The 124,299-nt window shown below is 33.3% G+C and overlaps 1 protein-coding gene across 1 annotated transcript; it reads right to left on the bottom strand.

Moving 5' to 3' along the window:
• Nucleotides 1-16,352: 16,352 nt before the first annotated feature.
• LOC129216850 (sarcolemmal membrane-associated protein-like) lies at nucleotides 16,353-121,449 on the bottom strand (the record flags this gene model as incomplete). Its single annotated transcript, XM_054851062.1, is given in 23 exon segments — nucleotides 16,353-16,646; nucleotides 27,461-27,595; nucleotides 42,297-42,459; nucleotides 47,324-47,417; nucleotides 49,776-49,838; nucleotides 57,232-57,324; nucleotides 59,927-60,052; nucleotides 64,573-64,635; nucleotides 68,463-68,624; nucleotides 68,746-68,799; nucleotides 73,635-73,709; nucleotides 75,706-75,763; nucleotides 78,084-78,194; nucleotides 80,078-80,215; nucleotides 80,295-80,357; nucleotides 83,182-83,259; nucleotides 86,665-86,736; nucleotides 94,759-94,854; nucleotides 96,669-96,750; nucleotides 101,021-101,087; nucleotides 103,758-103,905; nucleotides 113,450-113,587; nucleotides 121,249-121,449. Coding segments are annotated over 23 exon segments (2,349 nt in total). The 3' UTR covers nucleotides 16,353-16,541.
• Between the last annotated feature and the right edge of the window lie 2,850 nt (nucleotides 121,450-124,299).

Here is a 124,299-nt window from a genome sequence, read left to right on the forward strand (position 1 = left end):
TTTTTCTAGCCCGCCGGCAGTGGAAAAAAAAAATCTGCCAACTGAGCACAAAAATAAGGTTTCTGATTGGTGGTTGGACTGGCGTCTCTTAAAACAACCCTGTTCATGTTTCGGAAAAGTAATTTTGGTGCAACATGCATTATTGTTATTTTGCTTTTAAAGGGTTATGGGTTCTAAAGAGTTGTGTCGATATGTTGACACAAAAAAAAATGAAACCTCTGCATTTAAAGCACGCCTTGCCATTGCTTGAAAAATATAAGTTTTCCCTACAGCTGACATGTTTTTTTAAACACCATCATCATTAACACACTCCATATGATTTTTTTCAAGACCTTCACAAGGAACAAACAAACGCACATCTTTTCACACGGAAACTGAAGTTTTTAATCTGTGGGAAAGCATCTTTTCAATATTACCGAAACATACATAACGCTGTTTATTATGTATAAATAAATGCAAATTTACTGCAAAAAGAAAGAAAGACGTATCTTATTAAATGAATGTCAAAATACTTGCTTAAAAAATGTAAAACCTTTTTTTCCCGTTAAAAAAACAAAAAAAAAAACGACATTTATCGCATAAATACTTGCGTTTCTTGAAATTCGCTGCTCTAGAGCTGGAATTTGCCACAAACATTTCAATTTTGCGCTGAAACTTTGCACGGTGCACGGGCTGTGTGGTCGCCATCAGTTTGGCGAAATCTGAATTATGGTCAACATTCAAATGTTTTAGAAAAAGGGAAAATCTCAAGCTTCAAGTCCCCCCCCCCCTTGAATTATCACCATAGATGATTTAGCATAGCAAATATATGGCGACCGCGCCAAAATTTTAACAGTAGCGATTTTCTAAAACTATTAGATGACTTTTTGGGTAGATTTCAAGGGATGGGGGGGGGGGGATATTTCGATAATTGAGAATCTGGCGCGGTTGTCTTATTTTTGGCATAAATAATTTTATTTTAGTAACCCTGCTGATTTATAGTAACCCTATGTGAATAGATGTTTCCGTTCTCTTTGTTTAGATTTGCAATGAAAAATACCTCTCGCTCAGGTGCTGGAGCCAAAAATGGGGATATTTTGATAATTGGGAATCTGGCGCGGTCGTCTCATTTTTGGCGTAAATAATTTTATTTTAGTAACCCTGCTGATTTATAGCAACCCTATGTGAATAGATGTTTCCGGTCTCTTTGTTTTTCTTTGAAAAGAAAAATACCTCTCGCACTGGCGCTGGAGCCAAATATTGACGCCAATGAAGAAAGATCGCCATATTCCCAATTATCGAAATATTCCCCCAAAATTTGACGCCAATGAAGAAAGATCGCCAGATTCCCGATTATCGAAATCGTCCCGGGTTGGGTTTTACAAATTGCCCTAAACCTGTGAATGTCAAAATGATTATTTCGGCATTTTGCAGATATTTCGCAAGAATAAAATGTTTGTTGTGCTAAAACTATGGTTTGCTTTTTCTTTTTTCAGATATACCACGGAATACGGGAACGTTGTAGGCGAGGTTTTGGCGACAACAATAGAGTTGGAGGATTTTTTTTAAATTTTTGGCATTTTTGGGACAAAAGAATAAATTTTTAAAGTCTTTTTGCGGCATGATTCATTTTTTTTTTATTGTCAGGATTTCTAGTTTAATGGAGCTTTGGAATGGCTGTGGAAACAAGATTTTCACTCTTGCTACGACCACATTACCGCAACTCTGCCAAATATAACCATGTTAAATGCAATGATTTTTTTTTTTTTGTTATTTTTTTAATTTATTTGCAGAGAGTAGTCGGTATATAGCAATCGGGAAATACAAAAAATGTCATGCCCAAAGAGTTCCCTGCGATATTTTAGTAAATTTTAGTTTTATATTGAGCAGGGCTGCCGAGAGCCAAGGTGGCCCCCCTCCCCCATTAAAGCATACATATACTACTTGGGCTCAAAGCCCAAGTGCAGGGCCCCTAATTTCCAACTAGGCTGAATGGCCTCTCGACGGCCCCATATTCAATAAAAACATCAATACACTTTCATACACTAATACTTACCCGTAATTCTTACTGGTGTAAGGTTCTTGAATCATAAACTCAAAAAACAATCAAACGAAAGTCAAGTTTACATGCGGTGGAAGAGGAAGTAGCGTTGTGGCACACAAATAGCAAAATGTGTAACTAGTATGTGCTTTAAGATCATAAAAGAAACTCCCTTTCACAGTGAAAATCTACTGATAAAAGGGTTTCTTCTAACCCCGAAACATGTTCATACGATAACGTATTTTTCATTTTGTACATCATCAGCTTCTGGATGGGATCGGTTACCAATGGAAAAGAGATTCCGCCAAAGCCTAAAATACTTCTCATATTTTAGGTTTTCAGTGCATAATATGCACTTTACAATTTCTGCGTTATTATATTTTTTCTTTCATTTGTATGCATACGTTCGTTCATTTATTGCCATTCCGTTTTACACAAAAACTTCTTGGAAACGAAAGAACATGGAGGCACAACGCTGTAGAACCACCGTGGGTATTTTGGTAATATAAAAGTAATATATTCTCTAAAAATCTTGAAAAGTTTTACCCTGAAATAAAAAAAATGCAACACTTAATGGGTTTTAAGAAAAGACTGCAGACAAGCGTTCGCTGTGGATGTAGAAATTTTGCTCTCACAAGTTGAGTGACGTCACAACGGGTGTTTACAGTTGATGTCGGGCTCATTATCGGAAGCCCGAGCCCGAAATTTAAAAACCGAGCCCGAGTCAAAAACTCAAACCCGAACCCACTAGAGTCCGACATGTTCTGCTGTAGTTTCATTTGAAGTCAACCAAAAACGGGATCTTATATTTCAACAGCGATTTTGGTTCAAAACATTTTTTATAAATCTGTCTATTAATAAAGATCATTTTATTAAAACTTTTCTCAAAATGCTCTATAAATAACTGCTAACTATTTTTTTTTGTCTTATTTTATTTTTTTTTTCATGTGAGGCAAATATTAATTCAAATATCCTTTAAAAAAAAAAAAAAAAAAAATTTTACGTTTATTGCCCAGAAAAGAAATTTTTAAAATTAAAATTGAATATTTTATCCTATGGTTTAAGTTTTATGGATTTTTACACTAGAACAAAGTAAAATTTTAAAAAAAGAATCCATTTTCAATAGAAAAAGTATTTGTATGGAAATTGAAGATTAAAAATCTTATCATGAGCCCGAAACCTATTTCATGTTCTGGAGCCCCTATCATCTCTAGATGACGAAGAACCGTCTGCAAAAAGGTAACACGGAAGCCTCGATTCTTAGTCCGTCCGTCGTCCCCCAATTATAATAAGTTCTTTTTGCGGCTTATAAATGTCTCCTTCTAAAAAAGGGGGACTTTTGCAAGTTTTTGCACGAAATTTTCTTAATCATTCATCTAGGGGGAATGATCATGATGTGGGACATAACAAATTGGAAAAATATTTCCCATAACTGAGGCTTCATTTTAGCTCCTCAGACTTTCATTGCACTTTTCACGACACTGAAACTGAATATGACACTTCAACACACTTCACGACAAATTTTTGCACACTACTTATATCACCAAAAAAATTTCTCGAGAAATATGATACCAAGTATTTTAATTTTTCTCACATAAAAGGTAGGCTCCAGTAGTCATTTTCTAATGAAAATTAAATCACCCATGCTTTCAGCGGATCAGCAGCAAATTGAGGAAAACAAAAACGTTTTTTGATCATCCTTCATCGTAAGTAGTTAGGAATAAGCTGTTAATTTCAGAAATTAGTTAATTATGAACAGATATTTTACATATTTTCAAGAAAGTATCCCGAATATTCACGAAGATATAAGCATTCCTATCAAAACTACGAATTTTATGTGAATTTTTATGTTTCATAACACGCAAAGTTTTTCATCAAACCTTAAAATCTTGAAACATACAGAAGCGTAACACTACAATTTGAAATGGGAACATTGAAAATTTAATGAAATATGAACATATGCAGCAATTAATTTTTCACTGTGCATGCACAAAAAGGAACAATTTATAACCATTGTAGTTTAAAACCTAAGTAGATCCCCCAACTCATACTAAAAATTGCAGCTCTATATTTTAGAAATTCAGAACAATATTAGCAATCTAATCAGCCGAATTGCAGGCGAATGCGGTTGAATTGCAGGCAACTATTGCAAATGACCCATCACGATTCAACGCCTATCCAAGAATTATTGAATTTCTAAAACATTGAACTGGAATATTTTTTTGAGTTGAGGGATCTACTAAGGTTTTAAATTATGAAAGTTAAAAATGTCTATCTTTCTCGCAAATGCAGTAAAAAAACTGCTATAAACGTCCATATTTCATCAAATTTTCAATATTTCAATTTCAAATTTTAGAATTATACTTCGCTTGTATGCTGTCAAATATTCTGAAAGTTTGTTCAGGTTTGATGGAGAACTTTGGAACAAGGCCAAATACATTGATATACGAGAATTTTGCCAGAGAAAAAAACCAAGGCACTTATCAGAAAATCAATGAATGAATGGTTATTAATGCACTTTTCCGGGTTTTATTCAAAAAGAACATGCTTTCCCCTGAACCTTAACAATGCTAAATTTAAGAGATAGACAATGCTTTGAAGGACTACTGTGAATCCTGTAAATTTCCAGTCCAGTAATCATTTTGTGCCACTAAAGCGATTTTGGCTCCTCCAGAGTAGAAACTACTCAACACATGAATCTATATAAATAAAACAAATATATATGTGTGTATATATGTATATATATACACATATATATATATATATGTGTGTGTATGTTCCTTATACAAATCGACAGTTTTCGTCAGATCTAGACTAAATTTGGCAGGGAGGTACTTGGGCACCCGAGATGGAACGTAGGTGGGTTTTCAAATGCCAAAAAAAAAAAAAAAAAAATTCGAGTTTTAAGTTTTGGATCCGAAAATGGCATTTAATGGCTCTTTCTACCCGACTTCTTCCATTCAGGTCCCCCTCATTTGAAAGCCAGCAAAAAACACCCATACAGTACATTCACTTTTTTCGAATTAAAAAGAAAAGGCTGTAAAATCACCGGGAAAAAATTTGAAAGCGTTGTTAAGCCTAATGCAACAGAAATTTTATATCGGGAAAATGATGGTTTGCACGATATCATTTTAAATTAGCGTAAATAAAGTTCAGAAGGTTGAAACTTTTTTTTTCCTCGACTGCCACGAAATAAAATTTTGTTTTGAGGTAAAAATTTCTCTTTTTGGTTATTGACGATTTATCTTCCTTTTTTTTGCACCATCAGCAGAAGATAATCAGGAAAGTTCGTGTAATTAGTTCGGGAATTTTTGATTTGACATTTTCTTTCTTTAAAAATGATTGTTTGGACGGGAAATTTTAGTTTCTTTTTCTTCCTCTAGTTGAAGCCTGATTGTTAAACATGCATCACTTGACATAACTTTCACTTTCGAGGTAGACCGTGCAAAGCCAGGCAATGTAGCACAAAATAAAAAAGAATAAAAGTGAACTAATGCAATGGATTCATGTAAATAAAGATGAGTAACCTTTGATACTTCAAGTCTCAACCCTTTATAAAAGAGTGAAAAGGATCAACTCAAAATTTTGAGATAGCGACAACTTCGACAAAAAAGAAAGAATGAATAATCAACAGCAAAAAACAAATACTCTTGAAAAAGGAAAACAATTTTAGTTGCTTACTTTTTGTCCTGTTTCTGCAGCACAGGACATGCGTTTTTCTGCACACTCTTAATTTTGCCATTGTGTTCAGAGATTGTATTACGTACAAGTTGCATTCTCTTTCGGAGTACAGGTTTGGAACCTTTGGAGATTTTTGACAGATCCAAGAGTTTTCTCTTCCAAGCTTGAGCTCAATCTTCTTTTGCACAAACAATTGCTGAATACATTTCCCTTTTAGGAAAAGTCAGGCTCTGAAGTCTTAATATGCCTTACAGGGGTTTCTAGACATGTTCATAACCCAGAGAAAGTATCTGTAGAGAGATTACAGTAGAAGATCGTTATAACGCAATTCTCTATAAACCGCACTACTTTTCAGAAGTAAACAATAGGTTTTGAAGTTTAAAAAATCTCTCTGTTTTGCCTTGCAAACATAAAAATGGTTAGACAAATAAAATTTTGAAAGTTTTTCATCTTTCCATCTTATTTCTAAGCTTTTAAGTTGAAAATGAGTACTCGTAGTAAACAGAAAATACCAGCTGGCTCTTGAAAATGCAGCTGTTATGCAAACCATGAAGCTTGCAGAAGTGCAGGATTTTGATTGTGAAAAATATTTATTTGTGAACAACTCATTGTAATATGGGTGCTTTAATACTCATTGCAGATACAACTCATTCTGAAGTGCTAATATGTAGATATATTCTGAATGTTAGTTTCAAAATTTGCGAAATGCTCTATATAATGCCAAACCTGGTATAACGCAAAAGCTCTGGTCCCAAGGTGTGCGTTATAATGGTCTTCTACTGTATTCCCCATTTTGGAACCACAAGAATAGCTCAGTATAAAGAGAGGCCATGAGACAGGTCTTTGCCTTAACTTGAGTTTAATGAAACATTTTTCGCCAAGAAAGAGATGAATGGATGCCACAGTCGCCAAATTGATGAACTCCACTTTTTTAAAAAATCATCATTTCTGCTTTAACCCTAGAGAAGTCGCGTTTCCTTTTGTTACGCTAGTGCTCGCGCTCTTCGGTCTTTTCCCCGACGTAGCGATCAGGGTTGCCAGATTTAAGAACAGTTAATATGGGACAAGCTTCTAAGAGTGAAAAGGCGGGGGGGGGGGGGGGGGGGGTGATATTTTTGTGGTTGAGTGCAATTACTGGCTATGGTGTAACATTTAAGTGGTGATAAACAATCATGTTTCAATAGCTTTCGAAAGATTCCTCTCAGTATGTTTATTTGTGAGTACACTTTTGAAGAAACTCTAACTCAAATAATAAATCAAGCAATAGAGCGAAGTTCAGCATACAGATCGACGTTGATAGGAACATGTGCTACTTAGTTTAGTCACATTTTTCGTTTTACTCAATTTTTTTTTACCTTAAAATACTGTCTCGAATTATGAAATATTGTTATTAGCTAGACTACGGGACCCCAAGCCGTCCCGTATGGAATTTCCCCGGAATGCCGGGACAATTTCGCAAAATACGGGACTGTCCCTTGAAATTCCCGGGACGTCTGGCAACCCTGGTAGCGATCCGTGAGACGAAAGCAGAAGAAAGGAAGTGCCGGGGAGAAAATGACACCTGGATGGCTCGCTATTGGTCTAAATGACCAACATACATTTCCAAAAGCTATGCAACCTTGAAATACTGAAGAAAATTCTCAGAACTAAGTGTGTGGGCTGGGGAGAGTCTGACCTTCAGCTACATAGATGGATTGGATAAAAATGAAACAATGTTTAAAAGCATAAAAAGGATAAAAAGTTTTTAAAAAACGCAGACATGTTTCGGAGGCAATAGCCTCCTTCCTCAGTGCGAAATGTACAAATGGATGAATCAAGGTGAAGGGAGAGTTTAAATTGCGTAACCGGAAAAAACATTGACCAATCAGCTATCAGCGAGTGCTGAGGCAAAATATGACGTATTCTAACATGTAAGATTGAATAAGATTGGAGAAAAATGCAGAAACAGCAAAAAGACTCATTGCAAAGATTATTTAAGCTTTTATAGGATTCTAGAAATTCTAATTCACCTACTGTTGTAGGTCTGCAAATGATCTTGGCTTTCGAAAAGAGAAAATTGTGCCCTGTGTTCCAACAATGTTTAGCAATTGAAGATTTGTTCAGTTCCTGTTTTTTAACATGGTTTTCATGTTCTTTCAAACGAAATTTAAGTGAACGCCTTGTCTGTCCCACGTAAACCGATATTACATTGACAAGGAATGTGATATATGCCCCACTGATCAAGTGGTTGGATGGGTCCTTCAGTTTGGTCAATGTTTTTCCGGTTATGCAATTTAAACTCTCCCTTGACCTTGATTCATCCATTTGTACATTTCGCACTGAGAAAGGAGGCTATTGCCTTCGAAACGTGTCTGCGTTTTTAAAAACTTTTTATCCTTTCTGTGCTTTTAAACGTTGTTTCATTTTTATCCAATTTACCTTGCACAAAGCTATTGCTTTTCAATCTACACGATGGGTCCCATGATTAGAATAAGGGGTGGTGGGATAGAGCCAAATATATGACAACGGGCAGGGAATCGACCGAAGCGAGACTTCTCTAGGGTAAATAGTGCTTTAATCAAAGCTTAGCATGTGAATGTATATTAAAGTTTTGGTTCAGTACATTTCCAACCATGTGATGGCAGAAAATGTAACACGAGCTCCCATTCACTCCTATTGATAACTCCATCTTCTTCATCAATTTTCTCGACTTTTTGTTTTATGGAGTTCATCGATTTGTCAAGTGAGGCATCCAAATAGCACTTAACTACAATGAAATACTCGACGTTAAATCCCGGTTATCACAAATTTGCCATTTCAACTGCTCTTGCGCGTGGACTTAGCTGATTTCAAAAATCATGCTAACATTAATTACAAACATTTTAAATTTGGTAATAAATATGAGATCGCCACAGATAAAAATTAGAAATCATAAAGTTTTCTCTGATTTAGTTTTTAGGCCTCGGTAATGATTGAATTTTGCGTCTTAATTATTAATCGATTCGGTGTCTGATTTGTCTGTCCCTTTTCAAGATCAAATTTTTAACCTCAGAAGAGCGTACTAAAATTGCAGCATCACTTCTAATGCAAAGCCGAACCCTCAACCTAAATAAAAATGTATAACACTAAGTTATTTACGCCTAACGAAAAATATCCGCAAAAGATGGATTTCTGTACTAATATTCCAGTCATTTTTGAAGTACGCAACGTATTTTACATTTATATTAAATATATATTTCCAAACTAATAAATATGTGAAGTGTCATTTTTCTCTTAAGATTATCAGTTATTCTCCTATCTGTAGTTTCATATAATATATCATGAAATCGCTGTAAAAATAATCTAATCGCATTCATTAATTTAGTGGGACTCTCACAAAGCCTAAATATAAACAAGCAACACGAAATCTTAAAACAGAAAGCCCAAAAAGCTAAGTCCGCGTGCAAGCGCAGTTGAAATGGCAAAATTTGTGATAACCGGGATTTAACGTCAAGTCAATGAAATTGGGGAGTGCAATGCATTGTTTGTGATAAACCAAAACTACCGCAATGTTTAGGCTTGCCAGATTTCTGAAAACTTCAACCGGGACGCCAGAATGCAATGTTGTCAAACTTTTTCCTGGTAACAGTAAGACCTAAATACCAAAGATATCTATTATATAACAGTTGAAATGCAGTAAAATAAGTTAAGACTGGAGTGGCATTGGGATTTGTGAAAGTTACAAATTATATATATACAGTCGGACCTCTATATATCGAACTTCCTCATATCGAAATTTTCTATATATCGAAATCCCAGCAGATTTTCATGTTTATTCCATAGAAAAATTGTTTCTATACATCGAATAAAATCTCTATATATCGAAATTTTTTTCGAGACATTCGTAGATTTTTTTCTTCCACTTTAGACTGTTTGTCTCATTAAAAATGAAAGTTAGGGTAGAAAATTATGTTCACTAAAGGTTGCTATTAAACTCCTAAGGAATCTGGGGTTGAGGGGTGTGTAGATAGGTCGTTGTTCCGTTCTGGAGTTCTTAAATTCCGTCGAATACATTTTAAATCTTAGTTGAAACCAGTAACACTGTAAAATCAGTTTCAAATTATCCTTTTTGTCTGTTGATTATCATTTTTAGCTTCAGTAAAAATCATTCAGTAAAAATCACTTCATAAAATCAATCAGGTTAAGTAAATTGGTTTTTTTACTTTTCTCTCGATTACATTGTCAAAACGAAAAACTCCTCATATTGCGAATCAAGTTGAATTGCAGAAGAATGAAGATGTATGAGGGCGCAAAAGTAATTTCGGTTAATTTTTTGATTCTTAACTTTCGTTTAATCCGATGCTGGTATGAAATTAGAAATTGGGTTTTCATACTCGAAAATTAGCTTTAATTTTAATGTTTTAGGAGATTTTTATGAGAGAAAAGCAGATTGTTTCTATATATCGAATTTTTTTCCAGCAATTTGCTACTTCGATATATGGAGGTCCAACTGTATAAGGCAAAATTCTTTTCTACACTTAATATTTGCCTTGAATTTGAAATTGCTCCCAGTGAAAAAAACACTTAAGCTACATATTTTTAACCCCCAAATGTTAGTGCTGTACCCTATGTGCGGCCTTAATCTGGCCCCTGGAACTCCCGAGGATAGCCATTAAACATAACATTACTTTTAACAAGAAAAATAAATTAGTTCTTCAGAAATTGAGATCATTTTGAAGAGTGGGTTCAACTGATGGTTTCTCAAAATGCCTCATAAACTGACATCAATTCATTAATAAAACTTTTAAGTTTTCTTTTTTACAATTATATAAATGTCCGATAGATAATAAAGATCTTGTTTTCAAGTTTGTTACAAAAATGAATGCTTAGCAAAGTCAAGAGGGAGAGTTTCTAACCATTATTTATCAATTAGTTTTCTTGAAACGAACAAATATCGTAGTTTGCTGAATTTTTGGGGTTTTTTTTCCTTTTTTACTAGTTTAAGTTCATTTAAAAAAATGTGTACTTTAGTACCTAGTTTCTTTGTTGGGGAAATTTTAACATAAATAAATACATGCATTCACTTCCACAAGTATTATAGAAATGTATACAGGCGTCCATCATATAAAATTATATTTGGAAAATACAGTTTCAATATCACAGGGTGCACAATTTGCGATTATTATAACACGGAATTGTTACACAGTACAAAAAATTGAATTTGATATTATATTGTTTTGATATAAGACGATATTTAAAACATAGGATCTCATTTTTGTTTGATACACGGTTAAAAAATTGCATAATATCAACTCTAAAAAAGAATTTCATTTAAGAAACTCAATTGAAAAATTGTACGGTTCCGTTAACTTTTGAAAGCTTCTTTTAATTTTCTTTTCAGTGATCTAAAAACAAAATCATCAAACTAATTTGTTTTGAATCCACACAGAAAGAAAATAACATTATCATCAAACATAAGCAAATTTGGGAAACAATATATATATATTATATATATATATATATATATATATATATATATAATATATATATAATATATATATATATAGCAATAGAATAATTCTATTATTTTTCTCATTTGTGCTGCTCAAACCAGGGGGTGGCAAATAGGGGGGGTCAAGAGGGAGCGGTCGCACCCCCAAATTTTTTGAGCAGAATGATAAAAAATGGGTGAATTTAATTTATGCAAGTCGGAAATCAATGTTCAATAAAAAAAATCTCGCTGGTTCTCAGTAACTATTTTATGAAACTCGACACATTCCCAGACTAGAAAAAGTGTTTTTTTCGTTATTTGGATAATGACTTAGGAATTCTTGAAGTATTTCCCAACCTTTTCAGAACATAAAAAGCTGATAGACAAACCATGGTTGATTTTAACTGATGACGACATTGCCTCATATAGGCTAAATATTTCATACTTGTGTGCCCAGTGTAACGATGGTATGTCCAATAGGAGAGGCCCGTGCAAAGTGGTGTGGCTGCATGATGTTCACAAGAAAATTCCTTGATATTTTACATTCACTTTTACGCTCACTTTTTAAGTGTATATTTATTTAATGAGTGTTCATTGCTTTCTTTTGCTAGAAACACGTTTTCAGGTGCTCAAAGCGTTATATGCTTTCATAGTAACTTCTTAAAAATGCATTTGCTTATTAAATAAAATTAAAAAAAGTATCAACAAATTCTTTTTATGGGGCTCTATAATTATGCAATCTTGGAGTGACACAAGATGGTCTTCAAGAGTTAAAACGATAAAACCATTTCTCTATAACTTCAAAGCAGTGATTTGACGACTGGAAGAATGATTGCAAAACGATTCTTTCAATGGTGAAAAAGCTCATGCCCTTTAGCATGCATGTCTTCGTTTGAATTTTTATTCAATTTGTTTGTATTGAGGAAAGTTTTTGAAAAATGCTTTACTCGATCAAAACATCTTCAATCCACTACCCTTAATTTTCGTACTATTCAAGCCACAGTTCAATCTACAATTGATCTGTACGTTCGTACTACTATAGTTCAATCTACAATTGAAACTGAAAATAGATTTTACATAGATGTATGTTGTATCTCAATCAATCGTGAAACTTTTTCAAAAAAATTCTTCCTCCGAGTCAATTTTAAAAAGGAGCGAAAAAAAAAAAATCCGCATGATGATGTGAAGTTAAACATTGATTTTTTAATATTTTGTATGAAGTAATAGATTCAGTTTCGAATGAAATTAACACAAGGTTTGATGATAAGTTGTCAGTATGGTTGGCTCTATATATTATCTGGATTGGGTTTTGAAAACGAAAAATAAATTGTTTCAATTATGAGTAACGTTTTTAGCATGAGGCAAGAAAATTTACAAGCAATTTACCGAAAGACCGTTATTACATCAAAGAGACTGCAATTTCGTCCTTATTATGGACTCATCAGTCTGGAATAGTGAATAACAGAGCAGGAGGAAGATGACATCTCATTGAAGCTGAGAGCGCCGACGAGACTAAATTATTCAATGAGTAAAAAGTAAGCCCCTCACAATTTTTGAAGTTGCCAGGGTGATTTTGAAGAGCAAGATATTTAAAGAGTGTTTTCATATATAACTTTGTTACTTCAATTATTTTTTAACTACTCCAATCAGCTCCTAGTAGAGAAAGATTTTTTTTTATGTCTCAGGAGGTTAGAGAATTATATTTTCGAAGTACAATGAGCAAAAAAAAACTTTTCTATTTAGCTGTACTGGCAAAACAGCTCGATACTGGGCACTGATAAATTAGTAACACGATTCCCTGCTCTTCCATTTTTCCAAAAATCATGCATTAAAATTTTTCCAAAAGGTATAAAAACTTTAGTATCGAGATGTTTTGTATGATTAACTTATTAGAAAACGAATCAAAATTTTAATTGTTTCTAAACACTAATTTTTATTCATATTAAACCGATTTTATGAGCACTTCCTGTTAGCTAATGTATGTTTTGTACCGCACTGTGGTAATACAGTTTAAGAAACTCGACCCCCCAAATGAAATGCTGAAATGCTGCCCCTGGCTCAAACTCTATATTTTTTGTTGCTTTTTTAAATCTTTGTATTTCAACCTAATGTTGTGTTTCATATTTTTTGTTTGTGATTAAAATCTTGTAACTAATTTACTTTTTAACTTCATGAAACCGAAACTTTAGGTATCAAGAAATTTCTACCTTAAGACTCGGTTTCGATATGACATGGTACACCTATATCGCCTCGATTCATATTATTTCAAAGTTTCGAAAAAACATGAAACACGGTTTCGATAGAAAATGATACATGGCGTCATAATTTATATTATGTCCATACATGATTGGATTTAAAAATGAGTACAACAACTAAATAAACAAATAGAAAATCTCGTATAACACATTTTCGATCCAACACGGTATGAATAAATCATTTTATACGAGGGACACATCGGTACTTATAAATCATTTTGACCTCACGTACATAACGAAACTTTCTATCGGCCCCATTGAATAAAAATGTGACAGTATTGACAGGGATGAGAGTGGTCAGAGAACAAAAAGGAGGAAATCCAAAAAAATTTCGTAAAAGGGATGATATCCAAAAAATTTCGTGAAAGGGTTGATATCCAAAACCGCATCAAAATAGAACCTGGAAGCCATGACATTCAAAAATTCAATAAAAAATGGCTAATTTACCAGTTTTAAAGGTTATACATATCTAATTAGTTATACTTAATAATTTTGTACAATTTGCTGCATTGTAACATTTCTTGCTAGAGTGTTTATTCCTAAATAAAGAGGCAATAATTTCTAAACCCTGAGTTCTTGAATAAAGGGTTGGGGGGAGTCAGAGGTCAATCTTGGCTGCATCACACAATAGTGGCAACTTCATATTTTTTAGAGAAAAATACATTTTTTTTATTGAAAAAATTTTAGTTTATAGTGTTAAACGAGTGAGAACATAAATTTTAAAATTAGGTCTGTTTATAAAGTAAAATTTTACAACAGAGAGAAAAATCCGAAAATTTCTTTATGTGGTAGAATATACTTTTCAAAGTAAGAATTGAAAATAAATATATATGTATATAAACGATTGGTTATCTTTCTCCTTGCATTGGAACCCAAAATTTGTCTTTAAAAACTTCCTAATACAATTTCAGAATCAAAAGAAATAAAATTCGACACTGTGGGTGCTATGCCACTTTGATTGACTTTTGCAGTTTTTCAAAAATAAATTAAAGAAATAAAAATATTATTGAAATGATGAATAAAAATAAGCAGATATAGGGTAGCATATAGTAAAAAAACACCCAATATTAAAAATAATTTAAATACGTGCAGGATGCAAAAAGATTGCAATCTCAAACGAGAAATGCAAATTTCGGCGCAGCACGTGTTTGACGTCGTTGGCATGACTCCAAACCATACTTTTTTGGCAGATATCGCGGAGGATGAAGATTCGAAGGAAAAAAATAGAAAGAAATTGGGGATTGAAAATTTAAAAAAATCGTTTCCACCCCCCCCCCCCCCTCTGATTTTTGAGAGAAATAAGGCCTGAAAGAGGCGAAAAAGGAGGAAAGGTTTTAAAAGTCAACAGAAAAAGCCGGAAATATCTCATCCCTGTGCTCGAGGGATGAAAAATATATGGTAAACGAGTCATCATCACTTTTACAATGGGGTTGTTTCCTTCAGTCAAAAGTTTTTTAGTCACTAAACTTTTAGTCACTAAAATGGATAGAATAAGCAAAAAAAAAAAAAAAACATAGACCCATAAAATACTTTCATTTTCCCAACAGTTATTTTAAATTCATTTTTTAAAATGTCAATTTTTTCAAACAAGGCGTGGTCTTTATGACGTCACAAATGATGCACTTTGGCGCATCTTTGTCTCGCATTTCTACGTTATGATAATTAAGAAGCGAATCAAATATTGCTCTCTATGCTTGCTATCAACCCTACCTTTACCAATACACATGAGTAAAGACGCGAATAAAATATTTTGTTCTGTGAATGGCAACAATGAATGGCATTTCATCATTTGTGACGTCATAGGCAGAAGTGTAAACAACGAAATCGCACCGATGAAACCAATTTTTTAAAAATATTAAACTTAAACAAATTACTTAAATATGGTCAGATCCTATGTTTTTAAGCAGGCTCTTTCAGAAAAAATAAAATAATAGTTAGTAAAACTGAAAAAACACGCTTTCGTAGCAAAATGAACTAAAAAGTGAAAAATAATCTTTGGATGATAATAGCTGACCAATCACTTAATTTCAATTTAATACAAAAAAGCGTGGGGGGCTGTCTATTTACATTTTTGCTTGGACAACAAATGGAAGCAATTCAAGACAACTGATAAGAAGCCCCCCCCCCCCACCACGCTTTTTTGTATTACATTAAAATGAAGTGATTGGTCAACTACTATCATCCAAAGATTATTTTTCACTTTTTAGTTCATTTTGCTACGAAAGTGTGTTTTTTTAGTTTTTTAAACTATTATTTTATTTTCTTCTTTTTAGTTTAACTTGTTTTACGAAAAAATATTCATTTCAACATTCTTCAAAATCTTTTATATTCATAAAATTTGCCCACAAAAAGCTAATCCATCTCAGTCATCGATGTATGTGTGCGGAAATCATATCTACATTACTTTGAAAATTTGAGATGCATTTGAATAAAAGTTTTGTTCAACAACGGTCCGATCGGCAATGAATTTCCAATGGAAGGCTCACCTCAATTTTGGCATGACATGAATTAAAAACAATTATATTTCATGTTCTAATTACCTTGGAACATTGGAACACATTTTGTCTGATGCAGAAAAATGAAAGGTTTTTGTAGATATTTTTAAATAATTTTTTGCGAGCATTTTTTGATGTATTTTTTTAAATTTTTCCTTTTTCACATTGTTGGATTTATGCCAAAATATTGATTAAAATTGGAGGAAACTCACAATTAAAAGAGTTAATTTTATTATAGAATATTGCATTGTCATGGGGTCTGAGGTCGAGTGCCAAATTTCAAAAGAATCCGATCGCAGGAAGTGGGCGAAATTCGAGCTGCAAGATTCCGTTACAAGATACATACATACATACATACAGGTGAAGCTAATAAAAGCGTGTTAATAAAAATACTTTCAAAATTTTGGGAACCACCCCATCGAAAAGTCTTCGAAATGAAAGGAGGCCGCGACTGAAACATAATACATTTTTATTCAAAATTGATCAAATAAATTTCACTTGACTGTACAGATGACATGCTTCAGAGTCCATGTCAATAAAATATTACAATACACTAATTACAAATAAGAGGGAAATGATAAACAATCTAAACGTTACTCGTGGCGTGCGTGGGGGGCCGAGGGGGGGCCCCCTGGGGGGGGTCAGGGCCTGTCGAAGGTGGCGGTGAGGTGCGACAGCGTGGGATAGAAGGCCAGCATGATGGCCACGGCCAGGATGATGAGCGGGATCACCGAACACACGGACACCTGTGGGATGAGAAGATCGGCAATCGGTCAGACAACAAGTTGTAATGAGGGGGCACACTTACGACCAAACGGCACGACCTTGAGGGTCACGGATTTTGATAAAATTCTAGCTATAGGTCCATTCCCACTAGATATGAGAGCAGGTAAAGCGGTTTGACTGCATAGGCCCTAGTTTCTCTGCAACGAGGGTCCAAAGTTGCTAGTTTGGCCCCAGAAATGCAATGGCGTTTCCATTGGAATTTCTTAACTCGACATAAGGTTCGATCTCCCAACATCTTTTTCATCTTTTGTAAATATATTGTGTATAAGGGAGGACACGTATTTATTTATGGGCATGATCTAAGCTGGTTGAAAAGCCGAAACACTCTTGTATTTTCGTTCTTTTGTGTGCCATTGTGCAATAAATCAGAATGTTTTCTCTTCTCCAATTTTTTGCTTATCAATGTGGGATATCTTTGATAGCAGGCAATAAATATCCAGTTAAATTAAATGTTTTTATTAGCAAACGATAAATACTTGTTACTAGAAAACGATTAATATAAAATGAAAATAATTAGTTTCATTTGCAAACGATAAATATCCTGTTACTATGTTATTTTGGCATTCAAGTTATTGAAATTAAAAGTAGGAGCCAATTGGAATTTGAGAACCGCTTATTAAAAACTAGCATTCAACTTAATTAATTCAAATATAAGCATGCAAATGGCTCATTATGCAGTATACTAGCAAAAAAAGCGATAAAAATGGGAATTCTTAAGGAAATTCCATTGCATTTCTGGGTCCAAATTATCAACTTTGGACCCCCGTTGCAGCCGAACTAGGGCCTATGCAGTCAAACCGCTATACCTGGGCTCATATCTAGTTGGAATTGACCTATATCTCGAATTTTGTCCAGATCCGTGACCCTCAAGGTCATGCCGTTTGGTAGTTAGATAAAAGGAAAAGCATTTTGCGAACACAAATCCCGACAGGAAAATTTTCTGCAATTAATTATTTTGCCTAATTCACCCTTGTGAATAAAGAAATAAATTAAAATTCAAATAAGAAAGAGACTAAAAAAGTGCCTTAAATTACTTTATTTTATTTTTTTTAAATAAAATATAGTTTGTGCTTATTTTTCACCAAATGAAAAAAAAAAAACCTGCCAAAACTATTAATATTTTTCACACATGTGCTTTAAAAGGCTTTCGAAAAGAGGCTTCAACAGAAATAAACCGAGATTTTTTTTAAATTTTCTCTTAAAAAAATTAAATTAACATTAGCAAATCAAAAAAAAATTCTGCAGAGCCAAAATTTTTCTGCGAAAGCCATTCACGCGTTTGTCTATACAGTAAACTCACGATTATCGGCGGTCGGTTTATCCGCGGCTCGGATTATCCGCTGGTCTTTTCACAATTTTTTTAACAGTCATTAAACATTTTTTAAACTTATGATTGTGTTATTGTTCGTTTTTAGCTTCTACATGTGTATATTTTTACATTCAATATTAGTAAATGGAATATAGCAATGTTTTTAGCAAAACTTTAAATGTGTGTGTGAGTGTTATTCATATTTTTTACTACTGTATACAGTGGTATCGTTTTTTAACTATTATTCACATTATCAGCGGTTTTCGCTAATCCGCTGTTACCATACCACCCTATTCCGCGGATAATCGGGAGTTTACTGTATTATGCAAGACTGTGAGGGGGCGGTATGACAATGTTTTTCCAGGGGGAAAAAAAACATGATTTATATATATATAGCAAGGGCACTGAATCCGATGGCTGGGTTGTAATTTTTTGCAACGATCCCATTTTCGAGATATGACTGATGAATGAGTTGATATGCCAAGTGAGAATATAGGATATAAAGCTATATTTCAATGCCAATAAGTGGCTGTGAAACACTCATGAGACTTTCCAGTAGTCCTCATTCATTCTCTGAATTAACAAATTAGTATTCAGTTCCTATATTAAATTGGTATCCATGTATGAAGTAGTTCCAATTCAGTTTCATTAACAATATAATTGACTTTCCGGATCCCGTCAGATAAGCGATTTGTTACGGCATTGAAATATACCATTATATGCCATATTTCAATCATCTTGAAAGCGCCATCAAATTCAATTCCCTTGATGTATATAAAAACCACATTTCATTTTTTTTCTATAAAAACAAATTCATACTATCCCTCCCGAGAAGAAAAAAAGGCAATTTGTATTCTACGAGGGAAGGGCTGCCAGCTCCTTTGCCCATAGCACTTACAGAACTCAGCCCTTTAAAAGCCACAGGACATATGTGTCCCTTCAGTTCAAAATTTATTTTAGAACTTATATCAAACAGAAATAACTTTAGAAAACAAAAATTATTTCTTTTAAATAAGAGGTTACATTTATCAATATTCTAAGAAGATTGATAAATGTAAATGCACCCAAACCTGTTTATGTGTGGTAGATAGGGACCGCACAAAAAAAAAAAGAAGTTCAAAGCTTCACAAGTATCTGTAATAACTTTTCACAACAAAAATTAATGCTAAATTGCACAAAAAAAAAAAAAAAAAAGCATTAAAATTAAATAATAAAAAAAAGACTGCACAAAAACAAGTTTGAGCGCGCATTTATTTATAAAAAAATTCAAGTATTTTCTTTAAGTTTTACTTTTTTAGTAAAATAAGAAACCATGAGATTGTATGTGTAATACAAAAAAAAAAAAAAAAAATTATATACTAAGAAAATTTTTAAATATTTATTTATATTAAAAAAAAAAAATCATAGGATGTTTTCAAAGGCAGCATAGAGTTGATCTCTTAAGCTGATCTTTACCTTGTTTGCAAGGAACAAAACATCAAGCACACCAAACACTACATGCAATATACCGACAGTCTGGTTATGACACCAGGAGATTGCAGTTTCGCCCTCGTTAACAACTCATGTCTGAAACTGCTGAATACTTAAATTTTAACTTTAATTTACGAGTTGAAAGGCACCATTGCTGCATACTCTTGCTGGTGAGCTTCATTCATTTTAAATATCAGTTTGTTGGTAATCTCAGTCTCAGTGAGAGACCATCTGCCTCAGCTAGGTTATTGGCTGTTCCAGACTGAGGAGTTCATAATAATGACGAAACTGCAGCCAATGGTAGTCAAAACCGGGCAGTCGGTATATTGCATATACAGTCGGACCTCCATATATCGAACTTCCACATATCGAAATTTTCTATATATCGAAATTCCAGCACGTTTCCATGTTCATTAGATAGAAAAATTGTTTCTATATATCGAAAAAATCTCTATATATCGAAATTTTTCTCGAGACATTCGTAGATTTTTTTTTTCCACTTTAAACTGTTTGTCTCATGAAAAATGAAGGTTACGGGAGAATATTATGTTCACTAAAGGTTGCTATGAAACTTATATGGAATCTGGGGCTGAGAGGTGTGTAGATATGTCGTTGTTCCGTTCTGGAGTTCTTAAATTCCCCCCAAGTTTATTTCAAATCTAAGTTGTAACCAATAACACTGTAAAATCAGTTTCAAGTTATCCCTTTTGTCTGTTGATTATCATTTTTAGTCTTTTAACTTCAGTAAAAATCATTCAGGTTAAGTAGATTGTGGTTTTTTTTTCTTTTTCTCTCGATCACATTGTCAAAACGAAAATACCCTAATGTTGCGGATCAAGTTGAATTGACGAAAAATGAAGATGTGTGACGACGCAAAAGTGTAATTTCTGTTAATTTTTCAATTCTTAACTTTTAATCTGATGCTCGTATAAATTAGAAATTGGATTTCATACACGAAAATGAGCTTTAATTTTAATGTTTTAGGAGATTTTTATGATAAAAACAGATTGTTTCTATCTATCGAAATTTCTATATATCGAATTTTTTTCCGGCAATTTGCTACTTCGATATATGGAGGTCCGACTGTAGTTCTGCCTCAGCCCTGGCTTAAAGGCGATAACTTATTGCTTATAGCATCAAACAGTTACCAAAAATTTAACATTTATTAATATGCAAATAAATTACTCTCAAATTAGAACCACTGAGTGTGTGGTGAGGTCTTAGCATTCTTTGAATGAAAAAGAAACATTTTTACACTTAGTTTGAAAGTCAGGTGAAAGTTTACGATCACAAACTGAAACAGGGTTCATACCCTTAAGGCAGAAAAAAATTCAAGCACATTTCAAGTACTTTTCAAGGTAAAAAATTTTGTTTTCAAGGCAATATCATAAATTTGTACTAAAAATATTGTATGCAGATTTCATTTACTACAAACACATAGAAATAAGGCAATAATACAAAAAAGTATAGGAAAACAAAATTGCTTTTTCTACAACGAGAGATGCTTTGATGAAAGATCTACTGCGTTGAAAGTTTTTCTGAAAATGTTTGAAAAGTTTGATCATAAAGAGAAGCAGATACCAAGAGGTTTAATTTTGAGGTTTTTCAAAGGTTGCAGCAGTCAGAGGTTTGTATATTTTCTAGAATCAGCAAATTAATACTTTAAAAAAAAACCTTTCATAAGTGCTTTTAACTTTTATGGGAAGAAACTTAAATACCTAAGCTCAAGGGCATTGCCAGAGAGGAGTTTTTGAAGTCACTCCCCCCCCCCCCCGGTTTCAACATTTATTTCCGATATCTATCCAGTGGTTTATTACAATATAAGGGCGGTTAGGACAAAAACACTACCCAGAAAGTTATTTCAGTTTGCACTATTAAGTTCTAAAAATATTAGGTTTGCAAATCATTTATAAGTATGCAAATCAATTATTCGTATGTATTTATTAGCTGTTCAGTCAATAAGGCATTTCAACTGTCCTCGAGTAAATTTAAAAATTAGGAAGTAAGAAAAGTTTATCGAAGTCCACAGTCCAGTCTCTACACCTCAAAATATACAAAAACAGCTTAATACAAATACAAATACAAATGTGACGACCAGCAACAGGCTCTGGGCCCAGCTAGGCTGGTCCTAGTCAATTAATTAGTCTCCAATGAAGATCAATGGCCCTCTTAAAGCTAGCCACTCCCTTGCTCATTACCGCCTCTTCCGGTAAGCTATTCCAAGTGCCCACGACCCTGCTAAAGTAGTAGTTTTTCCTGATTTCCAAGTTAGCCTGAGATTTAAATAGCTTAAAACAATGACCCCTTGTCCTGCTTTCCCCGCAAAAATTTAATCCATTTACATCTTTCATTTTGATAAATTTAAATAACTGAATCATGTCCCCTCTGACTCTCCTTTGCTCCAGGCTATACATGTTAAGCCTATTAAGTCTGGTATCATAATCTAAATCTGAGAGTCCCCTTACTAATTTAGTTACCCTTCTTTGAACCCTTTCCAATACGAAAATATCTTTCTTCAGATAAGGCGACCAAAACTGAACAGCATACTCCAAATGAGGTCTTACTAAACTCCTATATAAAGGCAGAAGAACTTTCTTAGATTTGTTTGAAATAGATCTCTTGATGAACCCAAGCATTTTGTTGGCTTTGTTACTAGCAATACTGCACTGTTGACTAAACTTGAAGTCCTGATTTATAAAGACACCCAGATCCATAACATTTTCAGCCTGATTTATGACTGAACCCTGTAAATGATATCTCACACGCTTATTTCCATGACCTAAGTGTAGCACTTGACATTTCCCTACATTAACTGCCATACCCCATTTATCTGCCCACTTAGTAATATGATCTAAATCCTCTTGCAGCTGTTTTACTTGTTCTTCATTTTCAACAATCCCCATAACTTTTACATCGTCAGCAAAACAATTCATGCTTCCAGAAATATTTTCATTGATGTCATTCATAAATATAATAAACAAAAGAGGCCCTAAAACTGATCCCTGAGGAACCCCACTTAAAACATCACTCCAATTAGAATGATTTCCTCTCACAACTACTCTTTGCTTCCTACCAGTAAGCCAATTTCTAACCCAAAGTAAAGTTTTTCCTCCTATTCCAATGTCAGCTAACTTGCTGAGAAGAGCAACATGCGGTACCTTGTCAAAAGCTTTTTGAAAGTCAATATAATCAACATCCACACATCTTTTGTTATCTAAAGCTGAGGTAACCTTGTCGTAGAAATGCAATAAATTAGTAGTACAGGATTTACCTTTCCTGAAACCATACTGCAAACTAGTCAACAGACTATTAGTCTCTAAGAACATCATGATCTTAATTTTGATCAAAGTTTCGAAAGTCTTACAAATCACCGAAGTCAAACTTACAGGTCTATAATTCCCAGCAAGACCTTTAGACCCCTTCTTGAAGAGGGGCGTTATGTTAGCCAGCTTCCAGTCCTCTGGCACCGTCCCCGAGTTATAAGAAGCATTGAAAATATTCAAAATAACATCCACTAATTCCTCTGCACATTCAACTAAAATTTTTGGATAAATATTATCTGGTCCCGGAGCTTTAGTTGCTTTAATCTTTTTCAAATGAAATAAAACCTCCTCCCTGGAAAATACAAAATCCTCAAGCTGTATAATAGCTTGTGTCTTATTAGTGTCAACTGTTGAGATACAGTTATCGTTAAACACACTGGAAAAAAAGTTATTCAGAACATTTGCAATATCCCTATCGTTTTGGATTAAATTTCCATACTCATCAACCAAAGGCCCAATTTGACTGTTTCGAGCTTTCCCAGAATTAGCGTAAGCAAAAAACCTCTTAGGGTTCCCATCAATGTCATCTGCCAGCCTTTGCTCCAATTCCCTTTTCTGAATCCGTACCAAATACTTAAAATTTCGCCTTGCCTTACCATACTGGAGCCTCTCCGCACTCTGACCAGTTTCTTTAAACTTACGAAAAGTCGCTTGCTTATAATTAAGAGCTTCTTTAGTCTCCCTGGAGAACCACATGGGCCAAATTTTGGTATTAACACCTTTTCTCCTAAATGGAACATAGTTCCCAACGGTTTTAGCAAGTTTATCCTTAAATTCCGTCCACTGCTGATCTACGTCGCTATTTTCCAACCCTGACGAAAAAACCTCTTTCAAGCTCTGCCTAAGTGCAACAAAATCAGTGTTTCTGAAATTGGGCACAAACCTAAAATTATCATCTTTGCACACTTCAAATTTAACCCGGAACCTAATGCTGTTATGATCACTATCTCCAATATGCTCCCCTACACTCAACCCCTGAACAAAACTACCTATGTCACAAAAAACTAGATCCAAAATTGCCTCCTCTCGAGTTCCCTGAGTTACAACTTGATCTAAGAAACAGTCACCAATTACTTTTAAAAATTCCTCTTCTTTGCCATTACCAGGATAAAAATTATTCCAATCAATACCCGGAAAATTGAAATCCCCCATTATGATAACGGATCCCTTACTGGACATGTCACTAATAATACGGTACATCTGTTCATCTTGTCCCTGGTTTGAATTAGGTGGCCTATAAATGTTTCCAAAGCGTAGCTTTTTGCCCTTACTGCTCATCAACTCCAGCCAAACCATATCAGTATCAGTAGGCTTATCATTTATGACCAATTCATTGCAAATAAAATTGTCTCTAACATAAAATAAAACCCCACCACCTCTTTTACCTACTCTATCCTGTCTGAACAAATTATACCCAGCAATATGTAATAACTCTGCATCAGATTCGGTAGCCCATGTCTCTGTAATTCCAATAACATCCAACTTCTCATCCATAACTATGCTTTTCAATTCATCCATCTTGTTCCTAATACTGCGAGCATTGGTATAGAAAACTTTAAGCATGCCTAAGTTGCTTTTATTTAACACCCTGAAATTTCCTAAATTACAATTGTTAACATTACTACTCTTGTTCGTCACTTTATTTCCATTTCTAGCAATACCCAAAAAAATTTCATTCTCTCGATACCTGATGCTTGAACCATGCCCCCCATTCCAACTTAGTTTTTTGACTCCGAATCCCTTAAAATTAATCCACTAACCATTTTGACCCCTGTAGAGCTCAGATGCAGGCCATCCCTAGCAATCCAATCCCGTTTACAATGACTCCATACATCAATGAACCTGATACTGCGCTTTTCGCAAATTGACTTCAGTAGCAAGTTCATACACCTCGCACGTTGATTTAGCCAGCTCCTATGCACTCCATACCTGGGAAGCAAACCAACCACTTGGACATTCGTCGAAAAGCTGGTTGCTTTATCCAACAGGGATTCCCATTCCCTAGAAAACTCCTCATTTTTACTGTGGCCTACATCATTTGTTCCCACCCACAAAGTAACCATGTCCTCCTTATTCAATACTCCCTTCTTTTCAGCAACCATATTAACGTCTTTTACCCGAGCCCCTGGTAAACAACACCTAGCCACCTTACGCTTTACTCTCCCAACTGTGTTACCCACCTCTCTTGCCATAGAGTCCCCCAAAATTACACCCTTAGTTTCCCAATCTAACTCCTCATTTGAAACTCCCCCCTGAATCTCTGGAACATTTATACCCTCTACAACTGGCCTACACCCTAATGCTAACTGGGCTTCCAAAACTAGCATCTTAAGTCTTAAGTCTGAGAGTTCAGCACATTTAGTGCAAATATAATCCTCCTCAAAAACAGACTCATTTTCCCCCTTATACAGGCAGAACATATGACATAAATCACAAGAGATCCACCTGTCCCCCTTCCCACTCTTTACCTCTTTCATAATGCATATAACACCCATTTCTACTCAGTGAATATGTTCCAAAAGGAAAAAAAAAAAGATAAAAATGCAAAAAAACACAGAATAAATACTAAAAACAGCAGTAAATAAACAAAGTTGCTACACCCAATAAAGCACACAAGATCAAAAACCAGGAGATCACCACATGTTAGGCTTAGCTCCAAAAAATGCAAAAACACTTCAAGAATACAATACTAGCTAAAATGAGCCCCCAAAACACAATAAAACTAAATTATATGATAAAGTGAAGTAAAAAAACCTAAAACTAGACAGTAATAATGAAAAATTATAGTAAGAAAACACTTATCAAATTAGCAGCAATAACACTCCCTGCATCACAGGCGCCCTCTAGTGGCCAAAAAAAGCAGTGATAAATACTCTGAATGCAAACTTGAGCCTATTCAGCTTTCATTGATTAACTTGCAATAGACAATAAATGTGCAAGTTCAGATTTATAGAGCCATATTTCGAAATTGAAAAGATTCACAAGAAGTTGACATATATTATGACAAAAGTAGTTTTATTTTGGGAAAAAATGGGTTATTGTTGAAATTAGAATTTAAATTTAGAAAGGCAATAATATTCAGGTGTAATTGTGATTTGTGAGTTCATAAAAAATTACCTGAAAGTTTCAAAGAGCAAAATGGGGCGAGGGGGGGGAGAATAATTTTTAAAACTAAGCCCCCTATTACTTGAATATACATATGTACAACAATAACTTTTGCTATGCATACAATTCATAAAATAGTTTATTAAGTCAAATTATTCTGCATAGAAATACCATGCCCAGTGCCTGTTGATAACCAGCAACAGGCACTGGGCCTAGCTAGGCTGGTACTGGTCAATTTATTAGATCCAAATGAAGATGAATGACCCACCTTAAGCTATCTACCCCTTTGCTGATTAAAGCCTCTTTCAGTAAGCTCCAAGTACCCACAACGTTAATAAAGTAGTAATTTTGAACTTTTGAGGAAAAGGGGAAAATTGGAGATATAGGGAGGTGTAAAAGTATAAAAACTAACACTACACGATTTCAAGTGAATAATCATAACACAACCACCCCTGTTATACACCTTATTTATTTTAGCAGACATAAAAAATAATGTACTTATAAATAAAATTATATAAATCAACTTTATATTTAAAATACAAACTTTAAGTTAATTTGTTAGGTGCTCAACTGCTGAAATTTAAAATTTTTTTTTAAAAATCTGTTATGACCAAAAATTAGGTAAAGATAATCATTCAAAATTGCAAAAATAAATAAGCAAATAATTAAACAAGACCAAGGTAATAAATTCTTTAACTCTTTAGTTATTAAAATAAAAAATAAAATAAGCTAATCTGATGTAGCAGTCAAAATAACTACTAATTGCCAAAAATATAAAAATATTTACAAATACAAAAGGAATGAAATCTCAAACACGAGAAGCAATTTTTCGCAGGGTCTGAGTTCGTTCGACGTGGCATGTTTCCCATGAAATAAATTTGTTTTTTATTAAAATTAAACAAAATATACTAATCTAAGGTAGCATATGCGAAACTAACATTTGATTAGCCAAAATATTTAAATATTTGCAGGATGCAAAAAGATTGAAATTTCAAACACAAGAGCAATTTTCCGCGAAACCCGAGTAAGTTCAATGTTGTCATGGTTTCCAAATTAATACCTTTGTTAATTAATGAAATTAAACAAAAAAATAAACTAATCTAAGGTACCATATGTCAAAATATCTTTCGGTTGTAAAAAACATCAAAATATTTACAAGATGCAAAAGGGTTGAAATCCCAAACACGGAAGCAATTTTTCGCGATGTTGCATACTGAACACATGTTCAGAAAATTGCATTGGTGAAATACTTTTTTAAAACTTCTAAGCACAATTCGTTGATTTTTGAGAGAATTTAAGCACTAAGAAACTTTTTCAAGGTTTTAAAACTTTTTCAAGGTTTCAAGCACTTGAAAATGAACTTTTTTTTTTCAAGCACTTTTCAAGGTTTTTCAAGGGCGTACGAACCCTGTGAAATACCAACACAATTTTGCAGTGTTGTAGTCAATCAAGAAATGAAATAACGGAGCTGCTAAAGCAAAATAATAAAATAAACAGCACAAAAAATTTAAGACGAAAACCATTATTTGTTTTCATTCAGTAATAGAAATGGAATGCTCTCTCTCACCGTCTTGGACTGCACTGACAGAAGTTCGAGCTGTTCTTTCAAGGAACTCAACTCCCCCTGAAGGTACGATTTCTCTTTGTTGCACTCCTCGTAGCGCTCCTTCACTAGGATTATTTCTTCCTGAGCATCCAATAACTGCAAGACAGACGAAGCATTTGAGCATGAAAACATACTACTGTCTTAAAATCAGGGTTGGCAAAAACCCGGGATTTTTAAAAAAAGCCCATGGACCCGGGTTTTTTTTAAATAAAACCCAAAAAAAAAAAACCAACTAAAACTGGGTTTTTTAGAAGAAATGTGGATTTTTTTGTCTTTTTTTTTTAGGGAAAATGTGGGGTACTTGTAGCATATTGTAGCGTAAGTATATGCACAAAGCGCAAAAATTGTCTTGGGGTAAAAAAAGCTGGAAAACTAGCAAAAATTCAGATTTTTCTGAAGAAAAGTATAAAAGACGACAAAACCCAAGAATGGTGAAGTTTCAGATAATTTAGTTTCCATGATTACCAGCAGTTAAGGCAAAGTTACTTCTCGAGTGATGAAATCTATTGTTCGTTTTTAATTGCTACGATTTTTTTTTTGCATTTTACTTCATTGTATTTCATTTTGTTATGTAAAACTACTGTAGAGCCTCAAGTAGTTTAAATCCCTTTTTTACCGAATTCCAGCTTAATCAAGACATTTCTTTGAACTTTATTTTGCCTGTTCTGTGTACAGAGTACGAAATATTAAACTTTTTCATAAGATAACAAAAATATTGCCTTAGAATGCAACCAATTACAAAAGGTTTCAGAAACACCCCTCTTGAAAAGTCACTTTTCAGTGGAAACAGGGAGTGCCCAACATTCCCCTTATTTCAATTTACTCAACCTCAATAAGTGGTCACTCCCAGTGGCGTAGCTAGACCCGACTTTCGGGGGGGGGGGGTTACTTCTTATATATATATATATATATATATATATATATATATATATATAATCGCTTGGAATTTTTTCCTTTTCTTCTTTTTTTTTTCTTTGTTTTCTCTCTTCTTTTTCTCTTTTTTTTTTTGAGACTAACTTTTCGGGGGGGGGGGGGGTGGTTTGTCCCCAAACCCCCCCCCCCTTAGCTACGCCCCTGGTCACTCCGGTTAAGTGGTCGTTTTCCTTGGGTCCCTACAAGGTCTCATTCACAATAATGTAAAATGACCCTCCTTTACTGGTCGCCAAATTTAATTTTACCCGCTTAACTAATCACTCAAAAGTTGTTTTCTAAAATTCCTTTTCCTTATCGGATCTCAGAAAATAGTGTCAGACTGAGTTGAAAAGCTGTTTGATATTTATTTTCCTTGAAATCTCGATCCTCGGTTCTGGTCGTTCAAAGCACACTTCTTGCTGCGACTCTTTCTAGTACCAATCATATGGATCAAACTCCATCCAGCAAGATACTGTACAAATATTTGTACAGTGAAACTCCGATTTTACGTCCCCAGAATCTATGTTAATCCTGCACTTCACGTTTTTTCATCAGGTACCAGTTTTTCCATCTTCATATATATAACGGTCAATTCACGTATCGAATAACGCTTCTGACGTCACCAACACTATGTTCTGGTAATGTTTGACATGCTGGGAAATGCTTTCTTTTGAGAAGGCTAAACTGGAACCGATAACTTAATTGCTTTACTGTTAAGACTGTAGTTTTAGGATAATGAAGGAACGAAAATGTGGTCAACGATTGACGGTATCTACTCGAAGTTAGGATTTATCCACTGGAGTTAGGGTTGAAATTTCAACAAGCAAACTACAGTGAAACCTCAATAAGTAGTCAACCGGTTAAGTGGTCACTCTGTTTAAGTGGTCGTTTTTCTTTGGTCCCGACAAGATCTCATTCACGGTAATGTAAAATGATCCTCCTTTACTGATCACCAAATTTAATTTTACTCCGGTTAACTAGTCACTCAACAATTGTTTTCTAAAATTCCTTTTCCTTATCGGATCTTAGAAAATAGTGTCGGATTTAGTTGAAAGGCTGTTTGATAGTCATTTTTCCTTGAAATCTCGATCCTCGGTTCTGGTCATTCAAAGCATAATTCTTGCTGTGACTCTGCCGAGTGCCGAGAATATGAATGCAACTCCTTCCAGCAAGACATACAAAATCTAATACCTGGAGAAAGTTAGTCAGTATTTAACATCCTTTCAAGGAACTACAAATACAGAATTTAAAGCTTGAAGTATGTTAGAAGAGATTGTTTCTTTCCGTAAGCAACAACTTCATGAGTCAACATTGAAAGATTGTATTAATGTACCGTAACTACGTAAAAATAAGTTGTTGTTTAGTAATGTATGAGTAAGAGAAATTAAAACAAAGTAATTATTATCATTAGTATTTTCCCACCATTTTAATATTTCCACTAATTTATAGACATTGATTACATAAGCTATTGTTTTTCTCACAGAATTCTACTGCTATTCATGAATATTTGTAAGGCTTTTTTTTTCTTCCTTAATTTCCCACTCCACATAAGTAGTCACTCCGCATAGGTGGTCAAAAATTTTTGGTCCCTTGAGTGACGACTTAACGAGGTTTTACTGTATGTAAATGCCCACAATCAAATGCTTTTATTTTGTTAATTTTTCAAAGGGAAACAGACATGTTTTAAAGTAATGCCACCGCTTCGTCAACAGATTTCTTATTAGGAGCTGCTTCTTCTGGATTTATTTTCATTGGACATATTCTGCATCTCTATTTTCAAATCAATGAAAATGAATTTCAACTATTTACTTCATAACAAAACTTAAAAAAGTGAAACAGAAGAATAAAAGTTAAATGAATGCTTAAAATACAGTTAAAACTTAGCTTCGCTAGATTTCAATGTACTAAAGTTTGAATTTTAACAGGAAGCTTTCAAACTATGGAGTACATATGTCTGAACAACCTTTACAAACACTTTCTTAAGAGGTTTTTTTTTTAACAAACAAAGTAAATATCTTCGACAGTTTTGAATGATAACTTGACAGTCACTGAAAGACAATTTTCACTTAAAGACATGCATGAACTTGTAACATAAGTCAAATAGTAAAAGGTTCGACAATGTACATACGAAAGAATCGATTGACTTTTTGCTTCTGCCCCAATTGCTTTTTTGAATCATTTTATCAAAACACGTGTATCTCTAAGCCACGCCATCGATTTTTTCTGCGATCTTCTGAAATTCGAGGTTTGACTGCACATAATGTCTCAGTATTAAATGAACCGACGGGGTCTGATTGAGATATCGGGGAACCCCTGCAGTCAAAATTTACAATTTTAACCATGAGGAGTGCCCATCCCCCCCCCCAAAAAAAAAACAAATTAACCATCTTTCCCTCTTTTATTTTTTATTTATTTTTTAAATATTTTTTTAAATATTTATTTGTTTAATTTTTAATATTATTCATTTATTTATTTTTAATTGTTATTATTATTATTTTATTTGAAATGTTCTGTGCTACGCCAATGACATACATACACACAACACAAACTAAATAAATAAACGAAATAAGATATGAGCAGAAAAAACTGAAATAAAATAAATAATTTTAATTGTAAAATAAATCAATTTAAATAAAAAAAAACAAATACCCCCCCCCCTATTTAGATGGCGCAACTTGCGCATAATCCCCCCCTGGCTAAAACAGTTTTAGCCAATTGGGGGTCCCTAAAAAGCAAGGGCCCATTCAGTCATGGGGCCGCATCGACCAATATATGGCTGCTTCACTAGCCAAATCGATTAACTCCATAAAACAAAAAGTCGAGAAAATTGATGAAGATGGTGTTACCCATAGGAGTGAATCGGACCTCGTGTTACATTTTCTGCCATCACATAGTCAGAATGAACCAAAACTTTAATATACATTCACATGCTTAGCATTGATTAAGAACTATTAACCCTAGAAAGACGGAGGGGCCCATGTGGCCCCTCGCGTAGTTTGTCGTTTAATAACTCGGATAATATCTAACGGAACTTGATGGAATTTTCTGACTTTTCATTATATGACACTATTAGAATGCTCGTTTAATCATTTAATCATTCGCCTCATAGTACCGTTAATATCGATCCTCATACCTAGAAAGACGGGAGGGGCCACAGTGGCCCCTAAGCGTTTAGACAATTAAAACATTTATTTTTTTCCTTTCTCCTAACTGTTGTAGCATAAAAAAATGCCATTCACTCTCGTTTAACCTGTAGCTTCCTCTTCATGCAGCCGATCGGATATCCGAATGCTATAAACAGTACCGACTGCTCACCATCCTAACGGAGGTCATTGCTCTTAGAAAGGAAAACTGATCCAAGCTTTTGCCCAGTGTAGAGAGAAAAACTAAGAATACTTAAGTACTAAGTTTTTATTTAGTCATGAAAGAAGGTGTATCGGGCATGTGGACTCCCTCAGGGAGAATTTTCAAAAGAATTCACTCCAAAAATGGGTAGGGGCCACACTGGCCCCTTCAGTCTTGCTAGGTATACAGAAAATGTCAGTCGTTCTAGTGTTAAAGCAGAAACTAATGGAATTTTCTGACTTTTCATTATATGACACTATTTGAATGCTTGTTTAATCATTTAATCATTCACCCCATAGTACTGTAAATATTGATCCTCATACCTAGAAAGACGGGAGGGGCCACAGTGGCCCCTAAGCATTTTGACAATTAAAACATTTATTTTTTTCCTTTCTCCTAACTGTTGTAGCATAAAAAAATGCCATTCACTCTAGTTTAACCTGTAACTTCCCCTTTATGCAGCCGGTCGGATATCCGAATGCTATAAACAGTACCGACTGCTCACCATCCTAACGGAGGTCATTGCTCTTAGAAAGGAAAACTGATCCAAGCTTTTGCCCAGTGTAGAGAGAAAAACTAAGAATACTTAAGTACTAAGTTTTTATTTAGTCATGAAAGAAGGTGTATCGGGCATGTGGACTCCCTCAGGGAGAATTTTCAAAAGAATTCACTCCAAAAATGGGTAGGGGCCACACTGGCCCCTACAGTCTTGCTAGGTATACAGAAAATGTCAGTCGTTCTAGTGTTAAAGCAGAAACTAATGGAATTTTCTGACTTTTCATTATATGACACTATTTGAATGCTCGTTTAATCATTTAATCATTCACCCCATAGTACTGTAAATATTGATCCTCATACCTAGAAAGACGGGAGGGGCCACAGTGGCCCCTAAGCATTTTGACAATTAAAACATTTATTTTTTTCCTTTCTCCTAACTGTTGTAGCATAAAAAAATGCCATTCACTCTAGTTTAACCTGTAACTTCCCCTTTATGCAGCCGGTCGGATATCCGAATGCTATAAACAGTACCGACTGCTCACCATCCTAACGGAGGTCATTGCTCTTAGAAAGGAAAACTGATCCAAGCTTTTGCCCAGTGTAGAGAGAAAAACTAAGAATACTTAAGTACTAAGTTTTTATTTAGTCATGAAAGAAGGTGTATCGGGCATGTGGACTCCCTCAGGGAGAATTTTCAAAAGAATTCACTCCAAAAATGGGTAGGGGCCACACTGGCCCCTACAGTCTTGCTAGGTATACAGAAAATGTCAGTCGTTCTAGTGTTAAAGCAGAAACTAATGGAATTTTCTGACTTTTCATTATATGACACTATTTGAATGCTTGTTTAATCATTTAATCATTCACCCCATAGTACTGTAAATATTGATCCTCATACCTAGAAAGACGGGAGGGGCCACAGTGGCCCCTAAGCATTTTGACAATTAAAACATTTATTTTTTTCCTTTCTCCTAACTGTTGTAGCATAAAAAAATGCCATTCACTCTAGTTTAACCTGTAACTTCCCCTTTATGCAGCCGGTCGGATATCCGAATGCTATAAACAGTACCGACTGCTCACCATCCTAACGGAGGTCATTGCTCTTAGAAAGGAAAACTGATCCAAGCTTTTGCCCAGTGTAGAGAGAAAAACTAAGAATACTTAAGTACTAAGTTTTTATTTAGTCATGAAAGAAGGTGTATCGGGCATGTGGACTCCCTCAGGGAGAATTTTCAAAAGAATTCACTCCAAAAATGGGTAGGGGCCACACTGGCCCCTACAGTCTTGCTAGGTATACAGAAAATGTCAGTCGTTCTAGTGTTAAAGCAGAAACTAATGGAATTTTCTGACTTTTCATTATATGACACTATTTGAATGCTTGTTTAATCATTTAATCATTCACCCCATAGTACTGTAAATATTGATCCTCATACCTAGAAAGACGGGAGGGGCCACAGTGGCCCCTAAGCATTTTGACAATTAAAACATTTATTTTTTTCCTTTCTCCTAACTGTTGTAGCATAAAAAAATGCCATTCACTCTAGTTTAACCTGTAACTTCCCCTTTATGCAGCCGGTCGGATATCCGAATGCTATAAACAGTACCGACTGCTCACCATCCTAACGGAGGTCATTGCTCTTAGAAAGGAAAACTGATCCAAGCTTTTGCCCAGTGTAGAGAGAAAAACTAAGAATACTTAAGTACTAAGTTTTTATTTAGTCATGAAAGAAGGTGTATCGGGCATGTGGACTCCCTCAGGGAGAATTTTCAAAAGAATTCACTCCAAAAATGGGTAGGGGCCACACTGGCCCCTACAGTCTTGCTAGGTATACAGAAAATGTCAGTCGTTCTAGTGTTAAAGCAGAAACTAATGGAATTTTCTGACTTTTCATTATATGACACTATTTGAATGCTTGTTTAATCATTTAATCATTCACCCCATAGTACTGTAAATATTGATCCTCATACCTAGAAAGACGGGAGGGGCCACAGTGGCCCCTAAGCATTTTGACAATTAAAACATTTATTTTTTTCCTTTCTCCTAACTGTTGTAGCATAAAAAAATGCCATTCACTCTAGTTTAACCTGTAACTTCCCCTTTATGCAGCCGGTCGGATATCCGAATGCTATAAACAGTACCGACTGCTCACCATCCTAACGGAGGTCATTGCTCTTAGAAAGGAAAACTGATCCAAGCTTTTGCCCAGTGTAGAGAGAAAAACTAAGAATACTTAAGTACTAAGTTTTTATTTAGTCATGAAAGAAGGTGTATCGGGCATGTGGACTCCCTCAGGGAGAATTTTCAAAAGAATTCACTCCAAAAATGGGTAGGGGCCACACTGGCCCCTACAGTCTTGCTAGGTATACAGAAAATGTCAGTCGTTCTAGTGTTAAAGCAGAAACTAATGGAATTTTCTGACTTTTCATTATATGACACTATTTGAATGCTTGTTTAATCATTTAATCATTCACCCCATAGTACTGTAAATATTGATCCTCATACCTAGAAAGACGGGAGGGGCCACAGTGGCCCCTAAGCATTTTGACAATTAAAACATTTATTTTTTTCCTTTCTCCTAACTGTTGTAGCATAAAAAAATGCCATTCACTCTAGTTTAACCTGTAACTTCCCCTTTATGCAGCCGGTCGGATATCCGAATGCTATAAACAGTACCGACTGCTCACCATCCTAACGGAGGTCATTGCTCTTAGAAAGGAAAACTGATCCAAGCTTTTGCCCAGTGTAGAGAGAAAAACTAAGAATACTTAAGTACTAAGTTTTTATTTAGTCATGAAAGAAGGTGTATCGGGCATGTGGACTCCCTCAGGGAGAATTTTCAAAAGAATTCACTCCAAAAATGGGTAGGGGCCACACTGGCCCCTACAGTCTTGCTAGGTATACAGAAAATGTCAGTCGTTCTAGTGTTAAAGCAGAAACTAATGGAATTTTCTGACTTTTCATTATATGACACTATTTGAATGCTTGTTTAATCATTTAATCATTCACCCCATAGTACTGTAAATATTGATCCTCATACCTAGAAAGACGGGAGGGGCCACAGTGGCCCCTAAGCATTTTGACAATTAAAACATTTATTTTTTTCCTTTCTCCTAACTGTTGTAGCATAAAAAAATGCCATTCACTCTAGTTTAACCTGTAACTTCCCCTTTATGCAGCCGGTCGGATATCCGAATGCTATAAACAGTACCGACTGCTCACCATCCTAACGGAGGTCATTGCTCTTAGAAAGGAAAACTGATCCAAGCTTTTGCCCAGTGTAGAGAGAAAAACTAAGAATACTTAAGTACTAAGTTTTTATTTAGTCATGAAAGAAGGTGTATCGGGCATGTGGACTCCCTCAGGGAGAATTTTCAAAAGAATTCACTCCAAAAATGGGTAGGGGCCACACTGGCCCCTACAGTCTTGCTAGGTATACAGAAAATGTCAGTCGTTCTAGTGTTAAAGCAGAAACTAATGGAATTTTCTGACTTTTCATTATATGACACTATTTGAATGCTTGTTTAATCATTTAATCATTCACCCCATAGTACTGTAAATATTGATCCTCATACCTAGAAAGACGGGAGGGGCCACAGTGGCCCCTAAGCGTTTAGACAATTAAAACATTTATTTTTTTCCTTTCTCCTAACTGTTGTAGCATAAAAAAATGCCATTCACTCTCGTTTAACCTGTAGCTTCCTCTTCATGCAGCCGATCGGATATCCGAATGCTATAAACAGTACCGACTGCTCACCATCCTAACGGAGGTCATTGCTCTTAGAAAGGAAAACTGATCCAAGCTTTTGCCCAGTGTAGAGAGAAAAACTAAGAATACTTAAGTACTAAGTTTTTATTTAGTCATGAAAGAAGGTGTATCGGGCATGTGGACTCCCTCAGGGAGAATTTTCAAAAGAATTCACTCCAAAAATGGGTAGGGGCCACACTGGCCCCTACAGTCTTGCTAGGTATACAGAAAATGTCAGTCGTTCTAGTGTTAAAGCAGAAACTAATGGAATTTTCTGACTTTTCATTATATGACACTATTTGAATGCTTGTTTAATCATTTAATCATTCACCCCATAGTACTGTAAATATTGATCCTCATACCTAGAAAGACGGGAGGGGCCACAGTGGCCCCTAAGCGTTTAGACAATTAAAACATTTATTTTTTTCCTTTCTCCTAACTGTTGTAGCATAAAAAAATGCCATTCACTCTCGTTTAACCTGTAGCTTCCCCTTTATGCAGCCGGTCGGATATCCGAATGCTATAAACAGTACCGACTGCTCACCATCCTAACGGAGGTCATTGCTCTTAGAAAGGAAAACTGATCCAAGCTTTTGCCCAGTGTAGAGAGAAAAACTAAGAATACTTAAGTACTAAGTTTTTATTTAGTCATGAAAGAAGGTGTATCGGGCATGTGGACTCCCTCAGGGAGAATTTTCAAAAGAATTCACTCCAAAAATGGGTAGGGGCCACACTGGCCCCTACAGTCTTGCTAGGTATACAGAAAATGTCAGTCGTTCTAGTGTTAAAGCAGAAACTAATGGAATTTTCTGACTTTTCATTATATGACACTATTTGAATGCTTGTTTAATCATTTAATCATTCACCCCATAGTACTGTAAATATTGATCCTCATACCTAGAAAGACGGGAGGGGCCACAGTGGCCCCTAAGCGTTTAGACAATTAAAACATTTATTTTTTTCCTTTCTCCTAACTGTTGTAGCATAAAAAAATGCCATTCACTCTCGTTTAACCTGTAGCTTCCTCTTCATGCAGCCGATCGGATATCCGAATGCTATAAACAGTACCGACTGCTCACCATCCTAACGGAGGTCATTGCTCTTAGAAAGGAAAACTGATCCAAGCTTTTGCCCAGTGTAGAGAGAAAAACTAAGAATACTTAAGTACTAAGTTTTTATTTAGTCATGAAAGAAGGTGTATCGGGCATGTGGACTCCCTCAGGGAGAATTTTCAAAAGAATTCACTCCAAAAATGGGTAGGGGCCACACTGGCCCCTACAGTCTTGCTAGGTATACAGAAAATGTCAGTCGTTCTAGTGTTAAAGCAGAAACTAATGGAATTTTCTGACTTTTCATTATATGACACTATTTGAATGCTTGTTTAATCATTTAATCATTCACCCCATAGTACTGTAAATATTGATCCTCATACCTAGAAAGACGGGAGGGGCCACAGTGGCCCCTAAGCATTTTGACAATTAAAACATTTATTTTTTTCCTTTCTCCTAACTGTTGTAGCATAAAAAAATGCCATTCACTCTAGTTTAACCTGTAACTTCCCCTTTATGCAGCCGGTCGGATATCCGAATGCTATAAACAGTACCGACTGCTCACCATCCTAACGGAGGTCATTGCTCTTAGAAAGGAAAACTGATCCAAGCTTTTGCCCAGTGTAGAGAGAAAAACTAAGAATACTTAAGTACTAAGTTTTTATTTAGTCATGAAAGAAGGTGTATCGGGCATGTGGACTCCCTCAGGGAGAATTTTCAAAAGAATTCACTCCAAAAATGGGTAGGGGCCACACTGGCCCCTTCAGTCTTGCTAGGTATACAGAAAATGTCAGTCGTTCTAGTGTTAAAGCAGAAACTAATGGAATTTTCTGACTATTCATTATATGACACTATTTGAATGCTTGTTTAATCATTTAATCATTCACCCCATAGTACTGTAAATATTGATCCTCATACCTAGAAAGACGGGAGGGGCCACAGTGGCCCCTAAGCATTTTGACAATTAAAACATTTATTTTTTTCCTTTCTCCTAACTGTTGTAGCATAAAAAAATGCCATTCACTCTAGTTTAACCTGTAACTTCCCCTTTATGCAGCCGGTCGGATATCCGAATGCTATAAACAGTACCGACTGCTCACCATCCTAACGGAGGTCATTGCTCTTAGAAAGGAAAACTGATCCAAGCTTTTGCCCAGTGTAGAGAGAAAAACTAAGAATACTTAAGTACTAAGTTTTTATTTAGTCATGAAAGAAGGTGTATCGGGCATGTGGACTCCCTCAGGGAGAATTTTCAAAAGAATTCACTCCAAAAATGGGTAGGGGCCACACTGGCCCCTTCAGTCTTGCTAGGTATACAGAAAATGTCAGTCGTTCTAGTGTTAAAGCAGAAACTAATGGAATTTTCTGACTTTTCATTATATGACACTATTTGAATGCTTGTTTAATCATTTAATCATTCACCCCATAGTACTGTAAATATTGATCCTCATACCTAGAAAGACGGGAGGGGCCACAGTGGCCCCTAAGCATTTTGACAATTAAAACATTTATTTTTTTCCTTTCTCCTAACTGTTGTAGCATAAAAAAATGCCATTCACTCTAGTTTAACCTGTAACTTCCCCTTTATGCAGCCGGTCGGATATCCGAATGCTATAAACAGTACCGACTGCTCACCATCCTAACGGAGGTCATTGCTCTTAGAAAGGAAAACTGATCCAAGCTTTTGCCCAGTGTAGAGAGAAAAACTAAGAATACTTAAGTACTAAGTTTTTATTTAGTCATGAAAGAAGGTGTATCGGGCATGTGGACTCCCTCAGGGAGAATTTTCAAAAGAATTCACTCCAAAAATGGGTAGGGGCCACACTGGCCCCTACAGTCTTGCTAGGTATACAGAAAATGTCAGTCGTTCTAGTGTTAAAGCAGAAACTAATGGAATTTTCTGACTTTTCATTATATGACACTATTTGAATGCTCGTTTAATCATTTAATCATTCACCCCATAGTACTGTAAATATTGATCCTCATACCTAGAAAGACGGGAGGGGCCACAGTGGCCCCTAAGCATTTTGACAATTAAAACATTTATTTTTTTCCTTTCTCCTAACTGTTGTAGCATAAAAAAATGCCATTCACTCTAGTTTAACCTGTAACTTCCCCTTTATGCAGCCGGTCGGATATCCGAATGCTATAAACAGTACCGACTGCTCACCATCCTAACGGAGGTCATTGCTCTTAGAAAGGAAAACTAATTCAACCTTTTGCCCAGTGTAGAGAGAAACACTACAAATAATTGCACACTAAGTTTTTATTTAGTCATGAAAGAAGGTGTATCGGGCATGTGGACTCCCTCAGGGAGAATTTTCAAAAGAATTCACTCCAAAAATGGGTAGGGGCCACACTGGCCCCTTCAGTCTTGCTAGGTATACAGAAAATGTCAGTCGTTCTAGTGTTAAAGCAGAAACTAATGGAATTTTCTGACTTTTCATTATATGACACTATTTGAATGCTTGTTTAATCATTTAATCATTCACCCCATAGTACTGTAAATATTGATCCTCATACCTAGAAAGACGGGAGGGGCCACAGTGGCCCCTAAGCATTTTGACAATTAAAACATTTATTTTTTTCCTTTCTCCTAACTGTTGTAGCATAAAAAAATGCCATTCACTCTAGTTTAACCTGTAACTTCCCCTTTATGCAGCCGGTCGGATATCCGAATGCTATAAACAGTACCGACTGCTCACCATCCTAACGGAGGTCATTGCTCTTAGAAAGGAAAACTAATTCAACCTTTTGCCCAGTGTAGAGAGAAACACTACAAATAATTGCACACTAAGTTTTTATTTAGTCATGAAAGAAGGTGTATCGGGCATGTGGACTCCCTCAGGGAGAATTTTCAAAAGAATTCACTCCAAAAATGGGTAGGGGCCACACTGGCCCCTTCAGTCTTGCTAGGTATACAGAAAATGTCAGTCGTTCTAGTGTTAAAGCAGAAACTAATGGAATTTTCTGACTTTTCATTATATGACACTATTTGAATGCTTGTTTAATCATTTAATCATTCACCCCATAGTACTGTAAATATTGATCCTCATACCTAGAAAGACGGGAGGGGCCACAGTGGCCCCTAAGCATTTTGACAATTAAAACATTTATTTTTTTCCTTTCTCCTAACTGTTGTAGCATAAAAAAATGCCATTCACTCTAGTTTAACCTGTAACTTCCCCTTTATGCAGCCGGTCGGATATCCGAATGCTATAAACAGTACCGACTGCTCACCATCCTAACGGAGGTCATTGCTCTTAGAAAGGAAAACTAATTCAACCTTTTGCCCAGTGTAGAGAGAAACACTACAAATAATTGCACACTAAGTTTTTATTTAGTCATGAAAGAAGGTGTATCGGGCATGTGGACTCCCTCAGGGAGAATTTTCAAAAGAATTCACTCCAAAAATGGGTAGGGGCCACACTGGCCCCTTCAGTCTTGCTAGGTATACAGAAAATGTCAGTCGTTCTAGTGTTAAAGCAGAAACTAATGGAATTTTCTGACTTTTCATTATATGACACTATTTGAATGCTTGTTTAATCATTTAATCATTCACCCCATAGTACTGTAAATATTGATCCTCATACCTAGAAAGACGGGAGGGGCCACAGTGGCCCCTAAGCATTTTGACAATTAAAACATTTATTTTTTTCCTTTCTCCTAACTGTTGTAGCATAAAAAAATGCCATTCACTCTAGTTTAACCTGTAACTTCCCCTTTATGCAGCCGGTCGGATATCCGAATGCTATAAACAGTACCGACTGCTCACCATCCTAACGGAGGTCATTGCTCTTAGAAAGGAAAACTAATTCAACCTTTTGCCCAGTGTAGAGAGAAACACTACAAATAATTGCACACTAAGTTTTTATTTAGTCATGAAAGAAGGTGTATCGGGCATGTGGACTCCCTCAGGGAGAATTTTCAAAAGAATTCACTCCAAAAATGGGTAGGGGCCACACTGGCCCCTTCAGTCTTGCTAGGTATACAGAAAATGTCAGTCGTTCTAGTGTTAAAGCAGAAACTAATGGAATTTTCTGACTTTTCATTATATGACACTATTTGAATGCTTGTTTAATCATTTAATCATTCACCCCATAGTACTGTAAATATTGATCCTCATACCTAGAAAGACGGGAGGGGCCACAGTGGCCCCTAAGCATTTTGACAATTAAAACATTTATTTTTTTCCTTTCTCCTAACTGTTGTAGCATAAAAAAATGCCATTCACTCTAGTTTAACCTGTAACTTCCCCTTTATGCAGCCGGTCGGATATCCGAATGCTATAAACAGTACCGACTGCTCACCATCCTAACGGAGGTCATTGCTCTTAGAAAGGAAAACTAATTCAACCTTTTGCCCAGTGTAGAGAGAAACACTACAAATAATTGCACACTAAGTTTTTATTTAGTCATGAAAGAAGGTGTATCGGGCATGTGGACTCCCTCAGGGAGAATTTTCAAAAGAATTCACTCCAAAAATGGGTAGGGGCCACACTGGCCCCTTCAGTCTTTCTAGGTATACAGAAAATGTCAGTCGTTCTAGTGTTAAAGCAGAAACTAATGGAATTTTCTGACTTTTCATTATATGACACTATTTGAATGCTTGTTTAATCATTTAATCTTTCACCCCATAGTACTGTTAATATTGATCCTCATACCTAGAAAGACGGGAGGGGCCACAGTGGCCCCTAAGCATTTTGACAATTAAAACATTTATTTTTTTCCTTTCTCCTATTTGTTCTAGCATAAAAAAAAGGCCATTCTCTCTAGTTTAACCTGTAACTTTCGCTTTGTACAGCCGATCAGATATCCAAATGCTTACCATCCTGGCGGTGGTATAACCTATACCACCTATAAACGGTACCGACTGCTCACCATCCTGACGGTGGCCATTGCTCTTAGAAAGGAAAACTAATTCAACCTTTTGCCCAGTATAAGTACCCAGTATAGAGAGAAAAACTAAAAATAATTGAGTACTATGTTTTTATTTAGTCATGAAAGAAGGTGTATTGGGCATGTGGACTCCCTCAGGAAGAATTTTTAAAAGAATTCACTCCTAAAATGGGTAGGGGCCACACTGGCCCCTTCAGTCTTTCTAGGTATACAGAAAATGTCGGTCGTTCTAGTGTTAAAGCAGAAATGAGTATTTTTTTTTTTAAAGTGGAGTCAATCGATTCGGCAAGTGAGGCATCCATCTATCGTCGAATCCCTCGAAACGCCGACGGAAACGAAGGGAGAGCCTCACCCTCCTGGCCGAGGCGTCCAGTTCGGACTTGGCGACGACCGTGTGTCTGTCCCAGTAGTCTCCGTCCCTCCTCTCCAGGGCAGACTTGGCACTCTCCAGCCCCTCGCAGAGCTCCTTCAGGCTCCGATTCAGCGCCTCCAGCTTCGAGTTCTCCACCGAGCACCTATAAGGGGAGAGAGAGAGACACGGTTTATACGAGCGATGAAGGGTGAAACGGTAAAATATCGGTTGCACTCTACCCAGGGTTGGAAAACATAGACTAATACGAGGCGTAGTTTTAAAGTAAGTTCCGTTTTGAAATAAAAAGAGAACGAGTACAGATAGAGCAAAGACATTTATTGCACAAAAATCTACCATCCTCACGCTACATTTCGACACTGCTCCAGTGATTTTCCAGACATTTGTCATAGCGTGGTACAGGTTTTTGTATACCTATTCATAGAAAATTGCCGCCCGTGTAGTCAGCCAAGGGATAACATGTTCTCTGAGCTCATTATGGCTGTTGTGCCACAGACCACCTTGGAAAGACTTTAGATGCCGAAACAAATGAAAGATGCTGTGAGCGAGGAGAGGGCACACCAGAGGATGTTCAAAAACGCCCCAGCCGAAGCCCTGTAAGAGTCCTCATGGTTGACTAAACGGGCGGTAACTTTGTACGAATAGGTATACAAAAACCGAAAAAACATATATACCGAGATACATACCGATGGTAAAATATTGGTTGCACTCTACCCAGGGTTCGAAAATCTCTACATAGTATAAAATGAAGTCCCCAAAAAGCGTCTGTGTGTTTGAACTCGCAAAACTCGAGAACTACTCGGCCGATTTCGCTGAAATTTTCACAAATTGTTACTTTAAGTACTGAAAAGGTTTGCAGACCAGTTCGAAAACAATTCGAGGAATAGTTCTTTTTTTATTCCAATTTAGGCCCAATTTTCACATAAATTGACAAATATGGGGGTAAAAAATGACTCGCAAATAGTAATATTATATATCGTTGGAAGGAGCAGAATTTTCCGAGTTCTACGCAATTTGTTTCAATCATTTAACTTAATTACGGCAAGAGTTACAGTGCCCGCCACTAATAAAATCACTGGATTATAAAATCAGCCGATTTATAGAATCCAATCTGGAAGAATAGAATCATTTCTATGTCAAAACATGTTCGATTTATCCTTTAATAAAATCATCCTCGCCGTTTTACAAAATCAAACTTTTGGAGAGCATATGTTAATTCTTCTCTGAATAGAACCAGGATTTTATTTTTTCTTTCAAGGATTTAAAACGTTGCAGCACTAATAAAGAAACATTGCTCATTCAGCTATCTACAGGGGCTTACAGTTCATTTTTACAATTGAGTTAAAATTGTTAGCTAGCAAGTCGTGACGACTTGAGTGTGAAAGATTAATTCGAAATTTTGAATTAGTATGACAAGCTTCATAAATGTAGTAAGTGTGATGCTGCAATTAAATTAGGGATTTCTCAATCTTTACTTTCAAATTCTCTTATTCAAACAACAATAAGTCAATATTTTAAGACCCTTGAGAAATTTTAAACATGTACCTTATGTAAGTTAAAATGTCAACTGTATTTTGCAACTGAACTAAAATAATACAACACAATTAGACTAAAAATAAAATACAACTAATCGTAATTTATTTCTTTTTTAGAGTATTTATGCTTAAAAACCTTTTATTTTTTCCAGTGCATGAGTGCCGGTTTATAAAATCAGCCGCTTTATAAAATCAAAATGTCCTCAGAACGAATGTGATTTTAATAAGCGGCGGGCACTGTATTTACCTTTTTAACTCGAATTTGTTTAGGCTTAGCTGAACTTTAGGTAGTACTTTCATCATTAAATTTACCAATAAAAAGTGAAGGAATTGTCGGACAGTTTTCTTTTCGACACCATTGGAAAAGGCGACGCTTTTTACTCCAGATCTAACTCGACCCAAGGTCGAAAGTTTAACCCTCCATCCCCATTAGAAAAAAAAGTTACAAGCGAATAAAATGAATTTCAAAAATCTGCTCTCTGTTCAAGCTTTCAACCATTTTATTTTGCGTTTCCACGGTAACGCTTTTTGAATCCATTATTTCCATCTTTCTCATTTTCAATTCTGAAACTTATTTTATTTTGTGTTTCCATGGTTATGCTTTTCAAATCCATCTTTCTCATTTTATTTTAATTTCTTAAAAGAATTTCAATATCTGTCGTCATTGTTTGGAGGGGAAATTTTGCATGTTTTTTTTTTATTTTCTTTTATTTATGCCTGATTGTTAAATATACGTCACTTGACACAATTTTTATTTTCAAAGTAGACCGGGCAAAGCAGCTAGTTAACAATAAAGTATTGCATCCATAGAGGCAGTGTTTGCGCTCAACTATCCGTAACCTGGGTCCCAGGGACCCATTAATGAAATAGATTTGGGTCCTTTGGTGGAAAAAATGAGTCCCTTAAATTTTAAACAGAAAATCTTAGTGTGTGAATGAATCAGGCCCGTGTCCAGAATTTCATAAAGGGAGGGGTTTTGGTTTCAATGTTTTTTCGTTCTTACCTGCACTGTCAGAAAAACACAACAGTGGCTCAAATAATTCATTTCTGTTTAACGGCCACAATGAGGGGCATAGCGATGTGTGTGGGAAGGAGGGGGGGGGGTCCAAAATCTCAGAAGATGTCTTTTCAAGTGATATTACCAATTCTATTATTGTACATTTTATATACAGTAGACATGCCTAGTTTTTATTCGGCTCATGTTTATCTGGATCAAACTTGTATAGTTAAAAAATATATATTTACTTAAATAATAATTTAAAATTGTGAGTGCAAAACAGTGCTGCAACTAGAAAATAAGTTTTAAGGGAGACATGTTGAAAAATATTCTAATCTGATAAGGGTGCCGGGGTTCCTCCCCCGGAAAATTTTGAAATTTTTAGTACTGAAAACGGAATTTTAGACGGTTTTTGGCTCTGCGGAAATTTGTAGAAATTCAAGGCGTGGAACGCGATTATACGCGTTATGGCAAGGAATGCGGCTCAGAGACTCTCCCTAATCGTTTTTTTTTCTTGAAAAATAGATTAAAATTTATTTTTAATCTCCCTTTCAAATTTTTGAAATTGAAGTTCCAAAAACGCAATTGCAGATTAACTTTGAAGATTTTTACGAGGATTCTGATGCTAACCCCTGGATTTTCCTATAAAGTTCTAAAACTTTAAGCAGTATTCTAAGATATTAGGAGGAGAGGTTCAGAGGTTATTCTACTTAAATTTTTTGTTAGTTTTGTTTGAAGAACCTAATTTTTGATGATATTAAAGGAAGGCGATTCAAGGACTCTTGCTCGCAATTTTTCTGAAACTGGAGTCTCAAAAACGCAGTTGTACGACCATATTTAGTAAAATTAGGGCCCTTTTAAAACTGAAACAAAACCAAACCCGAGTTTCGGCGACGCAATTTTAAACAATTTTGATAGAATAAGCGATGTTGTTCGAAGGCTTTTCCTGGAAATTTTGCGAAACTGAAGATCTGGAAACCAAAGTTTGAAATTCTCTGTAATGCTATTGGCACGTGTGGGGGGGAGGGGGTCGTAGAAGTAGCATTTTGTAGAAGATTTTATTATTTTCAGACAAACTAGAAAAAAGGGGGAAAAAATGCTGGGAAACTTCAATGAGAATGTTTTGTTTTTTTAAATACCATAAACAAACTTCAACATTAAAGTTAATTTTAAGTCAAATTTACACATTTCTTTGGTTTTTATTATGTTTCCACTATGGGAGGGGTTTAACCCCTAAAACCCTCCCCTTGGACACGGCTCTGGAATGAATAATATAAAAATATTTATACTTGGGGGGGGGGGAGGCATGAAATAAAATAAATTGTTTATTTTTGCCCTAAGTTTTTGTGATTTTATCATTGTAAAATTATTTTCAAATAATACACTTGCAAGACTTAGTTATGTGAGAAACTATTTGGTCAGTTACAATGAGATTAACTCAAAATTTACTTTAAAAATGGGTTTTACCATAAAATTTAAAACAAGTGCCTCTGATTGATCAAGCAAAAAGCACTCCCTTAACCTTTGTTTTCCTGGAAATTTTTCTTAGCGAAAAAAGCAAACAGAATCCCCCCCCCCCTTCCCAATTATCATTGGCAATTAGATAATAATAATAATAAATCGCAAGCGAATGAACCCAACGCAAAAATCGCGATCACAAAAACGAAAAAAAATTTTTTTTAATCGCGCCATTTTGAAAATGGCGCGATCGATTAATACCCGACTTTTGCAAGTCCAAATAAAAATAACCCATCAAAAAGAGATCAATTATTAGAAAAAGAACAAGGTTAAAGCGCTTTTGTATAAAATTCAAGTATTCATAAGCAATTTAACAAGAAAAATGTAAAGTTCCGAACTCTTTGTGTTTAGCGCGATCTGGAAAATGTTCGCCATTTTTTTTTTCTCCCCTCTTTTTATTGGGGATGCGAAGTGATGATTTTCAAAATTAATTCTGGTTACATGAATGCCAAATTGCAATATTTTTACTGTACAATTGTCTTGTATTAATCCTGAAGATTGCATTGAAAACCTCTCTTTTTTTTAGTCTTCATTTCTGTTTTTAGGAATTTCCTCAAGATAAAAGTTGAGGGAAAGCTTATTCTTAAAATACAGTACAATGGGCTACTTGTGAACTTGCTCCCGGAGCTCTGCCTAGGAGGTCACTGTAAGCTCCAGTCTTATCACTAAAATTCCATTGACTGGTCCACAATTGGGGTGTGTTTGAATAGCTGATAAACAGATAGGGTCATTTTAGTCCTTTTCTGTTGATTCTCCTGGTCATTTTGAAGCTTAGAAGCATTTACTAAATAGATCTTTAGCATTTTCTCCCTTTTTTTTTCTGGTTCTTATCTTTTGGGTTTTCTGGGTCCCTGGGACCCGATTTTTCGCGGAAGTTGCGTCCCTTTCCCGCGAATTTGCGTAAAAAACCCGCTATAGCGCGTAAACGCGAACCCTGTAGAGGTAAAGAAAATCCATACTTGATGAGGTCAGCTTCCAATGTTCTGACCTTCTCTCTGTGCAAAGCGCACTCCTCTTCAAAGTTGGTCATTGCAGACAAACTCTTGAGCTGGTCTGTGGAAGAAGAAATATCAATCAAACTTTACAACAGTTTTCCCTATCTTTTTAACAGCAAAGAACAAATGAAAATAAAGCACTTTAAAACAGCCATTTTTTTTTCTTTTTAAGCGGTCACAGTACCTTTCAAACATTTTTTTTTAAATTTAAGTTAATTTTATATTTTTTGAAACCATAACATGCACACTTATTTCTTAATCAATAATTTATTTTTAAAATTTAAAAATATCCACTATTTTTTTTAAAAATTCAAAAAATTGAGAAAAATTTTAATTTTTAAAAATCCTTGTGGCTTTTTCATTTTTGCACTAATTAAAAAAAGTTTTTTGCTAAACGATCACTATAATCATCTCTAAAAATCTGTGCATTCATTTGCTTATGAGTTTATTAGAAAATTTTCTGTGATTCATTATGTAAAAAATCAAAGTTTTTTTTTAAATTTGGTTTTTAAAGGTTTAACATGCTCTCAACATTTGAGTAATTTATAAAATGCTTATCCAATGCACAGTTTTGTCAAATACGTTATCCCAATCACAAAAAGGATTACTTTAAAGCTGCATCTGTAATAGAAAAATGTCCTTAGGGATTCTAATGACATGAAAACACAAAAAAACCATCATCGAGAAAAAGCAGTTTAAAGTTTTTCTTTTGTATACGAACACATAGCGAGCATGGCCTAAAACCACTCATAACTTTTTAAATATTTGAACTACAGCAATGAAACTTTTCCCCTGTGTTCAGAATAGTTTTTGGTTCTGAAATAAGCAATAAAAATTTTTTTGATTGTTTCATCATTTTTGAGGTACGGTAACTCCTTTAAACAGAACTACTAGAACTAGAACAATATGTCACCCCCATTGTTCAAATAATAAAAATAAAATTTAATACATAAATTCATTCTTAATCTCTCTTCAACTGCCCAAATTATTATTTCTCAGAGTAGTCATTATTTATGTGTGCAGAATGTATATATATATATATGTATATATATATATATATATATATATATATATATATATATATATATATATATATATATATATATATATATATATATATAATATATATATAATATATTTATCTATATATAGAATAATTTAAGAAAATGATGTATTGAACCACAGAAAAATGGATTTTTGTTTTTATTTGCAAAACAATTTTGTGACTCTGATTAAAACCATTAACTCGTGTCATATTGCACTCATTGAGTCAGAGTGGTCAACAAAGGAATAAAACTTCTACAGAGAAATATGGTGAAATTTGATGTGACCTCACAGTCACAGTTGGTAGCAGAGAGTGAATGCTTCGCAGAATCCCTAATTTTCAATGTTTTTTTCAACCCTTCCTGAATTTTTCCCTAATTGCGATTTTCCAAAATTTGAGAAAACTTTTCATATGATACAAAAGCCAGGGCCCAATACAGGCTGATTTTGCTACCGTTTTTCGGTACCTTCACAAAAATCTTGTTTTGAAATCGGTACTTTCACAAAAATCAAGTAATAAAATCAGTAGCTTCACAAAAGCATCAAAAATTTAAAAAAAAATTAGCATTTTAAAATATAAAATTTGTTTCTCTGTTTTAAAACAAAATTTACTCATGAAATAAAATTCTAAGCAGGTTTACATGAACAATCGCTTAAATATAAACCTTTTTGTAGTATTTTAACTCATTTTTAGCTGTTTCTTGCCAAAGTGTATTTATGCAATATTATCGCAATCTTTCAACATCTGTTTTGGGAAACCGTTTTTTCTCATCATTTCCTATATTGTACACAGTACATAGACCATTAAGCTGAAATTACGATGATATTTTTCATACTTCTTAGGTTTTTAGCTCTCCCCCCCCCCAAAAAAAAACGAAACCTGTTAAAAATAATACTAGATGACATTTACGCTTTTCGAACTAAAATTTCACTTGTTCTACTTCTCTTTTACAAAAGTTAGTATGCCTCTAAAATTTCACAAAAACAATGCTGATAAAAAAAAAACTTTCACAAAAATAAAATGATGCAATACTTTCACAAAAATAGATAGCGAGAAAAAAATCCTGGATTGGCCCCTGAAAGCAGTATCCCAGTGGTAATAAATCTATATTTCTTAATAAGAATTTCCAGCACAAAAATGCGAAATTTGAACACATGCCTTTTGCTATAACGATATCTTACATTTAAACCTAGTTATAGTGATTGTTTAAAATGAAAACTCTTACAGCGGTCCTCTACATAATCATTAGACTGTTTTGCCAGCAATTTTTTGGGCCTTTGGGAGGGATTATAACAGAATTTCACTGCATATTTGGATGATAGTGTTCTTTAAGTTACGTTTAAATGAAAAGTAGCAACTGACCGAACTTACTTTGTTTGTCAACTGCTTCAATTCCAAACTTATGTGAGGAATCTCGAGCTTCTGAAGAAGTTTCTGCATAACAAAGAAAAATGTCTGTCACTTACAAGAAACTAAATTTCACTTCTCGAAAAAAAAAAAAAAAGAGTTGCATTTTGAATTCCAATAAAGTGGCAAACCAAATACAGACATAAAACAAAATGGAAGATAACCTGTGTTTTGAATTTGTTTTAAAATTAAATATTTATTCCTCTCCGTATTTAAAAATAATGTTGTTTAAAATTATATAAAGTGTGTCCCAGTTTAACCTGCAAGACCCCTATTTTCGTACTTGTTAGTCCCAGATGCATACTTTCAAACGTAAAAAAAGTCAAATTAAGAAATAGAGTCCAAGACGTTAAAAGTTGGAAGCAAAAAGGAGAATGAGTTCGAAAAGACAGAACCTAACGTTTCATACGGTCCGTATAAAACTGTTGACCTTAGGTCCCCTAACTTAGATTTAGGAAAATAATCTCCATCAAAAAATTATTTCAACACAAAAGGTTGGACATCAGTACAATAAACATTCATCGAGATATGAAACGCAGCATTTTGTGAGTTACACCATTTTACACTGGCAGTCAAAAACAACTTGGGGGGGGGGGGGACATAGCACGGCTAACAAGGGTTTAAATTATATGTTTGCATCCAGTTTTTTCAAATTATACACTTTTTTTTTATGTATATTTATGTATCATAGCACAACATATGCATTTTTTCGATAGCTTAATGCATTTAATAGGAAAAAAAACATCAAAATGTGTAGTTACATTATGTGTTTAAAATTTAATAGGGGTTGATTGCCCCCCCCCCCTCCTTTCCTCCATCGCCAAAATGACTGGCTTAATATACATATATATTGGGACTCGCATGTCGTGATACAACTGCATTGTATTTCTAAAACAAGTGCATGCCGTTTATTTTGCAATTTTAGCACATCACATTTGCTCCCTACCCTCACATTCAGTTTCCTCAAAAAACTTACTGTAATTATAACTTAAAGGTAAACAGGTACTTAACCGTTTAACCGCCGAACTATTGACGGATGATCAAATTTGAGTAATTCTTTGAAATTATGTCTATTTATGTCTAGTAAATACAGAAATAAAATAAAATTTCCAGAAAAAATTTTTTTACTATGTTTTTCAGTGTGTTCCATTTTTGGAACATTGGCGCTTTGCATGAAGTTTTTTTTTAAAGAGAATTTTTTTAAACTAAGAGTTTTGAATGCGGTTTTTGTCTTAGCATACTTTATTGCAGAAAAAGTAATATTTTAAATTGCATTTATGTACATATCAGAATTCAGAAAATCCAATACAGAAATATCTAATGCCCATGATATGAAAGGAAGCATTGCTGGTGAAGTCGTTTGTCACATTTCTTAGTCGTATCTTTTTGCACACCGCGCAACGTCCTTGGGATGCAGATACAATATAATGTCCGTCAGACATTCTTGATCGTTTATGTAAAGGACAACAAGGCCCTGGATGACTTTCTACTCGTACTTTTCTTCTTAGGAGGACAGTTGTTATTTCTCTTCAGAACTCTAAATGCTTCATCTTGACTTCGTGTAACTCACAATGAAGTAACCAACTAGCTACAACTGAAATATTCAGAGCATTACTAAAAAGATTCCACCACCATTTTTTACTCCTCAAATGAGGTCTGTAGCTCCCAAAAAGTTTATCCAAGGCGTCCACCCCCCCCCCCCCTTCATTGTATCTCTTGATAAGATGAGGTTGTGGCACATCTATCTTGCATTTCTGCGCATTTGAGTAACATTTTACAGATGCAAGTGGCTCATGTGTATAACAATTAGATGCTACTGCAACCACTGCATTATTATTCCAGCTGCACATGTACACTGATCCATCAGATCGATAGTCAAAATTTCCTCGATCTTCTTTAGAAAGGGCTTTTTTGGATTTCAGTGGACAATGGCCAGTTCGGTTTTCACGAATTGTTCCTGTTGCTCGTACAGTTTTTTTTGATAGTTGAGAAATTAAATCATATGATGTAAAAAAGTTATCAAAGTATACTTCATGCTTAGACGTGTCAGTCAAAACTGATAATAGATCATTTACAACTCTGGATCCTAATTGCACATCAGGGGATCCTTCTTTTTTGCCTGAATAAATCTCCATGGAATATGGATATCCACTTGAAGAGCACAGCATCCAAATTTTGAAGCCCAATCTTATTGGTTTTCATCTAATAAACATTTTACATGAATGCCGACCGTAGTAGGGAACCATAGATTCATCTATGCTCAATTTTTCATAAAATACACCAAATTGTTGAGGGTTTTTACACAATTCTTCGTAAATAGGGAAAACGTTTCTTAGTTTGTCATTTTGTTTTAATTCATGGTTGTCCATCAAATGAAAGTTGTTTTTTATTTTTCGAAAACGATTTTGAGGCATAACTGTTGATACAATTGGCACAGATGTATCTTCTGCACTGCTCCAATACATATCTTCAGAAGGAACAGAATGGTACCCACTCAATAGCAACAAACCAAAAAATTGTAGGATTTCATCTCTGTCAACATCTATTCTTCCTCAGTGATATTGCCTAGTTCATCAGGGGGTAATTGGCATATATCTACATCTGACAAATCCGAATCTGACAATGTCTCTAAATAAGCCACAGCTTGTTCCACAGTAAAAAATATTGTAGACATTTTTTAACATTTATGAACAGTTGGTATACGTCAAACAGAATTTCGTTTCGCTCGAAAACAAAGTTAGCGAATTATTGAACTGCATTTAAAATATGAAGAATGAAGCACTCACTAATATTATTTTTTTATTATCACGTGACAATGTTGCTGTCCGAGCAGGTGTGGATTCGGAGCCATATAGTCCGTCAAACAGAAGACTGTTATTATTTTCTTTGCTAACGAAACGTCATATCCTTTCAAAATATAAACTTACTTAGTTTTGCCAACATCTACATCAGAGTACATTCAAAATGAGAAAAAAAAGAAACATATATTACGAAAAATAAAATTTCCCCTTGGAAGTCGAACGATTTACTTCTTGGAAATTTGACTCCCTAAAAGCGCCAATGTTCCAAAATTGGAACATGCTATTTTGAAGGGGTACACCTTTCAGAAATATCATTGTACATTTCTACAAGCATTTTAAAATCATACATTGAAGTATTTTTCCCAACTATAATAAATATCATCACATTTTCTGAAAAAGCCAATTTTTGGTAAATTTTATAAGAAAAAGTTGCAAAAAGCTAAAAAAACACTCATCTTTGAAAAATCGCAATAAATAATTGGAAACATATAAACAATCAAGCAGGAAATCAAAAAATACTTTGAAATAGGACTAAACTGTGTTTAAAAAAAACTTGTTTATTTTAACGTTATTTCTTGGGAAAATTTTCACTTAAATATGATGTTCCATTTTTGGAACATTGGCGGGTAAACGGTTAAGGAGAGCTAAAAGTCACTCATGCATCAATCGATCAATAAATTATCGATAGACAGATAGCTATGTATATTGATACATAAGGGAACACAGGGTGTTTTCGAGACCGAAGTCGGTGAAACGTATCGGAAATCAGATTAACGACGACGAAAACAGTGAAACAAAAAAGGTGGTTATCATTATTCACATGGGTGCCACTCTAAAAATTGGCCAGGACTGAAAAGCGCATGGCTCCATTTCGCGACATCAAAATATTAGCGCTTAGTTTGTTTGATGTTTTAGACACATATAATAATGCTAATTCTTGATGCTGTAACTATATAGTAAAACCAAAATGTAAGATTAAGTCAAAATTAAAACCTAGATTAAAAAAATAACATATCATTGTCCAAGATTTTTAGGAGGTAAAAGCAGAAAAAGAACTTAATAATAAAATACAATAAAAAAACTTACTATTTGCTACTGCAGAAAAAAAGCTTCAGATTTTATAGTTCATGTTACATAAATAGTTCATATTTCATACAAAAAAAAAAAAAAAAAAAATAGTAATTAAAAAAAATTCAGGTATGAGATTCTTGGCTATAAGATGCATTGTGATAAAAACTTTAATAAAATTTTCCAGATTAAGATAAGAATGGTTGAAATCAACAGATTGAGTGACTTATTTAATTATTTTTGGGGAAAGAAAACAGCTTATCTTTTTAACTTTAGCAGATGGGTCAGTTTTTTCTCCTCAGAAGAATAAGACTTTTTTTGAGAGTGAGAGATTCAAAAGTAAAGATTTGCTTCATCTATAAAAATCATTTTGAACATGGGAAAAAAAAATCCGACGGCCGAAATTTTTGAAAAGACGGAATTCCGTCCCTTGAACTGAAGTGTGGCAACCATGATTATTCAGTTATTATTTGTTGTTCGATGAAAAATAATGAAGTTCAGAGTATTTTTCATAAAATTAAAATTTTTATAAAATTACGGTAAAGGTAAGTACTCTTACGTATAAAGTTGTAGTACTTGTGCCCACTTAAAATGAGTTTTATGACATTGTTTATTTAATTAGATCAAAGTAGAGATACAAAAAAAAAAAAACTATTGTACACATGGCAGGGTTTAAGCTGGGTTCAAAAGTTCTTCAGCATAAAAGCTAAAACTGTGGAAAAAGTTTAAGCAAGTGCTAAAATAATATATATTTTCATATCTTTCTAAACACCCCAATGTGTTTCATCTCCAGTTTGAAAATAAAATTTTTGTTTCATCTATGACATCTTTAAAAAAGTGCAGCAGTTTTTTTTTAACGTAAAATAAAAAAAGAAACTACATGTTTGGTTTCTAGAATGTTACACTCCCTTCCTCCCAATAATGCAGTTATTGAGGGGGACATAATTCCAGAAGACTAAGCATTGTTGAACTGAATAGTGATTTAAAAATCTTGGCTTAATATTTAAAAAAAGATTAAATTGAGTATCGCCATGCTGCTTTCTCTCTTGAATCATAAGTTTTTTTTTTTTAATAATTTATTTTTTGTTGGAGCAAAATAGTGAGAATGCTTTGCTTATTTTCGCAATTCAGATAGTGTTTTCTCATTTTGCGAAAACTGGGACCGTAGTGGAAACCCTGACACATGGTCTTGAGCATGGGCGGATTTATGGGGGGTCAGAGGGGGGCAATGCCCCCCCCCAGTTTTGGGAGGACTTTATGTAGTAACAACACATCTTTCAAAAATTTAAAAAAAAAATCATGATTTTTTCTTCTTTGAAAAGGAAATTAAAGTTTATTTTTTCTTTTAAACTTAAAATAGCCGTTTCTTACAAAGTTTGAACAATACTGTACAGCTGTATAATCTACTACTCAATTTCAGAGGCTGGAAAGTGCAAATTATTAATAGGTTCTAAAATCCCTGAAAAGAATTGGCGCAGTATAGCCTACAAGGACTCTTGAACCAAAAACCCAATCTAACTAACCAAACCTTGAAAATAATTAGACAAGTCTTTGAAACTCCTAAGCAAAGTGTGCTTCAATTTTATTTCTTATCAAGTTTATAAATTAAGAATCGTTCAAATGGGTAGTATGTTACTCTCTTGATAAATATTCTCTAAATCTGTGCACCATTTCTTTTCAAGCATTAACTTGCATCACAAAGCACTTTTAAAGCTTAAAACTTAAAAAAAAAAAATTATTTGCCTATTATTTCTAATCAACCCTTATAAGACTTCAAAATGCAGAATTTTATATCCAATTTAGATAATTTCCTCCGGGGGAGTAACCCCCGGGCCCCCTAAAACTGGAGATGTTCTATATCCCACTTAAAAGGGAGCACTGCGTTACCCTCTTAATACCAGCCCCCTCTCTTTTAAGGTCAATTTAAAAGGACAGTATGATTACACACAGTAATGAAAACGACACACAAAAAAAGAGTAAAAGCATGTTCTTATGCATCACAGGAAAACTGACCAAAACATGGGGAGGGGGGGGGGGGCAATTAAAAATGTGCTCCAAAAAAAAAAAAAAAAATCCTGCCCCCCCCCCCCCCCCAAGAACTCAGTCCTAAATCCGCCTATGGTCTTGAGGCGAAATGGGATGCTATCCCTCTTTTAACGATTTGATTATACTACCGTGTGCAGGTAAAGGGCAGTAACTACAAATTTTTCATTTTTCATTTTTGTCATCTACTGTACGATATCTTTATTGTACAAGCTCGCTTATTTGGTTTCCGCTGCAAAAAAAGGCGCGAAAAAGACGTCCAATTCCAACATTTCCCTATTGTTTGCATTGAATCCGAAACGCGTTTCTTCAAATATCTCCAAAACTCATTTCTACAGATACTGCCGTTTACCTGCACACGGCAGTATAGGTCTTTAAGCAAGTATTTGTGTCTCAGATGGTACTGAATTAAACCAGGAAGACTGATAGACCAAGATGGTATGAAGATTCCATGAAGTGAACCATCCAAGGAGTTATAAAAAATAAAGTGGCATGCTTAAAATAGTAAAGTAAGACAAAACAACGTTAGAAGAAGCGCAAATTTTTAAATTACAGCAGACACGTGTTTCGGCGTTCCCTGTAACGCCGAAACACGTGTCTGCTGTAATTTACAAATTTGCGCTTCTTCTAACGTTGTTTTGTCTTACTTTACTGTTCAGCACAAAGGTATTTATTTATCTTATGCTTAAAATGTGTAAAATGTGCTGAAAACTCGTGTGCCGGTGTGGACAGCGATGATGATGAGGCAGCATTAATATGTAAACTTTGTGAACAGTCTTAAATTACCGATTCAATAAAAATGTTTATTTTTTAAGGAATAATTGGCGTAATCTGTGCTACGAATTAAATTTTTTTTGTATAAACATTTTAAAATATTTTTCCATGTTAATTTTAATTTTCTGTTATAACTTAGTTCGAGTCTAAAATGATCTTGCAGGACAATATAAATTTAGATTTAAAATGAATACAGTAGAAGACCGTTATAATGCACACCTTGGGACCAGAGCTTTTGCGTTATATAGATCATTTCACAAATTTTGAAACTAATATTAAGAATATATCTCTATATTAGCACTTCAGAATGAGTTTTATCTGCAATGAGTGTTAAAGCACCAATATTACAATGAGTTATTCACAAATAAATATGTTTCACAATCAAAATCCTGCACTTCTGCTAGCTTCTTGGTTTGCATAACAGCTGCATTTTCAAGAGCCATCTGGTATTTTCTGTTCACTGTGAGTACTCATTTTCAATTTAAAAGCTTTGAAATAAGATGGAGAAGATGAGAAACTGTTTCAAAATTTGATTTGCCTTACAATTTTAGTGCTTGCAAAGCAAAACAGAGGGATTTTTTTAAACTTCAAAGCCTATTGTTTACTTCTGAAAAGTGGTGCGTTTTATAGAGAATTGCGTTATATAGGTCGGCGTTATAACGGTCTTCTACTGTATTCCATTCCATTCCAGGTTTCCCCACATAGAAAGTAAAAACGGGTCAAGTATATCGTACCTTTGGCTGGATAACTGCCATCCTTCATAAATTCTATTCCTAATTCTTTTTCACTTTCGGATTCTTTTTCTTTAATTAATGATAATAACTTACCTGTAAGAATACAAAGAAAGTAAGAATAAATAATCATAACTACAATTACATTATTTAAAAAAAAAAAGTTTTTGCACATGATACTAACATATGCAATATCGGCTATTCTCACTTCAGTGGCTTTAAGGAAAAGGTTACTTCATTTCCAAAAAAAAGTTTGTTAAGAATCAACATAAAACCATCTTACATCATCAAAATTTCTTTTCAGAAATGATACTCTTCCCAATCAAACCACATAACACGGCAGCCTCTCGATGGTCAATTCGTTTTTCGCATAAATCGAAACTAGTTGAATTCAATAAATAAACAGAAAAATCCGATTAAAAATTTGCAGATTTTTCTTTCTTTCTTCTTTTTTAGAAAAAAAGGAAAAATCACTACTAGCATTTTTTCCAAACCTAGAGTTCGAAAACATTTGGTAAAAAAAAGATTACCACATTTGAAACTTTAACAAAATGTTCTCTTTTTTAGTTGTTTATTAATCAAATGTTCTTACTTTTGAAGTTACAATTGAATTACGCTGATTGGGCTATAAAAAAAGTGCTTATTTGTAGAGTGTATGAAATTATTTGACTTGCATATATTTAAAATATATTACTCCACAATTTGTAAACAATTAAGAGAAGATCTAATGACACACATCCCTAAACATTTATTTACTAATCTAAATAACTTCGAACTACAGTAAACTTCCAATTATCCGCGGAATAGGGTGGTATGGTAACCGTAGATAATCCAAAACTAGGTAAAAACAATGCTAGAGTATGCAATAGCTTAAAAATATCAAGAACAATTGCATACATTTAAACAAAGCTAAAATAATAACATAAAATCGCAAATTGTTTCAAACATATTTTTTTAATATTTTAAGCTGATTTCTAGGAATGAACCTAGACTTCACTCAACTAAAAAAAACTTTTTAACAAAGTAGCTAATACACTTTTTTTCCCATTAAAACAATTCTTTAACAGCTTTCAAAACGAAAAAATAATAATTAAAATTAATAAGGTCATTAAAATAAATACATCATTATCAAAAAAAAAAATCGTCTTTTTTTTCCCCTGTTGCCAAAAATAATTTTTTAAATGAATTAATGCACTTACCAAAATAAAAAAAAACAATAAAATGTAAAAACAACAAGTTTGTTCGAATCGGACTATTCATTCAAAAGTTATTGGGGGGGGGGGGGGGGACAGACCGACAGACATTTTCCCCATCTCAATACCCTACTTCCCAATTTTTTAATATTTGATATTTATTTAATCACTTTATTTATTTTTGATTTTTTTTTCTTTTTCGCGATATATTTTTAAGGTGCATTAAGCCTTCTTTCATGCTTTTTTCTTCTTTCTCTGACTTTCACTGGGAAAGTAATCTAAAAAGGATCGTTCATTGTTGCAAACAGATCACCGACTCACGCGAGCAAATCGTGCAAACTGATTACCTGCAACCTGCAAAAGATGAAAACCTCAAAGTCTAGTTCAAACTGTGGAACTTGCGGTCCAGTTCAAGACTGGTCCAGTCACTTGTTTACGCACTTAAGTAGGGCAGAGCTAAAATTCAGTAAGTAGTGTAGATTTTAGGCAGTAAGTAGTGTTAGATGTAAAAATTAGGTTTTTCTCGTCAGATTTCGGTAGGTTTGATGTCATTGGAAGGTAGGGGGGAAAAAAAAGAAATGATAATGTCTAAAAATATATTTTTCACTAGTTAAGTTAAAATGTGTTCATTGTTAATCATCAACAAAATTTTTTTTCAACTGTGAAAGGTCCCGGATAAGCTGCCCACGGATAATTGGGAGTTTACTGTACTTATAACAACTTCACTGTAACTTGCACTGTTTACAATATTTTATCATTATTGATTAAGAGTTTGATCCATATCATTTATTCTTCTGTTCAAAATACATTTTTACTCCTTGCAGATTAAGTGGAAGATTAAAAAATACCTTATCTTAATTTTTTTTTCAAATTTTATTTATTTATTTATTGACAGGAAGAGAGGATTCTATGATCTACATATTTTTTTTTGTTTGTTTATGCTCGGGTTTACTTACATAAAGTTCCTGTTTGAAAACGTACCCCAAAATTCATTTTCTTAATAGGATTGAGAAATATACAGAAAAATTTGTAAAACATAACAAAACAAACAATGAATTTTAACGCTTATGGTTTTAGAACAAAATATGCTAAAATAATGTATGATATACTGTTGTAAAATATTAAATTTCACTTTTGTTAAGATGTTCATCATTCAGTTCCTGTGGTGGTTTAAAAATGACCACTTCAACAGTGCTTTAAGCATTTAGTATATTTTACTAGAAGCAGTTCTTACATACCATCTGGTGAGCAGTTTTAAGAGGGGCTCTTAATCTTCAATAGGGATTGATAAACTGACTAGGATTAGCCTAGCCGGGCCCAGAGCCTGCTGCTTGTATTCACTTTTGTTTTTGAATAAAATAAATCTGGATTACTTTGAACTTAATTTTTTAAGATGCATTCATTTTGAATTATAAAAGAAATCTTTTGAAAAACATAGAAATTTAAAAACGGCACACAAACCACATCTGGTAAATTATACTTTACAAAAATAGAAAAGAGCTCACATTCTAATTCTAACACATGCTCCGTCTTCTCCTTCACCTGTTGCCTGGCAGTGGATAACTGTTCCTGAACGTTACGTAGTTCGGCAGATACCTTCTTGGCATTGGTTTGTACTTCATCTAACTGAGCTGTAAAAATACATCAAATATTTTAATGCCACGTGCCGACAGACAACGGCACGATTACAAGGAACACAGCAGAATGAATATCAGTTGCTCCCCCAAAGGCGTGATGAGATAAATAACCAAAAAGAATCCATATCACCGACTTAGTCCAGAAGCTGTTTTCGGTCACAGACGAATTCAAAAATAATACAGCAAAAGGGTTAGTCCAGGTATTTATTTTTTTTTACGAGACTCCCTTTTTGTGCACTTTGGGGCAATTTATTGAATTTTGCAAACTTCATTTTAAGAAAATAGTTATTACTGATATTTGCAATAAAAACAGAATAATAGTTAAATGTAAATTTACTCAAAATGCACTAAAATTTTGAGCAATGTTTGTTACATAGTTTATGTGAACATTTTTCATAATTTTCTGTGACTTTTGTGAAAGGATTTGTAATACAGTGAAGCACCGTTTATCCATTTTTAACAATTATATAGATTTTAAATTGGTCCTTGTAGAGTCTAATACACATTAACGTGTACCTATTATACATTTCTTCACTTACATGCTTTTTCCATGCCAGGGGCCAATCCAGGATATTTTTCTCGCTACCTATTTTTGTGAAAGTATTGCATCATTCTATTTTTGTAAAAGTTTTTTTTTATCAGCATTGTTTTTGTAAACTTTTAGAGGCATCCTATTTTTGTAAAAGAGAAGTAGAACAAAGTGAAATTTTACGGGAGCTAAAAACCTAAGAAGCACCGAAAATACCATCATAATTTCAGCTTAATGGGCTATGTACTGTGTACAATTTGCAAATTATGAGAAAATGGTTCCCCAAAACATGTTAAAAGATTGCGATAATATTGCATAAATGCACTTTGGAGAGAAATGGCTAAAAATTAGTTAAAATACCACAAAAAGGTTGCTATTTAAGCGATTGTACATATAAACCTGCTTAGAATTTATTTTATAAGTAAATTTTGTTTTAAACAGAGAAACAAATTTTATATTTTAAAATGCGAATTTTTGCGAAATTTTCGATGTTTTTGTGAAGCTACCTGATTTTACTATTTGATTTTTGTGAAAGTACCTATTTCAAAGCAATATTTTTGTGAAGGTACCGAAAAACGGTAGCAAAATCAGCCTGTATTGGGCCCTGTAGTCCCTTCAAAAACGTATAAAGGGTGCTTCACTGTATTTATATTATTCGCCTTATCTTATGAGTTGATCATAAGATTTTTACTGTCACAGTAACATTTAAAAGCAAAGTTATTATCTTTGCATTTCAATTGCTTTTTAAAAGAGATAATTCACCTTCTGACAAGTAGAGATAACATTATTGCAAGCTATTTAACCTGGTTTTTATTTAGTGATTATTAAAGGGCACGATTCATTCACTTAGGGAAATTTTTTGAAATCATTATAATATGAACATTTGGGCATTTACTCAATTTCAGAAATAAAATGAAGGAGTTTTGAAAGAGTAAAATGAGATTTTGGAGGAGAACTAATCGGCTGTCATTAAATGTCACTTTTTTCATCATATTTGACAACTTTCCCCCTTTATTACAAAGTGTCATACTTCACCTAACTCCTCCTCCTGTCACATGTCATTTTTTACAAACATTGTTACAATAACTGTGTGGTGTGTTACTCTTTGTCCCCCTCTCTCTTCCCTTTTGTCAATTTCATGAGCCCGTCTCCTCCTCAAGGCATGACATCACTTGTGGATGATCCTTTTTTACAATATCATAACTTTCATTTACAAAGCAATTGTTTTTTTTTTTTAACACAATCACTTAATATAGTACATCGACTTATGTATTTTTAAATATTTAAATAATAACTAGCTGCGTGCCCGGCGTTGCACGGGCTACCTAAAAAATGTAAGAGCAGTCCAGTTGATGCTTTTGTAGTACACTGACACTAGTTTCTAACGCGTTAAGGAATAACTAAATGCGCGTAAAGCAAGGTTTGCAAAACACCAGTAAAACATATTTTTGCCAAAACACCTCATCAACGTTAATAATCGTTATCAATGATACAAGTTATGAGTACATTTTCAGTCAGCACAAAAGGGGAAAATATATGCATTATCAACTATAATCCTTACTCACGTTAAACTGAATTACATCTGATAGTCTATATCGGAAATATTTATGCACAATAACAATCCGCTTTTTACATAAAATAGTCTACTACCCGGCGTTGCCCGGGTGTTTATTAATGCAACATACCACTCAGATAAATATTTGGATGGATTCTATCCACATGGTCGTACAAGAATTACATCAATCCGTTTTCCAGGTACAAACCCTCAAATAACATGTAAATCACTCATTTACTTTACGACTTGCACGGTCCTCCTCGAAAATGAAAGTTATGTCATGTGACGCGTATTTAACAATCAGGCTTGAACAAAAAAAAAAAAAAAACAGCAAAATTTTGCTGCAGATTACGGCAAAATAATCGAAAAGTAAACAACTTAAACACCCTGATTACAGGAAAAGCCTCAAAACAAAAACAAGAATTTTACCTGAGCATATTCGAGAAAAAAAATGGCAACAGATCTTTCATCTCAATGATTTTCTTTATGCTATACATTTTAATAAAAGCATTGTTGCGGAAAGTGGAGATGAAGCACTGAATAATAATTTGAACGGAGGAAAGCCTTCGAAAAATACGGATTTTATTTTGAAATCTAAGAGTCATAATTAATAATTTTTAATTGATATCTCCGCTAATTATTATCGGAGGATTATGTTAAATAGCCAAACATGAAGACGGGAGGATGACGAATCCATCGATACCTGGTTCGATGGTCAGTTCACTGTCGGTCGGGAGAAGAAGCTTGGACATAGATAGATAGATAGATAGATACTCAGATTTTATATGTATAAGATTAGACAACCTGACTCTTGCTGCTGAGAGTGTGGAGGAGAGAAAAACAAAAACCACAAAACTTGAAAAAATAGCCAATCACCAGCATGATTTATTACACTTATGAAATGTCTTAGTCTTCCAATAACATTTTCACCTTCAACTTTTATGACTTAACTATAACAATGGATTTGTAAAGCCTATCTTTATGAACAATAAATGCACAAAATTACTACATTAAAATCGCCCGGGTGACAAAGTTAGTTTTCGATCTAAGTATTTTAAGTTACTGTCACAGAGGAAGATTATGTAGTCTTGAACTGAAAAAGAAGGAGTTTTGAAGGAGTTAAACCCCCAAAATGAAGGAGTTTGAAGGGCCCTTCAAAAAATTTTCCTAAATGAAGGAGTATTGGAAGAGTTTTGAAGAAGCGTACGAACCCTGTCACATTAGCCATTTTCACTTTCCTAGGCAATTTTTAATCTCTTCAAAATCAATGACACAAAATTATCTGGGCTCTGATCCTCAGCCTAGATGCATATACTCTTCTCTCAGAATGAAGCATTTTTCTTTTGAGACCATTTCAATTAATATGCAAGTTCTGTGGAAACTATCGATCTGTTACAAACATTGTACGTTTTGGCATGCAGTGAAGCACCGTTTATACGTTAATCTTTTATACGCTTTTTAATTTGGTCCCTGTCGAGTTTAATACATACTAGCTGCAAAACCCGGCGTTGCTCGGGTTAAAATACATTGCACGTTTAATGGTACATAAAATTTTTAAGAATTCTCTTTTTAACGTAGATAATATAGATTTCTATTTTAAATATTGAGAGACTTAGTTGACTATTAAACATGTGATGCATAGAGAGTATAACAAATTAATTAACTAATTCCTTAATTGAAATTGAAATAATTATAAGTTAAAATATGAAACATCTTAGTAAATTGAAAAGTTATGTTTTATTTTCATAATTATTTACATAGTATATTGAACATACAACATATGACAAATCATATATGACAGATCATTCTGGAAATTTCTAGAACATTCTATGTAGATTATAACGTTCACAGACGTTTTGGAACTTTCTAGATCATTCTAGAACCTTTTAGAACTTTCTAAGTCATTCTGGAAATTTCTAGAACATTCTTAGTCGATTGTAGCGTTTGCGCATGTTTTGGAACTTTCTAGATCATTCTAGAAATATTGAAAATCTTCTAGAACAATCTAGATCGATTGTAACAGTTGCACACATTTTGGAGTTTTCTAGACTATTCCTACAATTTTATGAACATTCTCGTAGTTCTCATAAGTTAGAAAAGGACAGACATATACTTTTTCACATTTTTGCCACCCACAACCACCCACAGCGACCAAACTCCCTCATTCCCATCAGGAGACCAAGGGGTGCTTACCACCCCAAGCAGAAGTTGATTGGAATTGGTGGTGATAGAGAAAACCCTGTCTTTACGTACGCACATTAGCATTTTATATATATATATATTAAGATTAATGTATCCTGCTATACGTTTTTTTTCATTTGTACGCTTTTTTCATACAATCCCTTCCAAAACGTATAATCGGTGCTTCACTCTATTATGTTTTGAGTGATAGAATAATAAATGAATACAAAAATAACTTTAATGACGTACCTCTGACTTGCAACAACTCCACATCAACTACTTTTTTGTTGTCTCTGGTTTCACTCAGGACTTCTGTCAAAAACGAAAATAAGTATTAATTTATAGTATTTAAGAGATAGAAAATATCACGATTGAAGAAACATCCGCAAAAGAGCAAACTATCTACAAGCATACAAAAAACAAAGCAATCTATTTCAAAAAAAAAAATAAAAAAAAGAAAAGAAAACATGGAAACTGCATAAGCTAGAATTTAAAGAATGGTCATTGTTATCAGAAGCTACGTTTGGAGTTGTTTAAAATACTCTTCCTACACATTGTAATATTATAATTGAGGAAAATTTCAACTTTTAAAAATCCCAAAGGCTTTTTTATTTTTGCACTCATTTAAAAAACGTTTTTTGCAAAACGATCACTATAATCATCTCTAAAAATCTGTGCATCCATTTGCTTATGAGTTCATTCGAAAATTTTCTGTGATTAATTATGTAAAAAAATTTAAGTTTTTTTTTTTTTAAATTTGGTTTTTGAAGGTTTAACATGCTGTAAACATTAGAGTAATTCATAAAATGCTTATCCAATGCACAGTTTTGTCAAATAGGTTATCCTAATTGCACAAAGTATTACTTTAAAGCGGTATCTTTAACAGAAAAAAATCCTTAGGGATTCTAATGACATGAAAACAAAAAAAAAAAAAAAAACCATCATCGAGAAAAAGCAATTTGAAGTTTTTCTTTTGCATAAGAACACATATGGAGCATGGCCTAAAACCACTCACAACTTTTTAAATATTTGAACTAAAGCAATGAAACTTTTCCCCTGTGTTCAGAATAGTTTTTTGTTTTGAAATAAGCAATAAATTTTTTTTTTTTTTTTTGATCGTTTCATCATTTTTGAGGCACTGAAACCCCTTAATAATTAATAATTTTGGATAACTATCCCACTACTTTTTAAAGCGTTTTTTAAATTTTAGACAGTAAAACTTACAATATGAGAGGGGCAGTTCTAAACAGAGAAATTGCGGCTCAAAATTACCTTAAATCACCATACTCTTTTTCCTATTTTGAATCTAGCAGTCTTGATCGTTTCGAGAAAAACATTCCCCAAAAAGCGGAAAGAATCTGACATGCATGAAATTTTAAAAATTCAAGAGCTTATATAAATATAAATAGAGGATTTAAAAAAAGTTTATCATTTTTGCCTCATTAAAATGCTTAGGCTTTTTTTTTTACAGCTTTACAGTAAAAAGATTTTAATAGCCAATATATCTGCTGTATTCATTGTTTGTAAATTATTTTTGCTATGAATATAAGGGCTGTTTAAATAATAATTATTATAAATAATTTTCAATGAAGAAGACTAAAGGTAAAAATACAACTTTTGTTTTACTCATTTACTTAATTAAAACTATATTAATCTTCTTTCCAAAACCAAAACTTTTAGCAAATATTTGTGCTATTTTACATGTAGATATGTCCAGATTTTGGGGATACATATAATTTCTGATTAAAAATAAGTTGTACTAAAATAGGAGCAAAATGAAAAATAAATGAAAATGAGGCACAGATTGTCAAGAAAATAACAGCATTTTCTTCGCAATGTGCACTTTCAATTTTCATCTTACCCTACTGATATGACTAGCTTATGAAAAACAAGGAATTATCAAGGTGAAAGCTGTAACAGCATATGTAACAAAAAAGACAATTGGAATAAAACATGAATAAACAAACGATAAAAAAATATATAGGATTAAAAAAGTTGAAATTAAGGTTTCTTATTTTAAAATATGCAAGAGTTGTTCACTAACAAACAACCATTCAAGGCATTACTTTAACAAACATCATGAGATACAAGCTACAATTAAAACGCAGCAGTACAACAAATGATTAGAATGGATGGTAAAATGATATACTGGGGTACAAAATGAGCTTTTACAGAAACACAATAGAACATGCACTTAAAAAAAAAATCTTCACGAAATGTAAGTCATGCCACTAAAAGGACAAAACAAAATAAAACTGCAATCAATTATACGTAGCTATAAAAATTTAAACAAATACAAAAACAATTAACATTTATTACTCGGCGTAATTTCAAAAAAAAAAAAAAAAGATATCTAGTATAGTATGGAAAGTAGAAACGTGCAATTACAGAAAACATACTTGCCAACCTTCGAAGAAAAAAAAAAACAGGAGATTCCACTAGAGATATATAGGTGATTAACCAGCAACATATCTTCACAACAGAATTATTAAATTATGCTTTTAAATAACATAAATACTAAATTTAAAGTGAAATGGGGATTTTTCGCAGATGTAAGCTAATTGGTAGCAGCAAGAAAAACATACTGCAAAGGAAAAACCAAATAATGAGTGAATTTGCTTAAAGTATTGTACATTATCAAGTCAGTACCAAAAGAGTAGATAGAAAAAATTTAATTACTAAAATCCGAAAAAAAAAAAAAAAAATCAATATATAATGAAAATAAAATATAAAATAAGTAGGTATAGGGTAGCACATGTGAAAATAACTTCAAACTTTCAAAATGATTGAAATATTTTCAAGATGCAGAAGGATTGAAATCTGCTGCAATTTTCGGCAAAGCACGTGCTTCGTTGAACATGCAATGTGGAAAGCTTCCAAAAAATTAATTTTTACTAAATGAGTTATTAATTGGAAAATTTTTTATTCCCTGACATTGGTAAGTCTAGAAAAGTGTGCCGCCATCTATTAGAAGAAAGTGAAACTTTTTGATGATTGACTGAAAAAACTGCAAAAAACGGGAGAAAATCGTAAAAAACGGGAAATTGGGAGATGGAAACAAAAAACGGGAGTCTCCCGTTAAAAACAGCAGAGTTGGCAAGTATGAGAAAGGTATCTTGTAGCGTCAAATACTATGGCTGCTCAAAAAATAAAACCATAATGCAAAAGAGAGGTTCAGATACGCTTTTCTAGTGTTAGCAGCCGGCATGCCATTTTGAAAACTACTAAACTCAGTTTTACTTTTCAACTATTTTCATGCCCACTACAAGGGAGAAGTACTCCGTAGGTTTTGTACTGCAGTCGCACCTCCATATATCGAACTTCCACATATCGAAATTTTCTATATATCGAAATCCCAGCAAATTTCAATGTTCATTACATAGAAAAATTGTTTCTATATATCGAAAAAATCTCTATACACCGCGAAATTTTTTTCGAGACATTCGTAGATTTTTTTTTCCTCTTTAGACTGTTTGTCTCATGAAAAATAAAGGTTAGGGGAGAAAATTATGTTCACTAAAGGTTGCTACGAAACTCATAAGGAATCTGGGGTTGAGGGGTGTGTAGATATGTCGTTGTTCCGTTCTAGAATTCTTAAATTCCTTCAAGTTTATTTCAAATATCTTAGGTGTAACCAATAACAATATAAAATCAGTTTCAAGTCATCCCTTTTGTCTGTTGATTATCGTTCCTAGTCGTTTTAGCTGCAGTAAAAATCATTCAAGTTAAGTAGATTGATTTTTTACTTTTCTCTCGATTACATTGTGAAAAAGAAAATCCCCTCATGTTGCAGATCAAGTTGAATTGCCGAAGAATGAACATGCATGAAGGCGCAAAAATGTAATTTCTGTTATTTTTTTTAATTATTAACTTTTATTTAATGCTCGTATAAATTAGAAACTAGGTTTCATACACGAAAATTAGCTTTAATTATAATGTTTTAGGATATTTTTAGGACAAAATAAGATTGTTTCTATATATCGAAATTTCTATATATCGAATTTTTTTTCCGGCAATTTGCTTCTTCGATATACGGAGGTCCGACTGCATTAAAATTCTGCCGGCAATCCTCGCCATCAAAAACTCGCTCGGGACAAAAAAAGAAAAGAGTAAAAGCAACATGTTGCATGGTTCCTTACTCTTCAGTTGTTGTATATCAGCTTGTAATTTATTTATATAGTCGCTAGGCTTAGCGTCTCCATTGGTTTTGAAATCTTCGTTATCGGTATACGAGTGGGCCTCGTTTTTTCGGTTTTCCGTCCGAACCCTTTCGAGTTCCGAGGAAAGCCGATTCACTTCACCTGTGGCAAACGAGAGAACATCAATAAGGGAAACAGACATTTAGAAAAACAAGAGGATATACAGAGTTACGATAAATAAACATGCGGCGGGGTCGGCGAAGGGGAAAGAGGGGAAACGTACGATTGAGGTGCTGGATCAGCTTCCTTTCCGTCTCTTCCGCAGAGTCTATGTGATCTGCAAACAAAATAGATCCAATTCAGAATTTTATTCAGAATTTGAACTTCATTTTTGGAACTGTCCCAAAACTGATGAATGAAACAATACGTATTCAAATACAGTAGACCCTCGCTTTACGCGGGGGTTACATTCCACAGAAATGCTGCGTAAATCGAAACCGCATAAATTAAGACCAAATACTAGTGTTAAAATAGGGGTTTGGTTCCGTAGATAACAAAGTACTTCATTCTAGTGAGAACTAAATGTATAATAAGTTTAATGTGTACTTATATCAACTTTTATACACAACACAGGGTTGGCTTTCTGCCGGCAGAAGCTAGTTTTTGCCGTGCCAGTGGCAGAAACTGGTTATAACCGGTAAAAACCGGCAGAAACTGGCAAAAACTTAAAAGTGTCTTTAATAACTTAAGTAACTACTAAATGATGTTTGTTTAAGTAAACTAAAAAGTTAAATTTCATTTCATCATTTTAAAAAATAAAATACTATGCTAGTTCCCTTGATTTAGTTCGGAAAGGGAACTTTTATATTTGGATTAATCTACCAAAGGACGAAAGACCATATGGGTGCTTATGAAAGAGGAGTGACATACAGAATTAAACAGGCACTACTGATTGCAATTTGCTCGTTTACACGAATCATCTAAATTGCTTGTGATTGAAAGTATCATGTGCTTCAAGAAGAGAGTGCCAGGACATTACTTGCCAATATTAACGTCGATTTTGTACCTAATGTCACAGCTTTGCAAAACAAGCCCCATTTCTCAAAACTCATTTTTCCAGTCAAATTTTTCCCACTACCCCAGTTACTGCACGGTGGACCAGTTAGAAAAAACATACAATAGATGAAAGTTTCACGAATATTGCTTGTTCCTCGATGCATTGCCTGCTCACTCTTCTGTTGCAAGCATATTCTAAAGTTTCTCATTTGTGCATATTAAATCGAGAAACTGTTTGGATTTTAGAAAGCACCTTTTCTAAGAGGCAAGTGCAGGGCCCAAGCAATGTAACATTTGATTTTGAATTGTGATGATATTGTAATTCTCTCAATTGTGCTTTGATTAGCAAATTAATATTTTTTCCATGCATTTCTATTGTATGTCAATAATTTATTTTTTGTCATTTTGTGAGTTTTTGCCAGTTTCTGCCACAAATGTGGCAGAAAGTGGTTTTTGCCATGCCGGTTTTAACCGGTTTCTACCAGTGGTTTTAACCACCTCGGCAGAAACTTGCCAACCCTGACAACATGCATAAAGAAAACATAAATGATCATCTTGGCAGTCATTAAGTATTTTTCTCTGTCATTCTTTGCAGAGCATTAACGCATCTATGATAACTAACGTCATTTCCATGATAGAATGTTCTTTCACTAACAAATCAGAAAGATCATTTCTATTGTCTAGGAATGGCTCAAAATTTTCAATTTGAATGTTTTTGATTGTGCATCACCGATGTCCTCTAAGGTTTTAGCCTCTTTTCTCACTCCTAAAAGCTCTTCTTCCCAGTGGGTTCTGAACTGTGCGAGTTTAATAACTTTACTTCTGGAACCAATCGCGTAAAATGTCTCTAGCGGCCCAAGCTCGATGATCAGCACACCAAACTGCAGTTGATTACACGTAATCTGCAATCTTTAGAAGTCTGCATTTTGAAAGAGGGGAAAATTTTATCTGTTTGCATTGCCCCATCCGCATAAAATCAAAACTCATTCGCAACAAATAAAGTAAAGGCGTCAAACCTTAAACCGCACATAATCGAAATCGCGTAAAATAAACCCGCGTAAAACGTTGGTCTACTGTAAGTATTATGAATCAGTTATTAATATAAATTTAAATGTAAAGAGAGTTCAAAACAATTCATTTGCATAAATTGCATTAACAATATATGCTCAAGGGGGGCACATTGGACAACTTTTTTCATTTCTTTATTTATCGAAAAGGATTATGAATATCTCGTAGCAAAAATGTCGCCATGATTGAAGTCTCTTCTTCATAATATGGAATATTTTGAGGGTTTTAAAAAAAAATTATTTCTCTACTTCATGGTATGTTGAAAAATGTCTTCACATGTGTCTGTTCATATGCAAACATGCAGGGGACGTATATGAACACAATTGAAAAATGTAGGACAAACATCATATTTCAACGAAAAGCTCTTTAATATGAACTTATGTATTTTAAACTGATTTTAAGCTTCATTTTTTGATTAAATAAAAATATTTTGTCTTTTTACTTCCTGAATTGTTGACCAACTACTTAGTACCAACAAAATTTTTAAAAAATAATATTAAATAATAATAATAAATAAATAAATGTTTAATAAAAATAATTTCACAAACCTATTATATAAAAAAATATAATATCAAATATTTACACATTTTTTAACACTTACAAAAATATCCTACGCTAATATTAATATTAGAGAGAGGATATGGGAAATGTTTACATGTGCCCCATCATATTTGCCTTTGAACTAATTCTCAAAAATAAAGAATTTTTAATTTATTGAAAAATTTAAAGTCATAAATTTACTATAATATTCATATGATGGTTTGCAATAATTAAAATTAGCTTATTAGTTAGTTTAAATATGTTTCTTATGAAGAAGAGAGTGATAAAATTTTTTCAACATCAGTTGAAACAAAAAAGTTGTCACACAAACATAAAATGGCTCATTGCTCTAAAAGTTTGGCAAAAAAGTAGGACTTGAGAATTTTTCAAATTTTCTTTCTTGAAGTTACGTAAGTGAAACATAACATGTTCACATGTGCCCACTTTACCCTATTAGTGAAGCGGTATTTTGATTCCAATGTTGAACAGTTTTCCAAAAATATGAACAAAAAACCATCCTATTCATGTGCTGCCAGCAATGCTGATATTGTTTAAATGAAAAACCTGGGCATATTTAAAATTATATCTCTATCTATAATTAGATATACATATAGTATTTATAGTTAGACTTTCGATTGACTAACAACTTTGTCTGGGGTTCTAATGAGCAGGAGGGGAAACGTATACACTTGCCAAAGCATGAGCAAAGATAAAGGCTTTTTGTTATATTTAAGGTGTTCAAACAATAAAAGGCCTTAGACACTTCTTTTTCAAATCAAATGAGGCCGCACGGAACCTAGGAACTCTGTTAGAAGACTAAATATTAGAATATATTACATTGTACTTGAATACAATTAATAACCTATCACTAGATTTTTTTGCTTGTTTAAAAGTTGGGAGCTTGTAAAAAATACAAACGTTCAAGTTTTAAGATATTCTCTTTTTCACATCTTCAGCATTCCAACAGTTCTTCAGAGAAGCTTTTTTTTTCTTCTTTATTCATGCATTCATGCACCATTACAGAGCAAATGTGTAGCAAAAGTACATTGCATTTCTATTTAATAGATTTTTTTTAAAGATTTGGAAACATAAATATTTGAATCATTAAAAATGACATCTAGGTTTCTCATTTTGATGCCTAGAAACCTATACCCTTGTGCAGTGTTGCCAGATTGGGGGAAATTTCCCCATTTTGGGGAAATCTGGTGCTCTCTGGGGAAATGGGTTTTGAGTGGACTTCTTTGGGGAAAAATTTTTTCCTTGGGGAAAACCTGGGGATTTTTTTTTTCGTACTTAAATTCACGTCTTGACATCTGGTAGTCACATTGTTTGTATCAAACAGGGTTGGTTTAGCTTTGCTCAACTTTATGGAATTCGCATTATGTGGAATATTATGCTACGGAATTCGCATTAATAGTTCTGCGTGAGTAACTAGTTGAAACAGGCAAAAATAAGTGTGATGAAGAATGTTCTTAGATAAATATATACAAAAATCATAGTTTAAATGTACATACAGAAGCAGAGTAGTAAATGAGAGTAGAAAAAAAAATTTGGTTATTTCTTATGTCTCGGTCAAGCGCTGGTATTTATGACTAGTGGCACCCGCACGGCTTTGCCCGTAGTAGAAAATGAAAAGGTATTTTCGTTCCCCTGTATATTTACAAATAATGCATGATGAATTTCTCGCCAATTGGTTTGCCCACGTCACAGTTCCGCATTATGATAACTTGGTAATTCAGTCGTCCATCGTTTGACAATTTTGCTCGGGAAAATGTTCTTAAAATTGGAATAGAAAAAGAACAAAATCGAATTTTCGAAAAATCGCTTAAAGGTGCACACCCCTGTGCTACAAACTAATTCTTTGCCAAATTTCATGAACATCGGTCGAACGGTCTAGGTGATATGCATGTCACAGAGATCCTGACAGAGAAAGAGAGATCCGGACAGAGAGACTTTCAGCTTTATTATTAGTAAAAATTAAAAAAAAAAAGATAAAGAAGACAAAAAAAAAAAAAAGCGAAAATGGGAAGAAAAAAAAGTTGAGGAATTTTATAAGAAAATTTGGCTATTTGGGGGGGAAAAAAAATTTTCAAGAGACAAAATATCAGAGGAAGTCGACTCATTTTATGAAAATATTAGTGGAAAAATAATTTAATTTGGGGAATTTTGATAGAAAGCATCGCTTTTTGGGGAAAAGTTGGAAGGGAATTGGGGAAATCTGGATTTGAACATCTGGCAACACTGCCTTTGTGATGCCTAGATTTAATTTATTTCCAACACTGGTAGATCACAAGGTGTGTAATTACACACTAATTTTGCACTTCAGTTTACATCACTGGGACATATTCCATTCAAAAACATTTTTTTTAAAAATAATTCTCCAATATTTCAATAAAAATTTCAGAAAATTCCAGTACTTCCAGATGTAAAAGACTCCACTACATAAGTTGACAAGCTAAAAATAGAGTTTTGATAAAATTATTAATACAGAAAAATAATAGTATTTACCGTCAGCAGAGAGATTTCCATTCCTTTCAATTGTTTCATCTGGATCATTATCTTTCTTGAGAATGTCAAAATGGGCTGAAATGAAATGGATGTTTGTTTAATTAGTACCTATCATAAACCAACAAAATAACAAAGCATTCATCAAATAAATGATAGAAATTATGAGTGGATAAAATCTTCGAGATGTACTTATTTTCCGCATACAAAGTCCAATAATAAGAATTAAAATTATTACATATTTTATAGATGGATTCACTTTTCCTCAAATAATAAAACAACTTTTTCTTTCTTAAAGCTGTAACAAAATGGAAAAAAAAAAAAAAAAAAAAAACTCCCATAACACCACTTTAACAAATCCCTGATGACAATCTACAATATGTCTTCCACACTAGCAAAATACTACATTAGGCAAATTAAATTAAAGTCATAAAATCCTTTTTAAAAAAAGCTAATACAGTATAACTTCGATTTAACGACACCCCGATTTAACAAAATCCTCAATTTAATGATACAGTCAACCCCTCATTTATGGCAGTTAATTCGTTCAGGCTTTACTGCGATAACTGAACTTCTGCGAAGTAGGATTCTGTATTTATAAACCAAATATTTTCCTAACTAGAGAGCTTAAACTTACTTAGGACAATTTAAATAGGTTTTTAACATAGTTTGAGCCCTCTAGACATGAAACAGTACCCTTAGCCACCATTAGATTTCCATTACTTAATATTTTACACAAAATATGAGAAAATGAGATATATTAGAAATAAGAGATATCACAGCTTTTATATATTGGGAAATAAACTACACACACACGCAGTTCTTACACACTACTACTAATCTATGAAAATAGCTTAACTTGTTCGATGAAGAATTAATTTCCAGTTAGTGACTGTATGTGCCCTTGTTCTTCTACATTTATCCTCATTAAAGGTATTGCGCATATAACTTAAAAAGTTAGTATACACTGTTGAACACCATTTACAGATTTATTTATCCTCCAGCGATTTATAAATTCCCAGTTATAGTGTTTAACGGTTAAGATGAAATAGTGATTCGCTACACTTTCATGGGTGATTTTATACCTCTACTCCCTCAAATAGTACAGCCCCGCAAAAGAGCTTACCTTACTTGAAAGACATACTTTCTTATTCTTTTGTAGGAAAAAGTTTATACGAGTGTATAAAAAAAGCTAATTACTATATTTGAAAAAAAAAAAAAAAGAAAAGAAAAGAAAAAAAAACGCGATGTGGTGAAGCCGCAAAAATCGAAGCGTGAAGTAGCGAGGGACGACTGTACATTTTTATCATAAAAATCTCCTAAAACATTAAAATTAAAGCTAATGTTCGTGTATGAAATTCCAATTTCTAATTTATACCAGCATCAGATTAAAAGTTAAGAATTGAAAAATTAACAGAAATTACACTTTTGCGTCTTCACACCATCTTCATTTTTCGTCAATTCAACTTGATCCGCAACATGAGGGTATTTTCGTTTCGACAATGTGATCGAGAGAAAAAGAAAAAAACCACAATCTACTTAACCTGAATGATTTTTACTAAAGTTAAAGGATTAAAAATGATAATCAACAGACAAAAGGGATAACTTGAAACTGATTTTACAGTGTTACTGGTAATAAGATTTGAAATGAACTTGACGGAATTTTAGAACTCCAGAACGGAACAACGACATATCTACACACCCCCTGAACCCCAGATTCCTTATGAGTTTCGTAGCAACCTTTAGTGAACATAATATTCTCCCCTAACCTTCATTTTTCATGAGACAAACAGTTAAAAGTGGAAAAAAAAAATCTACGAATGTCTCGAGAAAAATTTCGATATATATAGAGATTTCTTCGATGTATAGAAACAATTTTTCTATGTAATGAACATAGAAACGTGCTGGAATTTCGATATATAGAAAATTTCAATATGTGGAAGTTCGATATATGGAGGTCTGACTGTAATAAAAATTCATTAAACATTCAAAATTTGTCTACCTCCCATAGTTTAAAACATAATACCTTGAAATTCAAAAATATTTTGAGAGAATTTACAATAAATGAATTTACCTTTCATGGCACTTAATTGTTCCTTTGCAAAGTCATTTTCAGCTTGCAAAGCTTCAATCTGTAAGGATTAAAAACATTACAGATGAAAAAAGACACATGTAAGAAAAAAGTATCTACAACACTTCCCCACTTAATTGAGGCACACATTATGCAACAACTTAAAAGCTTTGATTTCAGCTCCGAATTAACGGAGTGAATAATGCAGATAGTAGATTGTTGGATGGGAAGGTATAATTAAACTGAAATCTTATCCAAACAACATAATATATTTAGCAGAGTGTAGATTCGAGTTTTTGAATCAATATGACTGAAGACAAAAAGTATAAGTAACAACAGTAAGTTCATTGAAAACATAAATGGCTTCAACTAAAGTAAATAAGAAAGTAGAACAATATTGCAACTAATCCCATCGACCTAGATAATCAGATAAGTTAGTTTAAATTCCTATTGACCCGACTTTTGTTCATGAATGAACAAAGTCTTCAATGGGTAACTAACATTCTTGAAAAAGAAAAAGGTAAACAGCCGAAGTTCGTAGAACAAACATCCAGCGTTAGAAATGACTGCTAGTCCACTGGTCCCAGACCAGTGAAACCTGTCTCGGACCACCATAAAAAAATAATCAGTGGTCAATGGGACCACCAACTGATCTTTTTTCTTTTTTTATCACACTAGAAAAAAATTCAAAAGCATTAGCCTGGCCAATGTTTAGCTATTTATTACTCAAACCGTTGACTGACTTCTTTTACAGTTAATTTTATTTTCAAAAGTTTTATCTAATTTTAAATCGCACATTTACATTTTGCTCAATATTTATCTCACTTGGAGGGAAAAATAACATCCTGTAATAAAGTAAAAATGGTCAAATTATGTTCCCAAATTTTTGGTAGCCTATTTTAAGAGTTGTTTAATGAAATTTGTTTCTAGACTGTAGACTTGGCTGCTCAAAATAACTGATTTAAATGTTTACTGCCGAACTTTGCCAAACAAAAAAATTTTAAATTTTGAAACATTCAAGTATTTTAAAAAATCCTCATTCGTAGAAAAATGTTTTATACTTGTTGCTTATCAGTTTTGCATTGTTATTTAATATTGAGTATTTGCATTGTTATATTATGTTTACCATTTTGAACTTCATTTGTAGTACAGTAATTTTGCAGTTAAGTGTTTTATCAATGAGAAAGTAAGTAATTTTTTGGTACGAACATATTTAGAGTTTGTTGTAAAGCGGACCAATGTTGTTGTTTGAGGACCAGTACATATTCACGTTGACTGGTCCGAGGGACCAGTAGGATTTTCTTACTAATTTCTAACGCTGCAGCAAGTTGGCTTGCTTGAACTCAAGACAGCCGACTTTTGTTCACGAATGAACAGTCTTCAATGGGTAACTAACATTCTTAAGAACAAACAGCTGAAGCTCGTAGAACAAACAGCAAGTTGGCTTGCCTGAACTCGAGACAATGCTTCGAGGCTGTGCAAGAAGAAGTGCGCTATCCACCGATAAAGGCCACGCTTGTATTCCTGAATCACATTAGCATACCAACGCTACCTGATCACCACATGTGCCGTTTACTACTCCAAAAATACTTAAGTTACAGGATCTAGCGTTCGTTAACAGGGGCCAATCCAGGATTTTTTTATCGCTACCTATTTTTGTGAAAGTATTGCATCATTCTATTTTTGTGAAAGATTTTTTTTTTATCAGCATTGTTTTTGTGAAATTTTAGATGCATCCAAATTTTTGTAAAAGAAGTAGTGGAACAAGTGAAATTTTAGTTCGAAAAAGTGTAAATGTCATCTAGTATTATTTTTAACAGGTTTCGTTTTTTTTTTTGGGGGGGGGCTGAAAACCTAAGAAGTACGAAACATACCATCGTAATTTCAGCTTAATGGTTTATGTACGGTGTACAATATAGGAAATTATGAGAAAAACGGTTCCTTAAAACAGGTGTTTAAAGATTGCGATAATATTGCATAAATACACTTTGGTGTGAAACAGCTAAAAATGAGTCAAAATACTACAAAAAGGTTTCTATTTAAGTGATTGTACATATAAACCTGCTTAGAATTTTATTTTATGAGTATATTTTGTTTTAAATAGAGAAAAAAATTTTATATTTTAAAATGCGAATTTTTGTGAAATTTTCGATGTTTTTGTGAAACTAGATTTTATTACTTGATTTTTGTGAAAGTACCGACTTCAAAATAAGATTTTTGTGAAGGTACCGAAAAACGGTAGCAAAATCAGCCTGTATTGGGCCTTGGTTAAGGAACAATAATATAATACAAGAAATATCTAAAGGTTACATAATATGAGAAAATATTGATAATATATCTCTACTTAAGTAGACATCCTATGTCTACCATAGATTCCTTACTTTAGCAGAAAGAATCTGTTCCTCTTTTCTCATCTCTTCCGTGTTGTTTTCCAAAACCAACTTGTCCTCGGCAGTTTGACTCAACATGTCTTGATACTTTTCCTCCAGCTCCTGCAACATTAAAGCATCGTCAGTTTCGTCTTTCTCCAAAAAGGATACAAAAACTAAATACATCTTTTCTGCCACGGGAAGGTCAAGCGCGGTATATGCAGAAATGAGTTTTTGAGATACAGTAGACCCTCGTTTCACGTGGGGGTTACATTCCACAGAAATGCCGCGTAAAACGAAACTGAGTAAATTGAGACCTAAGAGTAGCGTTAAAATAGGGTTTAGGCTCCGTAGAATTAAAAAAAAACTTCATTCTAGTGATGAATAATTGTATAATAAGTTTAATGCGTACTTATATCGATTTTTATGCACAACAAGCATAAAGAAAACACAAATTTATTTCGTGTTTATAAAAATAAGCTGGCTATGATAGTATTTTGGCAATCATTAAGAATTTTTCTCTGTAATTCTTTGCAGAGCATTAACACAGCCATGATCACTTGCGTCATTTCCATGATAGAATCTTTCTCCACTAACAAAAATCAGAAAGATCATTTCTATTGTCAGGGGTGATTGTGAGTTCATCAAAAAATACGTTGAAAGTTTCAAAGCGAGAACGGGGGGGGGGGGGGGGGGGGGTAATCTTTAACCCCTATTACTTAAGTGCACCTATGCCATAGTATTAAATAGTTCAATAGTCAGAGTCAAAATAGTGTGTGTACATTTGATTAAAATTTTAATGGGTTACAAAGTTACTGTTGAGCTGGTGTTATACAAAATTATCTTGACATTTGCCCATCTTAAGGGATAGGTGTCCATCTTAAGGCTCATGCAGGTATATTTGATGAGTATTATATAATTTTTAAAAAATTGCGGAGGTAGGGAGATAAAAGCATAACAAAAAAGACATAATTCCGGTATTTTCGGACATAAAAATACCGGAAATACGTCCGAAAATACCGGAAATTCGGTAAAATACCGGAACGCAATCACCCCTGTATTGTTTAGGAATGGCCCGAAATTTTCAATGTGAAGGTTTTTGGTTGGTGTCCAATGTCCGTATCCTCGTTGGTTTTAGCCTCTTTTGTCACTCCTAAAAGCTCTCCTTCCAGTGAGTTTTGAACTGAGTGAGTTTAATAACTTTACTACTGGAAAGAGCTCTGGAATCCATCGCATAAAATGTCTCCAGGGGCCCACGCCAAAACGCAGTTGATTACGCGTAATCTGCAATCTTTAGGAGTTTGGATTTTGAAAGAGGGGAAAAAAATTTCTATTTGCATTGCCACACCTGAGTAAAACCAAAACAAAGGTGTCGGATCATAAACCGAGTATAATTGAAACCAGGTAGAATGAACCCGCGTAAAATGAGGGTCTACTGTAAATGAAGAAACAACTTTCGTATTCTTCACTAACAATAGGAAAGTGTTGGAATTTGATGTCGTTTACATGCTTTGTTTTTGGCGGAAACCAAATAAGCAATAACGCTCAAACCCACTTAGACAATAGATGACCATCAGTGGCACAGTGAAGGGGGGGGGGAGAAACCCCAGAGGTATTGGCTTTTAGCATAAATGCATATTCTAATGCAGTAGTTTAAATATAAAATATGACTGTTTTGATCAAGAAACCCCCTTGAGAAGGTAATTTTGATCAAAAAAAAAACCCTTTCAGAAAGTAATTTTGGTCAAAAAAAAAAAAAAAAAAACCTTTTAGAAGGTAATTTTGATCAAAAAAAAAAAACCTCTCCAAAAGGTTCTTCTGGCTGCGCTAGTGATGACCTTTAATGCAAATAAAACAAAAAATGAAAAATTTGCAGATATGGCTTTTTAGCTTCCCATGGTAGCTTTGTGTACCATACATCAATATTTTCAAAATAAAATCCTCAAATATTTAACAAAATATAATTTTTATTTTGAAGGCTTTTGAAAAAAAAAACAACTTCTGACCTGGAGCTTGGTCGTCAAGTTAGCAATTTCCTTCTCACTCTCTGTGCTTTTCTCTAATAAGAGTTGAATCTCCTGTTCTTTCTTCTGATTCATCTCGCCTAGGTGGGTGCATTCATTTTCCGTGTTGCTAAGAGAGTTCTGTAAAAAGAAAACACGATTGTTAATCGACATCAGAGGACTTTCAATGAGTCATCACCAATGGGAAAGGAGAACTTACTTCTAGATCTTGAACTTTCCTAATGGCTTCTAACTTTTCTTGAAGAACTTTTTTTAATGATTCCTACAAAATTAAATGCTCATTATATACGATAACAAATGTACATATATACCAAAATTATGAAGAGGAATTAAGCAAAGCGAGATGACCTTAATGTACAGTAATCACAACATTTGTATCCTGGGATATAACTTAAAACAGACCAAGCTAAGATGAAAATATGTCTGCAACCTCAAATTATTTCTTAAAAATTTTCAGCAAAAAAAAAAAAAGTTTGCTCTTCCCAAGTCCTACATTTTCAGTAAGTTACTGCCCTATAGCCAGAGCTAAGTCAGAAATGCATAAAATACACCGCCAGCTCAGTCATTCCAGCCGAGGACTGCAGTTTCGTGCTTATTAGCACTCATCAGTCCAGAATAGGAAGTGACCGAGCCAAAGGTGGAAAACCTCTTAAGGGAGCCAAGAGTGCCAAACAAACTGGTAGCTAATATAGAATTAGCACAGACCAGACGAGTGACCGAAACAATGGTTCGATTCAACTCGAAGATTGAAGGCAAGGCATGGTAATTTCAGTAAGTTACCGTCCTATAGCCAGGGCTAAGGCTGAAATATACCGCCAGCTCAGTCAATTCCAGCCGAGGACTGCAGTTTCGTGCTTATTACACGAAACTGCAGTCCTCGGCTGGAATGACTGAACTGGCGGTGTATTTCATGCAAGTCCTATATCGCGGTCAAAAGCAAAACTATAAAGTTATATATGCGCGGGGAGTGACACTATGTTTTATTCACTTATACTTACTACTTTTTCAAGAATTGAAAGAAACCACAAAATTGGCAAGCAGCAAATGTTTTTCAATGAAGAAATGTTTGAAAAAAAGTTAAAACTGTGATACATTTTGAAATTTTTTCTGCAAACAGCATTTGTGTATTGTTTGTCTATATTATTTAGGTCAGCTTAGAAATATAAAGATAATTTTCCTATGGTAAAAACGGGCTTACGGGTTGACAGGATTTAAATAAAAAAGAAACTTGATTCATTTATTTTTCAAAAATATTTAATAAGTACTTCAAATGAAAAAAAAAATGTAAATCCTAGATGATATGAAAGGACTGCTTCTTTTCAGACCGAAAAATTTGAGAATGGCAAAGAAAAAAAAACCAACTTTTAGAGCAAGATATTTTTAGCCCTATTGTAATTTTCAATAATTATAACAACTAATATGACAGCCATCATTTTAAGAAATGTGACAAAAAAATAAAAAATTTGATTACAGGATGGGACTCTAAACTAGGAACATTCGAGACCACGACCCCCTTTACGGATTTCGGAATTTTCCAGATTTTAGATCCGGTTTCAAAAAACAGCGACTATTATCGTATTGCGCGATATTTGGCATGTTATTCTAGGTTTCCCTACTGTTGCAGCCATTTTTTCCTTAAACGTTTTTATTCGCATTTCAGATAAAAATTATTTTTTAAATCTTCATAGACCAAACATAAATGATTTTTACAAAAAGGTGTAGGCTTGATCTTGGATTAAAGTTTTTGAAAAAAGAAAAAAAGAAAAAAAAACTGATTACAGTATGGGACTCTAAACTTGGAACATTTGGGACTAGGACCCCCTTTCTGGATTATAGGTCCTATTTCGAAAAACAGTGACAATTATCATGTTGAACGATATTTAGCATGTTTTTTCTTGATTCGCTACTTCTTACCAGCATTTCAGATAAAAAAAAATAAATTTCAAATCTTCATTAACAAAACCTAAATATCTTTTACAAAATGGTAGAAGAGCATGCAAGTATTCGATTATAGAGCATAAAATTATCACAGTTCAAGCATTCAAATGAAACACTCGATTAAAATGAGCGCATCTTACAGAAGTGGGTGTGATCAGATTTCAAAATGTGCAAAAAAAAATCAGTACAGGCATGCAAAATACAGATGAATTGCACAAAATCTGGCAGGCTCCTTCGAGAAGAGTTGCCAAAGATCCGTTCCCAAGATTAAACAGTCTTGAAAGTTTTGCGATGGGTCCATTTCCAAAATAAAATAATTTAGAAAAGTTTTATTTCTCCGATGACATATTTTGTGAAGAGTAAGCACCAAAAATTCTGCTGTAGGGACATCTGGCTTGCCATTCTCAATTTGCAAAATTGCTTTTTCAAGATGGGAAAAATTCAGGAACAACAGGAATGGGAATATTTCGAAGGTCCAGAGTTTAGGTCCTCAAGAAACAGAAGTTTTTATCAGTTTGGTTTCAAAGCTGGGTGAATCTATTGGTAACTGACTGACATTTTCAAAAGAATACCATAGGCATTTTGACATATTCCGCACAAAATATACATTATTTAAAAAATATTTTCCTCCTGTTTATTGTTCTTTCAAAGCTGAATTTAAAACTGTAGTTGAATACCCAAAATTATTTTTGGTTGATTTAAAAAAAAAACAATTTAAAACATGGTAGCTGATTGATACGGTTGCTTTAATGTCAGTCAGTTACCATGTTTTTGGCTATTTTTCAAAAACCATCCAAATAATATTTTGATAATTCAATGACACCAATTCAGCTTGAAAAGAACAATGAACCAGGGAAAATGATTTTGGAAATAATTTATATTTCGTATCGAATGGGATAAAATGCTTCAAAAACATCAGTCAGTTGCCAGTGGAATTGCCCAGCTATAGATCAACCTACATAACTATTCTTCTACACCAGAAAACCATTTGATATTCTCCACTATTATTGTTGCAAAGTTAACAATGTCAAATATTTAGCTGGAATTATAAACATGAATCAAGTCAGGAAAAATCTTTCGATAAGTTTATCATAACTCAGAACTGAAATATGCGTCATACGATGAATCAGTCACAGAATTGCTCTTACTTTTGCTGCTATTTGGTATTTGTCTTTATCTTCTTGCAGCTTCACTACATCGTCCTTCAGCTTTTCTTCCGTCACATTCTGGAGGAGAAAAATACAGAAAAATGTCACCACAAAGCAATTATAAATCCAACCAAGAAATATTTCAAGCTCAGGATTACTCAATATTAAACCTACACAGTTAAAATGCACTGACAAACAGGAAAAAGTTATTCAAGACACATAATTACAGCAGGGTTTGTACTCAATTTCAGAAATAAAATGAAGGAGTTTTGGAGGAGTTTTGAAGGAGTAAAATGTGATTTTGAAGGAGTACCAATGGGCAGACCTTAAGTGATGTTACTTTGTGTTTTCAATATACAGTCGAACCTCCATATATCGAACTTCCACATATCGAAATTTTCCTTATATCGAAATTCCAGCAAATTTCTATGTTCATTACATAGAAAAATTGTTTCTATATATTGAAAAATTCTCTATATATCGAAAAAAAATTCGAGACATTCGTAGATTTTTTTTCTCACTTTTAACTGTTTGTCTCATGAAAACTGAAGGTTACGGGAGAAAATTATGTTCGAAGGTTGCTACGAAACTCATAAGGAATCTGGGGTTGAGGAGTGTGTAGATAGGTCGCTGTTTCGTTCTGGAGTTCTTAAATTCCCTTAAGTTTATTTCAAATCTTAGTTTTAACCAGTAGCACTGTAAAATCGGTTTCAAGTTATCCCTTTTCTCTGTTGATTATCATTCCTAGTCTTTTTAGCTGCAGTAAAAATCATTCAAGTTGGGTAGATTGTTTTATTTACTTTTCTCTTGATTACATTGTCAAAGCGAAAATCACCCTTATGTAGCAGATCAAGTTGAATTGCCAACGAATGAAAATGTATGAAAGCGCAAAAATGTAATTTCTGTTCATTTTTTAATTATTAATTTTCATTTAATACGATGCTCGTATAAATTAGAAATAGGATTTCATACACAAAAATTAGCTTTAATTTTAATGTTTTAGGAGATTTTTATGATAAAATAAAATAATTTATATATATCGAAATTTCTATATATCGAATTTTTATCCGGCAACTTGCTACTTCGATATATAGAGGTCCGACTGTATTTGTCTCCCTTCCACTTTGTCACCAAGTGTCACACTTCACCTTACAACTTCTTTTGTCATATGTCACAATATTATAATAACTAAGTAATGTCACTTTTTGTCACCCTCTCTGTTCCCCTTGTCACAATTTAATGAACCCGTCTCCCCTTCAAGACTTAACATTACTTGTGGATGTGGATGACCCTTTTTACAATATCGTAACTGCGATTCACTAAACACAATTTTTTTCTTTAACACAATCACTTAATATAGTACTCCTACTTATGTATCTTTAAATATTTAAAAAAAAATTAAACAACCTGACTTTTGCTGCTGAGAGTGTGGTGGAGGGAAAATCAATAATCATAAAACTTGAAAAAATAGCCAAGCACAATTTAAGCATGTTTTAATTCACTTATGAAATGTTTTAGTCTTCTAATAAAACTTTCACCTTCAACTTTTATGACTTAACTATGATCAATTTGTAAATCACATCTTTATGGGGGAAAAAAAACACAAAATTACTACATTAAAATCGCCTTTTTCTCTCTTGTGACAAAGTTAAGTTGTCAACCGAAGTATTTCAAGCTACTGTCATAGAGGATGTAGTCTTGAATAAGAAAGAAGAAGTTTGGAAGGAGTTCAAACCCAAACGAAGGAGTTTGAAGCGCCCTTCAAAAAAATTTCCTCAATGAAGGAGTATTGGAGGAGTTTTGAAGGAGTGTACGAAACCTGTTGAATGAGATTCTGCTAAACTTAAATGCTAACATACATCTGCAAAAGTGAACATCCCTAAAAAAACTAATAGACATGTTCATTTCTGCCTCTAAACCTTTGCCTTTCCATAGAACCTATGGTCTGACAGTAGTGATTTCTTAAATTAAGCTTGTAGAGATGCAGAAATTCTGTATTAACACTAGACACAAATTCTGGAAACTAAAAATACTACCTTTAGTTTAAAAAAATAAGTAAAATACCATTTTGACTTGAAAAAAAAATGTTTTAAAAGAGGCATAAGTTTTTTTTTTCTCTTATAAGTGATAATAAGCATTTCCGTTTTCAAGTAAAGACGTAAGAAATTCAGAGCAGGAATGTTTGACAACATTTTTTGAGAAATAAAAGTTTTCCAAAGAAGGAAAATAAAGTAAACATCTTTTCATTAACTATTAACATCTTTTCAATAACTCGTATATGAAAACTATGTATTGAACATACATAGCTTTCATATACGAGTGTGAAAAGATTTCGTTTTTGCGATCCCGAACGTTTCACCACAAGGATCTTTCCTGAAATTCTAATCACAGAAAAAACAATTCTGAGGGGAATTTCATTGTTTTGATGAAAAAACTTAGCAGATATTTAGTTTATTAAGGAGTTTGGGAGAAGGTTTCAAAAATAAAGAATTTCTCGAACACATCAGGAGCGGATGTCAGATTTTTTTTTTTTTTTTTTTTTCAAATTTGAATAAAAAACGAGCTGATGTGTGCATCACATGACTTCCTTCTACTCCAATTTAATGTCATTTCCCCATTATTCGCTATTTTAATGTGATTCAATATTTATTCTCTAAATATCACCAACAATGGCCAAATTGAAACCAAAAAAAAAAACCTCCGCCAAATGTCGCCAAGTTGGCGACAAAACTTGGCGACCAAAAGACTAGCGACATATCGCCAAGTGCCCGCCAAATTATAACACCACTTGAGTTTACATCGAAATTAACAATGATTTCCCCCCAAAAAGGGGCAAAAGACCCCTTTAGAAACACCCGAATGCAATCAAAAGGGGAGGTGCACAACGAGAGTCTACGTACCAAATTTCGACTTTCTAGGACTTACCGTTCTTGAGTTATGCGACATACATACGTACATACAGACGTCACGAGAAAATTCGCTGTAATTAACTCGGGAATAGTCAAAATGGATATTTTGGGTGTTTATACGTTCCTAGGCACTTATCCACGTGTGTCGAGTCGAAAAAAACTCAATATTCATTCGGGGGTGAGTAAAATGGAAATTAAGGTTGATTTTTGAGTAAAATTTTTTTCGCGAATTCAATACTTCCTTTTTTGTAAAAGGAAGTAATAATGTATTGAAACAGTGAGAAGCAAAGGGATGCAAGTGCCAAAAGTAAAAGCATTTCGAGATAACCCATACAAATGGTAGGAGAACCTCTCTCCTGTTTACACACAATATATGAGTTTGTGTTTGAAATTTTGTGTGTGCAGGAATCAGAATTATTAGGTACCCCCTATACAGCAGGAATCAGACAAGAAATTCAATGAAAGTCTACCTAAGATCTGAACAACAAATGCATCTTCCCCCAAACTTTTGGTAGACTACTGTTTGAACAAAATGAAAGCTTTTGTGAAAAAATGTCCTTATTTTACAACTCACCTTGCCACAAGTCTGCAACTGGCTTTCCAACGTTTCGATGCGACTGAGGAGCCGATCCTCTTCGATGAGAGCCTGAAATGACAAAGTCTTATAACTTTTTGAGGACACACAAAAAAAAAAAACAGTAAACACCCAACAGTAGACATGGAAAAAATTGGCACACCAGAGGACACTTGTGAAACTTTGGATGAAGACTACAGTACAACCTCGATATCTCAAATCTCTCGAAAAATTTTGAGATGTCGAGTTTTTGAGTTATCAGGGTTTTTAAAAAATTACACTAGAAACTCTCACAATTACACACATGTACGCTATATGCATTTATATATGTACTATGACACCACTTTGGATTACGATCAATAAAGTAGTCTTCAATATTTTACTAGATTTGAAATTTTATAATTGTCGAAAGTGCAAAGGAAGAGATTTTGAAATGAACAACAATTTCAACTTGGTTTTTTTACCTAAAAATTTAAAAATTCTTATCTTCAACTAGTAGCTAGCTCCCCACATTCAAAAACTTTTCAGCAGCCATTTTGCAGGAGTTAAAAAAGCAGAAAGATGGAAATGAGGAATGCCTTTTCTGTTTTCACTTGAAAAGTATCTGGCGAAAAATCAACCCCCTTTCCTCAAAGTGGACAACATGTTCGAGAGAAATGCACAAAGATTCTAAACTCTGGGGAAAACACTGCACCCCTTTCATACCAACACTCCCCTATTATCTTGCTTCAATCCTCTAATCACAGCTTCCAAGAAGAGAGATGAAAACTGGTCCCTGGAACTGATTTTACTACAAAAATTGCCAAAAAAAAAAAAAAAGAGGACTGAAACTTGCTTCTGTGCAAAAATTTCGACATATCAAGGTTTTCGAAAAATAAATTTCGAGATAACTATGGAAAATACATAGGGGTTTTTATATAAAATGCAGGGGGAAAATATTTTTTCGAGACATCAAGGGTTTCGAGATAAGGAGGTTCGAGATATCAAGGTTCGACTGTATTTCATAGCAGCCTTCAACTCCAGGTTTTCTCTAACCAGTTACAATAATTTCCCAGCTAAAGACACAAAATGCTTGTATCCTATATGAAACATTTATCATTAATGCATGCCACGGTTGGCAAAGTTTCCGTCACTACTATAAAAAACACAGTAAAATTCAGTTTTTATTGTTCTGTCCAAAACTACATTTTTAGCAAAATTGTATTTTATGAGCAAATATTAACAACAGAACAAAATCTACTAAAGTAATATCTTGTTTATTAAAAACTTTAAGTTAAAACTCCAAAATTACTTGAGTCTGTCATTTTCTTTTTGACTCCACAGCCCTGGTAAAAACCACCTGTCCTGTCCAAAATCCCAACCCTGATTTAAACTGATTTTTTTTTTTACTTTTTAACTCATTTTGAAATGCTTTTAATCTATCAATACTTTATTTTTTCATATTTATAGTATTTAAATATATCAAATAATAATAATAATAATAAACAAAATAAAAATAACAGTACTCATAAAAGTACATAAAAACCATTACGCTAGAAGCTGAACAAAGAAAATAATTTTAATATAATCATTGAGAAAAGATGTGGTTAACGTAGACAGAAAGAAAAGCATTTCTTAAAATAAAAAATGGAATATACATACAGTTTTTACAAAAATAAAAATTTCTTTTTAACGTAAGTCTATTTTTATCATTATTATTATTAGTACACAAAAAAGCAGAGGGGGATAGAAATAGCATAAAACCAAATTCTAAGACAGATTTTTTGTAGCATAAAATATTAAACTATCAAAAGGGAAAAAAAAAAATTCATATTGCTTAGCTGAAATAGAAATATTGCAAAAATACTCTAGATAAGAAAAAAAAGGAACGACAATTCATTTAAATTCTTTAAGTGATTACAGTACCTCAAAAATGATGAAACAATCAAAAAAAAATTTATTGCATATTTCAAAACTAAAAACTATTCTGAACACAGGGAAAAAGTTTCATTGCTTTAGTTCAAATATTTAAAAAGTTACGAGTGGTTTTAGGCCACGCTCACTATGTGTTCTTATGCAAAAGAAAAACTTGAAACTGCTTTTTCTCGATGGTGGTATTTTTGTGTTTTCGTGTCATTAGAATCCCTAAGGATTTTTTTCTATTAAAGATACCGCTTTAAAGTAATACTTTTTGAAATTGGGATAACCTATTTGACAAAACTGTGCATTTGATAAGCATTTTATAAATTACTCAAATATTATAAACCTTTAAAACCAATTTTTTTTTTAACTTTGATTTTTTACATAATTAATCACAGAAAATTTTCTAATAAACTCATAAGCAAATGAATGCACAGATTTTCAGATGATGATTATAGTGATCATTTAGCAAAAAATATTTTTTTTTTAAATTAGTTCAAAAATAAAAAAGACTTAGGGATTTAAAAAAAAAAATGAAATTTTTTTCATTTTTCTTGAATTTTTAAAAAAAGTAGGCAATATTTTTAAATTTTGAAAATAAATTATTGATTACAAAATAAGTATGCATGTTATGGTTTCAAAGAAATATAAAATTTATATGAATTAAAAGAAATTGCTTGAAAGGTACTGTGACCTTTCAACCTTCCTACTTCCTGCGAACCAGGAAAAAATTCTACCCTTGAAGAACGTACTATCAAAAGTGAAAGAGATAATATTTTTTTTTAAAAAATCAAAACTTAAAATGATAAAAAGTTGGCAAAAACTTGTTGATAAAAAGTGGGGATTGCATTCCCTACCAGGATGAACTTTGGAAGCACATAAGAGATATACCAGTGTTTATAAGGCCTTGCATTGATAAAGAAAATGTACGATATAATCGATTTCATTGAACGCATAATAAATGCATATAATATGATACTATACTCCATGTGTTTTAATATTCTCAAAAGTAATACAACGTTTTTAGCTACCCCTATTTCTCGGTTTAATAATTAATCGGCACAGTATAGCCTATTAAGGCTTTTGGGCAAGTAAAACTGATAGAACCAGTTTCTATTGATTAATTTCACTAAATAAAGTATTTATTTGGAAGTGCCAGAAAGTAATTTCTAATTTTTTATTGCAAATAAACAATATGAAGCATTATTTGGAATATTAAAAGCATGTTTTGCAATTACGTTGATGTTTAATAACCAACTGATATGATCAAATAATAAACCACAGAATAATTTAACTAGAAATTAGCTAATATTTACATGATATCTTAATGTTAGATATGACTTTAATTCTGTAGAGAATAAATAATTAGGGATTACTGGATATACATGGGATACTGGAGATACATGGATTACTGGAAAATAATATTGATTAATGATTGAAATGGGTTAAATATTGTCGACAGATTAATATATATTTTTTTTTAATCTGGAATGTTACACTTATAACTATTAAATGAAATAATTTTAGAAGAAATTCCTTAAGGGTCGGCATTACTGGCACATCTGTCGCAGCAGATGTTAAAAACAAACGCTACTTTTTCATAAGTTTCAAAATAATGCAATATATTAATAGCATCATTTTCAAGAAACTAAATTTGTTCATATGATTATTAACTGGGTAGAAAATGAGCAATACTGCATCACAGTTTGATTTAAAATATATGAAACACAATACAGTATCATAAATTGCCTAGAAAATTTTGAGATCGATAAAAGTAGAATAAAAAGAATAACTGAACAGTTTTGAAACTTGAATGACAAAACTAGATGTGTTTTTATTGATAAACAGGTTGCAAATGACTTCAATATTGCATAACGAAAAACATCCATTCAAAAAGTAGAATATAAATTTTAGTGACCCATAAGAAGGGAAGTGTTATTCCCGTTTTCTTCCCGAAAATGGTAAGCATCATTATGTTTTAGATCTGTTGAAAGCTCATACTTTTATGTATAATGTTTTGGAGTTTTCTTCGTATTGAAGAGAAACACACCCGCAGTTCCTTCCCCAAACGATCAGAATAGAAAATTACAAACTAGCAACTCCATTTGTCACGCTTTCTAATTTTGTTTTACATTTTTTTTAATTTTTTGTCCACACCGCTAAAAGTGTATATAGATCAGAGAAGTTTTGTAATTACTGCTTGCTCCACTGGACCAGTGTTCTTTTTTGTTAACTTCTACCCTTGCACTTGATCTTTATACATAAAGGGCTACTTCTGTCCGGCTGTCCGGGGTAAACTTCAAAACAACTGGACGGATTTTAACCATTTTTTTAGCATAGATAGCTACATTATCAGGGAACAACTTAGGCTGTAATTTATTGCTAAAAACTTAGTTTAAAAACGTCGTGATCGAAAACAGTAAATGTCATGTCATTTCCACATCAAATGATTAAAAATAAAACCCATTGTTTCGAAAATTCGTTGCCTTGCAACAGCAACATTAAAAGTAATCATAATGTAAATTTTGAATCAAGGCCTCTCTGGAGCAAGCATGACATTTATTGCTTTCTTAGGATTGCATAATCATTTTTAACACGCTTTTATTAGCTTGACCTGTATGTATGTATCTATGTATGTATGTATGTATTTTGTAACGGAATCTTGCTGCTCAAATTTCGCCCACTTCCTGCGATCGGATTCTTTTGAAATTTGTCACGCGACCTCAGACCCAAATTGATTAATTAACTCTTCTAATTGTTAGTTTCTTCCAATTTTAATCAATATTTTGGCATAAATCCAACAATGTGAAAAAGGAAAAATTAAAAAAAATACATTAAAAAATGCTCGCAAAAATTATTTTAAAATAAAATTTTTCATTTTTCTGCATCTGGCAAAATTTGGTTCAATGTTCCAAGGTAATTAGAACATGAAATATAATTATTTTTAACTCATTTCGTGCCAAAATTGAGGTGAGCCTTCAATTGGAAATTCATTGCTGATGAGACCATTGTTGAACAAAACTTTTATTCAAATGCATCTCAAATTTCCAAAGTAATGCAGATATGATTTCCGCACACATACATCGATGACTGAGATGGATTAGCATAAAAGATTTTGAACAATGTTGAAATGAATATTTTTTCGTAAAACAAGTTAAACTAAAAAGAAGAAAATAAAATAATAGTTATAAAAACTAAATAAACACGCTTTCGTAGCAAAATGAACTAAAAACTGAAAAATAATCTTTGGATGATAGTAGTTGACCAATCACTTAATTTTAATGTAATACAAAAAAGCGTGGGGTGCTGTCTATTTACATTTCTGCTTGGACAACAAATGGAAGAAACTCAAAAAAACTGATAAGAAGCCCCCCACGCTTTTTTGTATTACATTAAAATTAAGTGATTGGTCAACTACTATCATCCAAAGATTATTTTTCACTTTTTAGTTCATTTTGCTACGAAAGCGTGTTTTTTTTAGTTTTTTAAACTATTATTTTATTATACATAAAGGTCTACTTCTGTCCAGATGTCCGGGGTAAACTTCAAAACTACTGGAGGGATTTTAACCATTTTTTCACCATTGATAGCTACATTATCAGGGAACAACTTAGGCTATAATTTATTTATTAAAAACTTAGATTAAAAAAGTTATGTTGTAAAACAGTAAATTTCATGTAATTTCCCCATGTTATGATTAAACATAGAATAACGAAATATCTATAGAGATGCCCCATCTATGGTAAAAAGGAGATGAAATTGAAGCCGGATTTATGAGCGGGGTTATGATAACGTGATCGCTTCGAGAGTATAGTTTTCACCAATCTCGCAAAGAGACCGTATAAAGTAGCTGGCGGATTGGTTTGCATTTTAATTCATGTTTCAGTGCAGTTTCAAAAATGTGCTTCATGAACTTGCAACAATCTCTAAGTTTAAATTAACAACCAATTGAGATTCAGTAATGGAATGTTTTGAATCAAGATGTATCTTAAAATATTTAGCAAGAAGCTAGGGATCTTGGGATACAGCGGTGCAACTTCCGGCTTCAATTTCTTAGTATAGCAGGGCCTCTCTATGTAATTTCTTTACTCTCTGTGATTAAATATAAAACCCATTGTTACAAAAATTTGTTGCCTAACAACAATATTAAAAGTAATCATAATGAAAATTTTGAATCAAGGCATCTCCGGAACAAATATGAATTTAAATTCATTTTAACATTTGGAAACTCTACTTTTTGCACACTCTTAGGGAGACATAGTAGAGAGGTTTTTTTTTCTTTGTGTGTGTGTGTACTATTTAATTAAATGAAGCGCACAGTATTTTTTGTGATCTTTGTTTTTGTTAGTTCAGATTTTGGACATTCTACAAATGTTTATATGCTTAAATGTTGTGCTTTCATCTCTAAATGAATACTCGTTCGTTATTCATACTTATTGCTGTTTTACTTTTATGGGTAAGGAAGAAGCTTGATTTTTAATCACGTCAAAGTGGTGTGTTTTGAGTTCTTTCAGTTAAAACTATACATGTAAAAACTTATGGCCAAATCACCCTTATCCTCATTGAAGGTTAATTCTAGCAGAACAACCACCTGGCACACAGTCAGGGTTCATACCCTATTTGGATGAAAAAATTCCATGACTTTTCCAAGACTTTTTCATGACTTCAATGAAAATTTCCATGACCTTGTTATACGAAGAAAATAGCACTATTTAATCTCAAACTTGGTAATATTTGGAAATGAGCATTAGCAAAATGTCTATATGAATGCTACAGCCTCATTGAAGCACTTACTCATAATGGAAAAAATATAAGTGCACACTTAAAAAAAACTATTCTTATTTGTCTTCAACATATAAATTTTCGTAAAGTAAAAATGCTGTGAAACAAATATGATGATGCTTAAATGTTTTTTTTTTTTTTTTTTAAACAGGCAGAATGATATTGAATGGGACAAAGGTTGAATGAGTCATCACTAAGTTTCAAAAAATTTGCTTCAAAAGATTCCTTTTAGTGTCAACAGTGCCTTTAATCATCCACGTAACTTGACAGTATTTTGGTTCTCTAAAGTAAAGCCACATAGTTTAGTTCTTTATGTTTCTAAACCAGATCTTAAAAAAAAAAAAAAAAAAAAAACATTCAGTAATGAATCAATCTTCTGCTTCAAAAGTATATTTGTTTTGTTTACAAATTTGCATATTTTCAAATGCATATAAATTAATAGGTTCAGAAATTCCAGAACACTTGTAATTCCCGACATTGAACATAGTAGTGGGTCGCATGGATTAGTTTTGCATGCCCTATGTTGGGCACTACTGTTTTAAAGCATTAGAATTCCTCTTTTTCTGTATTCTATCGCCTGACTTATAGATCGTTATTTTCTAAAACATTCAACAAATTAAGATAAACTCTGATAAAAGTCTTTACGAGTGATGGAATTGAACTTGCATGCAATTGAATTACTTTTTTTTTTTTGAGTGAGCGTGGCGAAACTAAGAACGTGAAATTTTGCTACTACAGAATATGAAACATAAGAAGTGTCGAAAATAACACAAGATTCAAAATAAGTGATGTCCAGGCAGTAAAATCACATCGCAAAAAATGGCAAGCGGCTGCGACAGAAGTGGATGCAATGAGATTTAAAAATTCAGATTTGATTTTTGAAACGTTCAGTTTTCCACTTTTAATAGCTTTTATGTGCTATACTGTTAAATCACTCAAGATTTCTAATGCTCCTTTAGAAACTGTTCCCTTCTCTTTGTCCAGGACATTTTTCCATGACTTGAAAAAAAATTCCATGACTTTCAATGAAAATTTCAATTTTCCATGACTTTTCCAGGTCTGAAATTCTGTTAATTTTTTTCCATGACTTTCCAGGATTTCCATGACCCGTACGAACCCTGACAGTTGAATTCTGCCTTAATCATCTCAGAAGTAAGAAAGTTTTATTAAGGCTATGATGAAAACTTCATGAAGTAAGCATCAAAATAGAAAAAAAAAATTCTGTTTGAATCTTAATGTTTTTGAATAATTTTTCTTTATCAGTACAAGACATATCCTGTGCATAAACATTTTGCATAAAGAATGATTTTCTCTACCCATCCCCATCTTTCATTGTGGCATTTCAGGGTGTGTGGATCGGAATAGACATCTTTCGAAATCTTTTCCGTCGTTACGAATGAAAAGAGAATTCACCTTCCATCCAATGTCAGACTCATCCTGGGTGTTGGCAACGACTTTCTGAAGTGTTCCGAGCTTGTTTTCCAGTATTTGTTCCCTATGAAGAGCTTCCTGCCAAAAGGAAACACACATTTACATCGTATAAAGACAAGAGAACTGATCCCACAATGATTTACATCAACATAAATACCTACATTACAAAGATAAAGACATTCACTTTCAATACAAGAATTGAGGTGGAAAAAAATCTGGACAAACAATAAGTGTTTTTAAGATCTGGAATTCTTGTATCAACAGTCACTTTTTCCTACACTATTAATACAACTAAAAGTATTTTAGAATTGTGTTTAAAAATAAAGAATAAGATCAGAGCGTTGCAAGAGCATACAAAAACATACGACTTTTCCAGTAAAAAATGTGGGGCATAAAATTAATTTCTATTAAACTGTTTCTACACTTGAATTTCACTTACAATGCTTTATAAGCATTGTAAATGACATAAGAATAAAAATTAATGATGAATATATTTTAATAATACTCAATTTGAGAGAAGTTTGTGATCTGCATAAAATAATAATTAAAAAAATATTCCTTAACATGGCTTCTAAATTCAATCCACAACACAAACTTTGTCTTTTATAACAGTAGATACGAAAATTCCAAAATTTGGTTTCCATAACTTTCGAAGAAACAGAAGAAAAAAAAACATGCAACCTTACATTAGTTTAAAAATTTTACAGGGAGAAAAGTAAGAATATTTAAACTATTTTTAGCCATTCTGGAGATGAAATGTACTTCCTAATTTCAGTAACTGAGTAATAAACAAAGGTTTTCTCTGGATCCGAATACAATAAACTTCTGTTTTTTTTTCACTACATATTTAATAACTAATAATTATCATTTTAGAGGACTCGCTCATCAAATGAGAAGAAAGAAAAAAATAAATTGATTTTTACAGAATAATTTGGGATATTTTCCAAGGACACAATCAGTTCAATTTTGTGGTGAATAATGTTTTTCCTGCAAGGTGATTACCCATGGTGAAGCCATAGGAACGATTTTTATTACTTTCATTTTTTAGTTCAAGGGCCACTTTACGGTATTTTTGACATTTATGTAGAGTCCATAATGGTACCTTTTTTGAAATGACTTTTTAATTTACTGTTTGATTAGCATATTATTTTATTTTGAGCTTTTCCTACCAACACACCAACTCTAAAATAACTTGCAAATCAAACAGTAAATAAAAAAGTTATGGCAAAAAAAGGTAATAAATATTGATTGGGAATATTCATGCACAACTTTAACTGACGCTTAATAAAATTGAAATTAAAATGAAATTTAATCCAAGGGATTCAGTCGGATGACTCTTGAGATTTTATTGCAGCTTAAGCAATCAATCATGGACCTTCATTTAGAAAATTTTAAATCATGGTTTTAACTACAATGAAAGGAAATTGCATTTACTTGCCTAGGCTTACAGCCTTATCAAACTGCAGAAAACAAAAAAAATTCCAATTCCCAAAGGACATGCAACAAGATAGAATTTTTCAACACGTAAGCATCAGAAGTGTAAAAAATGCCATATATGGAAAAGCTTTTATAATCAAAATAACTTCAAAATGGAGAATTTGTGCAATATTTCCACGATTTCACATTCTGAATAGCTCATAGGCGGAGAAAAATTGAGAAAGAAATTTAATAAATATAGGCATGATAATCCCATTAAAAAAATAAAACAAATTTTAGACTTTTTTCTTTAAAAAAAAAAAAAAAAAGGTGGGGGGGGGGGGGGGAATATAATTAAAGATCAGTGGCACAATATAAGGAATACAAATCGAATACAAAATTTAATCGATAATGCTAATTGAATTATTAAATAAACAAACCCTATCATTTATTTAAAAGGAATAAAGAATGGTTACCTGAAGATATTGGGAAAGTTGATACAATTCCTGAGAAGAAACAGAGGTCTCGGGTGATAATGGCACAACTGTAGTAGTAGGACTGTCGACGAAACAAAACAAATATATGTACAAAAAACTTGATGTCTACATACAAAAACAGAAAATCATTTACTCTTTCATTAGCACTAAATGCACAAAATTCGGCTGCACCGACGAAAATGAAAACCGTCTTCCCTACAAATTAGGGTTGGCACATTTTCGCTAAAAATGGGAAAAGCCTTAAAAGAAACCAGTAAAAACGTATCAGGGAAAACTACATTTTTTGACAAAACAGCAAAAATGGAAATGCTTCACTTATAGGGAACACTTTTATGATTCTTAATTTTTTCAACTCTAAATTAAAAAAATATATAATTTTATGTTAATTAACTTCAGATATTCAATGCATCAGTGATTAGTGATTAGGATTTGCTTAACCTTCACAATCCTGCTAGGTTAAGTGTGCCTAACCTTAAAACCCCAGGTTAAGTGTACTATTAAGTTTGATCTGCCTTAGTTAATACTATGAGTGAAGAGAGGGTTCATACCCTATTTGGATGAAAAAATTCCATGGTTTTCCAAGACTTTTTCATGACTTCAATAAAACTTTCATGACCTTGTTACACGAAAAGAATAGCACCATTATATAAGTTTTGAATAGCAGCACTATATCAAAAGTTGGCAATTTTTGGGAATGAGAAGCAAAACGTCTATATGAATGCCACCGCCTCATTGAAGCACTTACTCGTAATGGGGAAAAAATATCAGTATACACTAAAAAAAACTAAACTATTCTTATTTGTCTTCATCATATAAACTGAAGTAAAGTAAAAATGCAGTGAACCAAATATGATGATGCTTAAATGTCCGAATTTTTTTTTATAAACAGGCAAAGTTAGTTAATGGGTCATTCCAGCGCCACATGCGGGACGAAAATACGCTTAAATTTCATTAACATTTCATCATGTCCCTTAACATTTTAATGGCACAGGGGTAAGCAATTTTTTTTTTAAGCTTTACATTTGCAGGGGTAGAAGTGGTCGACTTGTAATATATAGGACATTTTCCACGAAAAATATAGGACATGTTTTATGAATGATTTTGATGTGAAAAATAAACAATACATAGTTTATTTTTTCTAATTATTTTTGCACCAATTGTTATCAATGATTTCAATGAATTATACTGCATACCGTTTAAAAACCCAAATAAAAATGATACTTAGAATGAGTTTCCTGTTCCTGAAAGAATAATGTAATAAGAAAATAAGTTTTTTTACTTGTTTACAAAAAATATTTTAAAACAAATTTAAACAATCTGAAATCTATTTATATTTAATACAACTATTTACAATCATTAATTATTTATATTTTAGAAAAGCTTTTGCCTAACATTTTTCTGCATTTCATCTTTTGCCAAGTACATCAAATCCCCATTCCTCAAAAATTTTTATATTAATCTTTTTTTTTTTTTTTTTTTGCATAATTACCTACATTTAAATATTTTAAATAGATCTTTTTTCTTCTTTTTATGTATTAATGATGGCTGAATCCTCACCGCATTTTGTTGTTAGTGAAGATTCATTAACAAAGTGCTTTATCATAAGTTTGGAGAGCTTGTCATCAAATATGGATAACTGAAGCTTTCTCTTAAAACAATTTTTAAATTTTGTCGAAATACTCTACACTTACAACAAAATTTAATACAGACGAGTGCCCGCAGACATTTCAAAATAAATATTATACTTATGTATCTCGTTTTTAAGCAGTCTTGAATTATCTTTTGTCAACTTGTGAGATAAAGTGCAAATCAAGTAACCTAAAGGCTTTTCAATAGTCATTTTCTATAAATCTTTATAACAAACTATGGGAATATAGGAAATATAGGACAATTTGCAAAAAATATAGGAAATACAGGACACTATTGATGCTTTTTTTGAAAATATGGGATATATAGGACTACTTCTACCCCTGCATTTGATACAAAGATACTCCTGACAGAATTATATTTTTATTAAACCATTTTGTAATTTAAAAAAAAATCTATTTGCATGCATCACGTGCGGGACTTTCAAAGTCAGCCTCTGGGAACTTGCTTATGCATAAGCTCATATTTTTTGCTCTATTAATACAGCAATGACGAAACAAATTGTAGATTTTGAAAGCTATGGTTTCCAACGTAAAAGAAACATTCTCATTAATTTAGAAATAATTATTTAAACCTCTGGAAAAAAAAATGTATATGCCCATTATATTGAAAACGGTCATTTTGTTACATATGTGACAGTTTCTATATTTCATAAAAAAAAAGAAATAATTTTTGAAGAAAGTTTTTTCTTACGAAGTCCCACATGCGTTTGTGCTTTTTTAATCAACAATATTTTGTTCATCATGCTTTTAAATTATTTTTTTATGAAATGTATGAAGCGTTACGTGCGGGACAAAATTCAGGGGTGATTTTGAGTTCATCAAAAAATACCTGAAAGTTTCAAAGCTAGAATGGGGGGGGGGTAATCTTTGACCCCTATTACTTAAGGGCACCTTTGCCATAGTTTTAAATAGTTCTGAGTCAAAATATTGCGTGCACGTTTAATTCAATTTTTAATGGATTACAAAGTTACTTTTGAGCTGGTGTTATACAAATTATCCTGACATTTGTCCATCTTAAGGGATAGTTGTCCATCTTAAGGCTCGTGCAGGTATATTTGATGAGTATTATCTAATTTAAAATAAATTGCTGAGGTAGGGAGATAAAAGCATAACGAAAAAAGAAAATAATTCCAGTACTTTCAGACATGAAAATACCGGAAATACGACCGAAAATACCGGAAATTCGGTAAAATACCGGACCACAATCACCCCTGAAAATTACTGTTTTCCATGGAATGGCCCAAAGACCTACAAGGAAAAACTACATTTTTTGACAAAACAGCAAAAATGGAAATGCTTCACTTAGAGGGAATGCTTTAATATTTCTTAATTTTTTTTTAACTCTAATGTAGAAATATATATTTTTATGTTATTTAACTTCAAATATTCAATGCATCAATGAAACAGAAACTTAACTACAGCTGGGGAAAACCTGACCTGGCAGTATTCTAATGCTGTGATTAGGATTCGCTAAACCTTCACAATGCTGCCAGGTTAGGTGTGCCAGAATTATAAGTACTATAAGTTTGTGCTGTTTTAGTTAACACTATGAGTGAAGAACATGAGAGTAAATAACAATCAAATAATTCACAGGCTTTGGTTTAAATATTATCTAAGAACTAATGAGTCTTAACTAGTAATTCTTATACGTGAAATACACCGCCAGCTCAGTCAATTCCATCCGAGGACTGCAGTTTCGTGCTTATTAGCACTCATCAGCCTGGCATAGGAAAGTGACTGAGCCGGAGATGGAAAATCTCTTATGGAAGCCAAGAGGGCCAATCAAACTCGTAGCTAATGGGCGGTAATTTACTGAATATACCATGCCGTGCCATCAATCTTCGAGTTGAACCGAACCATTGCTTCAGTCACTCGGCTGGTCTGTGCTAATTCTACATTAGCTACCAGTTCGTTTGGCCCTCTTGGCTTCCATAAGAGGTTTTCCATCTCCAGCTCAGTCACTTTCCTATGCCGGGCTGATGAGTGCTAATAAGCACGGAACTGCAGTCCTCGGCTGGAATTGACTGAGCTGGCAGTGTATTTCACGTATTTCTGCTTCAGCCCTGGCTAATGGGCGGTAATTTACTGAATATAGTAAATCTTATATTTCAGTATTAAAAATAAATAAATAAATAAAATAAATATTAAAAAAAATATAGGTAATTTTTTTTTTTGTTTCTTTAACATTGCATAATAAAAAGCAATGTACAAAACGCTACTTTTGATTGGACAGTTTTTTTTATTGGTGTTGTTGTTGTAAAAGAATTATTTTTTGCTGTTATTTTTTTAAATAATGAAAAGCTTTTCAACTTTTAGTTGAAAAAAATGCTTCAAGCATGATTTTGTGATGAAGTTTTGTTAAAACTTCCAAGGGGCAAGGAGGGTTCATCAAACGGTAGGGGCAGGGGGCAGCACCCTCCTAAAAAAGCCTGGGGGGAAATATTAATTTCAACAGGGTCAAGCATTTTCAAGGAGTTTCCGGGAATATTTACAGGAAAAATATACACAAAAAGTTTAGTACAAATAAAATAAATCAAGCCCAGTTAGAGAGAGAGAGAAAAATATATTTAACCCCAATTTTTTGGACTTATCAAGGGACTGAGAAAAATAATAAAATTCTTTTTTCTTTTTCAGAACTTAGAAAAGGATTTCCAGATTGCATAAGCACTTTGAAACTCTTACCTGGCCTTTGCTTCCTTCCCATCTGGCAGGTACAGTTTAAGAGTAGCAACAATACAACCATGAACAACTGAAAGAAAAACCAGTTTTAAATGCTAATTATCAACAATCAGATGGCGTTGCAACACTTTTATTCACTAAATACTTTTTTTTTTTTTGCATAACCTATCTATTAAATAACATGAATAACAATAAAAATCAGCAAAATAGACCACATCTGATGACTTGATCGATTTCAAACTTTTCTACAAAACAGTTTTAAAATATTTACTCAATACAGAGTTAAATTGATCATATCAGCTTATACATTTGAAGCATTAATTAAAAGTATGTAAAGATTTAGATAAACAAGACAAGTTAAGTGTTAAGATATCACCATAATAATTCAAGAATTATGGGTACAAGTTTCAGAAGCTAATATGTTAACCCCTTCAGACCCGAAGTCCGGTATACCGGACATACACTTTAAACAGCTGCTAATCATTTAATAATTGATTTAATTAGTTGATTTTTTTTTTGTAGTTGACTCTTTACATTCTACTTATTATAATTTGTGAAATAATTTTTCGTTTTGGGATTGCCAACATTGACATATAAGGATTGAGAGATAGAGAGAGACTCATTTTTTCAACCATGGATTTTCATCTGAAAAGCGAGGTTTTTCTCCTGATTTTTTTAAAAATATATTATTTTTAATTAATCGTTTCAAATGCTTATATTATGTTTTATAATTGTTCGTAGAACATTTTATAATGAAGTTTGTTTGGTATTTTATCGTTTTTGTATATGAAAAATTGGTTTCAAAAATATAAGTCCGGAATATTGGACGTGCCATAACTCTTTTAATTTTTCTTCTACAAACTCAAAATTTTGTCTATAAGATACCCTTTACCATAGTACACTGTGTACCAAATATCAACATTTTTGGTCCAATATTTCATAATTTTGACTGAAGGGGTTAATTTTATTAGATGCTTATTGAGTATTTCCTCGTGTGATTTCATTTGAATTTTTTTCATGCAGAAATGATCTGAATGGTTTTATCATGACTAGCATTGAAAATTAATAATAAAACCATTGTCTTTCAACAATCGTATGTAAGAATAAATAACTTAGTTATAAATTTATCAAACGTATTTTGGTTACATTACATATTTTATTATTTTTTAAAGCAGTTTGAAATTGATTTTTACTAAAACTTTTAATGCAAAATAATTCAGTAACATAGGAATCTTTAAGTACCAAATTTTCTTTCAAATAAGGGACTTTAAGAGAAAGTAATGATTAATTCAGACAATTTTTGGTGTTTTGAACAAAGAAAGCGACTGATCAAATTTTTTTAATAATGAGCGTTGGATCATGGGCGCTCAAATGCATAATTTTAAGGGCGGAGGGTCTCCGATATTTTCCCCGTGGTTTAGCAGGACATTTTCCCTATAGAAACGGATTGCAGTGCCAACTAGACTTATTCAAGTTTGACATTAAAAAAAAAAATTTCTTTGATGGCTAGAGAGGAATTTTTTTTTACAGAGAGAAAAGGTCCTAAAAGCATGGAGGTTCCGAATGCTGGGGGCAGACTTAGATAAAATGAAAAGCTTTCTGCGAACACAAATCTTAACTGGAAAATTTTCTGCAAATAACTATTTTGCCTTATTCACGCTTTTATACAAAAATATAAAAAGGGGGGGGGGGAGGGAACTTTATTTTTATTTATTTATTTTAAAACAGCATATAGTTTATGCTTACTTTTCACTAACTGAAGAAAACTGCTTAAACTATTATTTTTTGCTCAATATCAATCACATGATCATTATTATTACTTTCATTTTACAGTGAAAAAGTTCATGTAGATCTGATAAAACATGAGCTACCTGCTTTTTACTTGAAAATTTTATGAAGATATTTGATTTTGTACACAAAACAACAAAACTACTTATTTGTTTGAAATTAAGTATTTCTGCAAAAATAAATACTGTATTTTCTGCATGTTATCTGTTAAAAAAGTTTTTAATTAGTGCTCCCCCCCCCCCCCCCCTCTTTCTACGCCAACGCATTTGAACTCAATTTACAGCGGGAGTGATCGTTCCGTAGTCTGTAAAGTTGTTTATTTTATGTACTTGAATTTTCCCCTTACGCGATCCAGGCTGTGTAAAATAAAAAACTATACAGTCATAGTAGGAGCGGTCTCGACTTGATTTGCAACTGTTGACTCCTTTGTCTTTTAAGTAATTAGCGTACTATAATCGCGATTTCAAGAAGAAATAATTATTTTTTAGATTAATTTTGCATAAGATTTAGAAGAAACAGAAATAAAATGTGGGGTTTTTTTTAAAAAAAAAAATCTTTTTTTTTTTAAATTAACTTTAGTAGTGAAAAATAAATTTCTGCAGAGCCAAAAATTTTCTGCGAACGCCGTTCGCGCGTTCGTCTATATTATGCAAGACTGGCTGGGGGGAGGGGGGCTTCAGCCCCCACTTGCCCCCCTATATGGGCGCCCTTGCGTTGGATGCATATTTCTGCTATAAAGAAAAAAGTGACATGGATCGCATACATCTACAAATATTTAACCTTTTTAATGTTTTCTAAGAAAATATGACTATTAATCACATTTTACTATGCAAAAATTCAATTATTTCATTATTTACAGAAAAAAACGGGAAAAAACTTTTTTGCCACCGGCTCTAACTTTCCTTAAATTTTACGCCTCTAGTCTGCACAAAATGACTGAATTTGGTCTCACCTTTCCTAGAATTTTCAACGACGTCTACCCCGAACTGCACAATGTCCCCGGAGCACACTTCCCTGGCGGGGGACTCCTCCGACCCCTTGCTGAGCCTCTGGTTGTTGACAAACGTCCCATTGCTGCTCTTCGTGTCCTGCAGGTAGAACTGGAAAGAGACACGACTTCCGTCAAACACAAACAAAAGAGAAGCAAAAAGTATGTAAGAGGGCTTTTTGGGGTTGGGAGTATAACTAAAGGTGAAAACATTTGGGGAAAAAAAACGGAAAATTTCAGAAAAAAAAACGAAAAAATTGATTTTTTTTTAACTTCTCAGGAAGTTTTAATTGAAATTTTCAGCAAAAAGTGATAAAATTAGAAATTTCTCACACTTAAATCATGATGCTATTTCCTTCTTCTCCACCCCTTCCTTGCATGTTAAAATACTGTCTAATTCTAATAATACAAGCTGTTTTATGATAACATAATTTGCTTATAGATCACAAAACATTTAATACTTTTTGTACAAAAAAAACTTTTCACAAAATTATCTTAATAATATCAATTAGGGGAACTGTTAGAGGTGAGAGTATATTTATATCTATTAGGGCTGGGAAATGTAGGAATTACCACATCGTAATGCATCGACAACATTACATTACTATGTAAGCATTATTTTATTTAAATAGCTTTACTTACATAACTGCTTGTTTAAATTTTTAATTTCACATAATACATAGCTGCCAACCTCAAGATAAAAAAAATAGGAGCAATGAAGGGAAAAAATAGGAGCAACGAGGGTTAAAATAGGAGCAAGAAATCATGGCCATTGCTAAGCCTTCCTTCTGTACCACAAGCTTCTATAAGTTTTAAACACCATTATGATGCTTTTCTGAATTTTCATGTTTGATTTTCAGTAAAGCTACAACCAAGATTAAAATAAAATTATTTTACCAAAAAAAAATTCTAGGAAAATGGAAACAGATACGACTTCCGTCAAACACAACAAAAGAGAAGCAAAAGCAGGGGAATATGGGGCAAAGTGAAATGGTATGCATATGCAATCTATTCCAGTCCGCAAGAAAATCGCACTGAAGATTAAAGCATACAGAGGGAGACCCAAAACTAACTGGATTTTTATTCTAAAATACTTATATATTAGTTTATTCACAAATTTTCTTTAGTCTCCTTCAAAGTGTTCAGTCTTAGACGCAACACACTTGTTAATTTTTTTTTCCACTGTTAGAAGCTCGTCTGTAACTCTTTAGCTTTGATCATGTCCTGTGCCCGTTGCGAAGCAGTTTTAACAGCCTCTACGTCATCAAAACGCTACACTTTCAGAATTTTTTTCATTCTCAGGAACAGAAAAAGGTCATAGGGGGCTAGGTCTGGCAAATACGGAGATCAAGGAACGACTGGCCACCCCTGAGAGGTCTAGTAGTGTTTGATATTGAAGGCTGTGTGTACGGGAGCGTTATCGTGGCAAAGGAACCATTCTTCTGATAGCTCCAACTCACCCTTGTTTTTTCTAAAGTTTCGCCAATCGTAAAATGATGACCCTCGTTGATTTTTTGGCAGATTTTTTCAATGCTTTCATCCTTTCGAGACGTTGAAGGGCGCTCAGAGTGAGCATGATCTTCAACATTCATGCTACCCACGTTTAAAGCACCCAAACAACTAGAAAACTTGTGTAAGACTCATAGCATCGTCCTTGAAAGCTTGTTGAAGCATTTGGTAAGCTATTCCGTTGCCGACTTTTCAAGCAGGAAGCAAAATTTCAAGCTTACACTTTGTTCTTTTAAATCTGCCATAATGAGTTTGCAGGTGGAAAGCAGCAACATCACAATCAGACATTATTAACTAAACTGACCCCACTTGCACAGCTGGTTTATGAAGGCTTCTGCTTGAGCCATCTAACTGGAGAACACTCGACTACATCTAGAATTGGCATCGCACTGTTAGTCTGGTTTCTTTTGTGTCCCCCCTCGTATGATAATATTGGCAATTTCCAAAATTGATACTCATTTTGTAATATTTTGTTGAAAGTCAAAAATTACTTTTGTTGCTATAAAATGATAATGTTCTTGTTCTTAACACTTTAAATATTAATTGAGACCTCCTAATACTCTGTGAAATATTTACTTAGTTAACATTAAGCTTATTTGAGAGTCAAAATTTTTTTATAATCAGTCAAGTACTTGTGGGGCAAAGTGAAATAGTTTATTTCATTTGCTAGCTCATTCATTAACTAAATCACTAACGTATTAATTTGTTAATTCAGTCATTTACATTCCTCCATTTTGTAATAGACTTATTTATTTATTCATTCACTCAATTTTCTATTCATTCACGTTTTTACTTGTTCATTTATTTTTCTTCATATATTAAATAACTGACTAGTTTAGTTATCAGTTTATTGTTTCAGCACCTTTTCTTTTACTCATTAAACCTTTTATTTACTGATTCATTTGAGTAAAAATATTTTCTATAACTGAATAGAACATATTTCATTAGAAAAATATTTCATTTTCCTTTTTTTTCTTAACCATTTTACTTTGTCCTACATTCCCCAACATGAGAGGTTTTTTTAAAAAAGTTTTGAGTGTACACAACTCCGGAGGTTCAAATCCTGGACAGGATTCCATTAAAAAGTTTTTCTTCATCATGCAGAATAGCAGACCTACCAGGTCTACTATGACCAATCCTCGACTCAAAACAGACGAGAGTGTCTTCTACTACTTGTTCTTGTCATGTCCACATTTTCAATTTTCACACTGACACCCCTTGGCTTTTAGTCAGAGCAAAATAACCCAGCAGAGTCAAAATGCTGTGATTAGTATCTGCGTGGTCTTCAAGATGCTGCCAGGTTAGGTTTGCCCCAACTACAGGAGCTTGAATTTAACTTAACAAGCTTTATTGAATCTACAAATTTATACTTTTTGTTTTAAATGGGAAAAGAAATAATCAGGATACATTAATAATATTTATTAGAGATTTTGCAACAGAGTTGGGATATTTGTAACATACAAGCCATTCATTCTTATTTACTACTAGCAAAAATACCCGGCGTTGCCTGGGTTAGCAATAATTATGAGAAACAATCGTTACTTGCATTTGTTTTCTGTTTTAAGTGAAAGAATTTAAAACACACCTTTTTGACGTGATTTAAAATCTAGCTTCTTCCTTACTCATAAAACTAAAGTAGAAGTAAGTAAAAAGAGCAAAATAGTATTCATTTATAAACGAAAACACGAAATTTAACCATATACAAATTTGAAGAATTTCCGAAATATGAAATTAAACTTCACATGTTTAAAATGATTTATCATTTAATACTTATTATTATTTTTTAATGGAGTCTTATCTTCTTTGTATGTCTATTGAAGTGTGAACTGTTTAAAATCAGCCTGTGCGACAGTTGAAAAAACTGCCAAATGCATCCGCTACTGAAATCTTTCTGCATAAATTTTGGCGAAGTTCCTGCTGTTAGATTGGATAATGATTAAGTGTCCAATCAGCAGAAATAATAAAAAAAAAACCATTAATTTCACTAAAGTTCCGTTTAAATGGAAAATAATCAGCCAAATCTAGCTATTATTAGCCAATCTTGGGCAAAAAACGTTGCTTTGAGATTTGACTTGAGAAAAGCCTCAAACAGTCAGACGAAACACAAAAATATTCAACAATTCTAGCTATGAGCTGGGAGTTGAGATGATTCACTAAATAATGAATTGGGTTGAGGAAAGCCTTCGAACATGGAACAAAAAAAGCTCATAACTCGTTTTTCATACAACTTAGAACTTTATAACAGATGCCATCTTCACCAGAAAAATAAGCGTTTTCGATGGACACATAATTTTAATATGTGCCCGTATTTTTTCACCGTCATATTGGGGCATTTATGCGAAAATTTGGACAAATTAGAATAAAAAAGGAACTATCTATCGGATTTTTTTCGAACTGGTCTACAAACCTCCCCAGTACCAAAAAGAACAAACGATGAAAGTTTCAACCAAATCTGCCGGGTAGTTTCTGAGATCTTAGGGAACAAATTTACCAAACTCCACTTTTATATATATAGATGAGGCTCATGAGGTCTGTTCCTGGGGAATTCAAAAAGCCCACGAAGAAATTTATAGCAAAATATGGTTTTAATTCTCTGAAGCAGTATTTAAAATCAAGAGCATTATATAAATTGTAGCAGTACAAAGTGGTTTTAATATCAAAAAAGCTATTTATTGCCATTTTGTATTTTATTTAGGTAACTAGTTTACACCTGCATGGCACCTACACTACTGGTACTGGTATGCCTACTATTTTTTTCTTGACGCAAGTCCATGAGGTATGAATTGATTTAAAAATTTATAAAAAAAAAAAACGATGTGGTCGCAACTCTACACAGCACATGAGGACTACCATTCTAAAATTTCTAACTTGGGCCCTAGTCCAAGGAACATCCAGCTTCAGACATTTTGTTTCACTTTTCCAAATTTTATTTTCACATGAAACAGACAATGATTGAATTATTTTCCAAAAACTTAGATGAGGAATGCGTGATTAACCTTTCAGCAAAGAAAATCAATCACATAGGCTTGTTGACCGGTCTCAATAATTTTAACACTATTAATATTTTAATTTATGACCAACAAATAGCACCCATAATCCTACAAATCCTATAACAAAATCGCATAGTACTGTTATATTGAACAAATTTTCCTTCAAAAACAAATATTATAGTTATTTTTTCAGTGCTGAGTCATTTTTGTGAGTCTGCAACTTTTTTTTTAATGGATTTAATAAAGTTTCTTTATTTTGTTACATAAAAAAAAAAGGACAGAATTTCTTTGGACTAAGAACACTGGTATGATGGTCCACTTTTAGAAGAATTAGAAAAGCAAAATTCAAGTAATAGCAGTGAAGTTGATAAAGACTGAAATTGGCAGATTCTTTAGAAAATGTATGGTTCTGACATAAATAGTGCAACAATAGAAGTTGGTCAATTTAATATTTTAATACGACGCATTGAAAGTCAAACTTTTTTTTTTCACGCTGAACACAAAAGAACATAAGTTTGTTACGGTATTGGGTTTTATTTACCATTAAAATTGTTATCGTAATCAGGGCCCAATACAGGCTGATTTTGCTACCGTTTTTCGGTACCTTCACAAAAACCTTGTTTTGAAATAGGTACTTTCACAAAAATCAAGTAATAAAATCAGGTATCTTCACAAAAACATCGAAAATTTCAAAGATTCGCATTTTAAAATATAAAATTTGTTTCTCTGTTTAAAACAAAATTTACTCATAAAATAAAATTCTAAGCAGGTATATATGAGCAATTGCTTAAACAGCAACCTTTTTGTGGTATTTTAACTAATTTTTTAGCTGTTTCTCGCCTAAGTGTATTTATGCAATATTATCGCAATCTTTTAACATGTTTTGGGGAACCGTTTTTCTCATAATTTCCAATATTGTACACAGTACATAGCCCATTAAGCTGAAATTACGACGGTATTTTTGGTACTTCTTAGGTTTTTAGCTCCCCTCCCCCCCTCCCCAAAAAACGAAACCTGTTAAAAATAATACTAGATGACATTGACACTTTTCAAACTAAAATTTCACTTGTTCTACTTGTCTTTTACAAAAATTAGGATGCCTCTATACAAGTTCACAAAATCAATGCTGATAAAAAAAACTTACAAAAATAGAATGATGCAATACTTTCACAAAAATAGGTAGCGAGAAAAATATCCTGGATTGGCCCCTGGTAATGCTGACAAACATACCCTAGGCATGTTGGTACGTTTCACAGACTACTGTTAAAAAATTGATTTTAAAAAAGTTAAGGAATCGAACGCTTTCAAAAAAACCTTGGATGGTGAGAAATGTTCAATTAACCTCATGGTCAAAAATTGAACTGCTTATTCAATTAACAACAGAATGACAAGTAGAAAAGTGGACCAACTCCCCCCCCCCCTGCAATGAATTGTCCTGTGCAGGACAAAATGTCAGTTCATTCATGGGATGACCTAACAGCCAAGCAGACGGACAGAACATAAGTCCAAATGGTTGATAAGGTACACAGTGCCTGGATTTACATTATTTCAAAGTTTCGCACAACATGATTTTAATAAAACACATATATTGCCTTGATTTATGTTATGGAGATACATTAAAAAAAATTAGTTAAAAAAAATAGTTTTAAAAACAAAAAAAGTAATGATTATTTATCACCTTTTAGGTTCTTCTACATAACATGGTTTGTTATTTAGAAGGTAAAAGCGAAGTTTTAGAAATGAGATGAAAAATCCTTTCTTCCATACAGATTCACTTTTTATATTCCTTTTTATGTTACATGGTACAAAACTTGAATTAAATACTAACCGGTTTTGATATTAAACAAACTTTAAAAGATTCAATTTTATTTTTGTTCCAGTTACAACATTGTTGAAAAATATTTATAAAAAAAGTCTACTATAACATGGTTTTGATGTGGCACAGTACGAATTAACTGTATTATAAGAGAGACATATTGCACCAATTTATGTTATGTACATAAGTCGAGTCCCAACTTACACGATGGATGCGTTTCAAGACTCCTCGCGTAAGTCGAAATTTCGAGTTGTGAAAAAATATATGCAAGCAAATTTTTTAAAGCATACCAAATACTTTCAGACACTTATAAACACCATACCTGCCAACCTCCGAGAAAAAAAATCCAGAAGATTTTTTTATTTTTATCCACAAGATTTTAGCGCAAAATAAAATCAAACAGGACCCCTATCCTCTTTTTATTTAACAATATATTAGTTATGAATTTCATATCAATTGAAATTACTTTTGTTCAGTAAATATTACTTTTATTGCTTTCTTTAAAAGTTTGGAAATAACATTTGTTACTCATCTTAGAACGAAGCAAAAACAGCTCGAATTGAGAGAATGAGAAGATAATCGGCGCCGAAATTGTGCCCCTAGTTGCCCGCCGCGACGCTCCCTTTGATTGGATCCCCGATGAAGTCATGCGCTGTACCACTCCGTGACGTCATAATCTTGCCCCGCTTCTTCTCGTGCCATTCTCCTACGGCAACCTTTCCTTGGCTACTTGGCCTAAAACGCGGTGCCGCGTTCCACAAAAGAATGGTTAGCGCCAAAATTGGCGAGATACTATTTTTTTCCTACAAAACGTGAAAAATCCGGAAGATTTCGCTCATGACCGGAAAAACGGAAAAGGACACAAAAATCCGTAAAACTTCCGGGAAATCCGGAAGGGTTGGCAGGTATGAAACACCCTTCAAACTGGTCTAAAGCATTCCTTAACCATACACTAGTTTCTTGCATAAAGAACTGAACTTTTACTGTATTTAAAAAATAAAAAACTGTTATTCAACATGAAATACTTTAAGATGCACAAAATGAATGACCAATGGGAATGGAAGACTAAAAATAAAACAACACGATACTCACAGCATGTAGTAAAATTAAAATGATACACTATAATAGTACTGTACAGTAGATATAGTCAGGGGCGGCAAATAGAGGGGCCGAGAGGGGGCGGTTGCACACCCAAATTTTTTGAGAGGAACGATAAAAATGAGCAAATTCTATTTACATAAATCGCAAAACAATGTTTAAGAAAAACAATCTTGCTGGTACTCCATAATAGTTGATGAATTCGACACATTTCCAGACAAGGGCAGGTGTTTTCCATTTTTTAAATAGTTAGGAATTCATGAAGCTTTTACTGGCCTTTTCAAAACGGAAAAAACTAAAAAAGAATCGTGGTTAATTTTAACTAAAGACGTAATTTCCTCATATAGGCTAAATATCTCATTCTTGAGTGCTCTGTATAACGATGGATATGAAAGGCCCATGCAGTGGTGTGGCTGCAGGATTTTCACAAGAAAATGCCTCGGTATTTTAAACTGATTGTTACGCTCATATTTTAAATGCGTCTATTCATCACTTTCTTCCACTAGAAACACATTTCAGTTGCTCAATGAAAAATATACTTTCATAAATACTCTTCAAAAATACATACTATTTCAGAAAAAAATATCTCACATGAACAAATATCTTTTCTGGGGGCTCTTTAACTATGCAATCCCCCCCCCCCCATGTCATGATTACTTGCTGTTAGCCAATATGTGTTTTGGTTCCATACTGAGGTGTTTCATATTTAAGAAACTCGACCACCAAAATGAAATGCTGAAATGCTGCCCCTGGATACAGTAGCAATATTTAACAGATAAAAAATGAAGATAGTGATGATTTATGCTCCATGACCAAATTGTTATTCTTATCTAACACATTTTTTAAAAACGGTTGCTTCGCCTTTTTTTTGCTCGACCTTTTCTTTTATAAAGTTTCAATTTGTGGCAACATCTCCTTTTCCTGATCTCTTCATTAATCCACAATACAAGCAGGGCCGGATTTAGGGGAGGGCAGGCGGGGCTACTGCCCCATGGCCTCCACAACAAAGGGGCCCCCACAATAAAGTTTTTACAAAATATCCCAGCTTTCACGGGTCAGCAAATTTTGCGTTTTTTCTCCCAGACATGTTTTTTTTTTTGTATTTCTACAAAGAATGCTTGTACAAAAATAATATTATTATCGATATATCGGAAAGCCCTGATTGCAAGTATCCATTTACTATCAATTTTTTATTTGATCGAGCATTTCAGTGGCAATATATTTTTTTAAATTCATTTAATTTGTAATTTGTACATATGAGTTAAAGAGAAATAAAGTATAAGTAAAAAAAACCCGAAAAATGGTAAACTTTGCAGATCATCCTTACAACTTTTCGCTTCTTGAGCTCAAAAATGTAAAAATTATTTGACGAAATGACTTGAATGGAAATTTTTTAAATCGAAAATATCGGATATATACATATATATCCAAATATTCGGATATATATCAAAGTATTGGATATTTTCGAAAATATGATCTTTTCAAACCCTGATTAGGGGCCTCCACTCCTTTGCTGCCCCGGTGCTCCACAATTCCCAAATCTGGTCCTGAATACAAGAGCAGCGTCCATTTTCAAATCATTTGCTTTGTTAGACTGCTCTGCAAGCTCCAATATTGAAACAAGGTTCGTTTTATAGAACTTTTACGGATATCGTTTTGTTTTGGTTTTTAATTGTATGTAAGGATGATTCACTCATACTTATTGTTGGGCTGCTGGCGACATTTTGTTCAAGCATATCGAGCATTTTAGCCTTTTTTTTATTTTCTTTTAACAGAAACTTTTTTTTCTTCCCATCTTCAAACTTTAGTTGAAGGTGACGCTAAGGTGCCATTATATTTCTTCAACTTTTTTAAATTTAGAATGAAAAAAATAAATAAATGAAAGATGCTGAGTGGTTATTTGATGCACTAGACTAGTTTGGCCGTTAGTGATGCTTTGAGGGCTGTAATAACATCTACGAAATCAATATTTAGTAGCTAATAACCAAACTGATACTTCCTTCCAACGAAATTCGTGTCGTGGGCAAAAAATTCATGTTGGCTTCAAAATTCGTTCCTCGTGAAAAATTCGCGTTATAACCATTTCGCGTAAGTCGAATCGCATTGTAGCGGGAGTTGACTGTACATAAAAATAGATAAAATAATAATTCAAAAAAGTAAATAAATTTAAAAATTCCATACAACATGGTTTAGATATAGCACCCTGTCTTACCAGGGACAAACGCAGAGTGGGACAGACTCACCTTTCCGTTCTCGTACCAGAGGAGTGCGTGGTTCCTGGAGAGCACTTTGCAGTCGAAAATGGCATTGTAGTGTGCCGGACGGCAGCGCGCCACCGAGCGCCCCACCTTCACCGGCTGGTCCAGAGAAAGGTGCCGTTCCTTGGAAACGAAAAAGAAAAAACGTCCCTTTGAGGTTTCCTTTTTTTTTACACAAAAAGTTGTTTTTTTTAGCAGTAGTATTGAACGTACGAATTCATTGACTTTAGTGCACATAGATAGTAAGTACACTTAGCAGAGTAAAATATAAAAATGAAAAGGTAGAATCTAGAAATGTAAAATGTAAAAAATATAAAATTCAAAATTAGAAATTGTACAAATATAAAATGTAACATGTAAAGTTGAAAAATTGTAAAAATATGAAATTCAAAGGGAAAAAATGTTTAAGGGGACGGTGGACCTTGAAAGCTTTTTCTTTTATTTATTAATTTTGAAATGTGAAACTGGGCATAAAAGTTAGTAAGTTTATTAGCATGCAAAATGTCAAGCAAAAAAAGCAACAAAATAAAAATTTAATTAAAATTAAAAAGTTTGAAATTTAAAATAAAATTTTTAAAATGCTTCATGCGACTCAATTTTCGCTTTTTTGTCAAACAATTTGTATTTTACCAGAGAACAGAACATTACCAAGAACTTTGGGTATCCATTTAAGGATTGGTCCATTATTAACTGCACAGTATTTTTTTTTCAAGTAAAGCAATAGTTTTTGTTGCGAATATTTCATAAAAATGAAAACTTTAATATTTTTAAGCAACATAAAATTCTCTTAAACCTTAATGCATACCTAGTTTGATCAAACTACTACCAAAGTAGCATATTCTGAGATTTGAAGCATATTGAACAAAATTAAGTGGCATGGTTCTTTTTTCAATCTGTGTCAGCATCAAATTTTCCAGTCCGACATAAATGACATTAAAGTCGAATTTCACCTACATTTCATGATCTTCGTATTTTAATAACTCCCGAAAAATATTTTCACGATGACTAAATATTTGACCAATGTAATACCAATGTAAGAATTTATTGAAACTTGGTTTACGTGGTTGACACTTAGCTTACTTAGTTTTCCAACTTTGTTTACATGTCTTACAGCCATTTTAATCGAAAACACGCTCTGTTTACTTTTTTTAAAACGCATATAAGTTCGTGATAAAACATCAGATCAACAAGCGGTTTTTTTTCATACAATTCAGCACACTTCATATATTGTTACTTCCACGGAATAAAAAAAATCATATTTTTGACCGATTTGAGCTAGTATTTGGAAGGTCCACAGTCCCCTTAAATATAAACTGTAACAGTCCAAAAGGATAAAATGTAAAACAAGTAAGAAGTTAAGAGGGTCAACCAGTTTGTAAGTCCTGTAGTTTTTCTCTGGCCTTCCAGTATCTTACACAAAAAAAGTTACTATTAATTTCAAGTATAATGGAATAATTTAAATAACTTTTTTACAAAAAAAAAAGTTATTTTAAATTATTTCATTTTAAAACATATGCTCTTTATCAAGAATCAGAGTCAGTATTTTTACCATGACAGTGAAAAAATAAATAAAGCAAAAATGGGAAGAAAATGGCAAATACCCAATGACAAATAAAGTTGCATTGAATTCTGTGAATTAAGGAATAGTAACTGTAAATTTCAGTTATTAATTTTATTATCAATTATATTAATTTATAAATTGAAAAAAAAATGTTATAATATAAATAGCAATTGATTTTAAATATCTGCTACAACAAATTACATATTTTTATAAGTTCAATTGTTTTAAAATTGGAACAAATTATATCTTTAAGATAAGTAAATTTATCAACAACTGAAATTGTTTAGTTTCTCTCTCTCTCTCTCTCGCGATTCTATAAAGATTTTTAAGTTTTTTAATTTTGATGGAAGCAGTCAAACAATAGAGAGAAATATTAAGACTTCATTTCGCTCATAGTTTTTCTCCTTTACTACTGGAGAATCAATCTCTGAAGAAAATAATCAAGAGGACAGAAAAACTAACCTTGTTCTATAAGACAATCAATCACCTTTACAAATTTTATAAGTTAACAATTATTTTCCTACCTTAAATGCAAATATTGCTCCAAGGTTTAAATTTTTTAAATGAATTTTCAAAATATTTAACTTTTAAAGTAAATTAAATATTTTTTTATTTTAAAATAGAAAGCAAATTAACACAAAATTAATATTTTATTCAAGTATATTTAATGTCTATTTCTTAACTTGCTGAGGAAAAAAATTAAAAAAACTGTAATTGTAAGCTGTCATGTCAGTCAAAATTCTATTTTTGCCACTTTTGCAAAAAATCTATTTTTGTCAAGTGGAAAAAACTGCAGGTTTTCCCATAGTTATTTCTATCCGAGGACACAACTTGCCAGCACTAGCAAGAACTGAGATCAATTCAGACTTCAAAATTGATGAAAGAAAATTTGTCAAAGACAAACTCAAGGTTCATACTCAATTTGGATAAAAAAATTCCGTGACTTTTCCAAGACTTTTTCAGGACTTCATAAAATTTTTCATGTAAAAGTTGACAATTTCCGGAAATGGGCATTAGAAAAAATTGTTACGCGAGTGCCACTACCTCATTAGAGCACTTATTTGTGACTGAAAAAATATCAGTGCACACTGCAGAAACTAATATAAATTATTCTTATTTGTCTTCATCATACAAATTCAAGCAAAATAAAAATATAGTGAATGCAATACATTGATGTTTAAATGTCTAACAAATATTTAATAAATGCGGTCGAATAGTAATGCATGGGACAAAAATTAAATGAGTCATTACTAAGTTTCCAATAATAAATTTAATTCATAAAAACATTGTCCTTTGGTGTCAATAGTGCATCTAATCATCCATGTAACTTGACAGTATATGCGTTCATTAAAATAAAGCCACGTTTTCAGTAAATTCCTTTTTCTAAACCAGATACAGTGAAACCTCCCTTAACGGACACTCCCGAATAACGGACACCTAAAATTAACGGACATTTTTGCAAGTCCCAGTCCCTCAATATAGGCCATTCCACGTAATTCACTCTGAATAACGGACACTCCGAATAACGGACAGTTATTTCACAAAAAATTTCCCTTGCGATCGTAGCACTTCCAGTTTTTTTTCTTTTCACAGAATGTCTTAGTAACTGCTTGCCTTACAATGCTTTTCATCCTCCACAACTGATATTCCCCCCCCCCCCCGTCATTTCCTTATTACTGTTTCTTGGAATTAAAAGGGTGGTAATGGGCAGAGGCAGCGATTGGGGCTTAAAAGTTGGGGGCAGAAAAAAAAACTAAAAGACATGGTACTTTTTGGGGGCAGCAAAAAATGAAAAAGGAAAAAAAAGTCATAATTTTGTTACGGCTAGTTTTGAGAGCATTGAAGCAGATAAGTGAAAACTGATGTCAGTCTAACAATTAACGTTCGTTTTTCTTAAGATTTTAATGAATTTTGTACACAATAACTATTCGAAAGTTACGATAAAAAAGGGGAAATTGGGCGCTTTTTCTAACTGGGGCTCTCAGGAGATCCAATTGAGCAGACCGGCGCCGGTAGTAGTCGGCTTTATGGCGCCGTGGTTTCGTTGGGTTGTTTAACTTTTAGACATGAAAAAGATTTGCCCATATTCAAGGTCATATTGCCAACTGTCAATCATGCAATAGTCATAAAATAAAATAAATAAATTAACCATAAAAAGTGTGGGGGGAAGGGGGGTTGCTGCGCCGAATCGCCGCCGTTGGTAATGGGATATTCATACCCTGAGATGAATTGAGAGGCAAACGAACCTGCCTTTCATGTAGCAATCGTAGCTTTGCAGTTGCAAACTTTCTTAAAGGCGTGTTGATTTAGTTGATTTGTGTGACAATATTATTTGAGTTTCAAAATGGCAACTAAAAGAAAGAGACTGAGATTGAAAGAAAAAAATAATGTTTTGGATATTGCCGAAAAAAGAAAAAATAAGTGTGCGTTGTCTTGCCGATCGTTTTCAAGCTGAGAAAACTCAAATCAGCGAAATTTTAAAAGATAAAGACAAAATTTGAAAACTGTGGATTGTAAGTTCGAATGAAAATTTAAAAAATGTAAAGTTCCGCAAACCAGAAACCAGTGAAATCGACGAGGTTGTCATGAAATAGTTCAGAGCTGCTCGTGCAAAGAACGTCCCAATAAGCGAGGTATTACTCCAAGAGAAAGCCGGAGAAGTCGAGAAGACTTTGAGAACAGGCTCTTTTAAGGCGTCAAATGGATGGCTCGAAAAATTCCGAACACGGCACAACATTTCTTTTAAATCCATTTGTGGCGAAAAACAAATTAATTGCACTTGATGTAAAATGTAGTAAACCTTTCGCAATTGTTTCGATTGTGTTCTACAAAGGGAACAACAGCCCATTTTGAAAAAGGTAAATTAAGTAGTTCCTCCTAATAGCGGACACCTCCTAATAACGGACAAAACTTCTGGTCCCTTGACTGTCCGCTATTCGGAGGTTTCACTGTATTTCATTTGACCACGAGGATCAGTTTTGCGAGCTGTATGTAGGGCACTACTGTTTTAGAGTATTAGAATTCTCCTATTTCTAGGTTCTATTGCCTGACTCAAGTCTTCATTTTCTAAAGCCTTCAACATATTAAGATAAACTCTGGTAAATTTAATAATGAATTTTTTACAAGTAGTTGAAACGAACTCGGATGCAATTAAATTACACTTTTTGAGGGGGCGTGGCAAAATCAAGAATGTGCAAGTCCACTACTACAAAATACAAAATATAAGAAGTGCTGAAAATAATGGTTAATTCAAAATTAGTGACGCCCCTGTAGTAAAATCACATTACAAAAAAAGGCGAGCAGCTGTTACAGAAACAGATGAAATTGGATTCCAAAACTCGGATTTGTTTTTGAGATCGTTCAATTTGTATGCAATATTACTAAATCACTCAATATTTCTAGCGCTCTTTTAGCTACTGTTACTTTTTCAGGGTGGCGACAGGAACGGTGAAAAAAAGTTCCCTGACTTTTCCCTGATTTCCCTGATTAAGTTAATCAAATTTCCCTGATTTACGTTACCAGTGATAATGGCTTTCTTTCTTTGCTCTACTTGAAATCCATTGTATGTTTGTATAAAATGCAGTATTTTATACGTTTTAACTTGTGTAAAATTGTTGAACTAAAGATATATTTTTAAAAAATGCTACTTTTTTAATAAAATGGTTAAAAAAACCATATCAAGTTAATTTTTTTGGAAAAAAAAACCCCAACAAAACAGCATATTAAATTTTTCTACATGGAAAGATTATAGAAAATTTTTAAAAAAATATTTCACTTCCAGGAACACCACTTAGCATAAGAATTTTAAGAAACTATTAAAATCACTCTTAAAAACATGTGTGTATTTATGATAGAACTAAAAAGTAGTTGAATTTATTTTGAACTAAATTTTCAAACAATATAATAATTGTTGCAAGAATAACAAGTAATAGTGAGAGAATAGAAGTAATGTAGTTATTCTTATATAACTAATTGACATATTTATGCAAAAAAAAAAGATGAAACCATTTGACATCCATTTAAAGGGAGCTTTTTTCTAATCAAGAACATAGGTTTTAATGAATGAATACAGCATTTTAACAATAAAAAGTAAAGATATTTACTTAAATACACAAGTCAACTCTATTTCAAATGATTTTAGTATGTAATGAAAAAAAATCTTAGATTGCTTTTGTAACAAACAACTTTGAAATACAAGCAAAAAAAAAAAAAGAAAAACAGAAAAAAAGCAATTTCTTAATTTTAAAATATATAAAAGAAGACTACAACTTAGTTATAAATTAAAAGAATCATTTAAGTCTGAAGAAAGGAAAACCTTTATAATCTGCGGCGACAACAAATAGTATAATGGCAAAAAACAAAGTTTTTTTACTGAAAGTTCAATTTTAGCAATTAAATTAAAATCGTGAAGAAGTAATAACTTTTAAGCTTTTATCAGTATTAATTCAAAAACCAAAGATTTCTTCTTGAAATCGTGATTACAGTAGGTTAATTACTTCAAGACAATGGAATAAATAAAGGCAAAGGAGCTAAGGCATTAATGAAGGCTTCCTCTTTGTCTGTATGGTTGTTTATTTTACGTAGCATTGAAAGCGTAAAAGGAAATTTCAAGCTAGGTAAAATAAAGAACCTAACAGACATTAAAGCAATCTTAGAAAGTTCATCCTGTGGTTAATAATAAGATTCAATACTTTGACGTTGAGGAAAAAAGATGCAACAATATGCGGCAGTGTATAATCGTACCTCATTAATTTTACTGTTTTTTGAACAGAAAATTGACGGAAAATGCGTAGGGAATTAGAGTACTTAATTTTGTAACGCAAAAAAAAAAAGGCTTCATAAAATCAATTTTCCCTGATTTTTTGTTATTTTTTCAAAATTCCTTGATTTCTCCCTGATTAATAAAGTTCCCCGACTTTTCCCTGATCTCCCTGATTTGTCGCCACCCTGTTTTTTACTGCCCAAGACATTTTTCCATGACTTTAAATAAATATACATGACTTATAATGAAAATATTAGTTTTCCATGACTTTTCCAGGTCTGAAATTTGATTATTTTTTTTCCATGACTTTCCAGGATTTCCATGACCCGTACGAACCCTGCAAACTATGTTTATAAACTTAAAATTATATTTTAAAAAGAATTAACTTTTTAGAATTAGGATCAACTTCAGTTTTTGATTGTTGTAATCAAGAAATCCCACACTTTAGTGAAAAACAAGTTTTTCTCTTCAACTCGGGAGAAAAAACAGTACGACGACGGATTTCCACATAGGCGAAGATTGAGGAATCCCACCGAAACAAGTGCGAGAGTGGCGGTACAGTGAAACCGGTGTGAGCTGACCACTTGCTGTGCAGTACTTTAGTGGTCAACTTAAACAGGTGGTCAACTTATAGAGGCTGAATTATATGATAACATCTTATTCTGTGCCTGAAAATAGCAGTCAACTTACAAGGGTGGTCAACTTTACAACTCGACGTTAAATCCCGGTTATCACAAATTTGCCATTTCAACTGCGCTTGCGCACGGACTTGGCTTTTTGGGCTTTCTGTTTTGAGATTTCGTGTTGCTTGTTTATATTTAGGCTGTGCTAGAGTCCCAACAAATTAATGAAAGCGATTAGAGTATTTTCACAGCGATTTCGGGATACATTATATGAAACTACGGATATGAATAACTGATAATCTTTATTAAAAAAAAAGAGAAAAATGACACTTCAATACTTATTGGTTTGGAAATATTTTTTTAACGTAAACGTTAAACACGTCATGTACTTCAAAAATGATCGGAATATTACAAATATCCGTCTTTTGCGGATATTTTACGTTAGGCGTAAACAGCTTAGTATTATACATTTGTATTTAGGTTGAGGGTTCCGCTTTGTATTGGAAGTGATGCTGCAGGTCGAGTACGCTCTTCTGTGGTTAAAAATTTGGCCCTGAAAAGGGCCTCTGTTTGATGGAAAAATCAGGCTCCGAATCCATTAATAATTAAGACGCAAAACTCAATCTTTACCGAGGCCTAAAAACTAAATCAAAGACAGCTTTGTAATTTCTAATTTTTATCTGTTGTTATCTCATATTTATTAACAATCTTAAAATGTTTTAAATTAGTTTGAGCAAGAGTCTTGAAATCAGCAAAGTCCGCGCGCAAGCGCAGTTGAAATGGCAAATTTGTGATAACCGGGATTTAACGTCGAGTAACTTTACAGGCTTTACTGTACCTGGAAGGGGTGTGAGTTGGGCCTGGAGGTGAGGACGGCCCTGGGCTCCATCTGGGGGGAGGTGGGGGGCGTCTTTCCCGCTTCATGGGGAGTCTCTTCGGCAGCCGTTATTCCGGTCAGGGGGAGCTCCTGGACGCTGGTGGGCTCCTTGCGGTACACGACCATCAACGCTAACACCACGCCATCTCACACGAGCAACGATCTCTCTCTCTTCCGGTCTCTCTCTCTCCTCTTCGAGATCCCCGCACTACGCCATCTCCGATCCCGATGGCCTGGGTTCGGGTGATCCGTTTAGAGCCTGGGGAAGTATGCAGACTTATAAAGGGTGTCCCAAAATAACTGCAAGATTTGAATTCGCCACAAAAACACACATACCCCCCACACATAAACACACACGCCTACACACACACACACTCGTGATTGCGAAAAACATAATTTGAATTCAAGATGTCAAAATTCAAATTAATTTTTTTTAATTAATTGAATATCATTTAATAAATTACCACAAAGACTAACAGGTAGAAAATCTTCTGTTTTTGTACGTGCGAAACACATGCTAATAAGACGAAATTGCTCCAAAAAACAAATATCATGAGATATTAGATGGGAATTCAAGTTACAATGTTTTTCTCGAACAGTTCAACATGTTTTAAGAAAAGAGAAAAAGTTTCATGATGTGAAACTAAAGGGTGTCCCAAAATTAAAGCAAGATTTGAATTTGCCACCATTTTTTCCATAAATTGTTGGCAGCCATGAAAAAAAGAACCATTTGACAGTTGAGAGTTTAGGGTTGGTAAAAATGGGCTGTTATTGTGCCATACAGCTAGAGAGAGTGAAACATTTCAATGACGGCATGAGGCATTTCCTGGTCATTTCGGTCATCAGAATTGCACCAGGGGCAACATTTCAGCACTTCTTTTGGGGGGTCGAGTTTCTTAAATATGAGTTTCTTCAGTATGGTACAAAACACATACTGGTTAACAGGAGGTGGTCATAAAAGGGGTCTAATATTAAACAAAATTAGTGTTCAAAAAATGATAACTTATTAAAAAATGAATTAAAATTTATGACAAAATTTTAATTCATTTTATATAAAACACCCTACATAAGACATCTTAGAAATAACTGAAAACACTTGCTCGTGCCTGGAAATGTCATCAACTATTTCTGAAAACTAGAGAGATTTTTTAAAATGAACATTGGTTTGCGATTTACAAAAGTTGAATTTACTTATTTTTTATCGATTCGGCTCGAAAAATTTGGGGGTGCGACCGCCCCCTCTCGCCCCTCCTATTTGCCGCCCCTGATTGGCACCCTAGATCGTGTGATTTAACATTTTTAAATTTCTTCTTATGGGGTTATTTGAATTCAAAGGTCTATGTCGACAAGCCCACAACCACCGTGTTGCGATACCAATAACAGTAACTGCTTGACCAGCCTCCACTTTCATTATTTTTGAAACAATTGTTCAATAACGAAAGCGCGTTATTGGATCGTATAACGCTCCATTCTTGATGACCCTAAACTCTCAGCTGTCAAACTGTTCTTTTTTCAGGGTTGCCAACCATTTATTGCAAAAATGGCGGCAAATTCAAATCTTGCGTTAATTTTGGGACACCCTGTATAAAATGAAAAGCTTTCTGCAAACACAAATCCTAACTGGAAAATGTTCTGCAAATAATTATTTTGCCTAATTCACCCTTGTGAATAAAGAATTAAATTTATATTCAAATATGAAAGAGACAAAAAAAAAATGCTTTAAATCATTTTTTTTACAATACAGTGTTGCCAGATGGTCAAATCCAGATTTCCCCAATTCCCTTCCAATTTTTCCCCAAAAAGCGATGTTTTCTACCAAACTTCCCCAAATTCAAAAATTATTTTTCCACTAATATTTTCAGAAAATGAATCGACTTCCTCTAATATTTTTGTCTCTTGAAAAAATTTTTTTCCCCAAATAACCAAATTTTCTTATAAAATTCCCCAACCTTTTTTTTTTCCCCATTTCTTTTTTTTTCTGTCTTCTTTATCAATATCTTTCTTTATCTGTACTAATAATAAAGCTGAAAGTCTCTCTGTCTGGATATCTCTCCGTCTGTCAGGATCTCTTGTGACGATACAAACAATGTAACTACGACTTCTTGACGCGAATCTAAATAAGAAAAAAAATTCTTTTTTCCTTGAGTTTTTTCCCCCAGGTTTTCCCCAAGAAAAAATTTTTTCCCCCAAAGAATTCTCCTCAAAACCCATTTCCCCAAAATTTCCCCAGAGAGCACTAGATTTCCCCAAAATGGGGAAATTTCCCCCAATCTGGCAACACTGTTACAATAACATATAGTTAGTTCTTATTTTTTACCAACTGAAGAAAACTGCGAAAAAAATTAACTTTTTCACACACACACATGCTTTAAAAGGCTTTTGGAGAAAGGCTTTAACAGAAAAGAACTGGTTTTTTTTTTTTTTTTTTGAATTCTTTTTTAAAAAAATTATTATTTTTTTTTCACTAACGTTAGCAGTTTGAAAAAAATTTCTGCAGACCCGAAAATTTTCTGCAAACGTCATTCGCGTGTTCGTCTATATTATGCAAGACTGGAAGTATGCAACAATCACGTTGAAATTGACACGGGATTCAAAGAAATTTATTAAAGTAAAATTATGTACCATCGTTGCATATAAAGTGGAACCTCAATCACAAGACACTCCAAAGAAATACTAAAACAAAGTCGACTTAAGCGGTTGTCGACTGACTGAGGTTCCATAATTTTAATTCCTGAAGAGTTCCTGCATCACTCACTTACTAAAATGCTTAACATTTACATTTAAGTTTCAGCCAGTGGCAGGGTTGTTTGGTTTAAAACACGTTGGTTTAAACCAGTTTAAACTAGAAAAAAATAGGTTTAAACCAGTTTAAAGTAAGTGCTTTTAAAAAAAAAACCATGTGGTTTTTTTCAATTTTTTTTTTTTTTTATTTGAAACATTTTATTGTTTTCCCCCAAATGTTTTCATAAATTTTACACATTATTGCAAAGAGCAAAATCTTATTGATGCAAA

Source organism: Uloborus diversus, chromosome 2 (genome assembly GCF_026930045.1).
Source record: "Uloborus diversus isolate 005 chromosome 2, Udiv.v.3.1, whole genome shotgun sequence".
In the NCBI taxonomy this organism is placed as follows: Eukaryota; Metazoa; Arthropoda; class Arachnida; order Araneae; family Uloboridae; genus Uloborus; species Uloborus diversus.